This window comes from Aotus nancymaae, unplaced genomic scaffold (assembly GCF_030222135.1).
Source record: "Aotus nancymaae isolate 86718 unplaced genomic scaffold, 86718_ANA_hifiasm-v0.15.2.pri h1tg000033l, whole genome shotgun sequence".
Classification (NCBI taxonomy): Eukaryota; Metazoa; Chordata; class Mammalia; order Primates; family Aotidae; genus Aotus; species Aotus nancymaae.
In genome coordinates, this window is record NW_026988447.1 from 62654153 (window position 1) to 62798331 (window position 144179).

Consider the following 144179-nt stretch of genomic DNA (forward strand, 5'->3'; position numbering starts at 1 on the left):
ATGGTGTTAGTTAGGGGTCCAAATTCATTCTTTTCATGTGGATATCTGGTTGTCACAGGACCACTTGTTGAGAAAGACTATTATTTCTCCACTGAATTGTCTTGGCACTCTTGTGGAAAATCAGTTACTTCATTAATGAATGTAGGAATTTGTGTTTGAACTCTTAAGTCTATTTCATTAATCTATGTCTACCCTTATGCCAAGTTTTGAAATCTGGGAATATAAGTCATCCAAGTTAGTTCCTCATTTTTTATTATAGTTTTGGCTATTCTATATTCCATGAATTTTTATATGAATTATGATATAATCTTGTCAATTAAAAAAAAAAAGCCAGCTGAGATATTGATAGGAATTTCATTGAATTTCTAGATTAATTCATAGAGTTTCACCATTTAAAAAATATTAAGTCTTTTCTGACTGGTGATGATAGAATGTCTCTTCATTTAATTAGGCCTTTTAAAATTTCTTTCAATGGTGTTTTGTAGTGTTTAGTGCAAAGTCTTGCAACTCTGTTGTTTTAATTTATTTCTAATTATTTTATTCCTTTTGGTCTTATTTTTAATGGGACTGTTTTCTTAGTTTTATATTAGGATTATTCATTCCTAGTGAACAGAAATATAATTGAGTTTTGTATATTGATCTTGTGTCTTGTTACCTCACTGAACTAATTTATTAGCTCTAATAGTTTTTGTGTGTGTATATGTGTGTATTCCTTAGGATTTTCTATATACAAGATTATGTCATCTGTGAATAGTGGTAGTTTTATTACTTCTTTTCAATTTGAATGTCTTTAATTTCTTTTTCGTGTTTAATTGCCTTGGCTAGATCCTTCAGTACAATGCTGAATAGAAGTCACAAAAGGAGACATCCTTTTCTTTTTGCTGATCTTACTGATCACCCTTCTATTTTAATCAGAGATTTATAAAACGTGAGCTTTATCTTCACTGTATTTGCAACTCAGTCTCTCCTGTGGGGGTTCACTGTTATCATTTCTCAGGCTATCCATTATCTTAACACTTTAATAAATATATAAAGAATAATTATTCTTTTTGTTAAAATATAAGTAAACCCAGACAAGGATAATAAATATTATAATATCTATATACACGACAATTTCTCACAAATTCAAAAGATAATCCACACAATGTTAGACTAAAGAGCTAGTTTTCTTGTAATTTATCATTAACTGTAAGTTTTGTTATCATTACTTTAATGAACCATTGTGATGTAAGTAAATTACAGGATGTATTTCAGAGGTGAGGTGAGCAACTTTTGGTTGCTCAGAATCTATTTACTCAGCAAGTGGAATTTAGAATTTTAGGATTTCAAGGTTGGAATGGTAAATTCACAAAGTTCAATCATTATCTGATGTTTGAATCCCCCTATAGATACCTTTTCTAAGTATTTACGAAACCTGTAATTCAATCTCTCTAGTGAGAAGAAACTATCATAAAGATCACCCGTACACCTAAATTTAGAGTATTTGTTGTTTCTGTTTTATTTTGTTGTTGATATGAAGTCTCACTCTGTTGCCAAGGCCAGAGTGCAGTGGCGTGATCTCAGCTCACTTCAACCTCTGCCTCACTGCAACCTGTGCCTCTTGGGTTCCAGCGATTCTCCTGCCTCAGCTTCCCAAGTAGCTGGGACTACAGGCATGCGCCACCACGGCCCCCTAATTTTTGTATGTTTTAGTAGAGATGGGGCTTCACCATATTGGCCAGGCTGGTCTTGAATGCCTGACCTCATGATCTACCCACCTCAGCCTCCAAAAGTGTTTATTGTTTTAATGACTTAAATTATTTTTCTCATTAAAACTTCCTGCAGAGAGGGCTGGGGCAACGAAAATGAGACAGATCATTATTTTTCTTAGTAGTAGTAGCAGTACAGTTGGTTAAAAAGTTAAAATTAATTGCTCACAAGTTACTTAAGGATAATAACTATTAGTTTAGAAAATGAAATAAGATGGAAAATAAAAAATAAACACAATAGGAAGTATTTTTGAAATTAATGGCCAATTTTCCAACTATTGGGTCACAGTGACCTTAGCATCATGTGTATAGCAGGAAAAAAATCAGTCAAAACATTTGTGGAGGACCTTTGCTGTAAGTGCAACAAGTGAGAAAGACTTAAGATATATTTTCTTTTAAGGAACTTACAATCTCCTTGGATAGGTAAGATAAGAATGTAGAAAATAACAGAAAATATGAGGACACCAAATAATGTGCACCAGTGAAAAGGTTAAAAATAATAAGATTTAAGGCTTTCTGAGAAGTGAGGGGTGGTCAATGGATATATTTACTGGGGGATGAAAGACATGGAAAGGGGGCGGGGCCTTGGAGGATTCAAGGGACTAATAGGATGCCATGGGGATGAGGCAAGGGAGTAATTTCAGGTTAAAGACTAGGAGGAGGAGGGTGTGAACAGAGATCTGGAGCAGAAAGGAGAAGAATGCCTAGAGGCAAGTTGGGTAACTGAAGGAGATAAGGTTTGGCAAGGTAAAAATGGGCCAGATGGTTGAGGGCTAGACACAGGAATTCAGATTTTGTCTTACAAAGATTTGGGAGTTTGAATTGGAAATAATTTGCCTTAGAAACTGTAAACACCCAGAAAAATGTAAGAGACAGCAGTTATGTAGACTTTGTGATTATTGTAGAACTTCAGAATGGAAATGAATAATCTGACCTATGCAGACAGTGATGGGGATGAAAAGGCAGGGATGGATGTTAGTGAAGTTGCACAAGAGGAATCAAAAGCATCTGGTAAATTGATCTAGGGGTCTAGGGCAGGCAACTTTCAAACTTTTTGATGATGATCATTATAAGAAATGCATTATATGTTTCATTTATAATTATATATACATATGTAATACATTTATAAAAAACAGAAATGAAAATTCTAAGAAACAGTATTTACTCTAATTTTGATATACATTGATAGTTTTTCCTTCTATTATATTAAAAATATACTGATATTAATCCACTGAAATTATTTTGTAAACCATCCTCAATTTGAATACAGTGTTTTTAGGGGTAATAATTTAAAGGATACCAAACAGTTTTCCTTCTTCAAGATCTCTTACCAATGTTGCATTTCTAGAATTGGAAATTAAAATTTTGGTTCTGTGTTAAAGCAAATATCTTTGGAAAGGCATAAACTTTGCAACCTTTTACCTTAGAGTGAGTAATTTATTATCTTTCCTGGAAATCATGTTACTTTAGAGCAGAGAGTAGGGAAAATATGGAAGCCTGAGATGTTTGTCTGAAAAGTTGCCAAAGGCAAGAGGGTGTTGAGACAGAAATGTCCCCTTTACCATTTTACATAGAAGTTACTTCAATAAGTACAAGATAAAATTAACATTCACTCATTGATTCTCACTCAGTCTTAGCCAAAAAACTGAGAAGCAATAACATTCTTTCTCTGAATAAGGAAGAAAGACTGGGAGAAAGGTAGAACAGGGATTGTCAAATGGGATAGTAATCCATTGTTTCTTAGCTATGAGGAGAAGGTGCTAACCAGTGCATCTGGAAGGTGCAGGACAGCAGAGGAGAGGTTTGGAATTACCAGGAATAGGAATGGAGGGAGAGAGTGGGAGTGTAACTGTCTTAGGAGAGAGTTACATGTCAATAGATCAAGTCAATGAGCCATGATAAATATGACTCTAGTCCTCAGGTTTAGGCAAGTTGCTTAGTCTGCGTCCTCTATCTTTTGTTGCCAAGACTGAACTTCACTAGATTAACTTGTCAAAACAAACCAATACATGGAGCATTAGGAAAACTGGTTCAAAAATTCATCCATGGGAGAACAGGAGAGTCAGGCAGTTAGTGCTCTTCTAGTGGTTCCATAGATTAGAGGAAAATCATATTGGAGAAAGGGCGTAGAGCACAGGCCTAAGTTTATGTGTGTGGAGAAGGATGCTCTCTGGATGGCTGTGATAATCCCAGGTGTCTCACATCGCCAGCTTCAATTTGGTGTGTGGTCTGCATCTCCATGGTTTTGCCTAGGCTGAGGTGTCAATCATGAACACTACAGGGTTATTTTGCCCCAGGTCATTTCGTTGTATCTAGAATATGCCAATTTCACTCTTAGATCTGAGGTACCAATTTAGCAGAAACAGGAGTCAGTGAGTGATGTCAAATAATTTAAATGGTGCACAATGGATGTATTACATTTTATCATAGCACTGACTCCTGGTATCAGTTGTGTAAGATTCCTTTTCTCTTGAAAGACCAAGACCCTTAGAAGAAAGTTATTCTTCTCTTATCGAAGGTATTCTTCATCAATCTTCTCTTAATGCCGCTCTTAAAAAGAGGCATTAAGCTTCCATATTTGGAACGATGCTTAACATTTATAATTAAAAATTTTCCCTTAATTTGGAGTAAATTCTGTAGAACTAGAATAAAAGATGAGTTGTCTGTCAATTTTCAGGGCAGCAGCCAGATAAGATGATGTGGCCATCACTTTAGTTATGCTTTCTTCTCAGAACTATACCTGCTCAAGTGCCTGAGGAGATGCCCAAGGCACAGTTCAAAGTCTCTATTTCTAATCTCTGGTTTGAGTTTGGGAGGAAGAAAGTGGACTTGGCCTGAAATTGTGGAGGAAGAGAGGGATGTGTGTGACTCCCCTCCCCATGTTCAGGGACTTTGCCATCAAAGCCTTGCAGAATTCCAGGAGTCCCCACTTGCCTTACAATGAAGGAAAGAGAATTTAGCTGAATGGAGGAATCAGGAATTCTCCCTGAATATTGTGTGCCAAGGAAACCTTCCTTGTTTCCAGTAATCATAAAATAACCCACAACTGCCAGATGGGTCTGACTACTGGACCTCAACACAAATGTTCCCTCACTCTCTATTCTCTTTCACATATAAAGGTAAATGCTATCCAAGCCATAATAACCTTGGGATACTATGGGCCTGGGACAGAAATGAGCATCTGCAGAAGAGGCAGTGGACCACAGCAGTGGATCTGGAAGTCCTGAGCCTTTTCTTCTTGAGCAGTGAGTACCTGTTTGGGATTTCTGATGAGTAACACCACCTGCCTCCTCTGGCAGAACTCCATCATCACGTCATTGATTCCTCAGTGAACCATACTCCAAAGGCATTACTGGAGGATCTGATCTGTGAACATACACTCACAGTTCTGTCTCATAGGAACAGGTATGAGAATTTTGAGAAAATAAACAAATCAAATGATCACCGTGGAAGACTACTTCACTGTTTACATTGAGTTAGCATTTGCACATTTCACATGACTCCACAGCCATGATAAACGATGACGAACAACAATTGGAAGCATGCAACCAGCCAACTGCTCTGAGGGCCCCAGAAGGACTGACTTCAGGAAACTGACTCTCCATCCTTTGAAAGACAAGGCTGAAGGGTTCTGACTTTTACAGCACAGTCCTCTCCATGCTAACTGTTGTTAGGTAAAACACTGGGCCACAGACCTGTGATTCCCAGCCAGTGTGGTATAGGTGTCAGAGGATGTGTTCATAAGAACGTGGTGAAATGAGAAAAATCACAAAATGAAGTGAGTTTGTAAATAGGTCCAAGATTATTACATTTAAAGGAATTTTCCTTATTTTAAGATTATACCCAAGGATCTGGCAAGATGGCCAAATAGAAGCAGCTCTAGTCTGCAGCTCCCAGTGAGACCAAGGCAGAAGATGGGTGATTTCTGCATTTCCAACTGAGGTACCCAGTTCATCTCACTGGGACTGGTTAGGCAGTGGGTGTAACCCATGGAGGGCAAGCAGAAGCAGGGTGGTGCGTCACCTGACCCAGGAAGTGCAAGGAGCTGGGGACCTCCCTCCCCAAACCAAGGGAAGCTGTGAGGGACGTGCTTTCCCCATGGTTTTTGCAATCCGCAGATCAGGAGATTCTCGTGTGCCTACGCCACCAGGGCTCTAGGTTTTAACACAAAATTGAGTGTCTTGTTTGGGCAGACACTCAGCTAGCTGTGGGAGTTTTTTTCATACCCCAGTGGTGCCTGGAACCCCAGTGAGACCGCTCACTCCCCTGGAAAGGGGGCTGAAACCAAGGAGCCAAGTGGTCTCGCTCAGTGGGTCCCACTCCCACAGAACCCAGCAAGCCAAGAACCACTGGCTTGGAATTTTCACTGCAAGCACAGCAGTCTGAAGTCGACCAGGGACAATAGAGCTTGGTGGGGGGAGGGTCATTTGCCATTATTGAGGCTTGAGTAAGCGATTTTTCCCTGACAGTGCTAAGGAGGCCAGGAAGTTTGGACTGGGTGAAATTCGCCACAGCACAGCAGAGCGGCTATGGCCAGACTGCCTCTCTACATTCCTCCTCACAGGGCAGGGCATCTAGGAAAGAAAGGCAGCAGCCCCGGTCAGCAGCTTATAGATAAAACTCCCATATTCCTGGGACAGAGCACCTGTGGGAAGGGGTGGCTTTGGGCGCAGCTTCAGCAGACTTAAATGTTCCTGCCTGCCGGCTCTGAAGAGAGCAGTGGATCCTGGAAAGGAGGGTTCTCCTAGCACACTATTCAAACTCTGCTAAGGGACAGACTGCATCCTTGAGTGGGTCCCTGACCCCTGTGCCTCCTTATTGGGACAGACCTCTCAACAGGGGTTGACAGACACCTCATGCAGGAGAGCTCTGGCTGGCATCAGGCCAGTGCCCCTCTGGGACGAAGCTTCTAGAGGAAGGAGCAGGCAGCAATCTTTGCTGTTCTGCAGCCTCTACTGGTGACACCCAGGCAAACAGGGTCTGGAGTCGACCACCAGCAAACTGCTGCAGACCTGCAGGAGAGGGGCCTGTTAGAAGAAAAACTAACGAACAGAAAACGACGACATCGATATCAACAAAAAGAACACCCAACAAAAACCCCATCCAAAAGTTATCAGCCTCAAAGATCAAAGGTAGATAAATCCATGAAGATGAGGACAAACCAGCACAAAAATGCTGAAAATTCCAAAAACTGAAATGCCTCTTTTCCTCCAAATGATCGCAACTCCTCTCCAGCAAGGGCACAAAACTAGATGGAGAATGAGACTGATGATTTGACAGAAGTAGGCTTCAGAAGGTGAGTAAAAAACTGCTCTGAGCTAAAGGAGCATGTTCTAACCTAGTGCAAGGAGGCAAAGAACCTTGATAAAAGGTTACAGAAACTGCTAACTAGAATACCCAGTTTAGAGAAGAACATAAACGACCTGATAGAGCTGAAAAACAGCATGAGAACTTCATGAAGCACACACAAGCATCACTAGCTGAATCGATCAAGCAGAAGAAAGGATATCAGAGATTAAAGATCAACTTACAGAAATGAGGCATGAAGACAAGATTAGAGAAAACAGAATGAAAAGGAGTGAACAAAGCCTCCAAGAAACATGGGACTATGTGAAAAAACCAAACCTGCAATTGATTGGTTTACCTAAAAGTGACAGAGAGAATGGAACCAAGTTGGAAAACACACTTCAGGACATTTTCCAGGAGAACTCCCCCAACTTAGCAAGACAGGACAACATTCAAATTCGGGAAATTCAGAGAACACTACTAAGATACTCTTTGAGAAGAGCAACCACAAGAGACATAATCAACAGATTCTCCAAGGTTGAAATTAAGAAAAAAATGTTAAGAGCAGCCAGGGAGAAAGGTCAGATTACCTAAAAAGGGAAGCCCATCATACTAACAGTGAATCTCTCTGCAGAAATCCTACAAACCAGAAGAGAGTGGGGCCAATATTCAACATTCTTAAAGACAAGAATTTTCAACCCAGAATTTCATATCCAGCCATCTAAGCTTCATAAGCAAAGGAGAAATAAAATCTTTTACAGACAAGCAAATGCAGAGGGATTTTGTCACCACCAGGCCTGCCTTACAAGAGCTCCTGAAGGAAGCACTAAATATGGAGAGAAAAAACTGGTACCAGCCAGTGCAAAAACACACCAAAATATAAAGACTGCTCCAACTACTATGCAAAATAACCAGCTAGCATCATGATGACAGGATCAAATTCACACATAACAATATTAATCATAAATGTAAATGAGCTACATGCCCCAACTGAAAGACACAGACTGGCAAATTGGATAAAGAGTCAAGACACATCAGTGTTCTGTATTCAGGAGACCCATCTCACATGCAAAGACACACTTAGGCTCCAAGTAAAGGGATGGAAGAATATTTACAAGCAAATGGAAAGCAAAAAAAAAAAAAAAAAAAAAAGCAGGGGTTGCAATCCTAGTTTCTGATAAAACAGACTTTAAACCAACAAAGTTCAAAAAAGACAAAGAAGGGCATTACATAATGGCAAGGGGATCAATGCAACAAGAAAAGCTAACTATCCTAAATTTGTATGCACCCAATACAGGAGCACCCAGATTCATAAAACAAGTTCTTAGAGATCTACAAAGAGACTTAGGCTCCCACTCAATAATAGTGTAAAACTTTAACACTCCATGGTGTCAATATTAGATAGATCAATGAGACAGAAAATTAACAAGGATATTGACCTCAGCTCTGGATCAACCAGTCGTAATAGACATCTACAGAACTCTCCAACACAAATCAACAGAATGTGCGTTCTTCTCAGCACCACATTGCACTTATTGTAAAATCGACCAAATAATTGGAAGTAAAACACTCCGCAGCAAGTGCAAAATAATGGAAACTGTCCGGGCGTGGTGGCTCATGCAGGCACTTTGGGAGGCTGAGGAGGGCAGATCACGAGATCAGCAGTTCTAGTCCAGCCTGTCCAACATGATGAAACCCTGCCTCTACTAAAAATACAAAAATTAGCTGGGCTTGGTGATGCATGCCTGTAATCCCAGCTACTCGGGCAGCTCAGGCAGGAGAATTGCTTGAACCTAGGAGGTGGAGGTTGCAATGAACCAAGAATTTGCCACTGCACTCGAGCCTGAGCAAAGGAACAAGACTCCATCTCAAAACAAACAAACAAAACAAAACAAACAAAAAAAACCCCAGATATCATAACAGTCTCTCAGACCACAGTGCAATCAAGTTAGAACTCAAGATTATGAAACACACTCAAAACCGCACAACTACGTGGAGATTGAACAACCTGTTTCTGAATGACTACTGGGTGAATAATGAAATTAAGGCAGAAATAAAGAAGTAATTTGAAACCAATGAGAACAAAGACACAACATACCAGAATCTCTGGGACACAGCTGAAGCAGTGTTAAAAGGAAAATTTCTAGCACTAAATGCTCAATCAGAAAGGTAGAAAGGTCTGAAATCAACACCCAAACGTCACAATTAAAAGAACCAGAGAGGCAGGAGCAAACAACTCCAAAAGCTAGCAGAGACAAGAAATACTAAGATCAGAGCAGAATTGAAGGAGATAGAGACACGAAAAACTCTTCAAAAAAAATCAAGGAACTATTTTTTGAAAAGATTAACAAAATAGACCACTAGCTAGACTAATAAAGAGGAAAAGAGAGAAGAATCAAATAGACACAATAAAAAATGATAAAGGGGATATCACCACTGATCCCACAGAAATACAAACTACCATCAGAGAATACTATAAACACCTCTACACAAATAAACTAGAAAATCTAGAAGAAATGGATAAATTTTTGGACACATATACCCTCCCAAGTCTAAACCAGGAAGAAGTTGAATTTCTGAATAGACCAATAAGAAGTTCTGAAATTGAGGCCGTAATTAATAGCCTACCAACCAAAAAATGTCCAGGACCAGATGGGTTCACAGCCGAGTTCCACCAGGGGTACAAAGAGGAGCTAGTACCATTCCTTCTGAAACTATTCCAAACAATAGAGAAAGAGGGACTCTTCCCCATCGTCCTGATACCAAAACCTGGCAGGGACACAATAAAACAAGAAAATTTCAGGCCAATATCCCTAATGAACATTGATGCAAAAATCCTCAATAAAATACTGGCAAACCAAATCCTGCAGTACATCAAAAAGCTTATCTACCACGATCAAGTCAGTTTCACCCTTGGGATGCAAGGGTGGTTCAACATACACAAATCATTAAATGTAATTCATCATATAAATAGAACCAATGACAAAAACCACATGATTATCTCAATAGATGCAGAAAAGGCCTTTGATAAAATTCAGCATCCCTTTATGCTAAAAATTCTCAATAAACTAGATATTGATGGAACATATCTCAAAATAATAAGAGCTATTTATGATAAACCCATAGCCAATATCATACTGAATGAGCAAAAGCTGGAGGCATTCCCTTTGAAAACCGGCACAAGACAAGGATGCCCTCTCTCACCACTCCTATTCAACATAGTGTTGAAAGTTCTGGCCAGGGCAATCAGGCAAGAGACAGAAATAAAGGATATTCAAATAGGAAGAGAGGAATTCAAATTGCCTCTGTTTCCAGATGATATGATTGTATATTTAGAAAACCCCATTGTTGGCTGGGCACGGTGGCTCATGCCTGTAAACCCAGCACTTTGGGAGGCCGAGGTGGGTGGATCAACTGAGGTTGGGAGTTCGAGACCAGCCTGACCAACATGGAGAAACCCAAGTCTACTAAAAATACAAAATTAGGCAGGCGTGGTGGCACATTCCTGTAATCCCAGCTACTCGGAAAGCTGAGGCAGGAGAACTACTTGAACCCAGGAGGTGGAGGTTGCGGTGAGTCGAGTTCATGCCATTGCACTCCAGCCTGGGCAACAAGAGTGAAACTCCGTCTCAAAAATAAAAAATAAAAATAAATAAATAAATAAAATAAAATAGTCCGGGCACGGTAGCTCATGCCTGTAATCCCAGCACTTTGGGAGGCCGAGGTGGGTGAATCACGGGGTCAGAAGTTCAAGACCAGCCTGGCTAAGATGGTGAAACGCTGTCTCTACTAAAAATACAAAAATTAGCAGGGCACGGTGGCAGGCACCTGTAATCCCAGCTACTTGGGAGGCTGAGGCAGGAGAATTGCATGAATACAGGTGGCAGAGGTTGCAGTGAGCTGAGATCACACCACTGCATCCAGCTTGGGTGATAGAGTGAGACTCTGTCTCAAAATAATAATAATAATAAATAAAATAAGTAAAGAAAAGTTTGTCTCAGCCCCAAAACTCCTTAAGCTGATAAGCAACTTCAGCAAAGTCTCAGGATACAAAAATCAATGTGCAAAAATCACAAGCATTCTTATACACCAATAACAGACAAACAGAGAGCCAAATGATGAGTGAACTCCCATTCACGATTACTACAAAGAGAATAAAATACCTAGGAATACAACTTACAAAGAATGTGAAGGACCTCTTCAAGGAGAACTACAAATCACTGCACAAAAAAATGAGAGAGGACACAAACAAATGGAGAAACATTCCATGCTCTTGGATAGAAAGAATCAATATCATGAAAATGGCCATACTGCCCAAAGTAATTTATAGATTCATGCTATTCCCATCAAGCTATCATTGACTTTCTACACAGAATTAGAAAAAAACTACTTTAAATTTCATATGGAACCAAAAAGAGCATGTATAACCAAGACAATCTTAACCAAACCAAACCAAACAAAACAAAGCTGGAAGCATCACACTACCTGGCTTCAAATTATACTACAAGACTATAGTAACCAAAACAGCATGGCACTGGTACCAAAACCGATATATAGACCAATGGAACAGAACAGAGGCCTCAGAAATAATGCCACACATCTGCAATTATCTGATCTTAAACAAACCTGAGGAAAACAAGCAATGGGGGAAGGGATTCCCTATTTAACAAATGGTTCTGGGAAATCTGGCTAGCCACATGCAGAAAACAGAAATTGGATCCCTTCCTTACACCTTATACAAAAATTAACTGAAGATGTATTAAAGACTTAAATGTAAAAACTAAAACCATAAACTCCCTAGAAGAAAACCTGGTAATACCATTCAAAACATAGGCATGGGCAAAAAGTTCATGATTAAAACACCAAAAGCAATTGCAACAAAAGCCAAAATTGACAATGGGATCTAATTAAACTGAAGAGCTTCTGCACAGCAAAAGAAACTATCATCAGGGTGAACAGGCAACCTATAGAATGGGAGAAATTTTTTGCAATCTATCCATCTGAGAAAGATCTAATATCCAGAATCTACAAGGAACTGAAACAAATTTATGAGAAAATAAACAAACAACCCCATCAAAAAGTTAGCAAAGATTATGAACAGAAACTTCTCTAAAGAAGACATTTATATGGCCAATAAACATAAGAAAAAAGCTCATCATCACTGGTCATTAGAGAAATGCAAATCAAAACCACAATGAGATACCATCTCATGCCAGTTAGAATAGCCATCATTAAAAAGTCAGGAGACAACAGATGCTAGAGAGGATGTGGAGAAATAGGAATGCTTTTACACTGTTGGTGAAAGTGTAAATTAGTTCAACCATTGTGGAAGACAGTGGGGCAATTCCTCAAGGATGTAGAACTAGAAATGCCATTTGATGCAGCAATCCCATTACTGAATATATAAAAGGATTATAAATCATTCTAATTTAAAGACACATGCACATGTATATTTACTGCAGCACTATGTACAATAGCAAAGACTTACAAACCAAATGTCCATCAATGATAGACTAATAAAGAGAATGTGTCACATTTACAGCATGGAATACCATACAACCATAAAAAAGGATGAGTTCATGCCCTTTGCAGGGACATGGATGTAGCTGGAAACCATCATTCTCAGCAAACTAATACAGGAACAGAAAAGCAAGCACCACATATTCTCATTCATAAGTGGGAGTTTAACAATAAGAACACATGGACACAGGGAGAGGAACATCACACACTGGGGACTCTCGGGGCAGGAGAGCATTAGGACAAATACTTAATGCTTGCAGGGCTTAAAATCTAGATGCTGAGTCGATAGGTGCAGCAAAACACCATGGCACATGCACACCTATGTAACAAACCTGCGCATTCTGCACATGTACCCCAGAACTTAACGTAAAATAAAAAATAAAATAAAATAAAGTACACTTACCATAAAACGGAGCCTTTCCACTCCTAGGTAATTAAACATAAATAAATAAATAAATAAGCATGCATCCAGATCAAGACTGGTATATGAATGTTAATAGTGATTTCATTTGTAACAGTGAAAAACAGAAAACTCAAATGGTCATTTGCAGATGCCCAGATAAACAAATTGTAGGATATCCAAACAGTGGTATACTATTAAGCAATAAAAACAATGAACCTCTGATACATACAACAAAAATGAATTGTGCAATAATTATGCTGAATAAAAAGAAGCCATAAAGAGTAAAAAAAAAAAAAAAAAAAAGATCATACTCTTTACGTGATAAAATGTCATTCCCTGGAAAACTCTTTGTTTTCTCTCCTTAACCTTTTTGGGAAAATTTTATTGTTTCTAAAGTTCCAAGATCTAGGAATCACTGTTTTGTTCAGTATCAATCATAATCCTCAAAGACATAGTCTCAAATGTTGAAATCCTGAAAGCTCAAAATCCCTAAAAGTTGATAAAAACTAAAATCCTGAAAATTACGATCCTGAAAGATTAAATTCCAGATATTTAAATCCTGAAAGCTGAATTCTAGGGAAGGGATTAGTGTGTTTTTGATTGCATGCAAGATAGTTGCATTATGCTCGTTGCATCATGTTAGGCAGAACTATTACCTTGTTACCATCATTATTTGGAAATTAAGTATGGTTTAAGGAGCTGCATATGGATGCCAAGTTTTGTGGATTTAATTTTAGGTGTTAACTTGACTGGATTAAGGAATACGTAGAAACCTGGTAGGGCATTATTTTGGCTATGTGTGTGAAGGTATTTCTGGAGAAGATTAGTGTGTGTGTCTAGTGGATTAGGTGGGGAAATCCTTCCCTCTGTGCTTGTGGACACCATCTAATTGGCAGGGGGCCCAGAGTGAACAAATACAGAAGGGGAATTGGTCTCTCTCTAGAGCCTCGCCTCGCCCTCGCCCCGCCCTCGCCCTCGCCCCACCCTCGCCCTTGCCCTAGCCCTCTTCTTGAGAAAGAGTCTCACTCCGTCCCCCTGGCTGGAGTGCAGTGGTGCACTCTCGGGTGACTGCAACCCTCCACCTCCTGGGTTCAAGCAATTCTCATGCCTCAGCCTCCTAAGTAGCTGAGATTATAGGTGTGAGCCACCACGCTGGCTAATTTTTGGTAGTTTTTAGTAGAGATGGGGTTTTACCATGTTGGCCAGGCTGGTCTCAAACTCCTGACCTCAAGTGATCCTCCTGCCTTGGCCTCCCAAAGTGCTGGGATTACAGCTGTGAGCCTCTGTGCCTGGCCTGGGACAGACTTTTCTGCTGCTTCCTTGAACATCAGAACTCCAGACTTGCTGACTGTTGGACTCCCGAGCTTACAACAGTGCTTCCCCCAGCTTCCGAGACTTTTGGCTTCATACAGAATTATAATATTGGCTTTCCTGGTTCTGAGTCCTTCTGAGTTGGACTAAGCTGCATTACTTGCATTCCAGAGCCTCCAGTTTACAGATTGTTGGACTTTTAAGCCACCATAATTGCATGAGCCAATTCCCCTGTTAGAACCTCTGTCATGTATCTATGTACATATTTTACTGGTTTTGTTTTTCTGACTAACCTGACTAACACAGATTTGATATTGGGAAAGCCAAATAGTGTTCCTCCTTACTGTAATTCTTGAAACACAGAGGAAGGTATCTGTGAAATTGCCCCCTTGCAAAAAGGCTGGACTAAATTAAGCGTACAAAGCTACTTAACTATGAAAGATATATGTTTGAAAACTAATTATTATTGGTGTTGTGAAAGTAGAAAATTGTTTAATTGTAATGGCTAAGCAATAAACAGACGTTCAAATGGACAGCATATACTTAAAAAATTTATAGGTCACAATCACTCTCTAAATACAAGTGCAGCAAGTATTTTGATCATAGAAGTGAAAACACAGAAGAAATTACTTCTGCCAAATTATTCAATCACATATGACTTCTGCCCTTTCACATGGTGCCAATTTGTTATGCTACATATCTTATCTTTGCATCATTTCCAATACTGGAGGTATAAATAGTGTGATGACATTTAGAGAGGGCTGATTTATTTTACGCAATTTTTTTTTTTTTTTTGCAAATTTAGCTCCATAGAAGTTCATTGGCGCAAGGCTCTTTCTGTGTAAGCATTGTGTATGCACATAAAAATGTTGAAACTTCCTCAATAAATGAAGAGATGTCCCTTTTGTATATCTGCATTTGTGAAAGATAAAATTCTCAAGCTGTCAACTCTTTGGTGACTGCATACGTGGTGGTGACCCATGGTGGTCTTTGATTGATCTCATCGAAGGAATTAGGTTGTCTGTCATGGTATTTCAGACGACTGCAGTTATAAAGCTGGGTGCTCACAATTACCAACTATAGTGCTATGGGTTTATATATTTTGCTTTTGATATATTTCTTATTTTAAAAATAAACTTTTATGTTTGGGGTACATGTGCGGGTTTGTTATATAGATAAACTCCTGCCACGGGGTTTATTGTACAAATTATGTTGTTACCCAGGTGCTAAGCCTAGTAACCATTAGTTATTTTTTTCAGATCCTCTGTATCCTCTTACCCTAGATCACCCTCAGGTGGGCCCCAGTGTCTATTGTTCCCCTTTTTGTGTCCATGTGTTCTTACCATTTAGCTCTCACTTATAAGAGAGCACATGTGGTTTTGTTTCTGTTCTTGCATTAGTTTGCTAAGGATAATGGTCTCCAGTTCCATCCATGTTCCGGCAAAAGACATGACCATTTTTTATGGCTGCATAGTATTCCATGGTATATATGTACCATATTTTCTTTGTTCAGTCTATCGTTGATGGGCATTTAGGTTGATTCTATGTCTTTGCAATTGTTGATAATGTTGCAGTGAACATTCGGGTGCATGTGTCTTTATGGCAGAATGATTTATGTTTCTTTGGATATAGAAATATCTATAAATTTTGGATATAGAAAACAAGCCTAAGTAATAGGATTGTTGGGTTGAATGGTAGTTCTGCTTTTAGCTCTTTGAGGAGTCACCACACTGCTTTCTACGATGATAGAACTAATTTACACTATCACTAGCAGTGTACAAGTGTTCCCTTTTCTCTGAAACCTTGCCAGCATCTCTTACTTTTTGACTGTTTAGTAATAGTCATTCTGACTGCTATGAGATGGTATCTCATTGTGGTTCTGGTTTGCATTTCTCTAATGATCAGTGATATTGAGGGTTTTTTTCTCCATATGCTTGTTGGCCACATGTTATGTCTTCTTTTGAAAAGTGTCTATTCATGTCCTTTGTCCACTTTTTCTTATGGGGATGTTTGTTTTCTTTCTTGTAAATTTGTTTAAGTTTCTTATAGATGCTGGATATTAGAACTTTGTCAGAAGCATAGTTTGCAAATATTTTCTCCCATTCAATATGTTTGTTTCTGGATGTTTGTTTACTCTATCGATAGTTTCTTTTGCTGTACAGAAGTTCTTAAGTTTGATTACGTACCATTTGTCAATTTTTTCTTTTGTTGCGATTGCTTTTGGCATCTTTGTTACAAAATCTTTCCAGTTCCTATGTCCAGATTGGTAATACCTAGGTTATCTTCCAGGGTTTTTAGAGTTTTGGGTTTTATATTAAAGTCTTTAATGCATTTTGAGTTGATATTTGTGTATGATGTAAAAAAGGAGTCCAGTTTCAGTCCTCTGCATATGGCTAGCCAGTTATCCCAGCACTATTTATTGAATAGGGAGTCTTTTCCCCATTCCTTGTCAGCTTTGTTGAAGATCAGATGGTTGTGGATGTGCAGGTTTATTTCTGGGTTATCTATTCTTTTCCATTGGTCTATGCATCTATTTTTGTACCAGTACCATACTGTTTTGGTTACTATAGCCCTGTAGTATAGTTTCAAGTTGGGAAACATGATGCTTCCTGTTTTGTTCTTTTTGCTTAGGATTGCCTTGGCTATTAAGGCTCTTTTTTGGTTCCATATAAATTTTAAAATAATTTTTTTCTAGTTATGTGAAGAATGTCATTGGCAGTTTGGTAGGTGTAGCACTGAATCTGTAAATTGCTTTTGTCAGTATGGTCATTTTAATGATATTGATTCTTCCTATCTATGAGAATGGAATGTTTTTCCATTTGTTTGTGTCATCTCTGATTTCTTTGAGTAGTGTTTGTAATTCTCATTGTAGACATCTTTCACCTCCCTAGTTAATGATATTCCTAGGTATTGTATTCTTTTTGTGACAGTTGTGAATGGGATTACATTCCTGATTTGATTCTTGGCTTGGCCATTGTTGGTGTATAGGAATGCTAGTGATTTTCGTATGTTCATTTTGTATCCTGAAACTTTGCTGAAATTGTTTATCAGTTGAAGGGCTTTTGGGCTGAGACTATAGGGTTTCTAGACATAGAATCATGTCGTCTGCAAACAGGGATAGTTTGACTTCCTCTCTTCCTATTTGGATTCCTTTTATTTCTTTCTGTTGCTTGTGCTTCCAATACAATGTTAAATAGGAGTGGTGAGAAAGGAGATCCTTGTCTTGTGCTGGCTTTCAAGGGGAGCACTTTCAGCTTTTCCCCAAGTCGTATTTCTTTATAAATATAGCTTGTCTGTCTGTCTGTCTGTCTGTTTGCTTGTTTGTTTGTTTTTTGAGATGGAGTCTTGCTCTGTTGCCCAGGCTGGAGTGCAGTGGTGTGATCTCAGCTCACTGCAACCTCCACTTCCCGGGTTCAAGCGATTCTCCTGCCTTGGCCTCCTGAGTAGCTGGGATTCCAGGCATCTGCCATCATGTGTGGTTAATTTTTGTATTTTTAGTAGAGACAGTGTTTCACCATGTTGGCCAGGCTGATCTCGAACTCCTGACCTCAGGTGATCCACCTGCCTTGGCTTCCCAAAGTGTTAGGATTACAGGCATGAGCCACTGCGCCTGGCCAGTTTGTCTGCTTACAACTGCCACATTTGTGCAACTGTTGTTAGTATACCTGAGTGTTTATTCTTGCAAAAATATGTAATTAGCATTGCCTATTTTACTGCAAAAAGTGGCCTATGAGGTGTTCTGCCATGTTTTCATGTGTTTCTCAAGTAAGTTTCCTTTTAAAAATGTAGACTGGGCATGGTATCTCATGCCTGTAATCCCAACACTTTGGGAAGCCAAGCAGAGTGGATAACTTGAGGTGAGGAGTTTAAGACCAGTCCGGCCAACATAGCAAAACCCCATTTCTACTAAAAATACAAAAAATTAGCTGGGCATGGTGGTGTGCACCTGTAATTCTGGGAGTTTGAGGCATGAGAATGGCTTGAACCTGGGAGGCAGAAGTTGCAGGTGCCAAGATTGAGCCACTGCACTCCAACCTGAGTGACAAAGTGAGTCTGTCTCAAATAATAATAACAATAATAAATAAAAATAAAAATGTAAACACATATCTTTTAAATAATTTTTTAAATTTATTTTTTCCAGAGTTTTATTTTTGGAATTTTGACTTTTAGGATGGTGATTTTTGGGATTTTGATCTTTTGGGATTTCAACATTTCAGATTATGGCCTTCAGAATTGTGTCTTTTGGGATTATGGCCCAAACTTGTATTATCCATAACACTGGAAGGTCAAAATGATAGAGTTCACCATAGCCTATTGCTTAAAAAATTAATAAATTCTGGCCGGGCGCAGTGGCTCAAGCCTGTAATCCCAGCACTTTGGGAGGCCGAGGCGGGTGGATCACGAGGTCAAGAGATCGAGACCATCCTGGTCAACATGGTGAAACCTCGTCTCTACTAACACAAAAAATTAGCTGGGCACGGTGGCGCGTGCCTGTAATCCCAGCTACTCAGGAGGCTGAGGCAGGAGAATTGCCTGAACCCAGGAGGCAGAGGTTGCGGTGAGCCGAGATCGCGCCATTGCACTCCAGCCTGGGTAACAAGAGCGAAACTCCGTCTCAAAAAAAAAAAAAAAAAAAAATTAATAAATTCTGTTTTAGAGCAATTTTACGTTGACAGCAGAGAGTTGCCATAAACCTCCTTATATCCCTCTATAAGTTTCTCTTAATAACATTTTGCATTAGTGCAATATATTTGTTGCAATCAATGAACCAATATTGATACATTATTATTAACTAAAGCCCACAGTTTACATCAAGCTTCGCTCTTGGTGCTGTACATCAGGGTTTGAAAATATCTAATATATATCCAGCAGGGTGTCTACTGAATAGGATCACTGTCCTAAAATGCTCTGTGTGGTACCTATTAAACATCCATGCCTCCCCCCGACTTTTTGGCAACTGCTGATTGTTTAATTGTTGCTATAGTTTTGCCTTTCCTGGAAGGTCACATGGTTGGAATCATATAGTATGAAGCCCTTTCAGATTGAGTTCTTTCAGTTATCAATATGCACTTAAATTTCCTCCATGTCTTTTGGTGGCTCGATAGCTTATTTCTTTTTATCTCTGAATAATATTCTATCGTATGACTGTACCACCGTTTATTTTTACATTCACCTACTGAAGGAGATCTTAGTTGCGTCCAACTTTTGGCAGTAATGAATAAAGTGGCATCTTACCTTGCTTTTTGCATTTAAAAATACATGATGTAGTATTAATTTAATACCTATAATGTATTCATTATGAAAGTTTAGAGAGTACAGGAAATATTTTTTAAAATACTGTAATACTATTGGCAATCTCATCCCAAAGATAACAGTAGTAGCTTCTATGTATACCTACGTTTTCTTTTCTTTTCCTAAATCAATATCTATGTCTGAAAGCTTATTTGTCTATATATGCCTCGATTAATTGTTCTTACAAGCTTGAGTATTATACTGTCTATATAGTTTTGTATCCTTGTTTTTTCTCCCCACTTAACATTATATGTACATGATGGAAGATGGGACATTCACTCCCTCAAGCATTTATCCTTCGTGTAGCAAACAATCTAATTATACTCTTTTAATTTAAAAGTACAATTAAATTACTATTGACGATAGTCACAGATACTAGGCTGTATTCATTCATTTTAACTATTTTTTTGTACCCATTAACCATCTCTACTTCCTGTCCTCCCCACCCCGGCAGCCTGTTTTGTTCATCAATGATCCCTCAGTACACAGAAAAGTGTCTGGCGGGCACCCAAAAATATTTTTTGAATAAATGAAAGAATCGTATTATTGAAATTTGCGTGATCTCATTAGCTATTCCTTAGAATCAAACCAGAACTTACTTGTAGTAAAAGTTATGAGGATCAAAATAATCATGCAGTCTTACAGTGTTTTTAAGGAACTGATTTCTACAGTGGCTTTTTCATATAGTCGGTGGTGACAGTGTTTTGACCAGCTCATCATTAGCAGGTTGTGCAACCTGAGGGTTTGTCAGTGATGGGATAACATTGTTCCTGCCCTGCCCCTTCTCTTGAGAATAATGGCACACTGTTGCTAAGAGGCTGGTAAGGATTAAGCATTCTCTTGAGCAAAACAACACTGGTTTATGCTGGAAATAACTTTGACTTGGTGGTAGCAATGTGCTGCTGATGGGGTCCCAGCGAGAACATGCGTTCCTCACCATCTTGAGGCTTCCTGGATGAGACACACTCAATGAAAGCAGTTTGTGTGGTTCATCAAGGCTGTGCCTTGCCCTCCATATATTCCCTGTAGATTTCCTGGGAAACCAACCTCTTCACTTCAGCTGACCTGAAATCCCCACAGGTCCATTCAAATGCTGGTATTTGTTTGCGTCCAACGAAGTGGAAGTACAGGGAGTGTCAGTGATAACATACTGTTTACATGGGTGGTAGCTGGGAAGAGAAGTTCACCGGGAAATCCTGGTGAGACACTTATGTTCACCAAGGGGGTGCGGCTGTGGGCAGACTCAGGAGTCTTCAGATTTCAGAGCAAGGACCTGCAGCAGAAGCAGGAAGAGGAGAAAGGGTGCTGTCAGAGTGGGAAATTATGGAGTGAAAGGCCTGGAACAGATGTTACTTACTTCTTGGTCTTAGTGAAGGCCAGCCCTGTTCAACACCTTACAGTTCCATTGGGCGAGGTCATCAATTAAAGCCATCTCCATAAAATGCCATTTCAGACTAACATATGGGATTGACTTAATTTTTCCATTTAAAAATGCCTGCTTTATATTATAAGCTTTTAAAGTTGCTTTCTAAGTAATGGATTTAAAAAATCTGAGTAGGCGTGTATCCATGGTTATAGCAATGATGATAGCAAAGATTTCTGAAGATAGAGTTTTTGTCCTAGATTTTTATAGAGTTTCTATTTATCAGCCTTGCTTTTGATTTCCTTCAGCTCTTTCCATATGATTTGAAAACTTGTCAGTATTTTTGTTGTTAAAAAACTTAACACTATTTAACATTTTAATTTTACTCCTGAATTCATTTATTCTATAAGTATTTATTGAATACCTAAAATATATGGAGTATTTTAGACACAGTGGGAAATAGAAAATGTCAAAAACTCTAATTGAATAGATGATATAAACAAATCTAAATAGGTAATTAAAATACAGTGTAATGTTGTAAGAACACATAGGAGGGACAACTAACCAAAAATTAGCATGAAAAGATTTTCAACAGTAAATTCCATCTAAACTAGAAATAGTAAGAAGCTGGAAGTGGAGATGTGGAGGGAAGAAAAGCATTTCAAGAGAAGGAGGCAGCATGTGCAAAGGCCGTGAGGTGACAGACCACATGGTTGGTCAGAGACCTGAGAATAGCTCAGTGTGACTAGTGAGAAGTAGGAATGGTGAGAGATTAGACTGTGGAGGAAAACTAGGTCTTTATTAGAACATACCTCAAAAATCATATTAAGGACTTCATATTAAAGACAATGGGAAACAATTGAAGGTTATGATGAGTAAGGAGGATTAGATAGTCTATTTAGAAAGCACACATTGACTTCCCCATGGAGAATAACTTGGTAAAGGACAATTTGCAAGGCAGGGACACAGAAGATTGCATATCATCCAGGTAAGAGCTTACGGTAGCCTATCCCAGGATAAAGGCGATGGGAGCTGTAGTAGGCTTACCATGACTTGAAAATTGATGGTCACAGGGAGGGTATATAAAGGAGAAAGGAATAACGTTGATTGTCTTAGTGTAGCTTCTCCATAAAAGTAATTCTGTGTCAAAAACTGGGATGCAGAGGGTTTATTTTAGAGATGATCCCAAAAAATAAGAGTGAGAGAATGAGGAGAGTGTATTAGGGAAAGAGAAAAGCTATTTCAGGGAAGGAAGAAAGCCAGTAAAGTGTGCATTATTGAACTGTTTATTGCTGTCAAACCCTGGGGCACATTGTTGTAAGAATTCCCTGAGAAACCATGTTGAAAGTTTTTCAGAAGTGACCCTTTGAAAGACTGGAGACTGAGCCTTTATTCTCTGACTCTCATTTCTCTTTGGTGTAGGGTTGCCTCCAGGGATGTTAACTCCTCTATACTTGAAAGCTGCTGAGCAAGTTGTTAGAATTCTAAAGAAAACCTGAGATAAAAAATGTGAGAGAATGACTTGAAGTGAAACTACAATTCGAGGTGGGCTAAGAGGATATGATACAGGGCACAAATAGGGCCTCATATGGTGACCATGTTTCTGGCACAGGAAACTGGATGAGCCGGCATATTTTGAATTCTTGAAGTATTTTTGAGACATCCACGTGGTGAGATCCAGTAGATAGAGGGATACAGTCTGGCATTCAGAGCTGGCACCACAGTAATGAGTTAGGAGCTACAGTCTAATCGGAGGGAGTGTATTAGTTTTGTAGGGCTGCCATAACAAAATACCACAAACTGGATGGCTTAAAAAACAGAAACGTATCGTCTTCCACTTTTGGAGGCTGCTGCCAGGATTTATTTCTTCTCGGGTCTCTTTCTTTGGCTTGTGGATGGCCGTCTTCTCCCTGTGTCTTTACATAGTCTTTCCTCTGTGTCTCTGTCTGAATTTCACTTTTTTCTAAGAATGCCGGTCATACTGTATTAGAGCTCACCCACATGACTTCATTTTACCCTAATTATCTCTTTAAAGGCCTTATCTCCAAATAAAGTCACATTCTGAGGTCCTTGGTGTTAGGAATTCAGCATATCAATTTTTTTTGTAGGTGGTGGGACACAACTAAGCCCATAACAGGTAGTAATTGACACAAAAGGAATAGATAAGGTTGTTTAAGAAGCATGTGTAGAATGAGGGAAAGAACAGGGTTTGAAGGGATACCACAACTTAAAAGGACTAGCATTTAACACTAACAAAATAATACAGAAAAATGGAAGGGAAACTGGGAAAGTATGGCTTCCTGGAAGTCAAGGGCAGGACTGTTTGAAGAATGATTGAATAGTCAGCCAATGCCCTGTGCTACTGAGAGGCCCAGTAGAGGAAGATACTATGGGATTGTTGAGCTCATGGGTTGGTGTTTGAAAAGAAGGTGAAAACTTGGGCCGGGAGAAGGAGCATCTTCAGGGTAGCACAGAGTAGGTGTGTTTGGGAGCTACTGGGAAGAAGCCTCAAGTGGGTGAGGAAAGGGTAAAGAGGCAGGAGAGAGCAGCTGACTGGCTTGTGGCAGCAGAAGAGAAAAGCATCCATACCTCAGACATGAAGTTCATCTTGGTAAGTGTAGAGACACCACTTCCATTTAACTAGGGTGGAAGGAGGAGATGATGGGAAAAATGATTGGAGAGTAATAAGCAAGGGTTATATGAGCAGAGCTTTGGGGGAGAGGGAAGTTCGTTTGAATAAAACTAAAGTTTGAAGTAAGATGTGATAAAAGAGCATACAAATATATATATATATATATATAATAATTTCTGTGTTGTGAAGCCCAATGTCACTTCGTCATTGAAATTTCTCAAATTTTTATTCATGATATCAGTATTGTTAAGACATCCTTTTCAAAACGATGAGTTCAGTGGAAATATGAACATAAAGGATTAATAAAATTATTGTTACTATGTACACACGTAGATGACTAAAATGCTGTTGTTATATGAACTCATGCCCAAAAGGTAGCTTGAATAAAACATATAGGGCTCTTCTTCTATGGAGGCCTTGATAGAAAGTATAGCAATTTAGGACACTGTAACGATTCATCCCTGACATCTTCAGTTAGCAAAGTTACAGTATTTTTAATATGCTGCCTTATCATGCTATTAAGCTACTGTTTACTAAGAAGGCAACAATAAAATGGAAAAGACATATTTATGTGGCTATAAGTGGTGATTACTGTAAGGCCCGTTCTTGCCGAGTTTAAAAGGAAAGAAACTGAGGCCAGCACAAGAAGATCTGATGCGAAGGAATTTATTCAGGCTCCCGGGTGAGGTTCTGCGGTCCAACAGGAGGGGCCGGAGAAGTCGCGCAGACTCCTCTCAGATGTGGGGTTTTATAGGGAGTGGAGGCGTTTGATTGGTTGTGCCCAAGGTGAGTGGGACAAAATGGCGGGGAGTGGGGCCCGGATAGGACAAAATGGCAGGGAGTGGGGCCCAGATAGGACAAAATGGTATCAGGTAGGTCCTGGCGGGGCTTTTTCCCCCGGTCTCCCAGGAGGGGAGTGTGTCCGAGCTCCCGGAGAGGGGAGGGGAGTGTGTCCGAGCTCTCCGCGAGGGAGCGGGGAGCGTCCGAGCTTCCGGTGAGGGAAGGAGGGGAGTGTGTCCGAGCTCCCGGCAAGGGGAGGAGGTGTGTCTGAGCTCCCGGAGAGGGGAGGGGAGTGTGTCCGAGCTCTCCACGAGGGAGCGGGGAGCGTCCGAGCTTCCGACGAGGGAAGGAGGGGTTGTGCACGAGCTCCCGGCGATGCAACCAGCCTCACAATTACTGTAAACTATCACATCGTGGGCTAATGTGATCATAGCCCCCTTCAAATTAGATACTGCATTCTATGAATACGTTTAACAATGCTCCTTAATTTTCTCTTTTTACTCAGTTTATTGTGGTAAATTTCCGCTGGCCCAGAGAACAAGAACTGAGCAAGAAATACTCATTTATTGCATATATTTGCATAATATCTGATTTCATATTTGTCATCTGTAAATTGCCTTCATATCCAGGAGGAAGTTATTTTTTCTCATTTAATATAATTAAGATAATAATCTTACATGTCAACAAAATTATAGTGCTGAGGGATTTTAGTGGAAATTAAACTGATTTCATAGTTCAAAGTTCCCATCCTAGTTTGCATTTTATCACGTATCCACTTGGCTATCACAGAAAGGCCCTTTGGTCTTAAGTCCCTTAATTTCCAAATCTGTAAGATAAAAGTTAAACACCTCTTTTTCCTAATACAAAGGATGAATGTGAAGATTCTGCTAATAGCTGTGGAAGGTACAATATAAAGACATCATAATTTACCTTGGGATAAAATATCAGTGATAATGTATGCTTGCACAACATGTAAACTTTATATTAGCAGTAACTTCCAAATTCTTGAAAAATTATAGTAAAATCCTTGCAACATTTTAGCATCCATAAACAAAGAGTATTTATATCCAAATGCAAATTTTCTGTACTAAACGTAATTCAAAATCTAAAAGCAAATGCATTTCATCCATTTTCTTTGAGGATATGCGAAGTGGCAGGGCCTGGACTATGGTTAAGAAGATACATCTATTCCCTGTCTTTTTGGAACTTACAGAGTCTAGTACATGAAACAGAAAAAAGCTACATTAAAGACAAACATACAGTATTACGTGTTATAAAGAAAAATCAATATACCATGAATTACTTTGACAAAACTGTCCTCTGGGGAGTGGAGAGTGGGATGAGGCACTATGATCAGATGAGTGCATTCGAGAACGGGAGGAGAGGAAGTGAAGACAGCAGTCGTAGGTAACTCAAGAAATGTGCCATCAAAAGGAAGCAAAACAGTAAGGCAGTAGCTTATGAGACTTAGGGTCAAGGAAACTTTTAAGAGATAAGAGATCATGTCTTCTGCTCATGGGAATAATTTAGTACAGAGTGGGAAACTGATGACCTATACGTCTCCCAGGGCTGCCATAATGAAGTGCCACAAACTGGGTCGCTTAGAACAACAGAAATTTACTGCCTTGCATACAGTTTTGGAGGCTGAAAGTCTGAAATAAAGTTGTTGGCAAGGGCCATGTTCCCCTGAAACCTCTAGGGTAATCTTTACACGCCTCTTCCTAGCTGCTGCTGGTGGCTGGCAATCTTCAGCATTCCTTGGCTTGCAGCTGCATAATCCAATCTCTGTCTTGTCATCACACAGTGTTCTCCCTGTGTGTTCGTCTGTGTCTTCACATGGCTACTTTTTATTTTTTTTTGAGACAGAGTCTTACTCTGTCAACCAGGCTGGAGTGCAGTGGCGTGATCTCGGCTCACTGCAACCTCTGTCTCCTGGGTTCAAGCGATTCTCTGCCTCAGCCTCCTGAGTAGTTGGGATTACAGGTGCCTGCCACGACACCAGCTATTTTTTTTTTTCTATTTTTAGTGGAGACGGGATTTCACCATCTTGGCCAGGCTGGTCTTGAACTCCTGACCTCGTGATCCACCTGCCTCAACCTCCCAAAGTGTTGGGATTACAGGCTTGAGCCACCACCGCCGGCCCACATGGCTACCTTCTTAAAAGGGCATCAGTCATATCGGATCAAGGTCCCACCCCGTTGGTTAAGATGACCTCATCTTAACTAATTCCATCTGCAACAACCCTATTTCCAAATAAGGTTACATTCTGAGTTACTGAAGGTTACGACTTCAGCATGTCTTCCTTTTGGGGACACAATTCAACCCATAACAAATAGAGCAGTAGCTTGACAGAGATGTATGGTGAAAGGAACTTTGAAGAGATGAGAGACAATTTTTCTGCTCATGGGAATGATCTACTACATGGGGTAAACTGGTGATATAGTAGGAGTAAGAAGGTTAGAATTGTGGAGTCAAAGAACTTGAGTAGGAAAGAGAGGATGAGATCCACTGGAAGGCTGATCTTGCAAGAAATCATTCAAGAAAAGAAGGCAGAGTTTAAGGGTGGGCTGTAAATTTTATGATGGCAAAAGTTTCTCTTTTCAGTGTTTTTGTTTCTAGTAAAGGAGAAATGTTTCCCTCCCTTCTCTCCTTCCCTCCTTTACTTCCCTTCCCCTTCCCCTTCCTTCCCCTTCCTTCCTTCCTTCCTTCCTTCCTTCCTTCCTTCCTTCCCTCCTTCCCTCCCTCCCTCATTCCCTCCTTCCTTCCCTCCCTCCCTCCCTTCACCTCTTTCCTTTCTCTTTTTTTCTTTTCTTTTTTTTTGGTGATAGGATCCCGCTCTATTGCCCAGGTTGCAGTGTAGTGGTACAATCTCAGCTTACTGCAGCCTCCATTTCCTGGGCTCAAGTCAACCTTCTCCACCTTCAGCCTCCTCAGTAGCTGGGATTACAAACATTTGCTACCATGCCTGGCTAATCTTTTTTTTTTTTTTTTGATACGGAGATTTGCTCTTGTTGCCCAGGCTGGAGTGCAATGGTGCAATCTCGGCTCACTGCAACCTCTGCCTCCCAGGTTTAAGTGATTCTCCTGCCTCAGCCTCCCAGGTAGCTGGGATTACTACAGGCATGCACCACCATAACCGGCTAATTTTTGTATTTTTAGTAGAGACAGGTTTTCTCCATGTTGGTCATGCTGGTCTTGAACTCCCAGCCTCAGGTGATCCATCTGCCTTGGCCTCCCAAAGTGCAGGGATTACAGGCGTGTGCCACTGTACCTGGCCCTGGCTAATTAAAAAAAAAAAAACTTTTTGTAGAGATGAGGTCTTACTATATCGCCAAGGCTAGTCTAGAACTCCTGGCTCAAGCAATCCTCCAGCCTTGGAGGGATTATAAGCGTGAGCCACTGCATCTGGCCACAAATGTTTTTGATATGAAATTCACACCAATATCATAATCATCATTAGTATTCCTTTAGGGCATTGTGGCATATACTGGAAAAGGAAAAAAGTATATGAAAGCATAGCACAGTGCTTGAGATACACGTGTACACACTTTTATACATTTTGCATTTACTGAGCTTCTGCTATGTGGCTTTATGCTAGACGCTTTATATATACTATCTACTTTAATCCTCACAACACTTCATAACAGCATTCCCTGGCCAAAAAATCCCTCTTTTCCATTTATACTAAAACTATCTAAGTAATAAATATGTTCATGTCGTAGGCCAGAGGCTAATAGCACACAGTCACATGAACAGGTCCTTTGAAGGCTGTTGTGTAGTCAGTACAAAGTTGAGAAGAATAGAGTTTTTAAAAAGAAATATTTAGGATAAAGATCAATTAAAAATTAAAAAGCAAGTATTTTAACAATTTTGAAATAATTGAAGGTAAAAACACACTGTGACCAAGCACACCTAGGTTCTTCATAACAAACTTCACGGGCTGATCAAACACTGCTGTCTCTTTGTACTTTAACCTGGGTTCTTGGCGAGAAGCCCAGTCAGTTGGCATTTTTGTTTGTTTGTTTCTCAAATGCAGATCAGCTTATAAATAGATAATGGTCTTGATCATTTCTATTAATATTTATATCAAAGGAAGATTATAAATTTGAAATATGTATTGCTTATGATTTTTAATTTTGGCCTTTGTTTTAAACAAATCGACATTCAAAAACAAATTTATTCTTCTGTATTTTGTCTATCTTTGATTTAAATTCACTGCTAGTATTTAAGAATATAGACCATATGCAAAGTGTTCTTGTCTGGTTAAGGCAATAAATTAATTTTCTACATTTTCACATACCCAAATTGTAACATCAGATAACAAGTCAAGCAAAAGTTATGCAAGGAAATGAACATCTGTAAGAAAATGATGGCCTTTAGCCGATGACACGTTAATCTGAATGGTATAGTGAGAATAGTGTTATCTCCACCATCGGCTTCAATCAGAACTGCCTCATAGACCTAATGGCCCCAGAGTGATTATGTCATCATAGTATCTGTGGATTAGAGAGGATAATTAAAGGTATTATTTTTGTTGATGGTTTTTTTTTTATAGTCATACACATTGAGTTCTAGAGTGTCAACAGGGACACAGATGAGTAAAAAACAACAATGATAAACATTCTCTATTTATCTTAAAACCCAGGCATCTCTGAACCAACTTTGGAAACAGGTTTGATATGATTTGGTCTGTGATGATGGCCAACTCCACCCTTCAGTTCTATACCTATCACACAGGCCAGGTGTAATGTTTGCAGACACTAATGCTATAAACATCCTGGTTCCTTTTCCAGTCCCATTTTTCTACTCTTACTCTCCAGCATTGGCCAAGATGGAGGACTCACAGGCTTCTCTTAAGATAAAACAGCAGAACGGACATTTGAGCTTACCTGTTGGCTTAGACTTTCTGTCCTGCTCTCTGGATGGCAAATTTATTTTGGCTCCATGTTTGTTCCAAGATTTTTCTGAGTATGTTTTAAAGATTCAAATCTCAGAGTCAGAAAATGATGAAGAACAAAACAGGCAGTGACCTGAAAGACATAATTTTGCATTTTAATGATTAAAAACTTTGATATAACAATGGTAAAAGCTTGCTTTGTATTAAATTTTTGTACTCTAAGTAGGAAGAAACAACTTGGAGACGTACTTTATTCCTATTTTTGATGCTCGTATGAAATATTTTTGATGATTTTATTTTAGATTAAATATTTAGAGTTTATTTAGACATTGAGTCATATTTTAGATTAAAACTCTCTAACTTAATTACTATTCCTATGCAGTAGTTTAGATGAAAACCTCTGCAAAGTGGTAGCTATCCAGAATTTATTAGGTCACCGATTGTATCTTACTCATTTGGATTTTAAGGTTTTAGTCTAAATTTTCCCTTTACATGTGGGAGGGTGCAGTTGCACTTGGCAAGTTTTATGGAGCATAAAATTTCTGGCCTTGGGGAATTTCTTGTCTTGCTAAATACAGGGTTTGATTATTTAGTTCTTGTTTTTACAGCAGTAGGATTAGAGTTCAAATATATAATAAGCCCTCAGAGTAGTTTGAAAATAAAAGTTTGAAAATTACAGCTTGAACATGTGATTACACCTTTAATAATAAAACTTATTGGGACATGTCAAAGGAAAGAAGAACCTACTTCAGTCTATGAAACATATTGCCAGACTCACACTGTTACAGAATAGCTCTTCCACCCTCCTTATTTCCTCCTCTCTTTTCCCCTCAAATTCACAAATGATAAATAATAAAATATTGAAAGTAAATCCATTGAACTCCCTATTTTCCTGGAATTAACTCCATCACAGCCATTTATTCTTCTTTTAGATGAGAGAAATCTAGGCGATTAGGCAAATGGGACTTTGGAGCAAAGCAAAGCACCTACTTATTCCTGTTTGTTGTTAACCTTAAAAGACTCATGTGCTTTTGTCTAAGTGAAGTTTTGTACTTATTTTAACATAAAAAAATTGTTTCAAGTCTAAATTTGTTCCAAAACTGCAGTGAAAAGTATATTTTTCATTTTTAGAAAGATAATAAGCATGTTTTGGTTAACTTGAATTAATGAGTGACTGCAGGGTTCATAGAAGACATACAAGGTCCGTACGTTGCCCACAGACTTTGAGAAATACGTACCGACCGGAGAAGGCACCAGAAGGTCTTTCTAGAATTAGGGCCTGGATCATAAAAATCATCAGACCTTAGTTCATCTGTCATCTTCTCCATGGCAGCAGACTTTATGACTCACGAATGTTTCTTCTATCTCAAACACAAATTGAACATTTCCTTATGGTTTTTAGGATAGTCGGATATGTTATTTTTGAACTGTAAGTTTCCTGTGTATTTAAACCATTATCTTTTCCTGTAATATCTATCCTTAGTCTTAGTTTATTTTCGTGTAAATCGTACTTTATTTTCAAATGCATTTATCTGCATTGAGGCTTTAATGCAAGAATGGCTGATACGTAAATGTAAAACCACAGGTACCAAACACTGGTTTGTCATTTGTGTGTGCCAAGAAATGTTTTTCTCCGGCTGAAGTGTACCAACCAAAAGTATCAGAACAGGAAATAAAACTGGAAAACATTAAAGGGTCTGTGGTAAAATGACAAATTCCATTAAAAAAAAAAAAAAGCAGAGCCGTGTTTGCTGCAGTGGATTCCCTGGACCTGCAGAGAATTAATTTTCCATTGGAGGATGTGCTACCTAGCTTGTTTGACGTTATGTGTGTACAGACGAACGAGTAGTGTCACAAGGCTCTAAATCACGCTCAAAATGACTTCTCAACCTGGTTAGGCCAGTTCAAAATCTTAAGTTTCCTTAAATGTAGAGCTTATAAAATGCTTTAATTTATGTCATCTTAACTAATTCTTGTAGTAACCTCGTGAGATACACAGAATTGTTAAGGGACTCAAACTGTGAAGACTACGAAACTGTTCACATTGTTTCAGTTAGAATCAGAACTCAAATGTTTGTTGTTATTTCATTGTTCTTTCCACAATACTGTGCTGCCGGGAGACCTTGGGCTGGGATAGTTTATGCTCATTCCTCAGAGAACATAAAGCCCCTTCAAACAGGGCTTTATGATTTAACCATCTAATAGCTACAGATGAGTCCCTAATAACAGTGAGAGTAAACACGTCATTTCACAAAGGTGTTCCGCAGCAAGAATGTGATGTGAATAAATATCTGGAAAGGGCTGAAACGAATCAAGACAATTCCTGTATAGATTTAAGCTCCTAGTAGTGCATATACTGAAGAGAGAACACTTGCTCTGCTTTTTAAATTTCCAGTAGTCTCACTTAAATTCTTAAGTTAAAGGTACTTTGCAAATTACATAAACCAGGGATATCACAAAAACAAAAAAATTAAAAGAGCAAATAGAGCTTGAGTCAGTTGTCATTTTTCGCCCTTCATTTTTAGTATTTTAGCAGGCATAAAGATGCTGAGGTCAGGAGATTTGAAGGAAAAGAAGGCAAGGGAAGAAAGGGAAGAGAAGGGGCTGTGGGTTCCTGGTACTAAAAGGTTGAGAATCCAGAGAAGAGTTCCTTGTCATAGTTTCATTTCATAAGTTTGTCTAAGGCTAGGCTTTGTACTAAGCTCTTATCTTGCAAACAAAATTTTTAATTGTTCTCACAAGATTGGATTTCCCAGCAGCTCAATTTCAGTCAGGCTTTCGGACTCTGATCCTTAAGAGTTGGGAGAGTGGAGATATGGGAAGTGCTCTCACGGAGAATGATTCATGCCTGCTCTTCAGCTTACCCCATACCCCATCAACCACTTGGAGTTATTGAGAATTCAGAGTGAAAGGAGCTGGATGCTTTTCAGGGCTTTGTAAAACATTTATTTTGAATAAATCTCTGTTTTTTGGTTAGCTTTCAGTGACAAAGAAGCATGCCTGTCACACAGCATGGGGGCTTCCTGCCTGCTGCTCAGGACTCTCTTCTCATTAGGCACAGGGAGAAAATCTACTGAGCTTTACTCTCTCTGTCCCCATTTAGAGGCTACTCAAACTTCTACCATCATCTACATTTTGTTAACTTTTTGTTTCTTTAAGTAAAATATGCCTTTTGAAAAAATGTAAGGACTGGCCGGGCATGGTGGCTCACACCTGTAATCCCAACACTTTGGGAGGCCGAGGTGGGTGGATCACCTGAGGTCAGGAGTTTGAGACCAGCCTGACCAAAATGGCGAAACCACATCTCTACTAAAAATACAAAAAGTAGCTGGGAATGGTGGCACATGCCGGTAGCCCCAGCTACTCAGGAGGCTGAGGCAGGAGGATCGCTTGAACTCGAGAGGTGGAGGTTGCAGTGAGCCGAAATCACACCACTGCTCTCCAGCCTGGGTGACAGAGTGAAACACTGTTTCAAAAAAAAAAAAAAGGAGGATCTAAAGGAAAATAACACATTTTTCTCTACAAAGAAAGGTATTGTTCTTCCCCATTGAATCATCTGTCCTCAGACCTACTTTCTTAAAAGGAAAACATTGTAAACAACATAGTACATATTCCTCAGACCTTTGTTAATGTACACACACACCCACACACACACACCCACACACACACATGAAGCTTTACATTGTTTTAAAATGTGTTCTGCCTCCTATTTTTTCATTAATTTATTCAGTATATTTCCATGTTAGTATGCATACATTTTCCTAACATTCTAAGAACGATTAAAAAATTATAGAATTATAAAGCACAGAAACCATGCTAAGATAATGCTGGGTGAGCTCAGCTAAAACAGCAGCACAAAGGGTGGGGACACTGGCTCATTAGAAAAGAGTTAAAGAAAAAGGATGGTGAAGAAGAGCTAGAATATAGGTTCGTACAATTTCCAGTTTCATTTACTCCATCACATTAAAGTCATAAGGGTGCTATCCCTGAAACATTGACTGGTGTTTATTTTGCGGTGGTGAAATGGAAAAAGGCAAGTTTGGGCCTTTGTTACAGTCTAAATGTGTTACTTGGCCACACTGCTTAAGTCTCCTGAGCATTCTTTTCCTTACCCACTAAATGACAAGATTAGACTTGGTATAATTTATGGATCTTTCCATTTCTTTATTTTATTTTATTTTTTATTTTTATTATTTTTTTTTATAAGACAGGGTTTCACCATGTTGGTCAGGCTGGTCTTGAACTCCCAATCTAAGGCGATTCGCCCGCCTTGGCCTCCAAAGTGCTTGGATTACAGGTGTGAGCCACCACGCCTGGACTTCATCTTTCCATTTCTGATTAGCACTTTAATTTCCTAGAAAAAACCTTAAGAGTGTTGTAAGGTATAAAGTAGTCTTTGCTCTGAGATATTCCTGGTTGTTCTCGTCCATTTCCCTTTGGCCCTGTGCTAGGCTACTACATGGGTCGTATTACCCTACTATTCCAGCATATATTAACACCTGCATTCTGCTTTGCAGTTGATAAAGGGATTTCACACACTTTATCACATATGATTTTCACAATTATTCAGTGAGGTAAATTAAGCAGGTATGATTTTAATCCCCATTTTAGAGATTAGGAATTAAGAGAGGCCTTGCAGAAATCTGATTCCTACCTATACTGTCTCTGGTATGGGTGGCTGAATAGACATAGATGGTCCAGACAGAATCATTATCTTGCTTTTATCTGATCATTTTAGGTGTAGCTTATTTGTAATAATGAGGAATAAATATTGATGCTGATGATACAGGATACAGGAAGTTTAAATCCACCGAAGAGATTCTGTTGTTGTTGCCTCAGATGATCATAAGGAATCTTTGGGGACATCATCAGACAAAGACTTGGAATTTTGAGACTTTTTCTTATTCTGCCAGATCCTGCCTTTCTGTTGTTCCAGACTCTCCAATTCCAAGAAACCTCCTGCAGTTCTCTTTATTCTCTCAGGCCTCTCAGGGCACGCACTTTGCATTTTCTCATCTTGGAATGTTCTTCCATTTTTTTGGTCTTCTGTCAAACTTCTACTTATCCTTAAAGCTCAGGGTTTACGCGCTTTGTAAGCTATTTGCTCGTTATCATCTGCAGACACTGGCGCTCCTATCTCTCTCCGCTAAAACATTTAGAGTCTTCATTACAGCGACCGTCTCTCACTTCCCTCCAATCTGTAACTACAAGCTACTTAAGAGTAAAATAAGGAGTATCATTTCATTCTTGTATTCCCAGACACAATGGACTATGATGCAAATGCTAAAAATATGTATTAGTGAGTAAATTTTATTGAAAATTATCATTCTTGCAAAATTTTAGATTTAATTTTAATGTAACTTGTTTCAGGAACATTCTTCTTTCCTCATTAGTATTCATTGTTTTGTTTTTGAAATTCTGAAGCACTTACAGAAAAGTGACCAGCACAGTAAAAATACTTTTTTTTTTTTTTCCTTCGGATTCATTTCAGAGTAAGTTGCTAATCTCATGTTATCCTGGAATAATTTAACATGCATTTTCTATATTCTTGGGCCATTCTCTTGCTTTCAGGCACAAGGTGATATTCCAGGTTTATCCTGTTCTCTGCCTGCCCGCTTCTGGAATCAGGCCTTTTGCTAAGGGGCTCTGGTTTCATTTGGTAGAGAATAGTAATATTTAGAAGCCAAGCTCAGTGCCCTAGTTATGTGTTATGTATGCTCTTTGCTATTAGTGCCATTGTTCTCAGACCCTGTCAGTGGACAGAGCTGGGAATTATTTACAATTATTTATATATATATATATATATATATATATATATTTCTACACTGGAAACCATGAATTTATACTGAACTCTTCAATTCCACCCTAAGACCAGAGGGTTCATTCTAGTTTTCTCTCCATATTTGCAATTTTCTCTCGTCCCTTCTGGTGATGAGAAAACTGGCTATAATGATCTAATATATTTACTTAATAAATGAATCCCCTTATGTATAATGAATGTTATTTCTGCTGCCAACCTCTTCCCCACTGATTCCTTCCTTATCCACTCCGTGTTCTGACACACCCATGCCAGGCTGCCATTCTCACTGCACAGACTCTGATAGCTCATGCTACTGCTTTTCAGCGTCACCTTCCTCCATTCTGTTATGATATTCTGTTACGACCACCATCAGGCCTGGCTGCCCTCAGCAGCTTCTCAGGCTCTGACTCTCCACACTGGCTGTCTCCTTCTCTCTCCCCTAGATCTATGGATACTTCCTAGCTGTGCTCAGTCTCCGACACCCAACACCTGGCCACTACTTTGGTGGACACCCTCCTCTTTCAGCTTGGTCTCTGACAGATTATGCCGGGAAGGATGCTCTGCTGATCATACTTGGGGCTGACAGTCAGTGCTTGGGCACATGCATATGCCCTTACCCCATTAGTGATGCCTCTCTGATTTCCCAAGTCCCTTCCCAAATCTGGACACCTTCAGGACCTTACCTGGGCTCTTACTGTCCATGCTACGTTCCCTCCTACTTAGATACCCTTTTTTTCTTGTTCAAGCTCCAACACCCTTCTTTGGGCCACTGTGGCTCCCCTCCACACAGACACTATTGTGCTATACTTTAACAAACAACTTCTAGACTGGAAGGTAAGGAACAGAAGGGAAGAAGAAGAAGAGAAAGGGGTGGGCCATCTTTTAGATTTTCTTATTAGTCCTTCCACAGGGAAATACATGCATGAAAATGTTTGGAAGAGGCGAATTTGCTCCATATTTGCAATAGTAACAAAAGATCTGAACTGAGAAAGATTTGAAACCATTAGAGAAAGTCAGATTTGAAGTTAACTGTCCTTTCACTTGGGGAAGCAAAGTCTTATTTCTTTTTTAGGTGTTTCATGTTTTGTTCTGACAAGTGACTTCCAAATTCGAAACTTAGAAATAAAAAGGCTGGAATGGAGACTTGAAATTCTTCCATCCCAATTATCTAGTTTTATGGATGAGGGATTTCATCCCAGTGAGGTCAAATGATTTTCCCAGGTTTCCCAAGTTCCTGAGACACCCAGAAACATCACATTTTCCAACATGCTGGCCAGTATTCTTGGCATGCTACTGTCATTATTGTTTAAAAGTATTTGGCCTTTAAGGCAAATTTCTTAAAAAATATATTTTATACATTATACCTTATATTTTTAATTGGAAGTATTTTTCTTTTGTAATAATATTGCTTATAGAATGCCATATTTTGGGCCTTAAAATTTATCTGGCTGGGTGCAGTGGCACAGACCTATAATCCCAGCTATTATGGAAGCTGAGGTGGAAGGATCACTCGAGCCCAGGAGTTCTAGGATGTAGTGGGCTGTGCCAGTCACTAAGTTTGGCATCAAAATGATGGCCTTCAGGCATAGGGTGGTAGTGAATGTGGACCACCAGGTTTCCTGAGCGGGTGTGAACTGGCTTAGGTCTCAATGGAGTAAGTCAAAACTCCGTGGTGGTCAGTAGTTGGACTGTGCCTGTGAATAGCCCTGCATCCCAGCTCAAGCAACATAGTGAGACCCTGCCTCTTAAAATAAATAAATAAATAAATGAAACATTATCTGGTCATGAGTTGATTTCAAATGCTTGGGACCAGAAGTGTTTCAAATTTGGATTATTTAAGATTTCTGAATATCTGCATGTATATAATAAAATATTTTGGTGATGGGACCCAAGTCTAAACACAAATTATGTTTCATGTACACCCTAATAACGTAGACTGAAGGTAATTTTATATATTTCCAATAATTTTGTGCACCTGTCAAATGAGGTCAGGTATAGAATTTTCCACTTGTGGTATCATTTCACCACTCAAAATGTTTCATATTTCTGAGTATTTTGGATTTGGAATTTTTGAATTAGAGATGCTTAACCTGTAGTTCTTTGGTGATTACAGTTTATGAGAGTGGACAATCTAGAAGTTAACCTTACCTATTTGGTAGTTAGTAACTTGAAATTTTCTGAATACTTTATCTTAATTGTGTTATATAAATTGGGCTTAGTAAAGTTGGCATGCAGGTTGATCATTTATTTTACTGTTTCTTGTTTTGTGGAATTGTTGGGCTGGCAAAACGTATGTTCATAGTCATGAATGACAGATAAATAAATAAATTATATATTCTAAAAATCCACAATGTAAGATTTGTATTTGTATTTTTATTATTTTCTTTTTTGAGACAGAGTCTCACTGTGTCACCCAGGCTAGAGTGCAGTGTTGTGATCTTGGCTCACTGGCACCACTGCCTCCTAGGTTCAAGTGATTTTCAGGCCTCAGCCTCTGGAGTAGCGGGGATTGCAGGCGTGCACCATTATGCCTGGGTAATTTTTCTACTTTCAGTAGACACAGGGTTTCTGAATGTTGGCCAAGCTGGTCTTGACCTCCTGATCTCAAGTGATCTGCCCACCTTGGTCTCTGAAAGTGCTGAGCTCACAGGCATGAGCCACAGTGCCCAGTCAAAATTTGTATTTTAAAAAACATTTTATATTCGTTAAAAATCCAACACTTTATGAACAAATTTAGTTTTAGAAAAGCTGGAAATAAACAACTTACTGGGTACAGATTAACCATTTAGAGCACTCATTAATTTCCAAAAATCATTTTGCATAACGGAGGTCCAAAGGAAAAATAGGCAAAAAACTGTATTCTAAAATCCAATAAAAGGCTCGAAGAGTCCCACCAGCTGAGTTATTTAAGAGCACAACTGTGATATTAACTTACTTCCGGACCGTAGGTGAAATATGATCTTTTTGTATCAACATAATTCTGTAGATTATTATTAACAAATGTGCAGATTTTATAATTTGAAAGAGCACAATATCAAGATCATTTAGCTCATCTCCCTTCAGGTGTGAATCCTCCTACCACATTCTGTCGGTGGTTACCCAAGATCTGTTGATTTGAATCACTTTTGATCATGGAGAAATCACTATCTCCCAAGGCAGTCATGTCGTATAATTGTGCAGAAACTTCCTCTTGGTGACTTTGCCCCATGACTGCTGCCTTCTATCCTCTGGAGTCAGATGCAATATAGTTAAACCTTCCTCCTTATATGACAGTCCTTCAGCTTTGTCTACCTAGATCCTTATCCCCCAGGAATGTTCTCTCCCTGTCTCTTTCTTCCGAAGTTATGTAATTAGGTTTCTCTTTTCCTTTCCCCATCTTCTCCTCCTTGTCTAGACTTAATGTCCTTTAAAACGTGCTATTTTAGGAGGCTGTGCATTCTCCTGATGAAAGGCAAGAACAGCAACTTGAATTCTTTTTATTGTCCTTAGCCACGTGAATGCAAAATATCTGAGTCAAGTCTGTCAATTTAAAAAGTTTATTTTGCCAAGATTAAGGACAGACCCCTGACACAGCCTCTGGAAGTCCTGAGACATATGCCCAAGGTGGTCGGGGGTACAATTTGCTTTTACATATTTTAGGGAAACATGAGACATGAATCAATATGTGTAAGATGTACATTGGTTCAGTCCAGTAAGGTACGACAACTGGAAGTGGAAGCTTCCAGGTTAGAAATATAATAGATGGCCAGGCACAATAGCTCGTGCCTGTAATCCCAGCACTTTGGGAGACCGAGGCAGGAGGATCACAAGGTCAGGAGTTCGAGACCAGCCTGGCCAACATGATGAAACCCTGTCTCTACTAAAAATACAAAATTAGCTGGGTGTGGTAGGCACCTGTAATCCCAGCTACTCGGGAGGCTGAGGCAGGAGAATCGTTTGATCCTGAGAGGCAGAGGTTGCAGTGGGCCCAGATTGTGCCATTGCACTCCAACCTGGAAGACAGGCCAAGACTCTATCTCAAAAAAAAAAAAGAAAGAAAAAGAAAGAAATATAATAGATAAAAGACAAAACGTTGCATTCTTTTGAGCCCAAGATCAGCCCTCCACTGATACACACTTTAATCTGGCCCAGTGAATCTTCATTTTTACATCAATAGTGGAGAAGAGAAAGCAATCAGATATGCATTTGTCCCAGGTGAGCCTCAGAGGGTTGACTTTGAATAGGATGGGAGGCAGGTTTGCCCTAAGCAGGCCCCAGCTTGATTCTTCCCTTTAGCTTGGTGATTTTGGAGTCTCAAGATTTATTTTCCTTTCACAGCCATCTAACAGGGAAGCATGGTTCCACTTTATACCTGAACAACTAAATCCACCAGACACAACCTTTGCCTCAAACACCACATTCACTTTACACAAACCTGTTGACATCACACCTAAGTCAGCTTTTCTTGAGCCTCCATCTGAACAAACAAACATTCCTCTGATCTGCGGATATCCCGCCAGGAAGGGCCGGCTTGGGCAGTGCTGGCTCAGCTAACCCACCACCGCTACCGTTGGATTTCCTCTTTCTTCTCTGGTTTTAAGAAGTGAGACAAAAAAGCAATTCCTGTTAATCATGTAGACAATACAAGGGTGTCCCGGCTCCATTTCAGGAAGCTGGTTTCATGAAGGTCACAAAAAGGTGCATGCGTCCCCGAGACCAGAGAGGAGTTAGGGATCCCGGTACGGAGGTGGCATCAGGTGACCCTCAGGGGTGAGGGTGGGGAAGAGGGCACGGCTGATGCTGGGCATGAGCGGCGCAGGCGGAGGGAAGGCCGGCGGTCCTGCGCCCCGGCGTGGACGCGCGCGGGAGTGCAGGCGGGGGAAATGGGTCACCACGTGCTGCGGAGGCGGGGACACGGCCCTCCGCCCCTTATCTGTAAAGGGCGCCGGAGCTGACCGCGGAGTTTCACTGCGGACCTGTCAGAGATAAAGGCATTGTGGGGGCGGGAGAGAGAAAGAGAGAGATCCAGAGACCGAGTCTCACGTTTGACACGCAGAGAGAAAGACGCAGAGACAAACAGAAACAGACAGATAGGAGAGGTGAGAGGCCAGCGAGTCCTTCCGATTAACTTGCCGAGCCCAGAGGAGCGATCCGGGGAGAGGGAGGGTCCCGTTTAGACGCGCGAACCCCAGGACTCCGGAAGGGCCCTTTAATGCAGCTCCTCGGGGGACTGCACGTCTCACCTCTTCCAAGTTTGCGGCCGAGAGAATAAAGCAGAGACAGGAAGAGGAGGTGGAGTTCCACCGTTAGTGCGGTTTTAGTTTCTCCTGAGAAGTGGCGTGGTTTGGGGCTTTATATCCGGGAGGAGCATTTGTACGCAAATCCTGGGGCGTCTGCAAACCCGGCTCCGGGGCGGCTGACCCCATGCCCGGCCGGGCGTTTCAGGGCTACTGCCACGCAGCGTTTCTGGAGCCGGCCGGTGCCCCAGTGGCCTTTATCTCTGTCCCCCTTTGTCCTCTTTATCTCAGGCTCTCCAGGAGGCCAGGGGGGCCCACTCCGCCTATCGTTCCCCGCGGCTACGCTGCCACTTCAATGCCCCGCAGGTCTCGAGCTGCTGTTCTCTCGAAGGCGTCGGAGAACCAGGGGCGCCCCGCGCCACCTCTGACTCGGAGCAGCGCCGAGCACTGACGCCCGCGCCCTTGGGCACGGACGCCAGTGCGCCCTCGCGCGTCCCTCTGCGCGGCAGCCCGTCGCGGGCCCTCAAGGGGAAGCCCAGGCCAGGATGGCCCCGGGCCGGGCGGTGGCCGGGCTCCTGCTGCTGGCGGCCGCCGGCCTCGGAGGAGTGGCGGAGGGGCCGGGACTCGCCTTCAGCGAGGATGTGCTGAGCGTGTTCGGCGCGAATCGGAGCCTGTCGGCGGCGCAGCTACAGCACCTGCTGGGGCAGATGGGAGCCGCCTCCCGCGTGGGCGCCCCGGAGCCTGGCCAGCTGCACTTCAACCAGGTAAGGCCGCCGGGCCCGGGTGGCCCGCTGCACTGTGGGTGTCCTTAGACTTCACTTTGTATATGAGCCGTTTTTATTTGGAAGAAGTGCAGGAGAAAGAATCTTGTTATATTTCTCAAGTAGAGGGCGGTAACTCGTGACTTTTCACTAGACGAGGCTAAAGGGTTAAAAGGTGAGTGTTTTTCGGGGATTTGGCAGCCAGAAGCCTCAGTTTTACACCTGATGAACTGAGAGGTCAGATTCTGGTGGTTATAAGATTTTATAGAAAAGTTTATGAAGTAGTTGAAGGTGTGACGCCACCTTAAGAGATGCTTTTTAGATAGGAATGAGTTACTTAAATCTTCCCAGAAAGATAACAGCTCACACACTTCGTACGAGGTTAGCTGGGAAGATTATCACATGCTGCCCTGGTTAACGGTTGCCTGGTGGGTAACCAGTGCCATCTGAAAAGGCGATGTAATGTAGTTCTGGCTCCTGTGGACATTTCATGAGGCATTCAGGGCTGAAACTGGGGAGGCCTGGAGACCGAGATTCTAATTTGGTCATCCAGATGATGATAGACTAGGCTTATATTGTTAGTTCCTTGTCATATGTCAGGTCAAGTGTTTGATTCTAGTATTTATCCAAAATGGTTAAAAAATATTTTCAATACATATATAGGGTACTACTAGGCAGTTGGTTATACCTTGGGTTTAAGAATGGCTTTGAAGTACCTAGAAGCAAGTAAAGATCATACCTGTTGGTAAACATAAAATCAAATTATTCCTAATTATTTCTATAATAAATATTCTATGATCGGGTAGTTCTTAAAATTGTGAGGAGACGAAGTGTACTTTCTGCATCCTTCCAAAACTGCTCTCTCTCTTTTAAAAACTCAGTTAACTCAGTGCTTTTTTTCCTTCTACCCCCGTGCCATTGACAACTGATATTGGAGAGCAGGATACGGTATTTTCCATATTGTTTGTCATTTTTGGACAATGTTAGTTTGTTACAATAAGTTTTGGGGGTCCAAAATGTTTGGGAAATGCTGCATACTATACTCTGCTCTGGGAAATTTCCTAATGAATATGACTTTAGATTAGAGTTAAGAAAACTGTAATCAAATACATTCCACGTAAATAACCTTATAGGTAGATTGATATTCTTTTTGTTAGAAATAGCTTATCTCAATTAAAGTATATGGTTCTTAAGAAAAAGTAGAACTTTCTGATGCCATGGCATACCAGAGGTGGTTTCTCTTCGACCTAGAAGGGTTTTCTGGTCCTCTTATGCATGTTCTTCAGTAAATTGTCTATAGTTCCAGTTCTGGCCATGGTATTATATCTGGGGTAATGTCTACGAAATTTAAGAAAATAAAGTGTTTGCTGGCTAGTTGCATTCTCTTCTTATCAAACAGGGGAAACTGCTGAGCTGACTCCAGTATTTCCAGGTAAGTATGGTCTTGTGCTTGGAAAGAAGCTTAGAGGATTGACTTGAAGCTGCATATCTGTAGCCCACACATTGTTTTGACTTGCATGATCTCCTTATCTTGCAGTGTCTGGAGGTGTTGATGAATTTTAAAGGGCTAAATACCTCCCATACCACCTTCGCAAAGACAAACATTCCTAAATTATTTAGGAAAATCAGTTAAGTGTATCAGTAATATGATTCTCTGTTTATTAGCAGGTAGGATGTCTCAATAGGTAAAATTATACGTATCTTGACACCTTATTTCTTATTCTTATGTTTGCATATTTAACTACCCTATTATGGCCTCTGCAGGCATCAAAAAGGGACAGGAAGAAGCCTATGATTACCTTGGAAAAAAAAGAAGATTTGCCACTTAATCAGCATAATAAACATCTTTCTGATGTTCTCTCCGTTTCTTTCTTTCTTTTTTTTTTTTTTTTTTTAATTATTTTGAGAGTTTCGCTCTTGTTACCCAGGCTGGAGTGCAATGGGGCAATCTCAGCTCACTGCAACCTCTGCCTCCTGTGTTCAAGCGATTCTCTTGTCTCAGCCTCCAGAGTAGCTGGGATTACAGGGGTGCACCACCGTGCCTGGCTAATTTTGTATTTTTAGTAGAGACAGGGTTTCTCCATGTTGATCAGGCTGGTCTTGAACTCCTGACCTCAAGTGATCCACCTGCCTTGGCCTCCCAAAGTGCTGGGATTAGAGATGTGAGCCACTGCACGCAGCCTGATGTTCTAAAAAGTCTGAATGAAAACAATAATTGGTTAAATGATGACAAATGAAATGCCAATCCAAAAGAATCTGTTGATTTGCTGGTAATTGATGGACTTGAGCATTCCTGTATGCTCCAGTGTGAAATCAACCAAGCTGGAGTGAAATATTAGGGTCATTAATGTTTATATACCCTAAGGAATACAACTTCAGTTTCCTCACAGGGTACAATAAACAATGCATATGTCTATTGTGAGACACTTGGTTTTTGACTTTGAAAAAGGCTAAGAGACTAAAATTTGTTTACAGGGTCCAGGAGTTTATTGAATCTTCTACAAGACCTAGTTTTTAAATAACATTGGTCTTTTGGTTGAGGGCTGTGATATTTATTAGGTCAACTTTTCTCAGGTAATAGACTAATCAACTCTGGAGATTTGTTAGACAATTTTGGAAGGTTTTCTAAATATTTTTCTTCTGCATCCTTAAGTACCATTAAATTAACTTGTTGCTTTGGGATATCGAAGAGACCCGAGTTCAAATTGTAGACAGTACATCAATTGAGCCAATGGTTTTGCATCTTGTAGGGACTGACAGTACAAAGTTAGGTAGAAGCGGTGACCCAAACAACGAAGAGGAGGGAGCCCTTTTAGCCAAATGGGTCTCTGGGGCCCTCATTTCTGGATAAAGGTCTGATCTATTGAGGGGAGTTCCTGGGATACACAGGCAAGCCCCACATATCTGGATATCCCTAGTTATTAATGTAGGACACTTAATAATGGCCTCAGTGCTGACTTTTGTTTGTTCAGAAGTTCCTTTCTCATTCTTCAAATATTTCTTTTCCTCATTTCCTCTTTGCAAAAACTGTATTTTTAAGTTCTTCTGTGTAGATAGTGGTTAAACAGCCTGTTAAAAAGGAAGATCCTATTTTCTAAATTATCACACTGAGCTTCTAGAAATGCCTCCATTCAGAGAGTCTCCCAAGGAGGGTCATTGAGGGTGCTGGAATGTGGGAGTGGGTATGGCAGGTTGAAGCAGGGAGGGCCTTTATTTCATGCTGTTCCTCAACCTGACACTTCTGCTTCTCTCTCCTACCTCTTTCTTCTTTTGATACATATTTTTTGATCTATATCTTGCGGCCTGTCTCCTACATTGCACGTAGTTTTTTTCTTCTCACATTTCTACTCTCACCTGGTTGCCAGATTCTGTTTTTAACCTTTTTCAATTCATATTCAGTCTTCCCAAAGCAACACTCTTTCTTTCAAAAAGCCTCCATGAACTGTCTCTTGGCTGGCAAACTCAATCTTGAGGCTAACATTTAAGGCCTGATCTCCCTGTGTCAGCCTACCTCTCCAGACCTAGCACCTACTAAACTAAACTACTCATTGTTGTATGGATTCCATATACTTTTGCTCAACCATTTCTTAGCTCATTATCTTTCTTAGACCCTTCCTGCCTTTGACTGGGATGTTCTTCTCCTTGAATTGCCCTTCGAAAATCTACTTTCTTAAGCCCAGTTAAACTTTACCATAAAACCTTTCTGGGGTATCACAGCCAGCAATGATTTACTGATTTCTCTATTTTCTGGATTCCTGAAATACTTTTTACCATCCTGATGTCACTTAACTATTCATGTGTTCAACAGACATTTTGAATGACTGCTGCACTCTAATTAGAGTGGTTATTTTAAAATACAAATCTGATCATATCACTCATCCTGTTAAAACAATTCAATGCCTTTTAGATAAACTTCAAACACTTATAGTGTCTTTAAAGTCCTTTTATGATTTGATCCCTGTATGTTTCTTAAGCCTTATCCTTTGCCACAGTTCCAGTTTTAATGGACTATTTATAATTCCTGGTTCTCTAGAAACACTTGATTATGCTCTGGTATCAGTTTAGACATTACTTCTTCTGAGAAGCCTTTCTTGATCTTCTCAAGAGTATAGTAGAAGTCCCTTCAATGCAATCCTGTATTTCTTGGTGCCTATGCAATTATGACATATCATATATTGCAATTATATTATACCATGTAAATTATTTTATATGTATTACAGTTTTCTGCTTATGTGGCTATAACCCCTGATGCCTCCCTCTACCCTCTAAAAGATTTTTAACAAGTTGAAGGGCATGGTCTGACTCTTTTCTAGGGAGTAGTATAGTACCTGGTTTCTAATATGTATTCGTTAGAATATTTTGAATAAATAGGTGAAGATTATTTAAGATGAGTATGATAATTTGAGCTCTCACATGACTTTACAGTCTATTGGAAGAGATATGACATATGCACACATAATTATAATGCACAATACAGTGATATGTCTGATTAAGGAACTAACCCGTTTATGCCCGAGGTTGCGGTTTTTTGAATTTTTGCAATCAGACCTTGGCAATGATCTTGAGTAGTAGGATGTAAATAACTCCCACATTCTTAGCATTCCAATAATGGAACACTAGGAATAAATGTGTTTAAAAACTAAAGTAAAATAAGACCTGTGTTTTCAGAAAATTAATCTACATGGAAGTGTGGAATGTATTGGAGTGGGTCAAAGGGGGGCTCTAAGGCGCCATCTGCAGTGGGTTGCGTGAGATGTAAAGACCACTTGAATCTGGAGAAAATCGGAAAGTAATACAAAGCCTCTGCTTCCAGAGCCTTCTAGAAGAGCAGGCATGGCTGAAGAGTATGCAAAAGGCCCCAAAGATAAGCCTTTTCTATTTCAACTTTTTGCCTGTAATCGTTATTTATTTAAGTGTTGTTAGATTTCTTCCTTCATTATCTTCTGGCTCTGTGATGAAAGAGAGAGAAAGAATAACTCTGGGCTTATATCAATGGATGGCCTTTCTGGGATGTCACAGCCAGCAATGATTTACTGATTTCTGATGGTATGTAGCCAGGATAGTGGCATGTGGCAAACAGGAGTGTATGCGTGTGGATACTGGTCTGTTGTCATCTACTGCACTTTTTCCTGGGGTGGGGGTAATGATGGGTTAGATGAGGGCGTTTCTGGGAAGCACTGACTGTGAACAGAAGAGATAAAGAACACTTGTTCTTTTTTTTCCCTTTATGTGCTGGGAAATGGTGGGGGTAAACCTTCTAGGAATGCCTTCTAACCTGCTTGTTCAGGTGAGAAACTGGAAGGGCAGGACAGAGGATGAGGTTACCTGGGTCTCTTGTCAAGAGTCCTCCAAGACAATGGCCCCATTCTGATCTATTAGATCACTCTCATATAAGTTGATTGTGTACATTTCAAGGCTTTGGGGAAATGAGGGACATTCGTAATTCATTTAACTGTGATGTCAAGAACTTGGTTTGCCTTGATGCCAGGTGTGATTTGGATCCATTAGGAAAATACTTTTCATTTCTTTCATATCTAACTCCCAAAATCACATCTTTACCCACTATCCTAGGAGTCATATGAACCCTTTTATATGTAATATAATAATTATAGCTAGAATTTATTAATCTTTCACTATGCGGCATGACTCTTAACCAATTTATTTTTATTATCACATTTCATACTCATACCAATCCTATGATAAAGGTCCCATTATTATCTTCATTTTATGCATAAGAAAAATGTGGCACAGAGAGGTTAAGTAACTGGACCAACGTCATGAAGTTAGTGGTAGAGCCTGAGGCAATCTTACAAACGGTGCTATAGTGCATTTTTTGAATTACAATCTAGAAAACCATACTTTCTCTAGCTAGAGCAACAGGGACTTCAGATTTTGAACCATGGACAGAAGTTACTAGTCATCAACTGCTTATCTGGCTACATTGCTAATGACTAATGTGACGTTAGTCACATTAAGGAAGTGGTACTAGAGCTGCAGAGGGTACAATGATGATGACTTGTCTTGCTCCTCAGAGACCTTATAATTAAGAAAAAAGATGGAAACTTGTGAAAAGTGAATATGCAAGGCAAAGCTGCCGTAAAGTAATCACCAAAGCAGATGTTGTAAAACATACCACAAGGCCGTATATGATTGTCCTGGAAGCCAGAGAGGATTTGCTAGTAGTTTAGAAAGCTGAGGGATGTTTATTGGGAGGGGGCTGGAAAAGTTACAACTCAGTCAACTCTGCTTATCTGCTTTGGTTTTTTTAAAAAAATTATTGATGGAACTCTTGCTTGTTCCAAATGTGATGAATTTTCATGTGAATTACATGAATTCTTTTTTAGAACATGAAATTTTCTTTTATTCTTTCATATATAATGAATTTTTTAAAGGGACTATATTTTGAGCAACAATAGTACTTTCTCCTCTGGATAGACTTCAGGTACGTCTAGTGTGAAACCTTTCCGTCCATTTCTCACTTTTATGCTAGAATGTTTTCTGCCAGTGAATCCACTGTCTCTTCCGGCAGTTTAGAATGGAAATCTTCCCTTATGATGCCTCTGAAGCAATTGCATTCTGAACTGCAGAACACTGGAGAATGTGGTTTGTGTGTAGGTGTTGGGGAATGAGTTGAAGCAAGGAGGGAGTAGCAGGTGAACTGAGTACTTCAACAGAATCACTGACTCTTAACTATAGGTAAGACCGTGCTGCTAGGAGGCAGTTTGAGCTTTCTCACACAGTTAATCAGGTGAACTCTCCTTAATTGGGATAGATCTTTGTTTCTCTCTAGGGATGTTTTCTAGGGCTGTTCTCTCATCTGGGTGGGAGAGTTGCAGCTGTTCTGTTTTCCATGGTTTATTCTTATCTTGGGAGATATTGAGGGTTAGTGACTTAGTTTTCTGCTTCCTAATCATAAAATCCCATTACTTTTCAACCACAACTATTATTTAAAGGTGTTTTCTTTAAGTTTAATATATTTTGATTCTTTTTAAGAGAAAAATGAGTTTCTTTTGGTGGTAGTAGGGGTTGGGGGAGAAAAATAGGAATATAAATAGAAATGGAAAATAAGGCCTGAAGTTGAGAAGGATTCATGTTCCTCAGGAAAAGAAAAGCAACTCCTAATGAAGGCAGTTGAATGTGGTTGGTGATGGGTTTGCAAGTTACTTGTATTCCAAGTGGTGTTTGCTCAAGGGATGTACACATTACTAAGTGCAAACAGCTAGTATTAGAGTCATTTAGAATGCAATTTATTTTAGAAAAAGAATGTTACTAAATTCTAGACTATCTAAAAAACTATGTAGTTTTCAGAATTCTCCCATTTTCAACTCTATATAATAGTGGATTCCTGTTTGTAGTTAAAACTAATTAATTTATTCTCAAACTATTTCCAGTTGTCTGTTTCATTAGTCAAACGGGTTAGTCTTGAGAGTTATTTTATAAAGAAATGAAACTTTCACTGAATTACCTTTGTGTTGATAGGATTTGGGAGCATAGAAACCTTAAGAGTGGAGCCTTGTTTAATTTGGCTTCCGTCTCTTTCTAAAAATACTCTGTTGTTTTTCTTGGCCTGAAGTTTAAGGAGAATAAAAATAAAAATCTGTGAGTGTAGATTAAAGGTGAACCTGAAATGTAGCATTATGCCTTCCAAGGCCAAATAAAACCCTTGACTTTTTTAAAAATAACGAATTGAATAGCTAGAGAAAAAAATCAAGTGAGTATTGATAATGCCTCTAAGTCTTTAGTTCTGTGAACCTAATTAAAAACTAATCCATAATTGTAACCAATTTATTTGGTGAGCTTCTTAGATCTCTAACTATCTTAGAGAATACAACATAATGGTTTATAATTTGGCTTCTGGAGTCAGGCAAGCCTGGGCTGAAATTCTAATTCTCTTGCTTACCACCTGAAAAATCACAGGCAAGTAACCTAACCTCTTTTCGTAATCCTTAGTTTTCACATCTGTGAACTGAAAAAAAAAAGAACTAGAAAATAAGAACAGTGTTATCATTTACTGAACATTTAATATATTTTGGGCACATATATTTAGTATGTTACATATGCCAACTCAATAAAAATATAAGACTTTTTTTCTTACCTATATTGCTTCCAATAATATAAAAACGATTTATGTAAAATACTTAGCATTGTGTGTGGCTCAAATTATGTGCTCAAAACATAGTTATTATCATCATAATACTATGTTACTTGATTCAGCTACATTATCCTTAACAAAATTGTCTTTCATTGAAGATCTGAACACCCAAGGGTCTGTCAACTTAAAGAAGAAAGCACAGCTATAAAAAGACAGCAAGAATTAATGAAATAAAAAGACCAGTGAGACGTAAGTCCAGTGACTTTGATTTCAGTCTTGGTTTCCATGGTGACTCACCTTGAGAAAGGCTTTTGCTGTTTACCTCCACTTCCCTTTCACCAAACACTGGTAGTAAATTCTTGACAATGTATAGAGACTAATAAAATAATTTGAGTACTTCAACATGCATTGAAATTATTACCTCCCCTACAGAGCACTTCTGATGCTTTATTTAGGAGTATGCTCTGTTTTATTATTTTTGCCCCAAATTGGCAAAAATAATAAAACATTCACATTTCACCACTGAAATGTGAATGTTTGGGGAACCATATTATACTTCCAGAAATGAATAGAATTGTGGTTTTAAATTGATATCACTTCTAAATCTGTATGAACCTCTATATGGGTTTTGCAAACCAAAGAATCCAGGACCCTCTGTGTTTAGCTAAACCTTGTTGGATAGAAAGCAGGTAAGAGAATGAGAACCATTTTAGTCTAACTGGGAGAAGGGAAAGATGTAGCTCTTCAGGGGCAAGGAAACAGCCCAAACTTCAGATGAAAAGTGAACAGTAAAATTAGTAGGCTGATTCTGAATTTGGCAAAAGATCCTGCTTATATAAATATTTGTCATATGTTCTATAAAACACACTTATGTTAAGAGATCCACGCTATGATGGTACCAGGTAATTGAGTTTGAATATGAAATCATGATGCTCTACAGTTTTCTTCAGGAGCAGAGTTCCCAGAACACAAGTCTATTATTTGGTTACTTCACCTATACATATTAGCATGAACAACTAGACACTGGCTCTGTCTCTAGTCTTGGGATGAACACTGTTTAAGTAAATGTTTTGGGCACGGCCTTTACTGTGGCAGAGGAAACAGGTCCTGTCCCACTAAGAATATTTGCTAACAATTATGGAGGGCTTCTGCGTTCCAGGCATCCTGCTCAGTTCTTCCTTATACACCATTCTGTTAATCATCCTGATCCAATGGGGTAAATACTCTTGTTATTCCCTTGAGCAAACTCAACCTTATGTACGTTAAATAACTCACTTTAAATCAGTAGAAATTTGGACTCATTGTGGCAGAGAAAATATTCCATTCTAGGGTGAGTGGATCCTATAACTGATGCCTTTCCCACTGTTGCCCCTTGTGCTGAAGCATATCATCCCACAGAGGGACTTATTTTCCAAAAAGCCAAGTGCCTCTGTGTCATCCAAGTGCCTAGATGTCAAGGCAGAATGGATGCCATTCTTCTGAAGCCACTGGGAACCGTACAATCATTTATTTGAATCAGGAGGATATTCTCTGCTGATGTTCCCTCTTGTTTGAGTAAAAAAAGGGAAAAAAAAGTCTTTTCTTTCCCTTGTTAGAATAATCAGGGATGGCCCTAAAACTCATTATTACTTCCTCTGCAAACTAGTTTTCAACCTTGCAAAGTTATTTCATGACGATTGACATTTGATACTCAAAATAATATTATGAGAAAATTAGGACATATCATTTCTCCCAGAAACTGAGATACGAGTAAGTCATTTGGTAAAATTTAGACAAAGTGCCCAGATTTGTCGAGGAGACCAGACATTCCAGTTTTGAGTCCTCAGTTCTTTTTCCTTGGGCTAATTTTCATCAGATGCGGTATTAGCAAAGCCACTGTGCTCTGACTCCCATGAATATTCCACAATCTTTGTGCTTCGTTTTCTGTGCCCATAACTGGACCACAGAAAGGTACGAACGCGTGTTCCATTTTCTCACCTCTCATTCACTCCTCAAACCATTGGTCCTGGCTTTTTTCTGTCCCCACCACTTGCTTGAAATTATCCTATACCAAGTCATGTGGAACCTCCTTACTGTTAGCCATTGTGGGTGCTTCTCAGGCCTCACCACTCGATAACTTTGTTGGTGCTGATTATGTCCTACTGGAAACACATCCTTTTCTTGTTTGCAGCTGTTTGTGCCGTGTTTTTCATACTTCTCTTGCTGCTGCTTTTCAGTTTCTTTTGCTCATTCTTTGAATATTAGTGTTCCTCAGGTTTCCATCTCAAGCCTCTTTTCTTTTGATTTCACACACCCTTTCTGTACATCTTCAATGACTCAGGTGTCTGTGGTTATCTATCTGCAGATGCTTTCTACATGAGTTGGCTCCCTTCAGATTTCTTTCTTGAGATTCAGGCTTGCACACCCAACTGACGATTGATGTCCAACTCTTTTCTTTTCCCCAATTCAGCAGGTCTAAACCTGTCTCAGACAAAACTCATCAACTCCATCTCTAACTCCATCTCTTTCTCCATCAGAAGCTTTTGATATTCCTGTTTTGCCCATCTTAGTGATGGGTATCAGCATCTACTCACTGAACTAAACTGAGAAACTGGATATTAATATTGAATCCTCCCTTTTTCTTTCCCCTTCCCATATTAAATGCACATAAATCTTGTCATAATAACTCTAAATATCTTTTAGGTAATCTTTTGAAGCTCCCAAATCCTCTTTTGTGTAATAGAGAAAATTGTACCTACCTTATGGGATTGTAGTGGAGATGAAATCAGATAATATACCTGGTTGCTCTGTCCTGCGCCTGGCAGGCTGTAAGTATTTAATACACATCCATTCTGTTACGCTGCTGCCCTCTGCATCCAGTCCTGCCTCACGTCTCTCTTTCTTCTGCATTTCTGCCAGACTTGATTTTTTTTATTATACTTTAATTTGTGGGACACATGTGCAGAATGTGCAGGTTTGTTACATAGGTGCCATGGTGGTTTGCTGCACCCATCAACCCATCATCTACATTAGGTATTTCTCCTGATTACCCCTCCCGTAGACCCCCACCCCATGACAGGCCCTGGCGTGTGATGTTCCCCTCCCTGTGTCCATGTGTTCTCATTGTTCAGCTCCCGCTTATGAGTGGAGTTATGTGGTGTTTGGTTTTCTGTTCCTGTGTTAGTTTGCTGAGAATTATGGTTTCCAGCTTCTTCCATATGCCTGCAGAGGACATGAACTCATCCTATTTAATAGCTGCATAGTATTCCATGTTGTATATGTGCCACATACATATACATTTCTTTATCTAGTCTATCATTGATGGGCATTTGGGTTGGTTCTAAGTCTTTGCTATTGTGTATAGTGCTGCAATAAACATACATTTATATGTGTCTTTATAGTAGAATGATTTATAATCATTTGTGTATATACCCAGTAATGGGATTGCTGGGTTAAATGGTATTTCTGGTTCTAGATCCTTGAGAAATTACCACACTGTCTTCCACAAGGGTTAAACTGAGTTATACCCCCACCATCAGTGTAAAAGTGTTCCTGTTTCTCCACATCCTCTCCAGCATCTGTTGTTTACTTTTTACTGATCGCCATTCTGACTGGCGTGAGATGGTATTTCATTGTGGTTTTGATTTGCATTTCTCTGATGACCAGTGATGATGAGCTTTTTTTCAGATGTTTGTTGGCTACATAAATGTCTTTTGAGAAGTGTCAGTTCCTGTCCTTTGCCCACTTTTTGATGGAGTTGTTTGTTTTTTTCTTCTAAATTTGTTCAAGTTCCTTGTATATTCTGGATATTAGCATTTTGCCAATAGATTGCAACAATTCTTTCCCATTCTGTAGGTTGCCTGTTCATTCTGATGATAGTTTCTTTTGCTGTGCAGAAGCTCTTTAGTTTATTTAAATTCTATTTGTCAATTTTGGCTTTTGTTGCAAATGCTTTTGGTGTTTTAGTCATGAAGTCTTTGCCCATGCCTACATCCTGAAAGGTTTTGACCGGGTTTTCTTCTAGATCTTTCATGGTTTTGGGTCTTACATTTAAGTCTTTAATCCATCTTGAGTTAATTTTTGTATAAGGTGTAAGAAAGGGGTCCAGTTTCAGTTTTCTGCATAGGGCTAGCCAGTTTTCCCAACAACATTTATTAAATAGGGAATCCTTTCCCCATTGCTGGTTTTTGTCAGGTTTGTCTAAGATCAGATGGTTGTAGATGTGTGGTGTTATTTCTGAGGCCTCTGTTCTGTTCTTTTGGTCTCTATATATGTTTTGGTACCAATACCATGGTGTTTTGTTTATTGTAGACTTGTAGTATAGTTTGAAGTCAGGTGGTGTGATGCCTCCAGCTTTGTTCTTTTTGCTTAGGATTGTCTCAGCTATAAGGGCTCTTTTTTGGTTCTATATGAAATTAAGAGTAGTTTTTTCTATCTGTGAAGAAAGTCAATGGTAGCTTGAGGGGATATCATTGAATCCATAAATTACTTTGGACAATATGGCCATTTGCATGACATTGATTCTTCCTCTCCATAAGCATGGAATATTTTTCTATTTATTTGTGTTCTCTCTTAGTTCCTTCAGCAGTGGTTTATAGTGCTCCTTGAAGAGGTTCTTTACATCCCTTGCAAGTATATTCCTAGGTATTTTATTCTCTTTGTAGCAATTGTGAATGAGAGTTCACTCATGATTTGGCTCTCTGTGTACTATTGGTGTATAGAAATGCTTTTGATTTTTGCACATTGATTTTGTATCCTGAGACTTTGCTGAAACTGCTTGTCAGCTTAAGGAGATTTTGGGCTGAGACGATGTGGTTTTCTAAATGTACTGACACGTTGAGCACCACCTGCAGGGGTCTGTCCTGCCAATCCTGACTCTGCGATGGATGAATAAAATACTCTCACACACTAATACCAGTGAATGAGTGGGCTAAGAAGGTTGTCAGCTGCTCTCAGAGGGTGATTGCTGCTACTCAACCCCTATCACTGTTCCTCCTCGCATTTATTCAGTATAGATTTAATTACAGAGGTTCTAAGTCAACATGCTTATGGATAATTAACGTGGTTAAAAGAGTTGTTTTGTGAATGATAAAAGCTTTGGTTCTGGGGTCCAGAGTAAACACCATTAACAGGTAATCCCCCTTCATCCTCCCTGAGAGGACCATCTGACACAAAGTTTATATGAGTAAACAAGTAGTTAGAGTAGAAACAAAGGAGTGTGGGGTAAACAGACTTAACTGGGGAAGCTTCTATTATCCCTAATCTTCAACCTATGACCTAATGCTCTAAGGTCAGAACTGGCTGCCTTCAGCCTGTTCCATTATACAAGTTGATGAAAACCTTTCAGCCTTCTAAAAGGTTTGAAACTATAATCTTATAACTTACCCTAATATTTCCCTTAATATTTTGTCAACCACCCTGAGTGAATCTCAACAATATACAATCATGTAATTTGCAAGCAGAGACAATTTGATTTCCTCTCTTCCTATTTGAATACGCTTTATTTCTTTCTCTTGCCTGATTGCCCAGAACTTCCAATACAGTATTGAATAGGAATGGTGAGAAAGGGCATCCTTGTCTTGTGCCGGTTTTCAAAGAAATGCTTCCATCTTTTTCCCATTCAGTATGATATTGACTGTGGGTTTGTCATAAATAGCTCTTATTATTTTGAGATACGTTCCATCAATATCTAGTTTATTGAGAGTTTTTACCATGAAAGGTGTTGAATTTTATCAAAGGGCTTTTCTGCATCTATTGAGGTGATCGTGGTTTTTGTCATTGGTTCTCTTTACGTAATGGATTACATTTATTGATTTGTATACGTTGAACCAGCCTTGCATCCCAGGGATGAAACTGACTTGATTGTGGTGGATAAGCTTTTTGATATGCTGCAGGATTCAGTTTGCCAGTATTTTGTTGAAGATTTTTGCATCGATGTTTATTGGGGATATTAGCTTGAAATTTTCTTTCTTTGTTGTGTCTCTGCCAGGTTTTAGTATCAGGATGTTGCTGGCCTCATAAAATGAGTTAGGGAGGATTCTCTCTTTTTCTATTGTTTGGAATAGTTTCAGAAGAAATGGTACCAGCTCCTGTTTGTACCTCTGGTAGAACTGGGCTGTGAGTCTGTCTGGTCTGGGGCTTTTTTTGGTTAGTAGGCTATTAGTAACTGCCTCAATTTCAGAACTTGTTATTGGTCTATTCAGGGATTCAACTTATTCTTTGTTTAGTCTTGGGAGAGTGTATGTGTCCAGGAATCTATTCATTTCTTCTAGATTTTCTATTTATTTGCATAGAGGTGTTTATAGTATTCTCTGGTGGTAGTTGGTATTTCTTTGGGATCAGTGGTGATATCTCCTTAATCATTTTTTATTGTGGCTCTTTGATTCTTTTCTCCTTTCCTCTTTATTAGTCTGGCTAGTGGTCTATTTTGTTAATCTTTTCAAAAAATCAGCTCCTGGATTCATTGATTTTTTGAAGGGTCTTTCATATCTCTATCTCCTTTAGTTCTGCTCTGATCTTAGTTATTTCTTGTCTTCTTTTGAATTTGTTGGCCCTTGCTTCTCTAGTTCTTTTAATTGTGATGTTAGGGTGTCAATTTTAGATCTTTCCTGCTTTCGCCTGTGAGCATTTAGTGCTATAAATTTTCCTCTAAACACTGCTTTAGCTGTGTCTTAGAGATTCTGGTATGTTGTATCTTTGTTCTCATTGGTTGCAAAGAACTTATTTATTTCTGCCTTAATTTTATTATTTATTTGGTAGTCATTCAGGAGCAAGTTGTTCAGGTTCCATGTAGTTGTGTGGTTTTGAGTGAGTTTCTTAATCCTGAGTTCTAATATGATTGCACTGTGGTCTGAGAGACTGTTAGTTATGATTTCCGTTTTTTTTTTGGATTTGCTGGGGAGTGTTTTACTTCTAAAAATGGGGTCTGTTTTAGAATAAGTGTGATGTGGTGCTAAGAAGAATGTATATTCTGTTGATTTGGGGTGGAGAGTTCTGTAGATGTCTATTAGGTCTGCTTGGTCCACAGCTGAGGTCACAGACTTGAATCTTTTTTTTTGTTGTTTGTTTGTTTTTAGACAGTGTCTCTCTCTGTCACCCAGGCTGGAGTGCAGTGGCACCATCCTGGCTTACTGCAACCTCCTCCTCTCAGGTTCAAGCAATTCTCCTGTCTCAGCCTCCTGAGTAGCTGGGACTAGAGTTGCCCACCAGTACATCCAACTAATTTTTGTATTTTTAGTAGAGACGAGGTTTCACCGTATTGGTCAGACTCATCTCGAACTCCTGACCTCAGGTAATCTGCCTGCCTCAGCCTTCCAAAGTGCTGGGATTACAGGTGTGAGCCACTGCATCTAGGCGACTTGAATCTTTAATACGCAAATCTGTGCATGTCACCATCCTCACATGACTTCCCATTACTGTTAAAATAAACTCTAAACTCTGCCTGGTATTTACGGCCCTGAAGCATCTGCCCCCACTCCCATATTTCTCCAGCCTTATTTCTACTTTTTCCTTTACATTTCACCTTCAGTGCTGCTTTTTCTGGGAAGTCTTTGACAATCCCATTACTTCAGAGTGGGTTAATTCCTCTGTCTTCTCCAAATTCGTGGAGTCTATCTACACACTTACCAGGCCATGCTGCAATTATATGTTTCAATATGGATCCTGCAGTAGTCTGTATGGTCCATGAGGCAAAGGACTGGATTTGCCTGGAGAGCCTCTTCTATGCCCATAACTAGGGTAGTCTGACATTTAGGTGATATTCAAGAAATATTTGTTGAATGAATGAAATGCTTGATAAATAACTTCAACCTTTTTAACTGATAAATTTTTAATGATTTATTTTAAACCAACATAACTTTCTAAATTAATATTCCTTTCTCTCCTCAGCATCCTCTTAAAGGACACATGAACTCTCTATTCTGCTGGCTTAATGGCAGCAGATGCATCAACTTAGATGCCTCATTTAATTTGACATAAACCAGCAATTCCTTTTCTTGTTGCAGACCATGCATTTTTATTTTATTTTTCAATTAACAGAGAGACAAGGCCTGAGAAACACCCATTGTATTTAGCAATAAGAAGCTTCCTCCTTAGCAATAAGAAGGTTCAAGGAAGTGGTGGGGATAGAAGCCAGACCACAATGGGTTGAGGAATGAATGAGAGGTGAGGAAATGGAATAGGCATTCATACGTATTTATGGTCCAGTTACACACATAAAGAATATAAAAGTAATAGCACATTAAAATTTAACCCATGGGTCATCTAAATAGAAATAAAGTTTTTATTACTTTTAGTTTATGAACTTTCCAGGAATTTTTTCTTCTCATTTAGCCTGGGATTTTCTCCATAGCCCGTAACTATGTTCTCTAGGGTAACTTAGAAACACTGATGTCAGGATTAGCTTATTTGTAGCATCAGGGCCACACTGAGCTGATTCTAGGAAAGTTTCATCGAATGAGAAGAAAAACTTCCGGCTGGAATATTTGCCTCCTCAGAGGTTCTGGTAGATGACTCGCAGGTTATTGATCTGTATTTCTCAGAATTATATTCAAACACCGTGTGCTAGTTTGTAATCTCCTTTCATTCACCTCCCTTCCTTAATCTACAAAATTACCAATTGTTTATAAATTGAGTAGTCTTACATGTCCAAAGGCTTATTAGGGGTTGAGGAAGATATAAAAAGGAAGAACTTCATCCTCTGCAGATTTTTATGATCTTATTGAAGAAATGTCCATTTCATGAGAAGACAATAATACGTGGAAGCACACATTAAGTGCTAAACAAATAGCTATCAGGAATGGCTCCAGTCTGGAGAAGGCGTGGGTATAGCAATATTAGGCAGAGAAGATGGATTCCAAATGGGCCTTGCAGGACAGATGGGAGTTGGTAGTTGGATATGGGGTTGTATTGTATTCTAGGCAGGGGTCATGGGAAATGCAAAGTCACAGTGAAGGTAAAATACAAGGCCGATTATAACTGTTTGGTTAGAATAGAGTGTTCATGGATCTATTTAGAGCCAGCTTAAGGGGGAAAGGAACATTAGAGACAGGTAAGTGAAGTTCTTAAGTGTTAGGACTTTAGACTCTTGGCAGAAATGTGTACAATTTTTTTGAGGCAGCGTCTCACTTTGTCACCCAGGCTGGACTATAGTGGTATGATCACGACTCACTGCAACCTCACTTCTGGGCTCAAGTGATCCTCCTGCTCAGCCTCCTGAGTAGCTGGGACTACTGGTGTGCACCATCATGCTTGGCTAATTAAAAAAATTTTTTTTGTCATCCAGGCGGGTTTTGAACTCTTGGGCTCAAGTGATCCTCCTTCCTTGGCATCCCGAAGTACTAGGATTACGGGTGTGAGCCACTGTGCCAGGCCAGAAATGTGTGCTGGGATTACGGGTGTGAGCCACCATGCCAGGCCAGAAATGTGTACTTTTGAAGGTTTTTTGTTTTGTTTTGTTTTGTTATTGGTGTGCAGTTTGGGCAGAAGAAGGACATACTGATGGGTAATACAACAGTAGAAACAATCTTGTGGAATTGTAGGATAACCAGGATGAGAAGGGTATTGGATATCATTAGATTAGAAGCTCCTAGCTCCTCAGTGAAGTGGTATATAAGGTCTCTGTTTGTGTGTCATTCTTATGTGCTAGAATCTCAAACTTTTTAGTCTCAGGAACTCTTGTACTCTTAAAAATTATTGATAATACCAAAGAGCCTTAGTATATATGATTTATATCTATTAATACTTACCATTATAGAAATTAATGTTAGGAAAACCTGAAAGTATTTAATAAACATAATAATAAACTCATTCCATGCTAATATTTTTAAATGAAAAATAACTACATTTTCCATGACCAAAAAATTAGTAAGACGAATGGCATTGTTTTACATTTTTGTAAATTCCTTCAAAATCTGGCTTAAAAGAAGACAGTTTGAATCTCATATATGCTGCCCCATTCAATCAGTTGTGACACACCTTCTGTAGCCTCTGGAAACTTCATTGTTTACACATAAAAGAGTTATAGTAGAAAAGAAAAATTCAGTCTTCATATTATTTTGAGTGAAATTTTGACCTTGCATATACTCTGGCAGGTTCTTGACAACCCCCAGAGGTCCCTGGACCATGCTTGGAGAACCACCATGCTAAAGAAGTGTCATATAATCGGGCCTGTGATGGACACAGCCAGGGTGACATGGCTTTGAAGGTTGTGCTCATTTCTTGTGGCATCTCCCCAGCCGTGAGTTGAAGAAGCAGCATGCCCTCCACACTTTATCCCCGGAAGGACTGAGTAGGAGACCCTTGACGTACAGCAAGGAAACAAAGGCTCTTGATCTTGACAAAATGGGATGGTGTCCATGGGGTTCCCTGGCAGACGATGGGAAGTAGGCAGATGATGTCCATACTCCCTGAAGACATGTCAGGGGTGGGAAGCCAAGAATTTAGACTCTGTGTCTGTGCTCTGACACTACATCAGGCTTTCAGGGGTCTAAAAGAAGGCCTCCTCTTTTCAAGAGAGGACCTTGAAAAGCTGAATGTGGAATGGCGCAGGCCTGGGAAACATGTCTATAGCTATGACAAAGACAGAAAACCTTGTAAACCTCTGTATAAAAGATTGTCGTAGCTTTCAACATTTTTTCTTTTTCTTCAGTAAAATCTTTAAAGAATTCCAGCCTGCCTTGTGTTTAGCGGAACCTGGAAAAAGAGATTTTAAACAAATAAACCATGACTTAATTTTGTTTCTCTTAACAGAAACTGAAATACAAGTATATTGTTAAAAACTTTGGCAGATATAAAGAAGCAGAAAGGAAAAATAAAAAAACGACGCATAATTTTACCACCCAGAGTTACCACTGTTAACATTTTGGAGCACAATTTTATTCTTATTTAAAGCAGCATTCTCTGTATATTGTTTCATAATAATCTTTTTATTCCTAGCAGTGTATCATAAAACAAAGCATCTTTATCATTTAAATTACATATTCAGGAAAAGTGCTCTTCACCTCCTCTTCAAAAAGAGTTTTGAGAGTGAATATGTGTGGGTGTATGTGTGTGTATGCATGTGAGTGTGTTTGTATATGAGTGTGTATGTGTATGTGAGAAAGAGAGAGTGTGTGTGTGTGTGTGTGTGTGTTGTGGGTGGCATCAGTGCCAGAGTGGCTTTAGTAAGAAGTGTAAGAGAATCTGGGGAAAAATGGAAAAATTAATCTTGGGGAAACAGAGTTGGAGGTCACTTGACTAGCCACCTTAAACCTAGAGATGATTTTTGTAGAGTGTTCTTGGCTCAAAACTTAGAAACACAGTCTTTTATCTTGATAAAGTGATAATGAGTAAACTTTGAAGAGGATTTTAAAGAGGGGAAAAGCTTCAAGAGATGGTGGAGAGTGTGATTCAGCCTACACATGCACACACGTGCGCACACACACACACATATGTGTATATATATGCATATATCAGGGAGATTTGGAAATGAAACTTGAGTTTCTTGTAATTGAGGCAGTTCCATTATTGCAGGAATAACAAATCTGGAAGCAATTTCCTCAGTCACTCCTGCGTTGAATGTTCCTGCTGTGAGTGTGGAACATTTAAGTCACCAATTCCATTGTTCAATGAGCCCTAAAAAAGATAAATTTATGGGGTATTCATTTGTTTCAAGGTTCAGAAGTGACCTCCCAACTGTTAAATTCGAACTACCATTTTAAATTTATGTATTTCAATTGCTCTCTTGGGATCTTTGGACAGTTGCCATATTTGCAACACTTTTAGGTATCCCAATGATTATTTAATAGGAAAGAAACCTCTGGAATCCCAGAATTCATATCTACTTTAGTATTTATTAAGACTATTACTAATATTACTATGTGTCTGGCATGCAGCAGTGCTCGGTAAATATGTGTTGAATGAATGAATGAGTAAGTGAATGAACTTCTCACTTGTTTTCATAGCATTTTTGGAGCCAACTTCAAAAATGATTGATGTTCATAGCAGCAAACAAAACAAAATTATGAAAAAGCAAAAGAAATGAAGTGCGCGAAGTGAAGCATACCTCACATTCTCACCCTGGTGAGAAAAGTTGGCTGATGTTTGAATTGTAGGATTTTTTTTTGTTTGTATAAATATAAGGAGTACAAGGGCAGTTTTGTTACATGAATATATTGGGTAGTGGTGATATCTGGGCTTTTAGTGTAGCCATCACCTGAATAATGCATATTGTGCCCATTAAAAAATTTATTGTAGGGTTGTTTTTGAAGTCTGTCTCTGAGTGGGATTCTAAATATAGTCTAATAGTTAATTTAATTTTGTGATTCAGCTCACGATTGGGGCAACAAAATACATTCTCTGCCAAGGTCTCAATGATTCTTTCATTGAATCCTTCTCAGTGTCCAGTCAAGACACAGCAGCCAGAGTATTGGCTTACAGGTCAAAAGGCATGAGAGGACATATATCTGAATTCTGTCTTTAACACGGAAGTTGTTTAATCTTGTACCAAAGAAATTTACCTAAGACATAATTTCTTCATCCAAATTTAACCTAAAATCTACATGAGTGGCTGATTAAAGAGATGATATGTGCTAAGCATCTATTATGGTTTGCTATTACTGTAGTCCTTCTTTGCTTCTCAGAACTCTTATGATAAGTATTGTTTATAACATTTATTCACCAACTAATCACATACTCATTGGCATTACTGATCTCTCCATTAATTTTATTGTGTATCATGTTTCATTTCCCCAAGAATCGGATGCATCAAAATAACAAACTTAGTGCATATGTCTCCTCCTCTAGGAAGCCTTCCCTGATCTCATCCCTTTAATCTCACGACATGTTGTGCATATTTTTATTTACTTATCTGTTTCATATGTGTCTCCTTTCTATGCTGAATGATGAGACTGTTGAAGATAGAAACAATGTCTTATTCTTAACACCTACCAGAATACCTGGCCCAGGGAAGGTGTGAGCAACCTGTTCGGTTAATAAATGGATGAGAATGAATGATAAGTGGAATGTGCTTCTCTGAGAGCAGAACAGATAAAGATTTTAGGTGGATTCTTGTTAAACCTCTTACTTGTTGCATACCTTTAAAGAACAGGAGTGGAGGAAGGATGGGTTTCATGACTGCCCCATACATGGCGAATTCCAGAAAGTAGCTGTAGTTCTTACTGAATAACAATAGCTGTAGCAATCACTGGCAGGGCAGGGAAAGGTAGAGGTTGCTGAAAGGAAAGAAGTTAGAACTTTTTCAGACTTGGATTCTAACCCCAGTTCTCCTGCTGGCTCCCTTTGGGGCTTTGTAATGGTATTTAAAGTTGATTGTCATCGAGTCTAAATGCATTACAATAATCGGTCTCTCCCTGCCTTTACCTCCCAGAGAGAATAAAACTACACAAGCCCTGTCCTTACTGGGAACGTGAGCTGTTCGGCCTCCCACGGAATCCCAACCTATTGCAAAACAAAATCTGAAACCGTTCCTGGGATGGCATTTGAATGGGATGATATTTCATTTCTGGTGTGGTGTGAAGGCTTTGGTATAATGGTACAGGATCAGATGGTCTTATTGTATTGTATTACTTAATGGGTGCCACTTGACAAGACAACCAAGTAGAGAAAACAGCCTGTGTGTTGAGAACAGGAAGAAGTGGAGAAGCTTTAAAAAGTGGAAAGGCTTATCTTTTTATTTTCCTATAGGTTATGATGTAGCATTCATTTACTAGCTTTTAAAGGTGACTTTAAAATAATTACTTTAAGTATCCATCAGTACTCTTTTATTTACAAGAGTAAAAAAAATTTTAATTAGCTTAAGCCAAAAAGGAAATCATTGGCCCATATAACTTAAGACTCAAGGTGCATATCCACTTTAGGTACAGCTGTATGCAGGGTCTTAGTGATTATATTGAAAATCTGTCTTCTCCATTCTTAGTTAGCTTTCTTTCACATGGTGGCATAAATGGCTTAAGATGTTCCCAGACTCACAGCAGGACTGGTGGAGAAAGAGTTTTTCAGTAGCACAGGTGAGTACAGGACCCAGACTGGTCCTACGCTTACCAAAATCAGATGGAAGGGAGTTCCCACGGCAGTAAGGAGCTCTGTTACCAGATGATGGGATAGAAACCCAAGGGTTACATGTCTTTCATCATTCCAGGAAAGCAAAAACCACAGACATCCACCAAATTTGACTAGCCTGGATTGTTTCTTATGTTTTGGGTCTAATTCACTTGGGCTTGTACTCTGGCTCCTTTTCTTGCTTTGGCACAAATTGTGTATGTATTCCCAAGGCTTTGTTCTTTTTTCTATATGCTGATCCTCCTGATCAGCTCCTCTACTCCCACTAAGCTATAATCTCTTTGTAGAAGAAGCCACATCTTTATCTCTCGTCTCTACCTTTCTCAGAGAAAGCTCACCAATTATTTCCATTTGGGGTCCCAGGAGCATTGCTACTTAAAATGTCTAAACCAAAGTTGCCACCATCCTGCCAAATGGGCTTTTCTTCCTAGGTTCCCTAATCAAAGTGTTGCTGAACTTTGTTCCTTAGTTTAGCTTAAACTGGGTTCTTATCACATGACCAGAAAAAATTAGGGCACGTAGACATATGGAAGGGTAAGGGGAATGGACTTTACTGGGCAAAAAGGAAAAGAAAAAAAAAAGACTCTCAGCAAAGCGAGAGGGTTTTCTGTTAACAGGCCCCCATCTCACAGATTGATTCCAGGCCACACACAGAGGAACTGAAGAGGGCAGGCTCCTCCTCCTTGCCCACACGGGAACTTCCCATGGCTCCACCCTGTTCTCCCAGTGTGCAGGCAGGCTGAGATTCTCCCAGGACCCTCCCTTTTATCTGCCTCCTGCATGTATCACCAGCAGTAGCAGCATCCTCTTTCGACTCTCCCAGCATTCTATCGTCAACATTGTTTTTGACTATTTCCTCTGCGTATCATTTCTCCCTCAAATGAACTCTCATAGTTTTTTATTATTATGTTTTTCATGAATTTATCATTTTGTCTCTGTTTTTGTAGATCTTGATGTATCTGATTTATTTCTGCCACAGCTATTTGAGTTTGCTGATGGAAGGCACTTTGACTTATTTATTTTCGTACTATTTCCTTCCTGGTTGTCATCCAGCTTTTTCCACCTTCTACTTCTCCCATCGATATTATACCTAGATCTCTTACGGTTTGATAAATATTTATAGAATAAAGGAAAGAGTTAGTGCAATGTGTAGTATAACCACATGGCTATTATACTTGATATCGTTAAAAAACCAGAGCCTAACAGCCAGTTTAAGTGGTAAAAACAGATTTTATTCAGGAAACATTGCAATAGGGGTAGGTTAGTCAGAGTTTTCCAGAGAAACAAAAACAGCAGGATATAGATATAGATATAGATATAGATTAGAGAGAGATTATGAGGAATTGGCTCATGTCACTATCATGTGATAGTGACTGTTGAGGCTGAGAAATCCCAGGATCTGCTGTTTGCAGGCTGCAGACTGGGAAAGCCAATGTGTAATTTACCCTGAGTCTCTGAGTCTGAAAGTCTGAGAACCAGAGGAGCCGGTGGTGTAAACTCTAGAGGGAGGATTGGAGAAAATGAAATAAAATGTCCCCGTTCAAGCAGTGAGGAATGAAAAAAGGGAAGAATTTCTTCCTCTGCCTTTTGTTCTGTTTAGGCCTTCAGTGGGTTGGACTCACACTGGGAAGGACAATCTATTTCACGAAATCCACCGATTCAACCACCCTTGCAGACACCTCAGAAATAATGTTTAACACCAAAGAAATAATGTTTAATTTGGGAACCCAGTGGCCAGTCAAATTGACACGAAATTAACAATCACAAGGAGAAAAGAGACCTCAGTATGGAGCTTGGCTTAACGCCAAATACAACACGGACAAGTGGGGCTCTACAGACAAGAAGGAGCGGGAGTAGGAGCAGGGAGGCGGTCATGAACGGAAAATTACTAAGGGAAGACATTAAGGGTCTGGGGGATTTTGGTTAAACAGACCTAACAGGATTCTCGCTGAAGGCAGGATGGGGGAGATCACATATGGAGAGTGGGGGAACTCTCTTTAAACTCACTTGGAAAGTTTCTTGCTAATACCAGGTGATGCAGGTCCTGAAAAGAATGGATGCTAGGGTTGAGGCCTGGGCTCAGAGGAGCCTGCCTGGAGTTTAGTTAAGGACAGAATCTGAGTCAGTATTAGGTTTTCAGATCTTGCCACTCTTCAGCATTGATTATAAGCAGATTTCAGTTGTATAAAAGGCTAAGGAAGGAACTTGCCCTAATTCTTTGAACTTCCTCCATCCCCTTCCTGAACCAGCCCCCCATTTTCCCATAAGGACATGTTTGGGAAAGACGCAGAAAAACTTCCGACTCATCAAAACTGGTGAGGAAGAAGGAAGAGCAGAAGCAGAAGCCAAAATGCACAGAACTATTTGCTGAAATGGTTTTGGGCGTATTTTGCAGTCTCTTTCGTAATATGTACCTAGCCTCCTACCTGTAATGCTACCTTACTTTGGTGTTTCACATATATAAGGCCCATTTGAGGCACCTGAATGTGGCAAGAGATCAGTGAATAGGAGTTTAACTTCAAACTTAGGAAGAAAGTCAACCTGCTGAACACGTTATCTGAAACCTTGAAAGGCCACAGCAAACATCGGGGCAGCATGCTTAGCATGCTTGAGACTAGCAGTGTCATCAAAACAAACATGAAAAGAAGTAAAGCTGTCTGTACATGAATGTGAAGAAGATGGTGAAAGCACATGGCGTTATGAAGGCACATAGCATTCCGTAGAATCACCCTGACTTGTTTTCTGAGGAGCCCTTGATGATCCTACCCTTTCCGTAATTTGTTTGTTCGTTGTTTTGGAGGTGAAAGGGTGTGCTTGAGCGGGTGTTTGAGCCTCCTCGTCCACGGTATAACCGGTTGGTTTTGTTGCCCTCACTCTTCAGGCGCTCGACTCTCATCCTGTTTGTTCTCGTTCTGGGAGACACCACCCTTTCTAAGACAACTGCTTTCTTTTGTTTTGGGTTCAACTTTGTTAAATCAAAGGATAATAAATATCAAGTTTGTTTGAAGCCAGAAATAGGCTGCTGTCCAAAATTGTGTGCATTCCAGTTGCTGGTAGGCAGATATTTTAAATAAATCAAGCTTGCAATTAATTCAGTTCTGCTGCACTTAGTATTCTCTTCTCATTCTCTTGTCACAAGGTGAGGCTGTGAGTTTTATCATCTCTACATCTCCATGTTCTTCCTGGTGATTGGACAGTTGCCGCTCTCCATGATTACCATAACTATCCATGACCACCTGTCCAGCTCAAATTTCAACACAAATGCTGCACAGCCAAGCTATCTGATGGTGTTAATTATATGTTTATTTGACTGCACTATTTCCTTTTTTCTAATTGTATGTAGGAGAGTGTCTTTAATGATGTACAGTGGGCAATTCTGGCATCCTTAAGGGCAGTGGCATTCACGTTTTTGACTGCTGTTCACAGTAAGAATACATGTTACGTCGTGACCCAGTATATATGTGGATGTTATGTATGATGTGTAACTGAAGCTGAAGTTTGGTGAAGCAATGCTTGCCCTAGTATGTGTGATATAGTCTATAGTTTCTATTATTTTGTGTTTTACTTCAGTAAACGGTGCTGACTGTACCTTAGCAAGGGGACTTCCTGATTCAGGAATGGGTTACAATTTGAGTGTGTAAAAGAACTGTTTAACAGTCATCAAGTTTTAGGGAGTCTTAGAATGCTAATTCTTTGGAAAACTGCATAGATCTTGGTATATTTGATGTTTTTTCATTTTTCCTTTATAAACAGTAGAGATCTCCTTTTATCAAAATAATACAACGTTTTAAATTCCATTGTTTCTGTTGTAAAGGGAATTATAACACCTTATGGTCAAACAATTAACATCAACTCTTGAGTTCTTGATACCATTCATAGTAGGAATATTAGTCAGCTCAGGCTGCCATAACAAAACACCATAGCCTAGGTGGCTTAAGCAACAGAAGTTTGTTTTCTCACAGTTCTGGAGACTTGAAGTCCAAGACCAAGGTGCCAGAATGGTTGCTGTCTGTTGAGCGCTCTGTCCTTGGGTTGCAGAGAGCATTATCTCACTTCCTTATGTAGCAGAGAAAGAGCAAGTGAGCAAGCTCTTTGATGTCTTTTCTTATAAGTGCACTAATTCCACTGGACCAGGGTCCCACCTTCATGAACTAATCTAAACTTGATTACCTCTCAAAGGCCCCATCTCCAGATACCGTCACACTGGAGATTAGGGCTTCAACATATGAATTTGGGGAGACATACTTAAGATAAGAGTACACATATCTAAGGTCTTAGTGGGGTGTAAGCATCGACTGAAGTATGCAAATAACTTTCCTAAATTGCATTTATTAAAGGCAGACTCTTCCATTTGAGTGAATGGATATTTTTCACACTATAATTCTTATGACATTCATTAGCATTTATTTTATATTTTTCCTAATAATGCAAGTACTGTATATGGAAGATAGCTTACAGTTAAAATGTGAGAACAATATTATATCTTTAAAAAGTCATTTTCACAGTGTTTTTCTAATGCAGATTTTATTCCTAAATAATAGTTACTGAACTTCCAAACAGCCCAGCACTATTTTCAAAACCTAATATGGAAAAGCTACCCACCATCGTTGAGAATAGTGCATATTTTAACAAAAAAAGTTTGTGCTAAATACATATTTTAAAACAACTTTTATATATTTATATTTATTGCAGTGTAGAGAAGAGAGGAATTTCTTAACACGAAACTGTAGGGAGCCAGGTGTTTGTCTACAAGAAATGCTGTAGGGAGCCATGCCAGTAACTCACACGAAATATCCATTCAAACTGAAGAGAAGTGAACTAAGAGAGGGTGCTGACAGTATGAAATTGTTTTAAAGCCCTTTGTTTGAATGGTATTGCGATTTTTTTTTTCCTGCTATAGGAAGGCTGTTGATTAAGAAGGTTTTCTCTTTTTTTTTTGCTCTTTTTCTTGTTTCTAGGTTTAAACTGGTATGGACTGTTTTACAACTTTAGGGGCCTATCAATTTCCGTGGTGGGCTTTTGCATAAAGAGTGCTGTGCATCTGAGGACATAGTCTGTGTCTCTTTATAGCATCTTTGCTTATGTGCTTTTACTATGTTAACATATTTTTTTTGTTGTTGTTTATTCTATTTCAGTGTTTATCTGCTGAAGAGATCTTTTCCCTTCACGGCTTTTCAAATGCTACCCAATTAACCAGCTCCAACTTCTCTGTCATCTGTCCAGCAGTCTTACAGCAATTGAACTTTCACCCATGTGAGGATCGGCCCACACACAAAACAAGACCGAGTCATTCAGAAGGTAAATTGGAAGCATTTTTTCTCTTTTATTTGAAAAGTCTATGAACGATTGTGAAATTAAGTTAATATGCTGCTTCTTCTGCTTTATTGCTTTTAATTAATCTACATAGAACCTCTTAGAAAAAATACCCATATTCAGAAAGTATTTAGAATGAGAAGAATTATAACTCACTTAAGTTTCATAAGTTATGCTCTTCTCTTTGTTGAATCAAAATTATATTTAGTACACTTAAAAATTTTATAAGATCCAGTTCTTCATTTTAAACAATATGTATTTTGTGCTGTGTGTGTTAGATTGCATTTTAATCATTTGGCTTATAATTGATCATTTCATTTCCATTATCTTTTGCTTACCATATTATTTTAAAACTGGTTAGTTTATCTGCAGTTACCAATGAAGAAATAAGAGAACTAGAATGCTTCTAGATTAAATCTTCAGGGACCAAATTATTACTTTTAATTTTCATAGGTGAAAGAAAATACAAGCAGCTATTTTAAGTGACTATAGTGGTATTGCCATGAATATGGTATTTTAAAGGTATGATCTGCTGCAAAGAAATTTTCAAACATAATAAAATAAGTGTATGCTTAATATGCAGCTCACATGCTTAAATGTGTAGAAGAGTAACTTTCACCAATGAGATAAACCAATTGTTCAGGGAGTCTGTTTGCCAATTATGTTGGAATTTTAAATTTTCATTCGTTTGTCTATTAAGCAAATATTTATTGAATGACATACCAAGCATTGTTCTGTGTACTGAGGAGTCAACATTAAGCAAGAAGAAAAATTCTCTGTCCTATTAAGGCTTACAGTGTGGTGGAGAAAAGAGATAATAAACATTTAAACAAACAAGCAAATAAATAACATAGTTTCATAGTTAAAGGTGCTCTGAAAAATATTTTATATAAAATAAAATATTAGTAGGTAAGGGATAGAAGGTGATGGTGCGTGAGTGTCATCTTAGATAGACCAAGGAAGCCCACTGTGATGAAGTTTCATCTGAACAGAAGGAGAGGGCCACAGCAAGGTCATCTCTAGGGGAAGAGTGGTCTTGGTCGAGGGCACAGCGAACATAGCTTGTCGATGAGCTTGGCATGAGTGAGGAGCAGCAAGAGGCTCCTATGTGTCTGGAGCCTAGTGAGTTGGCAGAGAAGGTAGGAGGAGATATATCCTGGCAGGAGATGGAGGCCAGGTGAGGAAGCCTTGTGGGAGTGGTAAATTGATTGGGTTTTATTCTGAATATACTGTGAAATCACTGTAGCATTCTAGAGAGAGGAGTGCTGTGATCTCATTCAAATCCGTAAAAGGGCATTCCACCTGCTTATAATCTGCAGAGCAGATTGTAATGGGGAAAAAGTAGAAGCAGGGTGATTGGTCAGGAAACTATTGCCAGGAACTGATGCTCAGGATGATGAGGACTTAGACTAAGGTGAGGGAAGTAGAAGTGTGGAGAAACAGTCAGATTCAGGATGTTCTGGAGATCGTGCTAAATGGTTTGCCCTGTATTGATTGTGGGGGAGGGAATGATGAGTCAAGGCTTCAGCCAGAGTAACGGGAAAGATTGTTATACCATTTCCTAGGATGGAGAAGACTGGGAGGATCCGTTTATTGTAGAGGAAGAGAGTGGTGAGGATGAAGAGTATAATTTTTGGTGTGGTTGCTTTGAGGCATTGACATATGCCAGTAGACAGGGAGGTCTGATAGGCAAAGGCACACAGACATTTAGAGAGGAGATTGCTTTCAGAGGAGGTCAAGACTGGGGATTTGCCAGTCTAGAGATGATATTTAAAGATGCTGGGACTGGGCATGGTGACTCATCCTTGTAATCCCAGCACTTTGGGAGGCCGAGATGGAGGATTACTTGAGGCCAGGAGTTCAAGACCAGCCTGGGAAACATAGCAAGACCCCAACACAACAAAAATTAAAAAAAATTAGCTGGGAATGGTGGCATGTACCTGTAGTCCTAGCTGTTTGGGAGGATGAGGCAGGAGGATCACTTGAACCCAGCAGGTCAAGGCTGCAGTGAGCTATGATTACCCCACTGTATTCCAGCCTGGGTGACAGAGGGAGACCTCATCTCAAAAAAATAAAAATAAAGATGCTGTTCTGAGTGAGCTCATCTGACATGAGTACTGATAGATAAAGAGAGTAAAGAGAGACTAAAAGGGAAGACTGAACAAAGGAAGTGACTGTTTTCATTTCTGGACTCCTCTGTGTGTATACACTTCAGTCTTTCTCTATATGAATAAAAGAAGTAACAACAATTGCAAAAATAACGACGATAACCAATTCTTTTGTTGTATTTCCTATGTGACAGGCATTCTTTGAAGTACTCTACATATTGATATATTAATCTCATGCAACTATATGTTGTAGGCACTACTATTCCCATTTTGCAGCCAAGAAAACAAATGTACAGGGAGTTTAAAGTCATTTGCTCAAAGTTACGCAACTTACATGTGGAGAGCCAGATTTAACCCAGGTTGTCTTGGCTTCAAAACGCATGTTCTCATTGATATTCTGAATTTATATATACAAAGCATAGAAATCAGCAAGTATAATTTATCAATATAATTTGTAACTTGTGAATAACAGTAATTTCAATTTTGAAATACTATTAATTTTGAGCTGCTAATTGTTCAAGCACATATTTTTGCTAGAGTGTATTTGTAGTTCTACAAGCCCATTTAACTTTAAATACAATTTGCACTTTACATTCAACAGTAAATTCAGTCAATGCTTTAGGATACTACCCTTGACTGTATTACACAGTAAAAGCACAGACTCTCAAGTCAGTTTACCTGGGCTCAAATGCCAGCTCTGTAATTATCCAGATATGTTGAGAACATGACTTTCACCTTTTCTTGCTTCAGCTTCCTCATCTAAAATAGTACCTTTCTTATGGACTTGCTGTAAAGATTAAATGACTTCATATTTGTAAAACACTTTGAACATTATTTGGCATATAGGTGCTGTAGTAGGCCTGTTAGTTAGGTCTGTTAAATAATTACATCTAACGTGTGCATGATTCTAGGTACAGGAAGTGAGGTTTCAGAAAAAGCAAATACTCTACTCTGTGCAGGTTAATTACTTATATTCAAAAGTAATTTTTTAAACCCCAGTTGCTCTGTGCAAGTTAATTACTCATATTCAAAAGTAATTTATAAACCCCAGTTGCCTATGTTATTGTGTTTCAGGAACCAGGAGATGAGAACTGTCAAATCAGAAGCAGGAAGTGAGAGATAGAATTCTAGGGACAATATTACCAAGTCATAAAATGGAAAAGTCAACAATTTTAAGTTACGAGGTCAGAAAGGCACCAAATATTCAGACAGATAACTCAATAAAAAGATAAATGTCTCTTAGGGTGCATATTGTCTTAGGAATTGAAATGAGGCTGGAGTGGAGTGGGATAGGGTAGGAGAAGATACGGAAATGTTTCTGGGGGCATTAGGGAAATGAGCAGAGTACTTGTTACTACTCACCCATCTAAGATGTTTAACTTGGCAATCTGTTGCCTTTTCGATGTGATGTCTTGATTGTTTTATTTTAGTGGAGCCATATGATTATTTAATATCTCTATGGGTCAGTTACTTCATCTCTAAGTGGATTTCATAATGGTACCTTTATAGAATTCTGGGAAGTATCAAATGAGTTAATATACGTAAGTGCCTCGAACAATGGCTGGCACAGAGAAGACGACTGTCTTTGTTCTTATACATGTGTTCATAGGTTCACCACATTCTCTGGCCCCTGTGTAATCCTATTGTTTTCTCACTAAGAAACACTTTTTAAAATAATTAAACGTACTGGATTTTTCATATAACTTTTTGCTTAATGAAGAGTCAAGTCTTAGCTCATTCGAAGAAATAAAAAATCAAAATAAAAGCAATCTTAAGGGGTCACAATATAAGAATTTGATGAATACATTTATGTTGACCTTTCAGTGGACAGATAAAATAATATCATTTTTCAGAGACTTTTATTTTTGAAATTTATTTCCTGTGCTTTATAAAATGATATTGATGAGTACAGTAAATTGATAAGTTAAATTCCTTAGGAGAGAAATTAATTGCATGTTAGTACTAATTTAATGGTTGAAATTGCCTCACTTTTTGATGAAGTTACAAAATAGTCTGTAATTCAAATAGCAGATAAAATAAAGACTAATACTTGAAGCATCCTTGAAGATCATATTGTCCAGCTGTCTAATACAACCAGTGATGTAAGTCTAATCTCCACAGAGGTTAAGTGACTTCTTGTGGGTGTGGTGCCTAAGGTGAGATGAGAGCTCCTGATTCTTAGTTTATTATTCTTGTTACTGAATAACAGTGAATTAAATGAATTAACCTTTATATCTTGGTCTACTTACTAATTTTTTTAAACATAATAGTAATCAACATTTAGTTAAGGGTTACTGTATTCCAGGGACAGCATTAATTGGTTTTATTTTATTCTTATAAAAACTATGAAATAGGAGCTATTTTAAATTTAATTTTATTTATTTTTTATTTTTTTGAAATGGAGTCTCACTCTGTTTCCAGGCTGGAGTGCAGTGGTGCGATCTCAGCTTACTGCAACCTCTGCCTCCCAGGTTCAAGCAGATCGCCTGCCTCAGCCTCCCAAGCAGCTGGGAATAAAGGTGCATGCCACCACGCCCAGCTAATTTTTTGTATTTTTAGCAGAGACGAGGTTTCACCATGTTGGCCAGGCTGGTCTGAAACTCCTGACCTTGTGATCCACCCACCCTGGCCTCCCAAAGTGCTAGGATTACAGGCGTGAACCACCCCACCCGGCCAGAGCTATTTTAATCTGCACTTTAAATATGAGAAAATGGAAACACAGAGAATTCAAGGAACCAGGCTATGATGCCAATGAGGGGAAGAGCTGGGATTTGAACACAAATCCTCTGGCTCCAGAGTTCACCTTGTTAAACACCATTCTATACAGTTTCTCAGAATGTGGCCAGGCAGATATTGAAGCCTGGGCTGGACATAGATCTACAAAATGAGAATCATAATAGTAGAACCATATTTCCTCACAAGTAAAACGGGAATAATAATACTCTCTATCTCATAGGGTTGTTGTGAGAATAAATGAGTTAAAATAGGTAAAGTTCTTATGTTAACACACAGTGGACATTCAATACATTTAAACTATCATGACTATATTTCTTTGAAATCTATTTAAGTATTTCAGGGTTCACTTATGAGGAGACTGGTCCCTCTCTGAAACAGATCATTTGAGAAAGTCCCATGTGTATATAGAGAGGTCCAAGGAATAGATTTATACCAATTTATTCTTTGGAAAGTGCTTCAGTTGAGTGGAAACTCCAGACCTTTTTTTCTGAATAATGTTCTAACCATACAAGAAGGGGAGGCTATGCCGTGTGCCTAGAATGTGATGAATTACACTCTCATTATCCCCCAAGGTGTGCTGATAAATGTGCAAGGGCAAAGAAAGTTAGAAAGTTGGACAAGTGGATGGATTGGTATTTCTTTTTGACAGAGTTCTGGGCCGCACCTTGAAATAAGGAATTTATTCATTCAGTAAGGAATGTGTATTTTTTCCTGGACAATTTTCTAGGCACTAAGGATGAATAAAATATAGCCCTTCTCATTGAGAATCTCACAGTTTATATGATGTAGACAAATATATCAATGATAAAATTACTGTAGCACACAAGAAGTGGTAAGTGAACCAATTAGTTTCAAACACAGAGTGATGGGAATCCTGACCAGCCCTGGAGTACTGCCTGGAGCTTCATAGAGAAGATCTTTGAGTTGGCTTTGAAAGCCATGTATGAGTTTCTTAAGCAAGGAAGATAGGAAAGTGTTTTCAGACAGAGAACCACAGTGTAAAGGTAAAGGTTTGTTGGGAAAACATGGTGTTTGGGTAAAGGCCATGTTGAGAAGGGGGTCAAGAACCCTTGAGAGGTTGTAGGAGGGGCAGTTAATAAGGAGTAGTTTCAAATGGGGGCATGAGATGATCACCTTCGTGATTTAGTGTAAGTCTGGAGGCCATGTCAACTAGTAGAAGGGACACCAGATCGCTAACTGTCACCTTATATAAGATGAGGGAGTGAGAGGTGATGAGGGTCTGACTTCAAGGTGCTGGTAATGACGATGGTGAAGCTGGAGGTGGAGATACCTGAAACAGAATTGGTAGGGTCTGATCACCAGTTGTTTGTGGAATTAATTAGTGGAAAGTGAGAAACTGGAAGTGATCCCACTGTTCCTGTTATTTATGTAGGTAGTGAGCAAGGATAATGGAGCAGGTGTTTGTAGGGAAGCTGATGAGTTTAACTTGTGCATGTGGCTTTGCTTCTATTTGGCACTTAACAATTTCTTTGCCTTTTAATTTCAGTTTTCAACATGTATATATCTTGTCTGCCCAATGAGATTATAAATATTTGTTGAATGAATGAATGCATGTAGGCTAGTGATTAGATAGAAGTATGTTTGTGTTAAGGGAAATTCCATGTAGATATACCATGAAAAAAGGTGTGGAATTGAGAACTCTCTCCAAGTGGAATGCCTATGGGGACTAGTAGTATTGTTTTAGGTGGTAAGGTAATAAATGAGAATAAAGTGGGCTGTTAGATGAGGTTGTAGGGTGTGGTCGGGACCTGAAACTGAAAGGAAAATTTCTGGAAAAGATGCAGTCATCATGGTCAGTGCTGTAGTGATTCTTGGGGTTACATAGTACCATTGATAATCTGACCTTTTCATTTGGTGCTTAGCATAGGAGACTTTGTATCACTCTATGTGTGTGTTTGCATGTGTGTATGTGTGTGTGTTGGCAGGAACCGTGGTTTGGTCCACATCTTCTAGGCTGAATGAACATTTACTAACCTTGTTGATTTGTACATATAAATTCTAGGCTAACAGTAATTATAGTGAACAGTCTTACGTTAATGAAATATGTCTAATTCAGGGTAATATTTTTAATTTTGTTGAGTCCTTAGGGCTTTTTAAAAATGAGATTGCCTCTACAGGAATAATAAAGGATATTTCTAAAAAAATGTGGGCCTGGGAGCCAGACCGTCCAGGTTCAAAATCCAGCTTTCTATCCATGTGACTTGGTCAGCTTACTTGAACTCCATATGCTTGGGTTTCCCCAACTGTATGAAGGTCGTAGCAATATTTCTCTTACAGGGTTTTGTGAGGATCAAATGAGTTGACACATGTTGATCACTTAGCACAGAGCCTGGCACATGGCAAATGCTCCTTGAGCTACAGGTGTTACTAGTGTACTCCACTGACAGTGCCACGGAGAAGAGTGGCCCACCATTTCAACATGCTTTGTGGCTATTTTAAAGCAGTGGTTATGCAGGGGCAGCTTTCTCCTCTGTCACATTGTACTTTGTGTACAGTGTGTGGGGCCAGAGGCAAAGTCTCACGTGGCACAGCCCTGGGACCAGGTTGTATCTCACCCTGCACCCACGCATAGGTGATGGTCTTGGGTATGTTTTACTTGTGTTCCCATTTTGTACTTAAACCAGCCCCTCTAGGATAGAGAGAGGGAAATCGAGGTCCAAAGGCAATAGGTCACAGAGGCCATTAGCTGTAGAGCTTAGGATAGTATTCATTCATTTTATTCTAAGCAACACTTAGTGTGTACCTATTGGGTGCCAGGCCCTGGGTCTCAAGAGATGAAAGATGCACCACCTTCTTCTGTCACCAGCATCTCTTCTGTACAGAACGTTTTTGCCTAATCTGTGTCTGGTGGGGTGAGTTATGTAATACAGCCACTCCCTCCTGCCCCTGTGTGCTCACTTCCTGAGTGCTTATTGCATTAGGCTGACTTTAGTTCTCAGGAGGCCCCAGCTGGGGAGCTGAGGTGCTGCCGGTGCCACCTTCTCCAAGGAGGTGCTGTCCTCAGGAGTCTGCAGGCAAACGATTATGACAAATTCAGTGTTAGCAGCTATGGTCACCTTGAAGCTAACCCCTTCTGACCCATCTCCATCCCTGCCCTCCATCCGTCATCCCATACCTTTGCCCTGAAGCTCAGACTGCCTCTGCTTTCTCCAAAATGGTGTTTTAATGTATTCCTTGAACCATAGATGAAACTAGGTGGGTTGGAGCCTATGGACCTCAGATTGTCACTATTCTAGGTGTTCTCCAAGTTCCCTGCAAACAACTCATTAATCCCATAATGATGATTTAGAGCTGATTAAAACATAATTGTATTACTATTAATGCTTACTATGCCATATGTTTATTCTCAGTTTTCTATATACTTTTCATTGAGTAGATTTTGTTCTTTTAAAGAAGATAAAACACTTAAAAGTGTTTTAAACTTTTAAAGACACTTTTAAGCTTAATGTACAGGAAAACTTCATTTGGTTCCTTGCTCTGATGAATTTCTACTCTCTTTTCCCTCTGACCCACAGTTTGGGGATATGGATTCCTGTCAGTGACAATTATTAATCTGGCATCTCTCCTTGGATTGATTTTGACTCCACTGATAAAGAAATCTTATTTCCCAAAGATCTTGACCTTTTTTGTGGGGCTGGCTATTGGGACTCTTTTTTCAAATGCAATTTTCCAACTTATTCCAGAGGTAAGGATTTTGGCTATTTGTTTCTGTGAATAATTGTTTCTTTTGAACATTTTAGCACTTTATATGTTTTTAGCCTCCATAATTCTTACAGCGTTTTATGGTCTGGTTTATAGTGTTTTGGATAAAAGAAAGCTGAATCACAGCAATTGTAAAGGCTTGTCCCAAGCTGCAATGGATATCAGTGTCAGAGACAAAATTAATATTCTAGGAGGCCAGCCACTAGGACGTGCTCAGACAGCTCTGGGACACCTCAGAAGGCCTTAAAACTTTATTCTGCCTTGCACTTGGCAAATTTAATTTTTCCACACATGGTTTCATTATTTATTTATTTTTCTAAAGAGTATGCAATGTCAAATGTACTGCAAATGTCAAATGTAAATTTATAATTTAAGCTATACCACTAAATTCCCTCATATATTTACTACAGCTATAAATGACTAGAGAATAAATGAGAGCATGGCTGACAAACCTTCTTATTTTTTTCAACTGTGGAAAAATATTGAGGACAAATAAATAGCAACTTATTTTTTGCTTCGATAAAATGTGTTATTGATCTGATCTTGACTAAAGTGCACACTATTCAATTAATCAACAAATAATATGTATGCTTTATTTCAAATCTGTGTTGTGCCCATATAAGGAAGGGAAATGGAGGAAAGAAAATAAATGAAAGGAAAAGAGAGGCCATGTTGAAGAGGAAGGAAGAGAGAAAGAGACTTTCGTAGAAGGGATCTACAAAGGCGAACTAGGGAAATATATGTATACGTGGACTGTATCTGCCACCCACAGTGCACACACAGAGGGAGAGACAAACCCCATACACAGAGAAAATATTAATCGTATTTCAGGGAGTACCACCCTCATCTCATAATTTTTAGAAAATTATAACTAAAGGTTCCTTTAGTTTTCAAGCTATATTTGAAAGTGGGGCTATAGCTTTTTAGAGTTATAGATTTATTATCATTATTTGATCTAGGACCTAAGATAATATCTATTTCAAAGCCTCAGTTATAGAGATGAGAAATATTAAAATCCAGGGGGACTAAATAATTTGATTATAGCCTTATAATCAGCTAGCAACAAAGGTACGATGATAATACAGATTTTCTGATTCAAAAGAGTGTTATACACATAATATATTTAATATGATATTATATATATATGTATTATCTCTCCTGCTTTATGGGTCAAATTAAATTAATACTGTATATGGATTAGAGACTACATTTATGATGTTAAGGTTTTCTATTTTATTGAAATTTGACAATATAAAGAATCTGTCTTTGTAATAATATCTCAAATTTCCATAGAGAGTTTTTTGTGGCAAAATGGTTTTCCTTTTCTTATTTCATTTTATTTTCATAACCTCAATGTTAGGTAAATGGAACAGGTTTTTTTTTTCTTTCCATTTTCGCATTGTATAAACAGGCACAAAGAAGTCACTCAAATGAAGATGTGGCCATGAGGTCTCCCCAGCGGCAAACATAGGACAAGAACTCAGACATCCTCTGTTCTGCTTCAGAGGGGAGATTTACAATGTGTGGAATGGTATAAAGTTGTGGCTTTTCACACATTACTCTCTCCTCTGATTCTATTTATTTAAAGTTTATTTGTCTGGTCTGTTAGGAACACCTTCACTCTTTATAACTTCAAACTGTAACTCCAGCTCTTTGTCCTTTAAACAAAGGATTATTCCATTCTTATTGCTGTGGTTGTGTGTGTGTGTGTGTGTGTGTGTGTGTGTGAGAGAGAGAGAGAGAGAGATATTGGAGGCAATTTTAAATCTTCTTTTGCTTTTATTCTTGGGCCTAGCCCTTGATTTATTTATCTTTTTAGGATTTATCACATTTCTGTGGGTATAAGAGGATTCTCTTGGGAAAACAGTAATCTAAGTGGCCTGCCATATTTGTTTTAAAAATTTGACTGTGGATATCATAGACAAATACATTACTTTTAGAGAAAGTTGGTAGACAGTATCTCATTTATCTTCATTTTCTAGACCTAATATTATCTTCTAAAGATGGGAATTAGTGCTGCTGTTTTACTGCTTAAAGTTTGCTCCTTCAAGGCAAATATTGCCATAGGTGTTACAGCTGGTAAACTGTAAGATCCTCTGTTGGCTTTAATGAGACTTCTGGTTGTAAGATTTTTGTGCTATCTCATACAGTTTTGTTGTTCAAATTTCAAAGTTTTTGTTTTGTGATTTTTGGCAGGTAGGGTTCCAATGTTACTTGGATGTGAAAAGAGACTTAGAACCTTGGTGAAAACTGTATACTGGTATCATTTTCCAAAAATCAAGTTAAATTTCTTGGTTTTACCTGTATTGCCCTTTTTTCTCCCTTAGGCATTTGGATTTAATCCCAAAGTCGACAATTATGTTGAGAAGGCAGTTGCTGTGTTTGGTGGATTTTACCTACTTTTCTTTTTTGAAAGAGTTCTTAAGATGCTATTAAAGACTTATGGTCAGGTAAATGGACTTTATTTAAAACATCCGATATTTTCCCCCCTAAAGCTATTTTATGTAGGTAAATAAAGACAGGAATTTTATTCTTAGAATTATGAGAATGGTCCAGTTATTAGGCTTGTGACTTTGAGAAGAATGAAGAGAGTCGCTATATTGACAAGTATCAGATAAATACCTGATTCGTATTGTAAGATTTCTAGCAAGTACCAGCAATTTAATATTGAATAACAGATATGCATAGTTCATATTCTGTTCATATTCATCAAAATAAGAATGCATATGTGTTCTAACATGAACAGACAATAACAACAGAATCTAATAAATGAAAATACATATAAAAAAGAGAAATTTTATACATCTGAAATATTTCTTGACATATAGAATAGACATACAATTTTCCTCTTATAAATAAAAAGCAGTAAATTCTATTTTCTTGTCTGTATGAATCATCTTTTTTCTTCTTATAATATCTTTGGTTTTTATTCCCATATAGAATGGCCATACCCACTTTGGGAATGATAGCTTTGGTCCTCAAGAAAAAACACATCAACCTAAAGCATTACCTGCCATCAATGGCGTAACGTGCTATGCAAATCCTGCTGTCACAGAAGCTAATGGACATATCCATTTTGATAATGTCAGTGTGGTATCTCTACAGGTATATGTTGAATCAATTTTTCCTTTATTATACAGCATTCTTTATACTGTGTAAACAGCTAAGTCATATTTTGTACATTTATATATGTAAGACTTATTCCTGAATATGTGTGGTAACTAGAATGTAAGTCTGCATTGTTTTTCCACCTTCCCTCTCTATGTTTACTCTAAATAAGTGAGTTAAGAAAGAAATTGTGGATCACTTGTTTGGGTTTCATTGTTCTCGAAGATTATTTACTGTATGAGAGTCTCTCAATTGCATTTATATAATATTATGTAGCAAAATTGATTCAGAGCATTTATTTTACAATTCTTTCAAGATCCAAAATAAAATAATCCTTTGATTTTGAAACTGCAAGAAGAAAGAAGATTTAGAAACTATTAAAATTGGTTTATTAATTGTCTGACTTAGAATTTATATTTATATCCACATCTGCTAAATAATATTAATAGGCACAATTTCTTGAGCAAGTAACACATGCCAGATAATATGCTTAGCTCCTAATTATTTGATCTCATTTACTTTCTGTAACAACTACTCATGTCGGGATTATTTCTTATGTATTAGAACTATATTGGTTTCAAGTGATAGAAATCAAACCAAATTATACATACGCAAAGGAGAACTTACTGGGAAGATACTAGATGTCTAATGGAACAGCCAACCTACAGGAAGAACAAGAACCTAGAACCATTAGAACCACTAGGACTCTCCCTCCTTCTCTTTCCTGCCTCTTAGTATCATTCTTTTCTTTCACTGTAGGCTATCTTTTCCATAAGTGGGATACATAGCCACTAGCAATTCCTGAGATTTGTCTTATAATTTCAGCTACTAGGAGGAAATTGACCTGACTCTTTCAGTCCTAAGTCTAAAACCCCTGGCAAGTGTCTTCCTGGTCCAGTTTGAATTAGATGATCACTTCTAGACTAATTTAAGTGCTGAGACAGTTGGGTCCCTTGTATGGTGTCAAGAGAATGTGGTTGGAGTAGAGGAGTGGTTATCAAAAAGCGATGCTGAGAAGATAGTATCATTGGTGTCCACAACAATTCTCATTTGACAGATGATGAAAGTGGAACTTGAGATGTTAAACAACCCCCCAGGTTTACTCAGCTAGTGAATGGCAGATCCACAAGCTGTATAGTTAAACATGATATAAAAGTGAACAGTTAAAAACAAAATGAAAAGGAAAGCCAGCTAAGGGGAAAAAAAGCAAAAAAAAAAGAGCAATCTGGAAGAGATTATTATGGCAAATGACCTGAGTTTCCTTCTGGAAAGAAGATATGATTGGTCATATGCTTCTCTCTACCTGATTAAGGAAAATCTCAAGTGTATTTTAAGAGGCAGTTCTGTGTTAGCACTAAGCTAAGAGGAAATTATTTTTTGCTATGTCATGAATGATGCCTTCAGCCAAGAGTTTGCAAAGAAACTGGAAATGTTCAAATATATAATTTCTTATAATAATAATTACAGCTAACATTTATTAAATGCTCAAGGACTATGCCTAGAATGTTAGATGAATTACTTCATTTGATCTTCCTAATAACCCAGGGGGCAAGTGCTATTATAATTAGGAGAGTCTGGCTTAGTGAGGTTAAACAGCAAACCCAAGGATGCACAGTTCCTAATGACAAAGCTTGGATTAGTACCAAGGCTGCCTTATACCGAAGCCTGTGTTCTTAGATACTTTGCTGGACTGCCTGCCTGTGTTACTACTCTACTACGAGCAAGATGACAGTATCAACTCTTAAGTATTTATTTTCATAGTGGGGAAAGATAGTTTGGCCCAAGGATATTGCTTTCTGAGGATATATAATTTAATGCAAGGTACAGCAGAGAGAGCCTGAAGAATGGTAGTTAAAACTCTTCCTTATACCATGTATCTAAATTCTAGCTGCCTTATGCAAGCTTTTGGCAAATACTGGATTGTAGTGAGATGGTGGTTGAACTCTGACAAGTCATTCAAGAGGTGCCAGGCAGCTATATTGCTAATTTAAACACTGATTAATAATTCTTTAGATACCAGATGGCAGAGGGATGATCTGCCGTGAAATTTGGAGCCTAACTTGAATTCTTGCTCTGATGGAAGATTTTCCTGTGTCTTTCCAGAGTTAACAAGGTAACTTTAGGCAGGGCTACACTTCTACAGAGAAGGAGCTTTGAATCTGGTCCAACCTTAAGCAGGTTCTCCCCTGGGATCCCCAAATCCTGTAACACAAAGCACGGAAGAGATACAGTTTGGGATTTAAAATATTTAAAGGGCCGATAACCTCTTTGACCGTACTAGAAACTCAGTGTGACCTCTCCTGTTTTTAGTAAAGTTCCTTCTGATGAACACACTAGGGTACACTAGCTGCTAAATGTGCCTTGAGTATCAGAATATGCGCTGATAGGAATATTTATATTTAGACAGGAGGATGGCTGTCAGAGACTTTAGCTTTTATAAATAAGCGGCTAAATTCTTTTTTAAAATAATAATTAACAAATACATTTAACTTCTCAAAAGTTATATTTTAGTTAAAGCTTTAAGGCTCCTGATTTAGGATTAGCTATGGCCAGAAGACATGTTTGCAGTAAATCTAAGCGCCATGACAAAGATGAGGCCCTTGACATGATCCTGTTTTACATAATTTAGAAATACAATCAGAAGGCGGTTTTTACTCCACTTAAAACAGTGGTGCTTTCATTTGTTTTTGAGACAGAGTCTTGCTCTGTGACCCAGGCTGGAGTGCAGTGGCGTGATCTCGGCTTACTTCAAGCGCTGCCTCTGGGGTTCAAGCGATTCTCCTGCCTCAGCCTCCCAAGCAGCTGGGACTACAGGCTTGTGCCAACACGCCCAGCTAATTTTTGTATTTTTAGTAGAGACAGGGTTTCACCATGTTGGCCAGGAAAGTCTTGATCTCTTGACCTCGTGATCTGACCGCCTCGACCTCTCGCAGTGCTGGGATTACAGGCATAAGCCACTGTTCCCGGCCTCATTCATTTACTCAATAAACATTTACTGAGTTCCTGTTCATCATCCTAAGCACTGGAAATTCAGAAGCAAGTTCTCGAGGAGTTTACAATTTATTCAATGGAAACAGACAATATAGAAACAAGAAAAACCAGAAATATCATATAGTAATAACTATTTTGATGAAACTAAAGTGTGGTGATGTGAGAGTGATGTGTGGGGGCTTCTTTTGATTGACTGATCAGAAAAGGTGCCTCAAGATGTCAGCAGAGAATTATGTAATGAGAAACAACCAGTCAGGCAAATATCATGGAAGAAAATGTGCTGAAGACTTTGAGAATAATCAAACAGGTCACACACAAGAAACCTGGAAGCTAAATGTAGTGGACTTCCCCACATCAACGCTGGAGAGCAGTGGATTAATTCCTTTAATATTCTGAATGAAAACAACCATGGAATTGTAAACCTAAGCAAACTACTGATCTAGAGAGAGGAAAAAATGGAGATAAGATTCTGGAAATATACTTCCAGGAATAAAAAGGCAGCTGAAGGAAGAAGAGAAGGTGCATGCCAGGGTGACAGTCATGCACCAGGCCTTGAGGTAATAGTTTTTATGCTAATTTCTTATGGGGACTATTTTCTCACCATTCTGGTTTAAGGTATAGTCTCAAATAAACAGATGTTTAAACAAATTGAGCAACAGACTGCTATTTTCAGTTTTGTTTACATTGCACAAAAAAATCAAAAGAAATGAAATTTACGAAATAAATAGGTCTGGATGTTGCTTTAAGAGAGTAGGTATTACAATGTAAGTGACAGTGATTTTAATAATAAAATTAAAATACTTTATAATATTTTATATTATAAAAATAATTTAACTGAGGTGACCCCATTAAAAGGATTGAGTATGATAATATAATTCAGGGTTCAATTTGAGTTACAAGTATGGATTTAAGAATTTTATTGACAATCTCAGTTGTTACTGCTTCAACAGAGTAAAGGTTTTCCAAATTAAAAATAGTAAGAAACTATCTAAAAATTATAATGAGTTAAGAAAGGTAGTCTAATTTGGATTACTATCAATAGAATTCAAATTATGTGAAAATCTAGATTATAAAAACGATTTTTGATCTTGCTGAAATATAGAAGGAACAAAGTAGTGTTATAGAATACTTAAACTGTATGACTTAGGAATGTCTTTATTATTCATCCAAGCAGTTCTGGCTCATCACAGAATATTCGGCTAAGCAATAATATTTAAATTTAGAAGTCTCTGGTGTTTTATCTGTGTTTAGTCATATAACAATCATAGCTTTACACATCCGTTTTTATTTTGTTTTCATAGAAGTATATTTATCACAGCAAAATAATAGAAGATATTTTATTTTACAGTTAACTTGATTATAACTTTTAAATATTCAGACAAAATGATTGGAGAGTTCCCTAATACCTTTTCTCCAGGCCTAGTAAATGTGAGACACAGCAGTCTGTGTGGCATGTGTGTGTGCACATGCATGCTTTTTGGGGAAAAGTGAGGGTAATAGAGGGGTAACAAGGAAGATGTAGGGAAAAGGAGGGGTGCACAGGATGCTACTTCCCCAGTTATTCAGTTATTGTTGCTGGGTAATGTGTCACCTGTCACCTTGTGACATGGTTTGTTTTCTTCTCTTTGACTTTCCTGTGCAGCCGAGTGGTGCAGTCATTTCAGTATCCATGCAGCCGGGTGGGGCTCCTCTGCCAAGACACAGCCTTGGTGTTGAACGGATGTTGATTGCTGAGGAATGTGTGGTACTTTGGGGAGGGTGTTAGTTCTTCAAGGCCACTAGGGGGCCCCTGGAGCTCATTCCTCCAGCAGTCTGTCGTCAGTCGCTCGTTTTGTGACGTTTCCTGTGCTTTCATTTAAGAATAGATACTGTTAAATATAAAGTGATTTTTAGAAGTTGACTATCGTGAATTTTATGTGTAAAGTTGAGGTGTAATGAAATAGAATTTAGCTGCAAAGCGTGGTGATGTTAGGGAGATTTTCTTTGTGGATGACTGATACGAAGTGGCACTCTAATAGAATGGTAACATTTTTGAGGTGGTTGGGGCTCCATGAGAGTTTAAATACACATAATTCATTCAACAAGTATTTTTCCAGTACTTGACATATACTTGGTACTATTCTAAGTACTGGCACGAAGGGGACAGTGGAGAGGAGTGAGGACCCAGAGCAGTTTTCAAGAAGTAACAGATGAGGTGAGACAGCAGTGTTCACGGATTCCAAACTTTCCACCCTTCCATAGCATAACTGAAATGTTACGCATTTGGTACAGAAAAAATGAAGCATTCTCTTTTTTTAAAGTATGAAATACAAAGAAAACCTGCCTGGAAGCTCTGTGTATACGTATATGTGTGGGACTTGTCCACAGCCTTTTGGGCGGTGGGTTTTTCTCCGTTCTCGCCTGGCAGTGGGAAGACGGGTGGAGTATACCACTGGCTGCCAGTCGGGAGTGAAGTGGGAGGAGACGGGGACTGGGGCACTAAGAATATTTGACGTTACACCCTTTCTTTAGTGCCGCACTTCACAACAGCCTTCAGTTTGCTTTGTGTCCTTGAGTTGAGGGTCTGTCTGGCTCCCTTTCCCCAGGGGCGGATCTCCAGTCACCATCTGGGGTGGCTGCCTCGCCACACTGGCTTGGGAGGAAGGACAAGATGCCACTTGTTCTCTAAATAAACTTGCAGCCACTTCTCTTATTTTTAGTTCCACTCATTCTCTGCCTTCAGAAGTATTTGGTGCCTCTAATCCCTGAACTTTTCTGGGTCCTGCATCACTTTGCTTCTTGTTGACTTTCTTCCTCTGTGAAGTCAGTTAGAACTTGTCTTCCTCTTTCCATCTTCCAAAATACAAATCTAAGTGCTGTCCTATTGTCCCTCATTCTTCCTGTCCTTGCAGCTTTATGTCTTTATTCCTTTATAAGGAAAGCTTCAGGAGGGCATTTCAGGAGGGACCATGGTTAAATATGTATATCTGGTCTACCATGTTTTCACTGAAAGCCCATTTACTATTTAAAATCATATCATTCTTGAACATCACAAGATTTCAAAACAGAAATTCGTTAATTTCCTCTATAATAACAATTAATTAAAATAAAAAACTATACAAATAATAAAACGACATAAGTAATGAGTTCCATTGATCTTGCTTGACTGATACTTACATAAAAACTGTAACTAGAGGCAATCATGAGGAGAAATTCTGGGTTGCATTTGCTGTTAGTGGAATTTCCCTCTCACTGGGTCTATCTCAGGGCATCCCTGCTCTGGACAGGTCATTTTATCTGGCTTTACTCTTTGTGTTGCTAAGGTCATGAAAATTGGTGTCTGAATCCACTCTGAATTTAGCCTGCATTTCATTGATATAGAAGTATATTTTTACTCATGAAAAACTTTTTTAAAGTTTTATTTTATTGCTCTGCAAAATTCTCATTCCTCATTCTTCTTACTTTAACAAGAAGACTGAGATGATGATTTGGCATCTGTGAACGCTGCTGTCTCACCTCATCTATTACTTCTTAAAAACTGCTTTGGGTCCTCATCTCCTCTCCACTCTCTGCTTTGTTCCAGAACTGATGTCTTTCTTCTTTGTAAGGCCAGTTCCTCTAAATAGTCTCATCTTTCCCATGGCCTCTTCCAGTTTTGTTTTGTTTTGTTGTTTTAGAGACAGGGTCTCACTCTGTCACTCAGGTACCTGGGTATGCAGAGCCTGATCAAAGCTCACTGTAGTCTCAAACTTCTTAGCCTCAAGGGTTCCTCCCACCTCAGCCTCCCAAGTAGCTGAGACTACAGGCGCATGCCACCATGCCTGGCTAATTAAAAAAACAAAATTGGTAGAAATGAGGTCTTGCTATGTTGCCCAGGCTGATCTTGAACTCCTGGTCTCAAGTGATCCTCCTGCTTCAGCCTCCCAAAGTATTGGGAGTACAGGTGTGAGCCACCACACCCGGCCTGTTTTCATTTCTCTTCTCTGGATCTCTCCTTTTCCCATGTCTACAAACATGCTCCATCTTTTCTACCTCAAGGTATTCTTTCTTTTCTCACTCTGCCACTCCCCAAGTTTCCCCAAACCTTCTTCCCCACAACTGTCCAACTTTGCTAAAGACTGGCTAATTCTGAATAAGACTATATATGTTAGATATGTTCTTGAGTGCTTTACATACATTAACTCATTTAATTCTCATAGTAACAACCCTGTGAGGCAAGTACAATTATTATTTCCGTCTTACAGATTTGGAAACTGATGAACAGAGAAGTTAAGGAACTTACCCAGGCTCACACAGGTACCACGTTAGGACTGCAGTGTGGGAACCCTGTTTCCTGGTGTGTGGTTAACTATTAACTTACACTGCTGCCTCTTGTTTCTGGTCGTTAACCAGCCTGTCTGTGCTCCTCCTCCTCCTCCTCATCTCCTCGCACGCTTCATCATGTACAATTTCTAAACTTATTACCTCTTCTTTGAGGTTTATTTTCAGAATAATGTAACTGTTTTTTTCTAGGCAGCATGCAATGCTCCTCTTTTTAAAATTAAATAATTTTTTTTTTTTTTTTAGAGACAGGGTCACTGTAACCTCAGACTCCCGGGCTCAGTGCTCCTACTTAGCCTTCCAACTTTAATAGGAATGCTTCTAAGCTCAGGAGGTTGTTTTCTTTTTGTTTTAAATAGCCTTAATTAGATTAAGAAACATTATTTCATTGCAACTTTTTTCTTTTTCTATATTATACCTAAATATAGGTAATCTGTACTTGGCTGATTTTTCTACATTTAGGGAGACTTGTGGTGGTGCATGCCTGTAATCCCAGCTACTTGGGAGGCTAAGGCAGGAGAATTGCTTGAACCCAGGAGGTAGAGGTTGCGGCGAGCTGAGATCATGCCATTGCACTCCAGTCTGGGCAACAAGAGTGAAACTAGGTTTCAAAAATAATTTTCTCACAAAATTTGTGTCATTTTTGAATTGCATTATTATTCATTAGTTGTTAATTAGTAGCATGAAAATTAGAGCAACTTAGCTTTGTCAAAAGTCCTTGAGTCAGGTAGATTTGAGTTTAAATCTGACTGATAACTAATCAAGTTACTTCAACTTCTAAAACTCACTTTCTTCATCTGCAAACTGGCAATAACATCTACATGGCAGGATTATTATGAGGATTAAATGAAATATTTTTAAAGTTATGACTAAGAGTAGGTATGTATTAAATACTAAATCTTACGATTTCTGTGTCTATCATACAACTGTACATCACCATCATTTTCCTGAGAAGTGAGGGCGATGTGGATTAAGTAAGAGAAACAGCATCTAACATTATGTATAGATGGAAAGCCCCAAAGTCTTCTAGTTCAGTGACAATATTGAGCAGCTGTTGAAAGAGCAGGAAACTTCGTTCAAAGTTGTGGAATCATATGCCAGGTTTATAAGCACTTACCAACTGGAAGGAAGAAAGCATTTTATGCAATGGGATTTTTTGAAGGCATAATGGGGATCATTTTGAAGATTCAAGAATAGATAGATTACTTCATGTAAGAGCAATTTATAGCCAAGAGTTATATTTATGAAGGCTTCCAGAATAGACTAAGAGAACAAGGCCTCCATGGCAGTTGGCGGAGAACAAAACTAAATAGCAAGTTTGAGCAAAGGATATGAAGGCAGTTGGATTGAATTTTTAGAAGTTAATTAATTAAATTGACAAATAATAATTGTATATATTTATAGGGTACAAGGTAGTGTTTTACTACATGTATATATCATAGAAAGATGATATGAAGCTAATTAACATACTCATCACTTCATTTATTTTTCATTTGTTTTGTGGTGAAAACATTTAAAGGCTACATTTTTAAAGCAGTTTTGAACTATACATTATGTTATCATTAACTATAGTCACTGTGCTGTGTAATAGAGCTCTAAATCTTATTTTTGCTTTCTAAGTGTAACTCTGTCCCTTTTGACTAACATCTCTCCTCTTCCCAGTCCCCAAGCCTCTGGTATCGAACATTCTACTCTGTTTTTATGAGCTCAACTTTTTTAGTTCTATGTAAAAATGAAATCATGGGCAGGTGCAGTGGCTCACGCCTGTAATCCCAGCACTTTGGATGGTGGAGGTGGGCAGACCGTGAGGTCAGAAGTTCGAGACAGGACTGACCAACCTGGTCAGTTTCTACAAAAAACCCCATCTCTACAAAAAAATACAAAAATTAGCTAGGTGTGGTGGTGCGTGCCTGTAATCCCAGCTACTCAGGAGGCTGAGGCAGGAGAATCGCTTGAACCCAGGAGGTGGAGGTTGCAGTGAGCCAAGATTGTGCCACTGCACTCCAGCCTGGGTGACAGAGTGGGACTCCATCTCAAAAAAAAAAAAAAAAAAAAAAAAAAAGAAAAGAAATCATGCAGTATTTATTTCTGTGCCTGGCTTAGTATTCTCCCAGGTTTTAAAATATTATGCAGCCTTTAAAAGAAGGAAATAACAGAATTTCCTCCTTTTTAAAGGCTGCATAGTATTCTCTTGTGTGTCTATACCACATTTTCTTTGTCCATTTGTCAGTTGATGGATTGAATTTTGATGGGTTGCTTCTTCCTCAGAACACATTTCCTAGTGTCAGGTTCATTCGAGAGCTTGATGGACAAAGTCTCATGTGCTAGTCAATATCCTTAGGGGCACAACAAATAAAAAACAGAAGAAGCAGAAGAAAATGACCAGGCGTTGGTGGAATGGAGTGGCAGTATATTTTTAGCTGTGAATACGGGAACACCTGTGGACAGTCTTTGAGAACATGTGTCTTTGTTTATATTACCCTGGCTCAGACGAATGAGAATAATAGCTCCTCTTTCATAGTATGTTTATCTGAAGATAGAGAACTGTTGTGGGGTACAGAGAGAAAATTTTGGAATAATTTTCAAGAAAGAGGAGATTGAGAACATTGGCTGTGGACAGCGGAAACCCTGTGGGTAAGGTGAGAGGTCTAAAGTGTATTTAGGAAGCATTGCTCTGTGTGTGTGTGTGTGTGTGTGTGTGTGTGTGTGTGTGTGTGCGCGCGCGCTGAATAACTCCTTCCTTGGTTTAAAAAATGCATTGGTAAAGAATGTATAAATTTCCAATGCTTTTGAAGTTACTCTGGGGAATATTATTGTGCAGCAAGAAGCTAAAAGAAGAGGAAAGGCTAGATCTGGTAAAGAGATAACGGGAGAAAAGTAAACTATTTCAAGGAGTTTGTTATTGAAGCGAAGAAAATGAGGGAGGACAGCAGTTCAGTGGAGTAGCAGGATTTGGGATTTTGTTAATCTGAGGGAGATTTAAGACAGGGAGGAAAGACCAGGTGGAAAAGGAGAGGTCGAAGATTCAAAAGAGAATGGAAGTCGTGGTAGGGATGTCTTATGGAGCAAATATCTAGAGAAGAAATAAAACTAGAGTACAAGTGGAGCTGTTTACAATGAAAAGGAGAAGTATTCTTATTCTATGATGGGATGGAAGGTGGAGAAAGTGGTTGTAGGTGGATTGTGTGTTAGATGTTCCCAATTTCAGGCAGGTGGGAAGTGAGAATGAAGGACTATGGGGTTGTGGAAAAGTGGGAAAGGCTTTAATAGGGGCTCTGTCTTAGTGCGGTTCACGTTGACTAGAGATGATAATACATTGCTGAGTAGAAAGTCAGAATCCTCAGCCCTGAGCCAGTGTCCTCACTTTCAAAGGCCAAACTGTTGATTTTTACATCCTTCACACCTACCGACTCAACCATGTGAGAGACACAGATGGGTGTCTCCTATCTAGTTAGAATCACACAGTGTTACAGACGAGGAGAACAGTATGCCTTGAAACTTTGGAGTGCCCCGGGAGCCAGGTGAAAATAGTCTGCTTCCTTGTATGAAGTTCCGGAAAGATCATTATGTTCTTTACCTCCTGGAAGGCTGTCCCTGCTCAGATTTTCTCTGAACCATAGTCAGTGTCAAAATCAGGTGAATTTGGTTCCAGACCACTGCAGTAAAGCAAACATCACAATAAAGCGGGTCACATGATTTTCTGGTTTCCCAGTGAATATAAAAGATGTGTTTTCATTACCCTGTAATCTATTAAGTGTGCACTTATGGCATTATGTCTAAAAATGACAGTGACATCTTAATTTAAAAATACCTTATTGCTAAAACGTGCTACTAATCATCCAGGCCTTCAGCAAGTTCTAATCTTTTTGTAAGTGGAGGGTCGTGCCTCTGATGTTGATGGCTGCTGACCAGGATGGTGGTTGCTAAAGGCTGAAGTAGCTGTGGAAGTGCTTTAACACGATGAAGTTTGCAACATCAATTGATCGCTTCTTTTATGAAAGATTTCTCTGCACATGCGATGCTGTTTGGCAGCATTTTACCCACAGTAGAACGTCTTTCCACATTAGATGCGATCTTCTCAAACTCTACCACTGCTTTTCACCTACGTTTATGAAGTATTCTAAATCCTTTGTTGTCATTTCAACATTGTTCACAGCATCTACACCAGGAGTAGGTTCTGTTTCAAGAAACCACTTTGTTTGCTTATTCATAGGAACAACTGCTCATTTATTCAAGTCTGATCATGAGATTGCAGCAATTGAGTCCCATATTCAAGCTTCACTTCTTATCGTAGTTCTCTTGCTATTTCCACTACACCTACAGTTATTTCCTTTACTGAAGTCATCCATGAAGGTTGGAATCAACTTGTTCTCAACTTCTGTAAATGTAAATATTTTGACCTCCTCCCATGAATCATAAATATTCTTAATGGCATCTAGAAACATGAATCCTTTCTAGAATGTTGTCAATGTCCTTTGCCAAGATTCATTACAGGAATCACTACTATGGCAGGTACAGTCTTACACAATGTATTTTTTAAATACTATGACTTGGAAGTCAAAACTACTCCTTGATCCATGGACTTGAGGATGGATGTTGTGTTAGCAGGCATGAAAACGACATTCATCTCTTTGTACATCTCCGTAAGAGCTCTTAGGTTACTAGATGCACCGTCAATGAGCAGTAATATTTTGAAAGGAATTTCTTTTATTTTTCTGAACAGTAGGTCCCAACATTGGGCTGAAAATGTTCAGTAAACCATGCTGTAAACAGATGTGTTACCATCCAGGCTGTGTTATTCCATTTCCAGAGCACAGACAGAGTAGATTCAGCATAATTTTTAAGGGCTCTAGGAGTTTTGGAATGGTAAGTGATCATTGGTCTCAGTTTAAAGTTAGCAGCTGCAATAGTCCCAAACAAGAGAGTCTGCCTGTTCTTTGGAGCTTTGAAACAAGGCATTGACTTCTCCTCTCTAGCTATGAAAGTCCTGGATGGCATCTTCTTCCAACAGAAGGCTGTTTTATCTGCATTGAAAATTTGGTGTTTAGTGTAGTCACTTTCATCAATGATTTTAGTCAGATCTTCTGGATAACTTCTCCATCAGCACTTGCTGCTTCAGTTGGCACTTTCATGTCATGGACATGGCTTTTTTTCTTAAACCTAATAAACCAGTTCTACCTTCCAATCTTTCTTCTTCAGCTTCCTCACCTCTCTCAGCCTTCATAGAATTGCAGAGAGTTAGGGGCTTGCTTCTACTTTAGGGTATGCTGTGGCTCGTTTGATCTTCTATCCAAACCACTCAAATTTTACTCATGTCAGCAATAACACTGTTTTGCTTTCTTATCATTTGTGTGTTCATTGGAGTAGCACTTTTAATTTCCTTCAAGAAGTTTTCCTTTGGATTCACAGCTTGGCTGTTTGACACACAAAACCTAGCTTTTGGCCTCTCTTGGCTTTTGACATGTTTTCCTCACTAACTCGAATCATTTCTAGCTTTTGATTTTAAGTGAGAGACATGCAACTCCTCCTTTCACCTGATCACACAGAGGCCATTTTAGGATTATTTGTTAATGTAATTTCAATACTCTTGTGTCTTCAGGGAATAGGGAGGCCCTGGAGAAGGGAGTGGCTGGTCACTGGAGCGGTCAGAACACGTATAACATTAATTGGCTAAGTCTGCCATCTTATGTGGGCACAGTCATGGTGTCCCAAGGCAATGACTATAACATAAAAATCACTATAATAATAATGAAAAAGTTTGAAATATTGTAAGAATCACCAAAATGTGGGACAGACATGAAATGAGCACGTGCTGATAGGAGAATGGTACTCTTTCTAACACAGACTTGTTCAATACAGGGTTGCAACAAACCTTCATTATGTAAAAATCACAATATCTGAGAAGCACAATAAAGTGAAGTTGAGGAAAAAGAGGTATGCCTGTACCTGCCCCTCCTGAATAACTAATAGAAATAATAATGGTGGTAGTTGGTGGTGTGATGCTGGTGGTACTTGCCATGTGCAAGGAATATACCAATACACTGTAAATATTATCCATATGCAACATTCATTTAGGTGTAATTATCTGTATTTTACAGATAGGAAAGCTGAATTTCAGGGAGGTGTCACATCAGAGTAAGGATTTGAACTTAGATTTGTTACACTCAAAGTTCTTTTAAGCAAGCAGAATTGCTTCTTGATTTGTACGCTTCTCATCAGTTGAAATGACTACTTTAAATAAAATCCAAGTATACATTTATTTTTGTGAAAAAATTCTTATTTATTTGAGTAGAACTTTTTGAACATATAACACTAGGACCTACTGAAATGTAAACATAGTTATTGCATAGTGTGATGAGTGCTAGAGTAGAGGCTTATACAAGTCACTGTGGCGCGTGCTGGGGTGGGACGTGATGCAAGTGGAGTAGTGCATATTGGGATGGGACATGGTGAAAGTGAAGTGGTCAGGGATGCTTTTCCGAGAAAATGATGCTCGTATCCATCTTGACAGATACGTAAGAGTTTACTGGGATAGTACGGTTGGGCAGAACAGCGACCTAAGTGCAAATGATGCTTCCAGTCATTCATTTTGTTTTCATCTGTGATAGTCATGGGGGCTTTTCTTTTCCTTGGGGTGCTGAAATTGAGCTGAGAAAAAGGCTCTTTTGAATATAGTTTTAATTTCTCTCTACAGTTTTTTTTTTGTTTGGTTTGTGGGCTGTTGGAATTGTAATTTTTAATTGCCTTCTAAAACAATAAGAATTTAACATAATGTCTGGTCTCAACTGAACAAATTAGATGTTTCAGTTGCTCTTGAGGCAACTGGCTTATGGATTTATACATGCACGCGTGTGCACACACTCACATGCACACACACACGCACACACTCACACGCACACACATATGCACACACGCACACTCACATGCACACTCACATGCACACACTCACATGCACACACGCACACACACATGCACACACACATGCACACACTCACATGCACACACATGCCCACACTCACATGCACACACACACACACACAAATTTATCACATTTTCATCTTAACTTGACCCACCTGATTATGCTTAATACCCTAGATTCTTACTACTGTACCACAGATTTGTTTTCACAGCAATAAATCTTCAGTTCTATGTTTATGATTCTACTTTTAAAGAATTGGCATTTTCTAATTTTGAAAAATTCGGGAAAGTGGCTACAGAACAATGGTTTTTAAACATTCCCTTAGACAGCCATTTGACAAAGCCCATTACCTTTTGCAATAGACCTTCCAAATTTTGCATACAATTTAAAGGGGTTCACTGATGCTCCTCTATGACCTGCTAGCCAGTACTCTCTTACATAGAGAAATACTTGAAAAAGGAACATAAATGCTTAGGGTTAATAGTAGAGGTCACTGTGGTAGCTTTTGAGCTATTATTGTATTAAATTCCTACAATAGCACTGTGTGAAATTGATACTAAATCTATTTAATATCCAGTTAAGTACCGCGACTCCCTCAAGGTCACACATATAAGAAACGGCGTAACTATGCTGAGATCCCCTTCTGGGGTCTTGCATCCGAAACCCATGTTTGCTCAATATACATGATACTAAGTTCGTAATGAGCATATGGCTCTAATAAGTTATGATTTCTAACAGTTAGCTTACAAACGAACTTTTGTATTACAACTCATAATGAAACCTTGTTAGATTTGATTACCAATCTGTCGTAGCTGTTAAGTCATGATTTGTTCTCTTTTGCTTATGGGCTTGGCTGTAGAGTATTTTGGCAGCATCTATAAAATTTCTTTTGAAACAATGTTTTTGGCAAGATTGTATGTAAAGTTTCTAAATTATCTAGAGAAATTCGAAGTTGTTATGTGTTTGATATGTTATGTTAGTCTTGTCCATACACTGCGGCAGGTTTTCTTAAGAACTTCAACTGTATCTCATCTTTGCTGCTGGAGCCCAGTTTGTTAGTTTAAGTTCTGGAAAGCAATAAAAGTACTTCTATCTAAACATGTTCTATACTAAATTGCTTTCACTAATCAAGCAAGACCTATCCCATTTGGAAGAATTAGTGAGGTTTTGGTCAATTGGGCTTGATGTCAAGTTAATTTTTCCTCTATTAGTGTAATGAAGAATTACTGTGTTGTTGTTCTGTCATGCATGCCGATAAAAAAAAGTTAATAATGAATGCCAATACATTTTCTCTTGAAAAATGAACAAATAATATATGAGGTTCAAGTAAATTGTTCTTCTCATCAGAAAGAATTGCTGCTCTACTGTGTGGAAAGCCCAGTGGCAAACCAGGGTAAGCAATGGAATATTTAAATACATATTCTATTGCCGGTCAGTCTTTAACATCAGCTTTTTAAAAGATTGCCTTATAAAGGATATCCATTTCATAATTGTTGGATGACTAAAATAGGCCTTTTTGTTTTCTTTGGCTTCTGCTATTTGCTTATTTAAAAATACTTATATTGTGCTCTGTTCTTTGCATGCTGCATTCTGCAGTTTGGGAATACTGAATCAAGACCTGGTGAGTAACTTTTTACTCAGTGGAATGCATGGTGAAAGATTTGCCAAACCGTGAGGTGTTTTATTGCAATAAAGAAAATCCATCTCCCTTGAAGAGGCACTTGCAGAGGCAGAATTTATTCTATCTTTTATTTATTCTATATGTTCAAGATAAGGATTCCAAATTAAAAGGATCACAAAGCTAAAGCATCCTATAAATGAAGTGTGGTCTTGCCAAACTGCTTTTTGAGTTTGACATTATATATTGATCAAAGTCACAAACACTATAAAAGTTACAGAAAAAATGCAGACTATTTTTGCAAGTATCATGCAGTAATTATGTAGCAATTAGCAGATTGTCTCATGCGCACATGCGTGCATGCACACACTCCCTTACCTATAATATTTGTCTCTACAGTCATATCTATTCAGTTTTATGTCTGAAGTAAATTTCAAGATAATGAATTTTACTTTTATAATTATTAATACTTCACTGATAATCTTGGTGAATAAAAAAACAATTGAAGGTATTTGAAGAACAATTTAAGAGCCCACTCTTAATAAAAGTATCAAGGGTTAGGGTTAGGGCAATGATTGGGTGGTGAAATTTGATTCTACTATATGTCTGCTTTTTAGATAATTTCAGTCCTGTTCTAAGGCTCTCAAGTTAATAACTTCTCATTTATTTAAATTAAGTGGTGACATTCTCCTGCCTTTAACTTTGCTCTCCATGCTAATTAGTGGCTTAATTTATTTAGAAGTATTATTTAGAAGTTTTGAATTCTAATAAGTAGGAAGGAGAGACCCACGTGTGAGCCCAATTCTTTTTGGAAGTGGTTCAGGTATTATTACTTTTTATTTGTTATCAGATGTCAGAACATTAAAGAAAAAAAAAAGAACAGATTTTATTTTACTGATTCTCTTTCTACTTAGAAATATCAAAGTGCTTATGAACATAACTTTATTGAACCTTTATACAAACTTAGTGAAAGTGGATTAAAGTCAGAAACATTTAGTAGCAGAGGAAATACCAATAGAAATTACATTTGAAGATACTGTAAACCATTCAGGCCTCTGGTCTCATGCTTTCTAGTGTATCCTCCTTTATTACTAGGTTACAAAATATGTATCGGAAAAAATAAGTGAGGAATCAACCATCATTAATAGTTTCCTAGGTTGCAAACAAACACCCAAATCTAGAGATTGTTTCCTTTAGAAAGTAGAATCTCAAAAATTCTTTTTTGGACAAACATCGCTTTTACAGAAATAGTCTGTATTTTTTCTGTAATTTTTATAGTGTCTGTGACTTTGCTCAAAATCCCAGAATCATGTAAATTTTATACTAAAACAATAATGGCAGTCTTAAACTGGGCCTCACAGAGGGAAGAGGGTACATGATAAGATATTACTTAATGGCTACAATGTATTTTACTTGAGTGATGGATACCCTGACATCACCACTACTCAATCTATCCATGTAACAAAATTACACTTGTACCCCGTACATTTATACACATAAAAAGACAAAAATAAATTTAAAAATGTCGTGCAGAGAATTAAAATGTGATATGATGTCTGGGTCACTATGTGAGTGTAGGTGGTCAGGGATGACTTCCTCAAGGAGAACACATTTAAGTTAAAATCTGAATTGTAGGAAGGAGCTATTCATGTGAATATCAGAGAGAATAATGCTATGGCTGAGGAAACAGCAAGAAGTCTCTAGGGTAGGAAACAGTTCAGTGGGTTTTAGGAACAGAGAGATGAACAGAGTAGATGGGCACAGTGGATGCTTGTATAAAATGATGTTGAAAAGCATTCTAGATAGAAATCTTTCCTCAAAGTAAGGATTCCTGTGTTCTAACACTTAAACAGTGTTAATAATACAAGCCATTGGCTCCAAAATGACATTTTATTAAATGTTACAAACTAAGAATCAGGCAAACAATTATCTTTTGTGATCAGTTTTTACAGTCTGTAAACAATAGATTGTATGTAGTGGATGTGAAAGCTCTAGGGCGGTGTTTTGTTTTTCTCCTCAATGATTGGAAGTATTATTTTAAGTGTGTGTGAAGCGTTAGCAATCCTCAGAACACCTCAGCAAATCAGTTCAGTGTATTCTAGTCAAAACCAGAGCTACATGAATCCGGATCCTGGAGACTGGCAAGTAGCAATAAAATATTTTCTTTACTTTATAGCAACAAGCTACTGAATTCAGAAATTCTTCATCTGAAAATCTCAATTCTCTTGAGCAGTCTCTTGGCCTCTTATTGCATGGGCTTAGGAGTCAAATAGTCTGGGCTCAAATCCTGACTGTCCCATTTTCTAGCTGTGTGGTTTTGGGCAAGCCCTTTCTTCCAGTGTCCTCATTTACTTCCTCTGTAATCAGGATGATGTACTCATCACAGGCATTTAGACGAGTATCTGGCAAACAAGAAGTCTTCAACAGGTTATCTGCCTTCCTTGCTAATATTCTTACTTTTATGCCCTCCCTTCTCAAACGATCTTCTGAAAAAATGTGTAAGCCTGCAAAGTTAGTTGCAAGATGGTTGCCAATAAAAATCTTCCGCTTTGATCACTAGGACACTAGGACTAAGATCCATTGACTGGAATGTATTTTGGTATTTCATTTCTCTAGTTAATTCATTAACATCCCCCCCATTTAATTAAAAAGTATTTATTGAACACCCATTAAATGCTAAACTCTTGGCTAAAAAGAAAAAAAACCATCTTGTCCTGCCAGGAGATTTTGATCCAGCTCCTCAACTTTCAGCAGTTAAGAATTGGCAAACAAACAACAGCAAAAATATCTCTGCACTGAGTTTTATGTTATATTGGTGAACCAATTTGGAATTGATTAATGAACTTTTTAATGCACACCCTTTCCATGTTGTGCGTAAATGTCTGTATGTTTGCTCTTTGGAAAGATTGGAATAGATGCTTCATGGGATAATGATTTGTGGACATGTCATGAGAGAAGATGTGCTTTTACTATTACTACACCTTTGTTTAGTCAGTCAACAAACACTGAATGCCTACAGTGCTACATTCTGGGTGAAGAGGAACAAACACCACAGAAAATAAAACCCCGCGTCTCCTAGGGATCAGAGGCTTAGCTTCTTTGGCATAGAGGTTCAAATCCTGTCTCTGCTTGTTTCTAGAGGTATGACTTTGGTTAATTTATCTAACCTTTCTATACCTCATTTTCCTCATTTGTAAAATAAGGATAATATCTGTATAGGGTTGTTGTGAAGATAAAACGATATGTAAAATGCATAGGACAGTACCAGGAGCATAGAGTGAGAATGCTGAAGGAGGCTCTGTTATTACTATAAATACCGTCATCATTGCTGTTCTGTGCTCTAGTAGTGTATTCTGTATCTTTCATGTCCAATTCTTCTTTTCTTCAATGGATCAGCATATCTGCAGAGTGGCACAGTGACAGCTTTAAGAGGGAATGCGGTCCTGGTACCCTTATCCTGTGTGGCTGCTATTTCTTACACTCCATGTACAGAGCAGAGGCAGCCTCTGCTTTTCTGAACCATTGAAATATAAACGAGGGTGCCAGTTGCCCCGTGCAGAGAAGAGCTTTGTGTTTGTCTCTGTTACTTGCGTCCTCTCTGCTGGCAGCTTGCCTCTTCCTTATCATTCCCACTTGGACCTAAGTGCCTGTTCTGTCATGGTGGTTGCAGTTACCACTGGCTCTAATCTCTCTTTATCTATTTATTATTCTTTGCCTCTTACCACTTTCGCTAAGCTCCTTGACTGTGTGTTTCTAGATCTTCTCTGCCACAGAAAGCAGTCTCTCTTTTTTTGCAGGTGAGTCACATGGAGTATATTGGGTGGGATCTTGAATATTTCAGTTCTTGACGTAATTCATGTCAAATTGTAAGAATGACAGGCAGCTGCTGCACGGGGTGGGTTTTTCCCCAGCACCCATCCTACCCCTGTTTTCTCATATGAATTATTCTGAAAGCCTTGATGCTAATCAATGTTGATATTCCTATATTTTGGAAACACTACTTTTCAGGATCCTAGCAACTGATTTCTCAGCTTATATTGAAACTTAAATTTCCTGGTGCCTCCTGAATCCCTTTAAGATGTCGCAGTAACAATGAGAGTTGTGTAGGCTGGGAAGTACATTTTACAGACTTTTTATAAGAAATGATCTCCTGTATCCTGAATGTACCAGTGCATTAATGCCATCCTCATCTGTAGCAACAGTAAGCAGCCTTTTAGCGTGGTATAAATAGTCCATTTGGATAACTGTAAATATTTAACCATTATATACTTCAGATTCCATTGGCAAAGTAGCAGCAGATTTCTTGAAAACCTCCCAGATTTCTCCTAAATTGTTCTTTTCAAGGCAGTAAAAATGCTGTGGTCCCAAACTGAAAATAAGTGATTATTAATTAAACTACTAAAGACCAAAACAACTTTATTCACATTCCACAGAAGGATTAGAGGGAAAGAAAAGAACTTGCAAGGTTTCTAGAAATTGTTATTTTCTTGTTCATGGTTATTTTAATTAGCAAAGAGAGTTTTGGAAATAGTTTTGAGCTTTACCTGAAACCAAATGACTGGAAGCTAAGTACATTTGAATTATATTTGGTAACATGCATTACATAATTTCTCCTTTCTCATGTGAAGCTTCATTTTGGTTGTAGTTAGCTGACTTTTCAGGATGAGGAGAAAGACCAGGCAATCACCAGCTATACAATATAAACATTGAAATCATTGGAAAACCTAGTAATAAAAGCAAACCCTATCAAAACTTTATATTCGTGGAATGCATTTAACTCTTTTTAATATATTCATCTCTATGTAATCCTTTATGTCACTTTTTGCATTAAAACTTATTTAATACTATATATAGTTCATAGCATTGTGTTGTGGAAGGAGCATGAGACTTTGGATTAGTCAAATCCTTTGCAGAGAGAGATGGCCCACTCACATAAGGATAAATAATAAATAGAGAAGAGACAATATATAAAACTCTGAGCAGGCTTTAGGTGAACCACAGGGAATAGTGCAGTAACCTGAGACTAGTAACAGTGGACCTGTTAGCAACCTATGTCCAAAGGGGAAAGGGAAGAAAGAAGCTTCTTTAGAACATGAAAGGAGCTACTTGTGTACAGAAAGCCACTGTAAGTGGAACAGTAATCTTTAGTCGGGGGCATAGCCAGCCTAAGTTGCCCTTCAAGGAGGGAGCCAAGGGAGTAAATATCCTGATCCCGGCTCCTCCTTCCCTCCAGTGTTGTTAGAGCTCATTGTCAGGAGCCTGCTGGGCACCGAGGGGCTTTTCTAAGATGCATACAGGTCTTATGGGGAAGAAAGGCGGAAAGTGGATCTGGAGGGAGAAATGAAAGATATCTTGAACACTCTGCCCCTTTTCACTCTATCAGTCTCTAATCTTGTCCTCCATGTGGTTGAAAAATACATGGTCCTAGCACAGGGGATGCACAAAATCCCATCAGCTACCATATCATTCCTGTGATGTCCTTTCGCGAATACTGCAACCTGACTAAAATATTGGCGCCCAGCAACATTCTTCATATAAAATGCTTGGAGAAGAGGATGCAATTAAGGAACATTGATTATAGCTGCAGCTTACTTCCATAGCTGGTCATGAGATCTAACCTGCTCATTATAGGGGTCCCCATCGACAATACCACCTATGCTGTCTGACATCACCTTGACTGGATTGGTCTTTTTCCAGTTAGGGCAACCAAAATCTTAATGTCTGTAAGATCTGAGTACTTGGTAGTCTTGTTTTTATTTGGGGGATTGTTGCTATTTTCCCTTGACCAGGACTATAGGGAAGGGAGTACTAAGAGGCATCCCCCTGAATTCCCCGAGTTCTAAGCACTGTCCTTGTCTTCATTCTGTAGCAGAAAATCAATTCCCCCTGATCATTTGCTGTGGTTACCCTAGCTGGTTATACTGATTTCCTCGTCTACCTGTTGGTCTACCTGTTGTTCTAGGGGCAAAAAGAACTTTAAATTGCCAGGAGTTAGTCTCTACTTCCAATGAATCAGAAAATGACCATGTTTCCTGGTATAAGCATTACTGCCTCAAACAGTAGGACCACCTAACTCATCAAGTCCAAGGTTTTGGGGACAGGAGGCAAGAATTTTTCCTTCTTTTTAAATTGTACTTTAAGTTCTGCGGTACATGTGCAGAACATGCAGGTTTGTTACATAGGTATACATGTGCCATGGTGGTTTGCTGCACCCATCAACCCGTCACCTACATTAGGTATTTCTCCTAATGCTATCCCTCTCCTTGACCCCCACGCCTGAACAGGCCCCAGTGTGTGATGTTCTCCTCCCTGTGCACATATGTTTTCATTATTCAATGTCCACTTATGAGTGAGAACATGTGGTGTTTGGTTTTCTGTTCTTGTGTTAGTTTGCTGAGAATGATGGTTTCCAGCTTCATCCATATCCCTGCAAAGGACATGAACTCATTCTTTTTTGTGGCTGTATAGTATTCCACGGTGTATATGTGCCACATTTTCTTTATCCAGTCTATCATTGATGGACATTTGGGTTGGTTCCAAGTCTTTGCTATTGTGACTAGTGCTGCAATAAACATACGTGTGCATGTGTCTTTATAGTAGAATGATTTATAATTCTTTGGGTATATACCCAGTATAGGATTGCTGTGTCAAATGGTATTTCTAGTTCTAGAACCTTGAGGAATTGCCACACTATCTTCCACAATGGTTGAACTAATCTACACTCCAACCAACAGGGTAAAAGTGTTCCTGTTTCTCCACATCCTCTCCAGCATTTGTTGTTTCCTGACGTTTTAATGATCGTCATTCTAACTGGCATGAGATGGTATCTCATTGTGGTTTTGATTTGCATTTCTCTAATAACCAGTGATGATGAGCTTTTTTTTTCATGTTGTTAGCTGCATAAATGTCTTCTTTTGAAAAGTGCTCATATCCTTTGCTCACTTTTTGATGAGTTTTTTTTTTCTTGTAAATTTGTTTACGTTCCGTAGATTCTGGACATTAGGCCTTTGTCAGATGGATAGATTGTAACAATTCTCTCCCCTTTTGTAGATTGCCTGTGCACTCTGATGACAGTTTCTTTTGCTGTGCAGAAGCTCTTTAGTTTAATGAGACTCCATGCTACTTCTCCATTTCCTTGTCCTCCCTCTTGCCCCAAGCCTCCTCCTTCTCCTCTTCTACTTTCTCCTCCTTCCTTGAAGTTAAACTGTTCTGCAATAAGCCCATTTGTTTTCTACATTTTAATTTTTAGGTACTTTAAAAAAATATTTTGTTTTTTTCCCCTCCAGTTTATGTTGGGATTCAACTTAGTCTCCCTCTATTTTCATAACTTTGGTGCATGATATTCTTTCTCACCCATTCTGATAACACTACACATTGCTTTGACTTTTATTCCCATTAATAACTAAGTGAAAGGTGTTAAGAACCTTGCTGAAGATCACGTGGTAATTCTTCTCAGAGCCAAGCTTGAACTCAGTTCTATATTCTAGACTTAGGGTCTTTTCATTAAGTTGAGCTGCCTCATCTTGGCTGAGGATAGAAATAGCTTCATATTTAAAGTAAAACTCAGACAAGAAGACAAGCAAGCAAACAAGAATAACAGCAAACAAAAATGAAAAAGAGCGAGATAGGCGTATTCACTAACAACTACGGGAACTTGAATTTAGTGTTCTCTCTGCTCAGTCATTTAGTTCTAGGTGAATTAAAAAAGAAGTTTCTGTGAACATTTGCCTACTTTGGTTTGTTTCAAAACTATTAAAAATGTATAACTCTTACCCTGCTTAACAGTATCATTTGGGACCTAAGTTCGTAGAGCTAATACGAGGCATAATAAACAGAGTCAATAATATCCGTACTTAGAGGTAAGAGAATCATTCCTGATATATTAATTTAATTTCTTGTGTAAAATTAAGGGTGTTTGTATACAGACTCTGTACGTGATATCAGGTAGTCAAGACTTGGTTTTGTAGTCTTCTTCTGAAATCATCACAATAAGGACGTTTTAAACATGTAATTAGATAAATTAGATTGGAAGATGAAAACAACAGCTTTAATTCAAAATAATTTCATTAAGTGCATCTTGGCAGCAGGTTTTACAAAGCCCAGGCACTTCCTCTGAGGCTTTCACTAAGACCACCTTGTTTCTCCTTCAGCTGTAATTGCTTCCCACTCTGGGGCATTTTTTATACCAGCCGACCCGATCTACCTGTGCTGTACTATGATTGTTTATTGTGTTGTGCATTTAAGATATAGTTATAAAGTAAAAAGACCACATTTTAAGAAAAGATAGAATTATTTTTATGCAGATAAACTTTGTTTCTTAAAATAAAGATTAGATACTTACTCAATGTTGCTTCAAATATTCAGAAAAGTTTTCAGAGAGGAAGGGAAGTCTCCTTGTGAATTGCCTTCAGATCCTATTACAAAGAAGAATTCCCCTCCCCAATATGTTTGTAGTAATAAAGCACCTTTACCAAAAGTGTGGACTTGTTTTTTTTTTTTGTATCCCTGGGTAAGTTTACAAACCTTTTTGTGCTTTAATTTCCTCAACTATAAAATGGTGGTAGTAGTTGTAAGTACAACTCATTGAATTGTTCCAAATGAATTAGATATCTGAAGTGCTTAGAACAGTGTCTAGCACATTATAAATGCTGTGTGCCTTTGCTGTTTTTATTTCTACTACAACCACATTGATGATGACGATAATGATGACTCCTATTACTAACAGTTTCCCATTCATTTCATATTAATTAAAAAATTTATTTGCTCCAAATGTTTTTGTCTGTGCAACAAAAATCCAAAGGTACAGATTTGCCACTAATGAAACAGTGAAGAGATGTATTGCAAGATTTAAGGTTGATTCTGAAAGTGTTGGTCCCCAAAGTGTTTGGAGTAGTGAAATGACCTTGGAGTAAATGTCACTTAGATTGTTGCTCTGAAGTAAGCCCCTCTCTGTCGGATATATATTTCATGTTTAGAAAAAATGTATCCCTATACATTACGACTTGTTTCTCCAATGTAAATATACCTCTTGAAGACAGAAGCTGTGTTTTCCATTTCCATGTATTTCCCATAGCATTCAGCAGAGTGTTTTACAAATTTCAGATGTTCAGTAAAGGTACTGATTAGCTGCTTAGGTTGAGGTGAGAGGAGAAGAATTAGAAATAAAATGTTCTCCAGTTAATTGCAAACTGCTTTCCTATTTAAAAATGAATTTGCATTTTATCTTATTCTACAACTTCTGGAAAATGTTTTAGTTGGCATTTATCATTTGATTTTGTACAATTTTGTAAGTTTTCTGGAAATCTAAGTTTTACAAGGTATCCATCATAGGATTTTAAAAGAAGTGTTAGTATAAAGGCTAGCCTGTTTCAGTTACACTTCATGCAGTTTGTTAAGAAAATAATTAAACTTTGAGCTGGTAGGGACCATATTGATACAGCCTAAACTCTCTACACGGTACCTGGAACAGAAACTCAGTAAGTTGTTGACAAAGAAATGAATCATTTAGGACATTCTCTTCATTTCACAGTTGAAGGAACTGTCTATGATAACCTGCTCACTGTCATATGGTGGCATAGGAGGGATTAGAACAAGTGTTCCTGATGTCGTCATGCTTTAGTTGTGGATTTCATATTTAAGTTGTAACATGAAAAAGACTTTAAGTTTAGTCTTTGAATAACTTCTTTCATTTTAAATTATGTGTATAAATAAAATTCTTAGGAAAATATCTGCTACATTTTAGAAAGGCAGTAGGAAGAAGTTCATGCAAGTCAAAAGGATTGTTTTAAAGGGAAAGTAAAGGCCAATGTCTGTTAGTGACTTATTCAAGTGTGTCAGTTGATTAATTTCTCTCTCTCTGCCATAAGTTTTCTTTGCTCTTTTGTGCATTACCAGGGTTTCCTAGCTACCCTGAAAGACTTTCTAGTTGGAACAATTTGTTTTTCCCAAAACATAACCCATCTCCAACTTGTCTGTATGTCTGAGACTTTCAAGAAATGTTGGTTATCATTTTGATTGATTTTCTGCTAGGATGGAAAAAAAGAGCCAAGTTCATGTATCTGTTTGAAGGGGCCAAAACTGTCAGAAATAGGGACGATTGCCTGGATGATAACGCTCAGCGATGCCCTCCACAATTTCATCGATGGCCTGGCGATTGGGGCGTCCTGCACCTTGTCTCTCCTTCAGGGACTCAGCACTTCCATAGCAATCCTATGCGAGGAGTTTCCGCACGAGTTAGGTAAGGAGCTCTGCTCATATTGTAAAAGTCTGCTTACTTCTTGATTTTAGTGGAATGAGACTATTTAGGTGACATGCTCTTAAAATCCTTCTGATGCACTAAAATGAAGAACTTGTTGGACGTTATGATTATCTTTGATCTCATCCAGAAATAGAAAAAACTATTCACTTGATATTTTCTTCTTCTTATAGGAGACTTTGTGATCCTACTCAATGCAGGGATGAGCACTCGACAAGCCTTGTTATTCAACTTCCTTTCTGCATGTTCCTGCTATGTTGGGCTAGCTTTTGGCATTTTGGTGGGCAATAATTTTGCTCCAAATATTATATTTGCACTTGCTGGAGGCATGTTCCTGTATATTTCTCTGGCAGACATGGTAAGAAGCTTACATTTTTTATTTTGTTTTAATTTAAAATTTGGAAATGAGTATCTGGATCATGAGTTAACTAAAGGTGACCTCCTGCTTTCCACAGCGTGGAAGTCCTTTCTGTTGTAATACAGAACATTCCCATTTCAACAGGTCATTCTACCTGAGCAGTTTACACTAATAGTAATTTGGAACTGATCCTCATTGGTTCTTTAAAAATAACCCTATTGTTTGAAGGTGAAATGATTTGTTTTTGCTGAAATAGAGATATTTTCCTCTATCTCTATTCCCTTTGTGGTTGGTAAACCTTGTCTTGTATTACAGCATGTCCCTATAGGACTTTTTCTCCCTCTTTTGTGTCTATGTCACGTTTGGAAGAGGAATAACTTATTAAATAGCATTTTGTTATTTCAAAGTTCTAAACAGTGGTAGCTTTTTGATTGAACTAAACCTGGTACATTAAAATTGGCAAAATTTTGACAATATTTATTTGACATAGTATATATTTATATTTATATCTGTTTAGTGTCTGTGTCTTTGTATCTGTGTGTGTGTGCTCAGAAGAGTGTGTGTGTGTATGTGTGTGTGTAAGAGAGAATATCCTGTGCATTTTCAAATAAATCATGGACATCTTTCTAGAAAATAATAATATGATAGGGTATGAAAATCAAGGCATATTTCTTTTGCATTTGGAACTGGATGTACAACATACATAATTTAATAATTTAATTTTCTTCATTTGCATTCTTACCTCCAAATTATAATTGTCTAGCTCTGCTCATTGTTCTCTGAAGACCCTCATCAGAGCAAGGATTTCATCTCTTAGAACCAATGCTACATCTATAACTTTTAGTGCAAAATTAATGTCTTATAGTATCTTATAGTCATTTTACTTTCTAATATAAGAATGGAATCTTATTAGAGTTTTTCAGTTTAAAGAAATAATATTAATAAATAATACTGATCCTGGAGTGAGCAAAATAGGCACAGTTTATGGGGCTTTCTCATTCATGGGGCTTTTCCTCTAGAAAGAGGGGATCCTCTTTCAACAACAACAACAACAACATCACACAGGTGACTAAATAATTACAAATAATAAAAAATGCTATGAAATAACAGACAAAGTAGAATATATGATGAAAGATGGTGATAAAGGAATCGACAATAAACTAGGATTGGCTAACGTCATTGTTTTAGCGAGTTATAAGTTGAAACGTGAAGGATTTAGTCCACTGAAAAATTAGAGAAATACAAGTTCAGTTAGAGTTGATGGCAGGTGTGAAGATGTTGCTGGATGAACTTGAGGTCATGAAAGCATGAGAGCAGGTAATGGAGAAGGAGAAAGAGAACATAAAACGAGGTAAATCCCATCCCACTGATTGATTCAGTTGGAGAAAAATACTACTTCACTCCTTTTATTCTTGTTGATGTCTGAAAGAACTACCTATTCCCATTAAGCTCTCCTTACTAAAACCTTGAAACATCCAAAGTAAATGATTATACCACCCATCCCAGAATTCTATTACAGGTGCACCTTGGTTTATTGCATGTGGCTTTGTTGAACTTTATAAATGCTGCGTTTTTTGCACATTGAAAGTTTTTGGCAGCCCTGCCTCAAGCAAGTCTGTCAGTGTCATTTTTTGAATAGCATGTGCTTATTTTCTGTCTCTGTATCACATTTTGATAATTTTTGAAATATTTCAAAACTTTTCATTATTATTATATCTCTTATAGTGATTTGTGATCAGTGATTTATGTTTTGGGGCGCCATGAACCACATTCATATAAAATGGTGAACTTAATTGATAAATGTTGTGTGTGTTCTGCCGGCCTCCCCAATCAGCCATTTCCCCATCTCCCTCCCTCTCCTTGGGCCTCCCTATTCCCTGACATGCAACAGTGTTGAAATTAAAAAAAGTAATAATCCTACAGTGGCCTCTAAGTGTTCAAGTGAAAGGAAGAGCTGCATATCTATCATATTAAATCAAAGGCCAGAAATGACTAAGCTTATTGAGGAGGGCATGTTGAAAGTCACGATAGGCCAAAAGCTAGACTTTGTGTGCTGAATAACCCTGTCGTGTATGCAAAGTAAGGGTTGATGAAGGAAATTAAAAATGCTACTCCAATGAACACGCAAATAATAAGAAGGTAAAACAGTCTTATTGCTGACATGAATAAAATTTAAATGGTCTGGATAGAAGATGAAAACTACTACAACATTCCCTTAAGCAACAGCCTATTTCAGAGCAAGGAGTAACTCTTCAATTCTATGACAGCTTACAGAAGTAAGGAAGCTGTAGAAGAGAAACTGGACATTAGCAGAGGTGTGTTCATTAGATTTAAGGAAAGACGCCATCTCTATGACATAAAAGTGCCAGGTGAAGCAGCAAGTGCTGATGGGAAGCTGCAGAAAGTTATACAGAAAATCTAAGATCACTGATGAAGGTGGCTACAGTAAACTGACAGATTTTCAGTGTAGCTGAAACAGCCTTCTGTTGGAAGAAGATGCCATCCAGGACTTTCCTTAGCTAGAGAGAAGAAGGCAACGCCTGGTTGCAAAGTTTCTAAGGACAAGCTGACTGTCTCACGCAGGCTAATGCAGCTGTAACTTTAAGTTGAGGCCAATGATAATTTACCATTTCAAAAATCCTAGGGCCCTTAAGAATTATGCTCAATCTACTCTGTGCTCTAGAAATGGAACAGTACAGACTGGATGATAACATATCTGTTTACAGCATGGTTTATGAATATTTTAAACCCATTGTTAGGACCTACTGCTCAGAAAAATAAAAGAAATTCCATTCAGAACATTACTGCTCATTGACAGTGCAAGTCACCCAAGAGATCTTATGGAGATGTACAAGGAGATGAATGCTGTTTTTGTGCTTGCTAACACAACATCTATTCTGCAGTCCATGGATCAGTCCACGGAGTAGTTTTGACTTACAAGTCATAGTAGTTAAGAATAATTTGTAAGTGTTTAGTTGCTGTAGATAGTGATTCTGCTGATGAATCTGGGCAAAATAAATTGAAAACCTTCTAGAAAGGACTCATCATTCTAGATGATATTAAGAACATTCATGATTTACGAGAGGAGTCATCCACATTAACAGAAGTTGGAAAGAAGTTGATTTCAACCCTCATGGATGACTTTGAGGTGTTCAAGACTTCAGTGAAAGAAGTAACTGCAGACGTAGTGGAAATAGCAAGAGAGCTAGAATGAGAAGTGGATCCTGATGATAGGACTGAATTGCTGCAATCTCATAATTGAACTTGAATGAATGAGGGGCTGCTTCTTATGCTGGAACAAACAGTGATTTCTTGAGATAGAGTCTACTCCTGAGACAGAGCAATTTACTCTTGAGACAGAATCTACAAATGCTGTGAACATTGCTGGAATGACAGCGAAGGATTTAGAATATTCTATAAACAGAGTTTACAGAGCAGGGACAGAGTTTGAGAGAATTGCCTCTAGTTTGTAAATAAGTTTTACTAATGCTGTCAAACAGCATTGCACACTACAGAGAAATCTTTCATGAAAGAAACAGTCAATTGATGTTACAAACTTCATTGTTGTCTTATTTTAGAATTTTCCACAGCCACTCCCGTCCTCAGCAACCATTACTCTAATCAGTCAGTAGCCATCAAGATGGAGTCAAGACTCCACCAGCAAAAAGATTACAACTCACTGAAAGCCGATTGGTAGCATTTTTTAGCAATAAAGTGTTTTTTTTAAATCATGGTATGTACGTTGCCTTTTTAGATATTATGCTATTGCACACTTAATAGACTATAATGCAAATATATCTATTATATGCACTGGAAAACCTGAGAATTGAGATGTTTGCTTTATCACACTGGTCTGGAGCCAAACCCATACTATCTCTGAGGTATGCTTCTAAGTGACTGTTTTGTGGTTTGCCACAAGATGGCAACAGTTATCTAACAATGTGTCTGTCTTCCAGTTTCCAGAGATGAATGATATGCTGAGAGAAAAGGTAACTGGAAGAAAAACCGATTTCACCTTCTTCATGATTCAGAATGCTGGAATGTTAACTGGATTCACAGCCATTCTGCTCATTACCTTATATGCAGGAGAAATTGAATTGGAGTAATAGAAAATGGAAGATGGTGTTGTTAATAAAGGCATTTAATAGATAAAAACATCTCCAAAAGGATTTTGAAGCTGATCCTAGTTAGTTAAAAAGATAATTTTGCTTTCAACTGTAGGTCAAGAAAACTAATTATTGGCTTCAGTCTGTGAAATAGTCCATTATGTGTTGTTAAAAACGCTTCAAAAGTTTTTCAGTGTCAGTCTGAGATGCCTGTTATATAGGAGTCTTTGGGAAATACCTATTTTTCAGTATTTCATGCATATTGGATATCACCATGAAGCAAGAGACATACATTTCATAATCATGTAGACACTCAGACTCAGGGAAAAATACAAGATATGTCCTGAAAGCCTTTAAAACTGTATGGTGGGATCAAAGATTCAAGTGGTTTCAGAGTGGGTTTATTTCAATTAATTTGTTCTAGTGCTTTCAAGAGCAAGCACATCAAAATGTAGAAGGTAAAATGCATGCAACACTAATATAAATGAATCCAAGTCTTTAAGGAGCCAAAGAAAAAAATATTTCTCGCAGCTTTTTGTTCTGTTTTGTATTTCAATTAGGAATTTATAGGATTATTTTGAAAACCATTCTAAAATAATAGGAATTAGGAATAAAGTTGTGCTAGCCCTGCTAAGTTCAGGCTTAGAAGCTTATTGCTGAATGTAAACGTCACCAGATTCCATGAGAAGCTGGTAGCTTTCTCTTCTGACTCATGTTGTGGTTGCAGCTCTCACAAATGGCAGAACAGTATGCAAAGCTGGTAACACCTCAGTTTCAGTGCACCATGTGTTTGCTTTGTGAAGGTGAAGAATATGTTGGTTTAGAGAAAGAAATTGGATGCAATTTTATGCAATTTACTTTTAAAGATGAACATAATTATTTAGCAGAGGAAATTTTAATAAATGCAAAACAACAGCTGGACTGCTGTACATCAAGGACTGATTAACTGGAAAACATGTTCCTTATGTGTGATCGAGAGCCGATCAGAAAAGACTTCTTTTGTGTTCACCCTACATTTTTCCATGTGGTATACCTTGGAAAAAAATTAGCATACCATGGTTATTTTTTTTTTACCTTTTATAAAAGAGCCTGTTTACTCATTTAGAAGATAGAGAAAATTAGTCTAAAATTGAACTTCTTAGATTCACACTCCCAAGTCATTTAAGGGAAGATGATTTGATGGTGAGGAAAATGATGGACAAAGCCCAACAATGATCTCAGGAATTACATTTTCCAACAGACCAAAAAATGTTTTCAGGTAGCAGCAATGCAGATTTGGTGAATATTTAATATATATTTTGGTATGTATTTCACTTTATGACTGACAATTAAAAAATTATTTGACTGAATAGTAAACACCTTTTGAAACCATCTATTGTGTCATTTGTTACTTAATATGTGTCCTGTTGAGTGACTGCCATGTATCTGGTATTATGGGGGAGAGATATAAATAGGAAATCAGTGATGTGCTCAAACTGTAACTCTAACCCCGCTATGGTTTATTCCTATAGCAGTTGCTTAACATGGCCAACTTAAGAGTCCCTTATTTTAATAGTCCCTGAATGGTACTATGGTGATCTCTAGTTGCTTAGTGGGCCCTTACCTAGTAGACTGTTTCTAATTAATTTACCACATCCAAAAGGGTTTCTTTCTTTTACTTTTTTTTTTGTGAGACAGTCTCGCTCTGTCGCCAGGCTGAAGTGCAGTGATGTGATCTCAGCTCACTGCAACCTCCGCCTCCCAGGTTCAAGCAACTCTCGTGCCTCAGCCTCCCGAGTAGCTGAGATTACAGGCATGCGCCACCACATCCAGCTAATTTTTATATTTTTAGTAGAGACGGGGTTTCACCATATTGGCCAGAATGGTCTCGATCTCCTGACCTCATGATCCGCCCTCCTCAGCCTTCCAAAGTGCTGGGATTACAGGCGTGAGCCTCCGCACCTGGCCCGAAAGGGTTTCTTTAATGAGGGGCTTAAATTTTTAAGAAGTGAACTAGTCCAGAAGATCCAAAACACAGCACAAGTTTGCCAGACAGTTATCACAGGCTTTCTAACAGCTAATCACTGACGGGCGGTGCCAGGGGAATATTAACTGCCAGTCTGTTCTCCATGCTCTGGTTGGCATCATCATCCTTTAGGTCTCACTTTGGTTTTCATCAGGAGGCTACTTTGATTTCCAGACCTCTGTGTTCATTTCAGGTCCAGTACAGAAAAGAGGTTCTTAAGCCTATAATAAATAGATTCTCCAACACTGATGTTACTACAGTTTCCTTCTCACTGATACTTAGCCTTCCATACAACTGTGGGTTGCAATATCTGTGTTGAACTTCTTTTCCTTAGCTTCCCTTCTGTGCCAGGTATGCACAAGGCATTCTCTCATGGCCATTTCTCTTCCACATTGGGAATTTCTGAATTCTGGATGGTCCCAGAATCAGTGAGTTTACTAGTAAGATTTCAGGCAAGCTAAGGCAGCTGGATAAACTAAAGACTCCAAATACCTGTTTCATTAATTCCAAGACATGCATTTCCCCAAATGGTATGCTGTAATCACCTACAGCCGGGCAGCATTGTGGAGGTCATTATACTCGCCAGAAAATGAAAATCATCTGTTGAAATCTGGTAAGGCTAAGAAAACGCCAGTAGCACTGTGTTTAGGATGTGATGGTGTATAATGACAGGGGCTTATCTATGTTAGGTTTACCTTCCTTCTTATGAAACAAGTGTGGAAGGAGCAGTGCCGAGCTGGCATGGCAGTTCCAGGGTTACTGGGAACCAGACTCCTTTGATCTGTCGGCTCTGCCGTCTTTAGCTTGTGCCTCCCACCTTCAAGATTACTTCATGCTCTAAGATGGCTGCTAGAGATTCAGCCTTAAGGTCCAAATTCTACACAGCCAGAAGGAGGAATGGGTAGAAAGGCAGAAAGTTCACACCCAGCTCTTCATCCCGCTTTAAGGAGCCTTTTCAGAAGTAATATCCAGCAATCTCCAGTTGTATTCAATGACCAGAATTAGTCACATGGCCCTATCAATCTGCAGGAGAAGATGGGAAACATTGCTTTTAGCTGGATACATTACCAGCAAGAAAATCAGAATGCTCTTACTGAAAAGAAGCTCAGAATGGATATCGGCTGTCTGAGGTACAGACAAGTTTTTGTCGTTTTAATTCGGAAACTTATTACTCCCAATGGTTCTTATGCAGCCAGTTTAGGGAACTGCTTTTTGTAGAGATTCTCGTGACTTGTTTCAGATCAACTCTTGTCACTTTAACTGCTTTAATTATACTGGCCCATCCGGGCAGTCTTACCTTATAACCAGTGTTATTCTTTACACGCTTGTACTACTCGTCTTTGTAGTTTCTCTGCCTTAGCCTCTTGCGAGTACTATTTATTTACCGTGAAGAAAAACTCTGTTTTTCACAGGATGATCTAAATTCTAAGGAAATGGAAACAAAACCCTTTTTCTATGATCTTTCTGTTTAAAGCTCTTCTGATTACTGGAGCCATATCCAGAACTATGAAAGTAAGTACTATTAGCACAACTGGCAAAAATAAATGTAGAAAACCACTTATCGCCCCCCACCCCCGTAGGGGTCATTATAGCTAGTCAGTACAAGAAAAGTTAGATCTGAAAAGTTTGTTATCTGATTTTTTTTAGATAATTAAATGGGCTACTGGTGACATCAAATCTCAAACTTCATTTACTTTGGATATATACAGTAAGAATGCCAAAGAACAATTTGTATGGGTAGGGCTTGCTTGTTTAAGGTTTATACAATGGCTTAATTCCTACTACAGCGACTGTGCATGTTAGCCCCACAACAGTATAGACCAACTGGTAGTACAACCCCAGTGAGGCAGCATGTAGGTAATTTATTGCCATGCTTACGGTCACCAAAGGGATGTTTGCTTGGGGGTCATGGGAAAGAAAAATAAAGATGAAAAGTTATGAGTACAGTGGGAAATCTCCTTGGAGGAATTCAAATGGGAAATTCTTCAATTCTTCCCTCTCTCAAAAAGCTGAGGAAGTTTATAAAACTTGTTTCAGTCTGTGTTTTGTGGCAAGCTCCATTAGCAGACCTCACAGATACTGTGGATGGTGCCTGACTTTGGGGAAACGGAGGGACTCAGAGGAGGGCTGGCAAGTGCCTTTGCAGGTGAAGTGAGGCTGAGAATTGCTGCCACCTCAGCCTGACCGTCGATCCTAGAGTTCGTTGGGACAAAGGGTAGATGAATATTCCCTTGTCTAGTGTGAGCCGAGTGGTGTGTAAGATCTGGTTTGGAACAATTTAAAATCTTGTGTAAGGGGGGAACCATTCTGAAAATAGAAAGAAGGTCAGTACTGAGTGGACTTCTGGAAAACCAAGGACTTAGTCATGTGGGGCAATTGGAGAACAAGAATATATCACTTGGCAGGACCCCCCCGAAGAATCCCAAAAGCGCCTGTAGGAGAAAAGTTAGTCTTAAGCATCTGTCAGACAGACAGCATTAAGCCACATTTTGACAGTATCTGTCAAATACGATCTTTTTTATCCCCTCTCTTCTTTCCTTCATCTAAGCACTTAACCCTGGTGGGGCCAAAAGCCAATTAGCAAACAGTGGGAAGTAAAGAGATTAAAGGGAAGGATTCCTTCTAAGAAGTCTTACCTTTGAATACAAAGTATATTACTGATTGATGTATTGGATTGGACACTTTCAATAATTGAGAATATGTTTGTCTGGAAGTGATTGTAGGATTTTATATTCCCCCAAAGTCCTGTGTCAGAACAGTCATTGTGCCACCCCAAGTTTAATCCAGGGGTAGGAGAAGGGCTAGCAAGGGCTACCCTTCTCCCCCAAGCCGAGTGACAAGGACAGTGAGGATTGAAATTAATGTTGTTTAGTTACCCCTGTGAGAACTGCATGTTAATATACTGATTGTATCTGCCCTTAAAAAATTAGTACTTACAACGAGCCTGTGAAATGGGTTCTATTTTTAATACTAGACCAGGCTGCAGCTGCGAAGTTGCAAAGGAACCACATGCTCAGGGGTGCAGCCAGGGAAGAAAAGCATGACCGAAGCCCTCCCACTTATACTGCTGACCTCTTCGGTAGCCGCAAACAGCAGGAGAGCCCCTTCCTCCTGCAGTATCCCTCCAGCAGCCTCTACTGAGACAGCTCAACTTCATGCCCGCAGTAAAGGATGGGTGCTAAAGGAATTCTGTTCGTTATGACAGAGCATGTATTTAGAGTGAATCTGGAGTTCAGTGGCAGTAAGTTGATAAGTTGCACAGGGACACATTACTCTGTGACAAAATAATATCACTCTGTGGTGATGGGACTTCGTGCATTTGCTATGTTGGAGGCATAGACTTTTCAACTGTACGGGATGGAGATCCACTCTCCACTCTTCTGTATTCTGCTTTTTGCCTCCAAAGACTGACCCACATGGACCTCAATGAGTATAGCCAAATCGAGAACGTCAACAAGGGACTGGAGGAAGTGAGGAGAGGAATAATAGAGTATTGATTTCCTTGACTAGTCTCATACTGGGTATCCTTGGGCTGTCTGTTTTGCTCAAGTAAGCTTTCTCCAGAGAAAAGCTTCTTACAGTATCTGTGGTGAAGGCCCAGCATGTTTTCCTTATTTCCAATTTATCAATAGCTGGCACTTGTGTAAATAGATGGAATGCAAATTACTAGAAAAATGAAATACAATTAAAAATAAAAACATAGGAAATCCAACCCTATATTTATATTATTAGATAAACCCCATTTCTTATTAGACACAGTTAATCTATGGAATTGCTGTGGAGGCTTATAAATGCTTATTCTCAATTTCCATACCTAATTCATCTAAAAAAACAGTTGCCGGACCAACACCAGCCTGTGGATTCCTCTCTATTGGTTTTAGTACACACTATCTCTCTGTCCCTTTGGCCTAGGGGTGGTAACAGCTCTGCTGCCTGCAGCCCTGGGTTCAGTAGCATCATTTCCCTACACCACACTTGCATGTTTGTAATTAGTCCCTTTGTAAATAATGACCCTGCCTCACCTCATCCTCACTGAGCATGGCAGTTGTTTGTTTCCCTCTGGCTGTGATTGATCAGCAGTAAACTTCTCATCCTGGAAGAAGAGGTGACAGCTTGAATTTGGCATGGGAAAGGAAGGAGAAAAATTATGGGGTGAAACATGATAAGCCATTATCATTAAATGTTTTAGGGTAACAAGATGGAATTAGGTTAATTTGTATGAGTAGCTATGCATGTAGAAGAATATTAGGATATTTGAGAGACTAGTTATAAGTAGACATTACATTTCTGGCAGATAAGAATCTTAATAAAATAGATAAAAGACTGTAACCAGCTATCTGACAACACGTCCTTAAGCATGAATCATCACTTATTTTTAGATAAAGACATAGATTTCTAGATGGGGAAGAATGAATATATTTTTATAATTGTTTATTGAGCAGCTTATGCCTTCTGAGTATCTTTCTCATGTAGATGTATCTGTAGGTCACATTCCCTCACCTAAAGCATACTATGAAGTGCTACGTGGAATATCTGACTGAGAACATTGGGACCACTGCTTGTGACTGTAGAGCTGACAAGTTCCACCCATTCGCAGTGATGCTCATAAATAGGCAATGTGTTTGCTCTGCGAGTCATTATATGTGCTAACCTTAATGGTGGTCCTCTAATAATTATGTACGAGCTTGTTAACGAACTGGGAAACACTGATTTTAGAAGCCTTAGAAATGAGGAAGGTGCTTCATATGCATCTTTCTACTTTTTGTATCTTTTGTGTTTCCATGAAAAGATCTTTTAATCTGTGGAAAGTAAACCTCAGAATTTCATGTCTAAGCATTTTATAGAAGGATGCATGTGAGAACAAGCACCTGCACTGTCACAGTGATCCTTTGGTGTTTTAAGATGAAAACGTTCAAAGCATTTTACAATAGTCATAAAGATGACATTGTGTAAGTTAGGAGCTGGGTTGTCTTGTCACTTGGTGGTGACAAAACTGGTGAAAGTAGTATTAAAATCGTTGCCAGACACGTTTGAAGTAACGCACTTCTGTTGATTTTTCCTGCATATCTTTTTATTTATTTATTTATTGCATTTTAGGTTTTGGGGTACATGTGAAGAACATGCAAGATTGTTGCATAGGTACACACATGGCAGTGTGATTTGCTGCCTTCCTCCCCTTCACCTATATCTGGCATTTCTCCCCATGCTATCTCTCCCCAACTCCCCACCCCCTGCTGTCCCTCCCCTATTTTCCCCCAACAGACCCCAGTGTATAGTGCTCCCCTCCCTGTGTCCATGTGTTCTCATTGTTCAACATCCGCCTATGAGTGAGAACATGCAGTGTTTGATTTTGTGTTATTGTGTCAGTTTGCTGAGAATGATGGTTTCCAGGTTCATCCATGTCCCTACAAAGGACGCAAACTCATCGTTTTTGATGGCTGCATAATATTCCATGGTGTATATGTGCCACATTTTCCCTGTCCAGTCTATCATCGATGGGCATTTGGGTTGGTTTCAGGTCTTTGCTATTGTAAACTGTGCTGCAATGAACATTCGTGTGCATGTGTCCTTATAGTAGAATGATTTATAATCCTTTGAATATATACCCAGTAATGGGATTGCTGGGTCAAATGGAATTTCTATTTCTAGATCCTTGAGGAATCGCCACACTGTTTTCCACAATGGTTGAACTAATTTACACTCACACCAACAGTGTAAAAGTGTTCCTATTTCTCCACATCCTCTCCAGCATTTGTTGTCTCCAGATTTTTTAATGATCGCCATTCTAACTGGTGTGAGATGGTATCTCAATGTGGTTTTGATTTGCATTTCTCTAATGACCAGTGATGCTGAGCATTTTTTCATATGTTTGTTGGCCTCATGTATGTCTTCTTTTGTAAAGTATCTGTTCATATCCTTCGCCCACTTTTGAATGGGCTTGTTTGTTTTCTTCTTGTAAATCTGTTTTAGTTCATTGTAAATTCCGAATATTAGCCCTTTGTCAGATGAGTAAGCTGCAAAAATTTTTTCCCATTCTGTTGGTTGTTGATTCACTCTAATGACTGTTTCTTTTGCTGTGCAGAAGCTGTGGAGTTTGATTAGGTCCCATTTGTCTATTTTGGCTTTTGTTGCCAATGCTTTTGGTGTTTTGGTCATGAAGTCCTTGCCTTCACCTATGTCGTGAATGGTTTTGCCTAGGTTTTCTTCTAGGGTTTTTATGGTGTTAGGTCTTATGTTTAAGTCTTAATCCATCTGGAGTTAATTTTAGTGTAAGGTGTCAGGAAGGGGTCCAGTTTCTGCTTTCTGCATATGGCTAGCCAGTTTTCCCAATACTACTTATTAAACAGGGAATCCTTTCCTCATTGCTTGTTTTTGTCAGGTTTGTCAAAGATCGGATGGTTGTAGATATGTTGTGTTGCCTCCAAGGCCTCTGTTCTGTTCCATTGGTCTATATCTCTGTTTTGGTACCAGTACCATGCTGTTTTGATTACTGTAGCCTTGTAGTATAGTTTGATGTCTGGTAGTGTGATGCCTCCCGCTTTGTTCTTTTTGCTTAGAATTGACTTGGCTATGCGGGCTCTCTTTTGGTTCCATATGAAGTTTAAGGTGGTTTTTTACAGTTCTGTGAAGAAGGTCATTGGAAGCTTGATGGGGATAGCGTTGAATCTGTATATTACTTTGGGCAGTATGGCCATTTTCACAATATTGATTCTTCCTAACCATGAACATGGAATGTTTCTCCATCTGTTTGTGTCTTCTCTTATTTCCTTGAGCAGTGGTTTGTAGTTCTCCTTGAAGAGGTCCTTTACATTCCTTGTTAGTTGTATTCCTAGGTATTTTATTCTCTTTGTAGCAATTGTGAATGGCAGTTCGTTCTTGATTTGGCTCTCTTTAAGTCTGTTATTGGTGTATAGCAATGCTTGTGATTTTTGCACATTGATTTTGTATCCTGAGACTTTGCTGAAGTTGCTCATCAGTTTCAGGAGATTTTAGGCTGAGATGATGGGGTCTTCTAGATATACAATCATGTCATTTGCAAATAGAGACAATTTGACTTCCTCCTTTCCTAATTGAATACCCTTTATTTCTTTTTATTGCCTGATTGCTCTAGCTAGAACTTCCAGTACTATATTGAATAGGAGTGGTGAGAGAGGGCATCCTTATCTAGTGCCAGATTTCAAAGGGAATGCTTCCAGTTTTTGCCCATTCAGTATGATATTGGCTGTTGGTTTGTCGTAAATAGATTTTATTATTTTGAGATACGTTCCATCAATACCTAGTTTATTGAGGTTTTTAGCATAAAGCGATGTTGAAGTTTGTAGAGGGCCTTCTCTGCATCAATTGAGATAATCATGTGGTTTTTGTCTTTGGTTCTGTTTATGTGGTGAATTACATTTATAGACTTGCGTATGTTGAACCAGCCTTGCATCCCCAGGATGAATCCTACTTGATCATGGTGGATAAGCTTTTTGATGTGCTGTTGCAATTGGCTTGCCACTATTTTATTAAAGATTTTTGCATCTATGTTCATCATGGATATTGGCCTGTAGTTTTCTTTTCTTGTTGAGTCTCTGCTGGGTTTTGGTATCAGGATGATGTTGGTCTCATAAAATGATCTGGGAAGGATTCCCTCTTTTTGGATTATTTGGAATAGTTTTAGAAGGAATGGTACCAGTTCCTCTTTGTATGTCTGGTAGAATTCGGCTGTGAACCCATCTGGACCTGGGCTTTTTTTGGGTGGTAGGCTCTTAATTGCTGCTTCGACTTCAGACCTTGTTATTGGTCTATTCAGGGTTTCGACTTCTTCCTGATTTAGGCTTGTGAGGAGGCCACTGTCCAGGAATTTATCCATTTCTTCCAGGTTTTCTAGTTTATATGAATAGAGTTGTTTGTAATAATCTCTGATGATGGTTTGAATATCTATGGAATCTGTGGTGATATCCCCTTTATCGTTTTTTATTTCATCTCTTTGGTTATTCTTTTTTATTAATCTGGCTAGTGTTCCGTCTATTTTGTGGATCTTTTCAAAAAACCAGCTCCTGGATGTATTGATTTTTTGAAGGGTTTTTCGTGTCTCTATCTCCTTCAGTTCTGCTCTGATCTTAGTTATTTCTTATCTTCTGCTAGGTTTTGAGTTTTTTTGATCTTGCTCCTCTAGCTCTTTCAATTTTGATGATAGGGTGTCAATTTTAGATGTCTCTTTGCTTCTCATGTGGGCACTTATTGCTATATATTCTCCTCTAGAGACTGCTTTAAATGTGTCCCAGAGATTCTGGTATGTGGTGTCTTCATTCTCGTTGGTTTTGAAGAACATCTTTATTTCTGCCTTCATTTCATTGTTTATCCAGTCAACATTCAAGAGATAGTTGTTCAGTTTCCATGAAGCTGTGTGGTTCTGGGTTGGTTTCTGAATTCTGAGTTCTAACTTGATTGCACTGTGGTCTGAGAGACTGTTTGTTATGGTTTCTGTTCTTTTGCATTTGCTGAGGAGTGATTTACTTCCAATTATGTGGTCAATTTTAGAGTAGGTGTGATGTGGTGCTGAGAAGAATGTATATTCTGTGGATTTGGGGTGGAGAGTTCTGCAAATGTCTATTAGGTTTGCTTGGTCCTTGTCTGAGTTCAAGTCCTGGATATCCTTGTTAATCTTCTGTCTCGTTGATCTGTCTAATATTGACAATGGTGTGTTAAAGTCTCCCACTATTATTGTGAGGGAGTCTAAGTCTCTTTGTAAGTCATTAAGAACTTGCCTTATATATCTGGGTGCTCCTGTATTAGGTGCATATATATTTAGGATCGTTAGCTCTTCTTGTTGCATTGATCCTTTTACCATTATGTACTGTCCTTCTTTGTCTCTTTTGATCTTTGTTGCTTTAAAGTCTATTTTATCAGAGATGAGAATTGCAACTCCTGCTTTTTTTTATTCTCCATTTGCTTGGTAAATCTTCCTCCATCCCTTTATTTTGAGCCTTTGTGTATCCTTGCATGTGAGATGGGTTTCCTGGATACAGCACACTGATGGGTTTTGGCTTTTTATCCAATTTGCCAGTCTGTGTCTTTTGATTGGAGTTTTTAGTCCATTTACGTTTAGGGTTAATATTGTTATGTGTGAATTTGATACTGCCATTTTGATGCTAGCCGGCTGTTTTTCCCATTGGTTGATGCAGATTGTTCATTGTGTTGATGCTCTTTACCATTTGGTATGTTTCTGGAGTGGCTCGTACTGGTTGTTCTTTTCTTTGTGTAGTGCCTCTTTCAGGAGCTCTTGTAAAGCAGGTCTGGTGGTGATGAAATCTCTGAGTACTTGCTTGTTCACAAAGGATTTTATTTTTCCTTCACTTATGAACCTTAGTTTGGCTGGATATGAAATTCTGGGTTGAAAGTTCTTTTCTTTAAGGATGTTGAATATCAGCCCCCACTCTCTTCTGGCTTGTAGGGTTTCTGCTGAGAGATCTGCTGTGAGTCTGATGAGCTTCCGTTTGTGGCTAACCTGACCTTTCTCTCTGGCTGCCCATAGCATTTTCTCCTTCATTTCAACCCTGGTGAATCTGACAATTATGTGCCTTGGGGTTGCTCTTCTGGAGGAATATCTTTGTGGTGTTCTCTGTATTTCCTGGACTTGAATATTGGCCTGCCTTGCTAGGTTGGGGAAGTTTTCCTGGATAATATCCTGAAGAGTATTTTCCAACTTGGATTCATTCTCTTCGTCACATTCAGGTACACCTATCAAACGTAGATTAGGTCTTTTCACATAGTCCCATATTTCTTGTTGACTTTGTGCATTCCTTTTTACCCTGTTTTCTCTAATCTTGCCTTCTTGTTTTATTTCATTGAGTTGATCTTCGACCTCTGATATCCTTTCTTCTTCTTGGTCAATTCAGCTGTTGAAACTTGTGTATGTTTTGCGAAGTTCTCGTGTTGTGTTTTTCAGCTCCATCAATTCACTTCTATTCCTCTCTAAGTTGTCCACTCTCGTTAGCATTTCGTCAAATCTTTTTTCAAGATTCTTCGTTTCTTTGCATTGGGTTAGAACATGTTCTTTTAGCTCACGCAAGTTTCTTATTACCCACTTTCTGAAGGCTGATTCTGTCATTTCATCACACTCATTCTCCATTCAGTCTTGTTCCCTTGCTGGTGAGGAGTTGTGATCCCTTGTAGGAGGAGTGGTGTTCTGGTTTCGGGTGTTTTCATCCTTTTTGCGCTGGTTTCTTCCCATCTTTGTGGATTTATCCACTTGTCGGCTTTGTAGTTGTTGACTTTCTGATTGGGTCTCTGAGTGGACGTCCTGTTTGTTGATGATGAAGTTATTTCTGTTTCTTAGTTTTCCTTTCAACTGTCTGGCCTCTCTGCTGTAGGACTGCTGAGGTCCACTCCAGGTCCTGCTTGCCTGGGTATCACTTGCAGCAGCTGCCGAACAGTTAAGGTTGCTACCAGTTTCTTCTTCTTCTTTGTCCCAGATGGATACCTGCCAAATGTCAGTCTGAGCTCTCCTTTATGAGGTGACTCTTTGTATATAGGGGGGTCGGGGAGCTGCTTGAGGAAACAGTCTGTCCTTTATAGTAGCTCAAGTTCTGAGCTGTGAGACCCGTTGTTTATTCAGAGCTGCTCGGCAGATAAGTTTAAGTCTGTAGCAGCAGAACTCATAAACCCCTTTTTTTCCCCAGGTGTTCTGTCCCAGGGAGTTAGGGCTTTATGAGTTTCTGCTTTGCTGCTGCCTTTTTTCTTTTCAGGACTGTCCTGCCCACAAGGAGGCAGCCTAGTCACTCTCAGCCTGCAGAGACTTCACTGAGCTGCTGTGGGCTCCACCCAGCTGCTGTGTGAACTTCCCTGCAGTCTTGTTTATATGGGTGTAGTTAGACTGCCTCGGCAACAGTGGCCCATCTCTGTAATGACGGACTCTCTCTGTAATGGCGGATTGCCTCAGCAACGGCAGGCTGCCTCAGGAATGACAGACTGCCTTCGTAGTGGTGGAGTGCCTCGGTAATGGCGGACACCCCTCCCCCACAGAGCTGGACCGTCCCGGGTTCAGCTGTGCTTGCTGTGAAACTCTCAACCCAGAGCGTTTCCAATTGCGGTTTTTTGGTTTTTTGTTTTTGTTTTTGTGGGGGTGGGACCAGCCAGGCCTGATCACCTGGCTCCCTGCCTCAGAGCCTTTTGTTTTTTATTTGAACAGTTGGCTCTCTACCAGGTGTCCTGGTCGCCTGTTGAATAGGCGCCAGGATCTGTGTGATTTCCCGTGCGGCGACCCAGTGCACCAGCTGAAACCACAGCCCTGAGATTCGTGGCACTTTTTTGCCCAGGAATCTCCAGGCCTGGCTCTCTGTTTCAGCTCCCCTTGCTGGCTAAGTGGGGACATAGTCCCGTTTACTCTGCACTGGGAACTGCTGCACCGGGCGCAGGCAAAACAGCCACACTGGCCAAAACAGCTGCCCTGGCAACCAGTGGCGCTCCTCCACCTGGGAATCTCCTGGTCTGTGGGCAAGAAAAATCCGTCTGGAAATGCAGCGTCCACTCACCCTCTGCACTTTCACTCGGGGCTGCAATCCTGAGCTGCTCCTAACCGGCCATCTTCCTTTGTCCTCTTTCCTGAATATCTTGACTTCCGCCCTTCTCCATGTAAAAGATTCACTCTTCCTCCTAGAAACTGGTTTCTCCCAACCCCTACTGGAGATTGTCAACCAGTGCACTTAACCTTACCTGTCTGCCATAAGCTGGGCAAGTCACCCAGTCTGGGTCAATTGTAATCTTTACACAGAAACTTCTAAAGATGTGCAGAGCCAAAGCTCTTGCCTCTTGTACATGACTCCAGAGCTGCTGATGGTCATGTTCCTGGCACAAGGAGAAACTTGAGAAAGTGAGATGGCCACTGAGAAAAGAGTAGAAAGTATGGGGACTGGATGGAGAGAGTTGTTGTGTTGTCTTTGGTTCTAGTTCCTGACAGCCTTAGTTTTTTTCTGTTATTTTTCTCTAGTTCCTTCAATTTTGTAAGTTAATCAAGGCATTCTAATATTTCAATAAGTCCTTTTTTGGCTTTAGCTAATTTGATTTGGGTCTCTGTTTCTTCCAATAAAGTTTTTCTAACTAATACAGCAGTTAAATATTGAGATCTTTCATTCAAACCATGTTCCCAGCTCTTGAGTTTAGCACAGTTCCTCAGCACTTTCTGGAACTCCTCTGTGAATGTCCGGAGTCAACTTCCTAGACAGAGTATAGTAAAATCTCTATTATCTTCCAGTAGGGGTGAGAAAAAATCTTTCAAAACTCACATATAATTTCTGTTTATTTTTATTTCATTTTGGAATACACAGAAATGTTGTACACATTTTACTTTTTTTCGTTTAGCACAATTAATACATCAAAAGTGAAGTTTGTTCCTCAGTGATAACTATGAAAGGGTAGCTAACATTTGATGCCACTGAAAATTTTTGCAGCCAAAAGAGGCCTCAATCTATAACCTAAACAACTTTGAGTTTAGAACAGACAATGATATTGAAATAATATTCTATATATAGAACCATATGATTTTTAAGAGCAGGAGCAGGATAACTGCAGGAATAACTTACATACCTTGACAAGCCATGCAAAATCAGACTTTATAGATAACTCCAAGGAAGATGTTTAATGTAGGATATGAATCTAGGCCACTTTTCATACATCACATGTTCACAGAAAAATGCAGTTTCTTAGCAACCATCACCTGGTTGTCAAGTTATTATTTGATTTTTATAGACATCTGGCTTTTTAAGGCACATGCCTCACTGATTTTTAAGCCTAATATCTAGGTTAGTGTTGAAGTAATTATATTTTACTTTCTTCCAAATGATGCTTTAAAAATTCATTGTTCAAACTTTGCTTCTTTTTTGAAAATATGATAAACCATTGTAGGGAACTATTCTGGAGAATGAGGAAAATAATTCTGAGCTTGTTCTCAGAATGAACTCATTTGTTCAATAAAACATATTCAATGTCTACTGAATGAATGAATTCACTTGCTCAATAAAACACATATTCAATGTCTACTGATGCTAGGCCTGGAGGATATAAAGACAAATCAGAGCTCTTCTCTGCTCTCAAGGGTACCATGGCATGTGGAAAACCAGTGATACCACAAATCATAGTGTTATGTTAGAGAACATAGACAGAGAGCTCACTAGTAATTGAGCACAAGTGGGAGAATTCTCCTTAGGTTGAAAGAGGAGTCAGTAAAAAATACTTCACAGAGGAGGTAGCATTTGACTATTCGATTTGGGTTTAGGGAACAATATCTAATTCTTTTCTAATGAGACCTCTTCTCTCCTCCCACAAGTAGAACCAAGAGCCTTATCCTGTGACATAACTTGAGCTGGAAGTCTTTTGCAATGAATGATACCAAAAGAGAATTGTAGAGTGTAAATATGGGTTGGGGTAAGGTGTTCCAGGTAGTTGTGATTAATAACATTACCACAAGGAGAAAGAAACTGCAAACAATCAAATTAATACTAACTGAAAAAAAAGCAGGCTACTCAGTAGTAGGCACACGAAAGCCACACTTTTTGTTACGTGTATCTATATATTATATATATAAATGAAAAAATATTTTCTAGTACATTAGTAGGGGATATCTGCATGGGATTATGAATCATTTTAAATTGGTTCTTTGTAAAGTGTTAATATTGTCTCAACTTTTTTCAATAAGCATGGGCTTACCAATAAATTAGAAGAAGAAATTAGAAGAAGTCTTGGTGGAATTTTTGAATTATTCAAAATATATTGTTCTTAATGTTTTCCAATTTTCTTCAATGAACATGTATCCTAAAAAAGCTAAGAGACGTGATTAGGAAAAAGGAGAAAACCTAACAACTTAGAGGACTGAAAGATTATGGAAACATGGTAACTCACATGCTTAATACTTTACTCTGTTCCTTCTCTTTGTCTGTCAGGCAAGGTAGTAATTGCATCATCTAGAGTATTTCGCCTCCACATCTCTGCAATACAAGCCCCTTCAACAGTGATTGGTTAGAGGTAGGCATATGACATGGTTAGGACCACTGAGACAAGATGCTGTGTGTGCTGTGAAGATTCTCAAAAGGGGTAAGGAAGATATAGCCTCTTCTTTCTTTCTAGGGACTTTGTTTGTGGGTATGACACTTGGAGCAGCCACTTTGCTACTGTTTTTTTTTTTGAATTGTTCCCACCCACTCAAAAAAAAGATATGTTTGAATTCTAATCTCCAGTATCTCAGAATGTGACCTAATTTGGAAATAGTCATTGTAAATGTAGTTCATTGAGATGAGCTCAAACTGGAGTAGAGTGGGTTCCTAATCCAGTGTGACTGATATTCTTATTAAAAAGGGAAGTAGGGTTGGATACAGTGGCTCACGCCTGTAATCCCAGTGCTTTGGGAGGCTGGGGTGAGTAGATCATGAGGTCAGGAGTTCAAGACTAGCCTGGCCAAGATGGTGAAATCCCATCTCTACTAAAAATACAAAAATTATTCAGGTCAGGTGGTGGGTGCCTGTAATCCCAGCTACTTGGGAGGCTGAGGCAAGGAATTATTTGAACCCAGGAGGTGGAGGTTACAGTGAGATGACACTGTGCCACTGCATTCCAGCTTGGGCAACAGAGCAAGGCTCTGTCTCAAAAAAAAAAAAACAAAAAAAACCAAAACAAACAAACAAACAAAAAACACCAAAACAGAAATTTGTATGCTGAGAACACCATGTCAAAATGAAGGCAGATATCCTGGTGATGCATCTACAGTGTCAACAATTGCCAGCAAACCATCAGAATCTGGGAGATGGGTATGGAATGGGCTCTCTCTCGCAGCCCTAAGAAATACCCAATTCTGTGCACACCTGAATCTTGGATTTCCAGCCTCCACAATTGTGAGACAATACATTTTTGTTATTTTTTAAAATTAGGTCCCATTTGCCTATTTTGGCTTTTGTTGCCAATGCTTTTGGTATTTTAGTCATGAAGTCCTTCCCTATTCCTATGTCCTGAATGGTTATGCCTAGGTTTTCATCTAGGTTTTTATGATGTTAGGTCTTATGTTTAAGTCTTTAATTCATCTGGAGTTAATTTTAGTGTGTGGTATCAGGAAGGCATCCAGTTTCTGCTTTCTGCACATAACTAGCCAGTTTTCCCAACACTATTTATTAAACAGGGAATCCTTTCCCCCTTGCTTGTTTTCATCAGGTTTGTCAAAGATCAGATGGTTTTAGATGTGTGGGGTTGCCTGCAAGGCCTCTGTTGTGTTCCATTGGTCTATATCTCTGTTTTGGTACCAGTACCATGCTGTTTTGATTACTGTAGCCTTGTAGTATAGTTTGAAGTCAGGTAGTGTGATGCCTCTAGCTTTGTTCTTGTTGCTTAGAATTGACTTGGCTATGCAAGCTCTCTTTTGGTTCCATATGAAGTTTAAGGTGTTTTTTTCCAGTTCTGTGAAGAAGGTCCTTGGCAGCTTGATGGGGATAGCATTGAATCTATAAATTACTTTGGGCAGTATGGCCATTTTCATGATATTGATTCTTTCTAACCATGAGCATGGAATGTTTCTCCGTTTGTGTCCTCTGTTATTTCCTTGAGCAGTGGTTTGTAATTCTCCTTGAAGAGGTCCTTTACATCCTTTGTTAGTTGTATTCCTAGGTATTTTATTCTCTTTGTAGCAATTGTGAATGGCAGTTTGTTCTTGATTTGGCTCTCTTTAAGTCTGTTATTGGTGTATAGCAATGCTTGTGATTTTTGCACATTGATTTTGTATCCTGAGACTTTGCTGAAGTTGCTCATCAGTTTGAAGAGATTTTGGGCTGAGATGATGGGGTCTTCTAAATATACAATCATATTGTCTGCAAATAGAGGCAATTTGACTTCCTCCTTTCCTGATTGAATACCCTTTATTTCTTTTTCGTGCCTAATTGCTCTGGCTAGAACTTCCAATACTATATTGAATAGGAGTGGTGAGAGAGGGCATCCTTGTCTAGTGCCAGATTTCAAAGGGAATGCTTCCAGTTTTTGCCCATTCAGTATGAAATTGGCTGTGGATTTGTCATAAATAGTTTTTATTATTTTGAGATACATTCTATCAATAACTAGTTTATTGAGAGTTTTTAGCATAAAGTGCTGTTGAATTTTGTCAAAGGCCTTCTCTGCATCAATTGAGATAATCATGTGGTTTTTGTCTTTGGTTCTGTTTATGTGGTGAATTACGTTTATAGACTTGTGTATGTTGAACCAGCCTTGCATCCCCGGGATGAATCCTACTTGATCATGGTGGATAAGCTTTTTGATGTGCTGTTGCAATCGGCTTGCCAGTATTTTATTGAAGATTTTTGCATCTATGTTCATCATGGATGTTGGCCTGAAGTTTACTTTTCCTGTTGAGTCTCTGCTGGGTTTTGGTATCAGGATGATGTTGGTCTCATAGAATGATTTGGGAAGGATTCCCTCTTTTTGGATTGTTTGGAATAGTTTCAGAAGGAGTAGTGTCAGCTCCTCTTTGTATGTCTTGTAGAATTCAGCTGTGAACCCATCTGGACCTGGACTTGGTCAGTAGGCTATTAATTGGTGCTTCAACTTCAGCCCTTGTTATATCGGTCTATTCAGGGTTTCCACTTCTTCTTGGTTTAGGCTTGGAAGGATGTAAGTGTCCAGGAATGTATCCATTTCTTCCAGGTTTACTGGTTTAAGTTGTTTGTAGTAACTTCTGATGGTAGTTTGTATTTCTGTGGAATCTGTGGTGATATCCCCTTTTATCATTTTTTATTGCATCTATTTATTCTTCTCTCTCTTTTTTTTTAGTAATCTGGCTAGTGGTCTATTTTGTTGATCTTTTGTAAAAAAATAGCTCCTGTATTTCTTGATTTTTTTGAACTTTTTTTGTGTCTCTATCTCCTTCAATTCTGCTCTGATCTTAGTTATTTCTTGTCTTCTGCTAGCTTTTGAGTGTTTTTGATCTTGCTCCTCTAGCTCTTTCAATTTTGATGATAGGGTGTCAACTTTAGATCTTTCCTTGCTTCTCTTGTGGGCATTTATTCCTATATGTTTTCCTCTAGATACTGCTTTAAATGTGTCCCAGAGATTCTGGTATGTGGTGTCTTCATTCTCGTTGGTTTAGAAGAACATCTTTATATCTGCCTTCATTTCATTGTTTATCCAGTCACATTCAGTGCCAGTTGTTCAGTTTCCATGAAACTATGCAGTTCTGGGTTAGTTTCTGAATTCTGAGTTCTAACTTGATGGCACTGTGGTCTGAGAGACTGTTATGATTTCCATTCTTTTGCATTTGCTGAGGAATGATTTACTTTCAATTGTGTGGTCAATTTTAGAGTAGGTGTAATGTAATGCTGAGAAGAATGTATATTCTGTGGATTTGGGGTGGAGAGTTCTGCAAATGTCTATTAGGTTTGCTTGGTCCTTGTCTGAGTTCAAGTCCTGGATATCCTTGTTAATTTTCTGTCTCGTTGATCTGTCTAATATTGACAATGGAGTGTTAAAGTCTCCCACTATTATTGTGTGAATCTAAGTCTCTGTGTAAGTCATTTAGAACTTGCTTTATGAATCTTGGTGCTCCTGTATTGGGTGCATATATATTTAAGATCGTTAGCTCTTCTTGTTGCATTGATCCTTTTACCATTATGTAATGTCCTTCTTTGTCTCTTTTGATCTTTGTTGGTTTAAAGTCTGTTTTAACACAGACTAGGATTGCAACTCCTGCTTTTTTTTTGCTCTCCATTTGCTTGGTAAATCTTCCTCTATCCCTTTATTTTGAGCCTTTGTGTATCCTTGCATGTGAGATGGGTTTCCTGGATACAGCACACCTATGAGTTTTGACTTTTTATCCAATTTGCCAGTCTGTGTCTTTTGATTGGGGCATTTAGCCCATTTACATTTAAGGTTAATACTGTTATGTGTGAATCTGATCCTGCCATTTGGATGCTAGCTGGTTGTTTTGCCCATTAGTTGATGCAGTTTCTTCATTGTGTCAATGCTCTTTACCATTTGGTATGTTTTTGGAGTGGCTTGAACTGGTTGTTCTTTTCTATGTTTAGTGCTTCTTTCAGGAGCTCTTGTAAAGCAAACCTGGTGGTGATGCAATCTCAGAGCAATTGCTTGTTAGTAAAAGTTTTTATTTCTCCTTCACTTATGAAACTTAGTTTGGCTGGATATGAAATTCTAGGCTGAAAGTTCTTTTCTTTAAGGATGTTGACTATTGGCCCCCACTCTCTTCTGGCTTGTAGGGTTTCTGCTGAGAGATCTGCTGTGAGTCTGATGGGCTTCCTTTTGTGGGTAACATGGCCTTTCTGTCTTGCTGCTCTTAGCATTTTTTCCTACATTTCAACCCTGGTGAATCTGATGATTATATGCCTTGGGGTTACCCTTCTTGAGGAATATCTTTGTGGTGTTCTCTGTATTTCCTGGACTTGAATATTGGCCTGCCTTGCTGGGTTGGGGAAGTTTTTCTGGATAATATCCTGAAGAGTGTTTTCCAGCATGGATTTATTCTCTCCGTCACATTCAGGTACACCTATCAAACGTAGATCAGGTCTTTTCACATAATCCCATATTTCTTGGAGGCTTTGTTCGATTCTTTTTACTCTTTTTTCTCTAATCTTGCCTTCTCATTTTATTTCATTGAGTTGATCTTCAATCTCTGATATCCTTTCTTCTGCTTGATTGATTCAGTTATTAAAACTTGTGTTTGCCTCACGTAGTTCTCATGCTGTGTTTTTCAACTCCATCAGGTCATTTATGTTCTAAACTGGTTATTCTACTTAGCATTTCGTCTAACCTTTTTTCTAGGTTTTTGGTTTCTTGGCATTGAGTTAGAATGTGTTCCTTAGCTCAGAAAAGTTTGTTATTATCCACCATCTGAAGCTTGTTTCTGTCAATTCATTGTACTCTTTCTTGGTTATGTTGTGATCCTATGTTGTTGAGAAGTTGTGATCCCTTGAAGGAGAAGAGGTTTTATGGTCTTTGATGGTTTAATCTTTCTTTCACAGGTTTTCTCATGTTTGTGGATTTACCTGGCTGTGGTGGCAGGGAGCTGCTTGATGAGGTCGCTTGTCTGCCTGTGGAGGTGCTACTGGGTTTCTAGGGACTCCTTCAGGTTGCTAGGGAAGCTTCCTGTGTCTTTTTTGTTTATACTGGGAGACTAGGCCCACCTCTTCCACTGACCTGTAGGCGCTGCTGGTTGGTCAAGAATTCTGTCCCATTGCTACATAGGCTTCCTGTGTTTTCTGTTAACACAAGTAGCCCAGTCCCACCCCTCTAATGGTGGGTTGTTCCCTTCCTCCACTGGGCTGGATCATTCAGGGTTCAGCTCAGACTGTGGCACTGGTTGCACAACCCACTATTGTCAGAGCTTCAGCCCTCTGGAGTTTGTTGGGGAGGGTAGGGACCTGCCTAGCCGCACCCGGCCATCTCCCCCTTTCAGCTTCCTCTCTCTGGTCGTGGGGTAGAGGCCCGCTGAGCTGCTCAGTCTGTCCTCCTGCTTACAGCTCCTTCTCTCTCTGGGTAGAGGGAGGGGGTGACAGCTCGGTCTGCAGGTTCTCCCGATGGTTTTTGGGCTTATGTGTCTGTTTATGTCTGTGCACCAATCGGGGACACCGTCCTGGATTATTATTTAACTCCATGCTTGTAATTCCTGGTGGTTGACTGGCAAAGATCCCCTGTTCTGTGTATTGCTGAGGCTTTGGGGGAAGCGCTGTTTCTGGTCTGGAGTGCCAGAGGGGGAGCCTGTGACTCGCCAGTCAGATGCACTTTCTGGTGAAGCAGCACCCCTCCCCACCTTGGTCTGCCTTGCCTGGGCTTTGCTCACCCTAGGACCAGACCCATTGAAATGCCCCGGTACCTCAGTGGGAGCTAGGAGATCTCTGGATTTCTGCATCTCTCTTGCTGGTTGTTGTGTGCCAGAGTTGTATCTATTCGGCCATCTTGGAGAGAAAGCCACATTTTAGTTATTTAAGCTACCCAGTTGTGACACTTTGTTACTGCAGTCCTAGCAGTCTAATAGAGCTACCTTGAGAGGAAATAGCATGGGGATGAAGGTGATGTGCTGAGGAAGCACAGCAGAAAGTGAAGAGATGGTCCATGAGGACATCCTTAGCTGTTGAATTGACAAGCCTCTTCTCTGTAGTCCCTCTTCCTTGGGATTTTTTTTGGATAATCACTTTCCTTTTTTTTTTTTTTTTTTGAGACGGAGTTTCGCTCTTGTTACCCAGGCTGGAGTGCAATGGCGCGATCTCGACTCACCGCAACCTCCGCCTCCTGGGTTCAGGCAATTCTCCTGCCTCAGCCTCCTGAGTAGCTGGGATTACAGGCACGCGCCACCATGCCCAGCTAATTTTTTGAATTTTTAGTAGAGACGGGGTTTCACCATGTTGACCAGGATGGTCTCGATCTCTTGACCTCATGATCCACCTGCCTCGGCCTCCCAAAGTGCTGGGATTATAGGCTTGAGCCACCGCCCTCGGCCTGGATAATCACTTTCCTAATGGTGCAAACCATTTTGAGTTGCTCTTTGATTACTAGTAATTAAAGCAAACTAACCAAGTCAACCGTTCCCTGTGTTCCTTTTTGCAATCTAATTTCTGGTGTCCCACTCTGCCCTGGGCCACTCACTGTTCCCAGATGTCTCTCTATGTGTCTAAAGAAGAAAAAGAAGGATATATACTTTTTCTTCCAAGAGATCTCCCTGCTTCTGTGAAAAACAGAAAGAAGGATATTACTTAACTTTTCTCATCAGTATAAGTCCAGCCCAGCCGTGACTGCTGTTATGACATTTTGATGGCCACATTTTATGAGAAAAGCCTGAATAGACAGACCTGTCCATAAGTTCTGTCATCCTTTGCATTCTTTTCTTGACCGTGTCTTAGAGAGTGTTTGATTTTTGCAGGGTAGATGGAAAAGAAGCAGTTTATGGCCTATGCTCTAGTTTTTCAGTTTTTGGAGTTATCTTTTGGGTCTGGAGTCTCTGGGAGTGAGGAAAGGAAACCATTTTTGTGGTGGAGATTAACTTCATACACTTAGGAGGCTGCATGCAATCTCCAAGAGGAAGAGAGTGAAGAGGTTAAGAATTATGCCATCAAGGTTGGGTGCGGTGGCTTACGCCTGTAATGTTAGCACTTTGAGAGCTGAGGCGGGCGAATCACAAGGTCAGGAGATCGAGACCAGCCAGGCCAATATGCTGAAAACCTGTCTCTACTAAAAATACAAAAAAATTAGCCAGGCACAGTGGTGGGTGCCTGTAGTCCCAGCTACTCAGGAGGCTGAAGCAGGAGAATCACTTGAACCCGGGAGGGGGAGATTCCAGCCTGGGTAACAGAGCTAGACTCCGTCTCAAAAAAAAAAAAAAAAAAAAAAAAAGAATTATGCCATCAAAATGTGCTGCTCTGGCATATTGACTATTTTGAATTAAAGATATTTTAAAAACATCAGACATGAGGCAATCACTGTGATCTTAATTCTGTATCTTAAAGGCAGGAGATGAAATTCCCATATGAGAGATGGCCTCCCTGTCACAGAAGGAATACCATTCTCCTTATCAAGGATGAGAAATTGAAGCCAAGAGAATTCTATATAGACCTTGTTCAAATAATTCTTGTATTTTAAATTTCCCCATATAATTTAGCTGCCTTTTCCAAACTCACTGTCCTTTGTGTAACCAGTATAGAAGTGATTGACTCACACTGCTTCCTTGGGTCTTCTTTTCCTTATACGGGCTGTTATGTCCTGTAAAACATGTGTTAAATAAATTTGTATGCTTTTCTCCTGTTAACCTGTCTTACATCAGTTTAATTCTTGAGCCCAAGTGGGACCTAAGATGATGGAGGTGGAGATTTGCCATCTCTGCAAAAGAAAAGACAGATGCCCAGACCACCAGGCTTGGGAAATCAGATTTCCTAGGCGTTGAAGGGGGCCCCGTGTCTGAACCTGGCCCTCTGGAACTTCCTGTTCCTGGACATCCCAGCTGCTAATATGAGTTGCCCCTTAACTGGCTTAGGGCTGGGACATTAAAGGAATTTCCCTTTTGTTGACGTAACTGTAGAATGATTATAGCTAACAGCAATATATTATTTAGTTTCAAATAGCTAGAAGGAGGATATTGAATGTTCCCAACACAAAGAAATGACAACTATTTGAGATGATGGGATATGCTAATAAATAACATTAATCTGATTGCTATGCATTATATGCATCACATATACATACATTATATATATAACATCACTATGTACCCCATAAACATGTGCAGTTATGTGTCAATTAAACAAATAAATTTAAACAAAGATTCCTATGGTTTTCTCATTTTCATGTGGCTTCCCTGTGTCTTTTAAGTTGCTAGAGTAACTCACACTTCCACAGAGAATATGGATTTGGGGGAAGAGAATAATTATTTATACTTACTTGAACTCTCCAGCCCCCAGTCACCAGGCAGAGCTCCTAAATGGTATCTTGCTTCCATTTGGCTTGCAGGGGATGGGTTTGAGGGATCTTCTGAAAAACCTTTGGTGTTTTTACCCAGGAATGCTGGTCTGGGCTCTCATCTTATTTACTCATTCATTTAAGAAATGGAGGTGGGGTGGATTGGTATTCAGGAAAAGATATTTTTGAAGCTGGTGTCTTTCTGCTGATGAATAAAGAATGGGAAATGTCCTCCTTGAATGCTGTGGTTATCGAAGTTGAAATGAATGATTGTAAAGTATCCTTACAAAACTTGTGAGAGTAAAAATCTTTCCTAAAAGGGTGCAAAGAAATGAGATCATTCTTCAGCCTAGTTATAACACACAGAACTTGCTATTTTTATTTCCAGATTAGTATAAAAATAGGTAATATTGAGCAGAGAACATTTTATTAAATATAACACATATTTTTTAGTGCTGGCTTACTGTCAATCAATCAATAAGTTTTAGCCACTCAGTGCTTCTTCTATTTAAATTATAAATCATATTATTTATTTCATTTACTTCTTATACTGCCACTTACTAAGTAGGTATTATTTCTGTTAAAAGTAATTTTCCAGGCTGGGTGCGATGACTCATGCCTGTAATTCCAGCACTTTGGGAGGCAGAGGTGGGAGGATCGCTTGAGGCCAGGAGTTCAAAGAAGCCTGAGCAACATAGCAAGGGCCTGTCTCTACAAAAAAAGATGGATGCAGCAAACCACCATGGCACGTGTATACCTATGTAACAAACCTGCACGTTCTGCACATGTACTCCAGAACTTAAAGTATAATAATAATTAAAAAATAAGCCGAGGGTGGTGGTGCTCACCTGTAGTCTTAGCTACTCAGGGGGCTGAGGGGAGAGGATCACTTGAGTCCAGGTTCTAGGCTGTAGTAAACTATGATAGCATGACTGTGCTCCACCACGGTGAAGGAGGTGGACTCTGTCTCTAAAGCAAAAAAGTAATTTTTGTTGAAATTCCTTCTATGTATGTAATTATCAAAGTACATTTCTGGGATAATCATAGAAATAATTTCCTATTTAAAATTTATTGAAAATTTAATTTTCAGTTACTTAAGCTTTTAGATGGGATCTTACATCACTCAAAACAATTCTTTACAGTTTATTTATTTATTTATTTGAAATTGGAGAAATAGTAGATGTGTTGAAAGGAAAAGTATTTTGGAATCAGAGAGACCAGACATTAAATTCTACCTCTGCTGACTCCTTGCTGTGTGAACTGGGTCACATCTCTTTGGAACTCAGTTTCCTTATATGGAGCATAAGGATAATAATTTCTGTCTCACTGAATTAAATGTCACTGTGCATGAAACACCTGGTATGTAGCAAACACTCAACTTTTAAAACCCCTATGTCCTCGGAATGTAGGCACTTAGGAAGTGTGAGCGGTTGATATTTCGTGGTTATAAGGCTGCAGAGCTATTGTCAGTTATAAACAATTTTAATTGATGCTATTTTTACAGTCCCACCATTACCCTAGATTTGTTTCCTTTTAACATACGTGTGTGTGTGGTAGGAATATTACTAATATAATTAAATGCCATTTTCACTGAAAATGCTGGTGTTTAACCACAAGTGTGTGAGATCAATAGGATTCCTTCCTGGATTCAGATGGATTCATTAAATGACATGTTATCTTGAGCTTGTCTGACAGAGAGATTTGTTTTGATTTTAGTTCTTCTTTGATGACTTCCAGTTTCTTTCTAATGTGTAGTTTTAAAAAATATAATGCTAATCTCCAAATGCCACAGAATTATTTCCTCTCCTATATTGCATCTGTTAGAGAAAATATGATGTAATGTTACTTTAACAATAATAATTCTAATATTTGCATAGCACTTGGAGCTAAGCATCTCTTTATCTCATATAGTTTCATATCCATGTCAATATAATTTCATATTCATATCCACCTCTGCATGGTACTTAAGGAAAAGAACATTGTCTTCATAATTTAGATGAGGAAACCAAGCTCCAGAGAAGCTGAGATTTGTCTGAAATTAAAATCAGGTTCTGGAATTCAGTGTTAATATTACCTTTGCAATATTATTTTTTACTATGTAAGGAACAATTGGTTCTTAAGCCTTTTTAGACCCTGGAATTCTTTAAATCTCTGATGAATGTGATGGTACCTCCCTTCATATAACAGCAGAAACAAAAACATCAGCTGGGTGCAGTGGCTTATGCCTGTAATCCCAGCACTTTGGGAGGCCAAAGTGGGCGGATTACCTGAGATCATGAGTTCAAGACCAGCCTGCCCAACATGGTGAAACCCCATCTCTACTAAAAATACAAAAATTACCCAGGCGTGGTGGCACATGCCTGTAATCCCAGCTACTTGGGAGGCTGAGCCTGGAAGATAGAGGTTGCAGTGAGCTGAGACTGTGCCACTGCACTCCAGCCTGGCCAACAGAGCGAGATGCTATCTCAAAAAAAAACAAAAAAAACAAAAACAAAAACAAAAAAACTACACACATTTGTGTGCTGTTCATCCTACTTTCCCAACTCAGCTAGTAAAGTGAATTTCAGTTTAGTATCCCTGCTATGGATGACATTGCAATTCGCCTAACAAGACAACCTGGTTTTGCTGGTTCATGACACTCTTCTAGCTGTAAGTGTGAACACCCAAGACAAACCCTTCTCTCAGCAATGCACTCTGATAATTTTCACCACAGATTGAGTAATTCATTCAAACTCTGTTACATGAAAAATGAATAATATAGAAATGTTAACATCGTTAACAAAAAAGAATGTCATGTTCCAATAAGTTTAGGGAATGCTGCATGTTATAGTCTCTTTATGGAGGTTGACTTTAGCATACAAAAGACTCTAGAAGTTCTGCATTGACAGAAATTGTGTAACGCTTTTTGACCCAGCTTCTCCCCATATCATCAAACCACATAGCCATATACGCCCTCCTATTTGAAGAATTCTTATTAACATCACCTAAAGTACAATTTTGGAAATGGTGATCACTTTCATTGCATCTTTGTGATCCTTACTACATCTGTCATTCATCTTGGAACCTGCTGACAATGTTGTGGTTGTGTCACCATTTGGGAAGCCTGGAACTGCTCGGTCTTTAACCGTTTCCTCTTCCTGTGATTATCACTTTCACCTAGGCCAGCTTTGAAGACTGCTGCCTTGTTCTGTCCAATGATTTAATGTATTGAGACTGATGCGAAGCTCATTCTATGGCTTTTTGTTCTAACAGCTTTTGAAGGAATCAAGGGTGCTCTTTGTAGTAGTTACCTCCTTTTTCACACTCAGCAGTTTTTAACTCTTTTTTCTTAAAACTGTGTTATTCACTATTTCAGTGATGGTTGAAAAGAGATTATCCTGCTAGGATATAACCACATTCCATCATCAGGTAGATTTGAGAGGGAGAAGTGGCTCTATGACTACGAGCCCTAGGCTCAAGTCCCAGGTCCACTGTGTACCGAACCAGCTCCTTGAGCAATGGCAGTCCACTAAGCTTCATCTATAAAATGTGGCTAATAATGGTGCCTATCTCATAGGTGCCATTGACCTGAGGCAGTTAATACATATCATGGAATTAGAAGAGGGCTTTGTTGATGATAAGTGAGTGTTATAACTACTGAAAGCCAATCTGATCCTCATGGCTTACTGGCCTTGCTCCACAGCAAGCATCCAAATGTTAGCTATTGCTATCATCACTATTACTCTTTCAATAATTCTATTGATTATATTCTCATTGTCTTGAATTACCTGATTTTAGAATGAGAATAATTTTAATATAAGTTGTTTCTAGAAATTTTAATTCTAGTGTCCAGAGTTTCTGTTATGGAATTGATTTATTATTTTGTTGATTTTTAATAGCATATACACAATAAAGAACAGACTATTTTCCTTCCTGCTGATTTGAAAGAATTTCTCTGCCAAACTGAACCTTAGGGTAGAAGAGCTATGTGTGTGGGAATGTGTCAGGATGTATCTAAATGGGCTTCAGGAAGGGAGAAGAGGCAATTATGTTAAACCTTCTGGAAATGCACAATCATCAAGAAAGCCACAGTTAATGGAAAAACAACCTAGTCCTATTTCTGTGCTTATTTTTTTGCTTCTAACCATTTCATTACATGACTGCAGAGTGAAGGGATAGCTTCATTGTAAGTTTGCTCTGACAACTTAAATAAATGGCTCAGGAAAACAAAGGAAAGTAAGGCCTACATTTTCAGTTCTATGCTTATTTGTTCCTTTCAGATTCTAGTGTTCCTCCCTTACTGTGGGAATACTTGTTCAACCATTGTGTGTGAAATAGTTTGTATGAATCAAGGTTAGTTTTCTCTTGAAACATGAAAAAATTACTGATACCAATTTAGATTTGTTAAAATTGGTCATTAGTCATGTTTCATCTGTTAGAATTATGACCCTTAAAAAAGTAGGCCAGTTTGATTTGAAAGCAGATGGGTTGGGACCTATTGTGAACTCTCCTCTCAACAGGCACTGGATGAAGTCACGTAAAAGAAGCCCTGGCCTAAGCAATGCTCTGTTACACATTAGGAAGCAGTTTTCAGACCCTTTTAAAAATAGTGGGACTAATTATTTACATGAAATCTTATTTGGAACCCCAATCTAAAACAAGAGGCAACAAAAATGGTTGAAGTGTCAAGATTTGTTGACTTTTACTTGCCGTCATTTTTCTCTCAATATTATCTCTGGGGAACCTGAGAACTTTAGGTCTGAAAATCACTGAGATGTGGAATAAAGAGCTATCCTTGTTAAATTTGTCACTATAATATGTTAGCGGAAATACTTAAAAATATTTTAAACTTTTTATATTTGTAATTAATACTTTTGAAGAGGAGTTGGCAGATTGTGTTTTTCTGTAAATAGATGTAAATGTTTTAGCCTTTGTAGGTCGAGATGCAAAGTTGAGAATATTATGTAGATACTTATGTAACAAGGGAGAAAACAAATTTCCATAACATTTTTTTGACAAAATTTAAAGTATAATAATAATAATCATTCTAGAGTTCAAGTTTTTGTACTACAGGTTAGCTAATGAAAAAAACTGAACTTAAAAAAAAGTAGCAAATTGACTAATTGGGGCAAAAATTAGTGTTTCTGATTATCAAATCTATTGCAAATATTCATCTATAAAAACAATTCTTTACTTGTGAGATGTACAAAACCAGATGACAGGGGAGATTTAATCAATGGGCCATAGTTTTTGGACCCCTCCTCTATAATAAACTTCAACTAGAAAACAACAATTAGGAGATTTCATAAAGCAAGTTCTTAATGACCTAAAAGGAGATTTCGACTCCCACACAATAATAGTGGGAGACTTCAACACTCCACTGTCAATATTAGACAGATCAACAAGACAGAAAATTAACAAGGACATCCAGGACTTGAATGAAGAGCGGGACCAAGCAGACCTAATAGACCTACACAGAACTCTCCACCCCAAATCCACAGAATATACATTCTTCTCAGCACCATATCACGCTTACTCTATAATGGTCCACATAATTGGAAACAAATCCCTCCTCAGCAAATGCAAAAGAATGGAAATCATAAAAAACAGTCTATCAGACCACAGTGCAATTAGATTAGAACTCAGGATTAAGAAACACACTCAAATCCGCAAAACCACTTGGAAACTGAACAACCTGCTTCTGAGTGTCAACTGGATAAACAATGAAATGAAGGCAGAAATAAAGATGTTCTTCAAAACCAATCAGAACGAAGACACAACTTACCAGAATCTCTGGGACACTTTTAAGCAGTGTCGAGAGGAAAATTTACAGCAATAAATATTCACATGAGAAACAAGGAAAGATCTAAAATTGACACCCTATCATCAAAATTGAAAGAGCTAGAGGAGCAAGATCAAAAATACTCAAAAGCTATTAGAAGACAAGAAATAACTAAGATCAGAACCGAACTGAAGGAGATAGAGACACAAAAAACCCCTTCAAAAAATCAATAAATCCAGGACCTTGTTTTTTGAAAAGATCAACAAAATAGACAGACTGCTAGCCAGACTAATAAAAAAGAAAACAGAGAAGAATCAAATAGATGCAATAAAAAATGATAAAGGGGATATCACCACTGATTACACAGAAATACAAACTACCATCAGAGATTGCTAAAAACATCTCTATGCACACAAACCAGTAAACCAGGAAGAAATGGATAAATTCTTGGACACTTGCACTCTACCAAGACTAAACCAGGAAGAAGTTGAACCCTGAATAGACCAATAACAAGGGCTGAAGTTGAGGCAGCAATCAATAGCCTACCAATCAAAAAAGCCCAGGTCCAGACGGGTTCACAGCCTAATTCTACCAGGCATACAAAGAGGAGCTGGTACCATTCCTTCTGAAACTATATCAAACAATAGAAAAATAGGGAATCCCCCCTACCTCATTTTATCAGACCAACAGCATCCTGATACCAAAACCAGGCAGAGACTCAATTAAACAAGAAAACTTCAGGCCAATATCCATGATTAATGTCAATGCAAAAATCTTCAATAAAATACTGGCAAACCGAATGCAACAACACATCAAAAAGCTTATTCATCAGGATCAAGTAGGCTTCATCCTGGGGATGCAAGACTGGTTCAACATATGCAAGTCCATAAACAGAATCCATCACATAAACAGAACCAAAGACAGAAACTACATGATTATCTCAATAGATGCAGAGAATGTCTTTGACAAAATTCAACAGATCTTCATGCTAAAACCCCTCAATTAACTAGGTATTGATGGAACAGTATAAAATAATAAAAGCTATTTATGACAAATTTATAGCCAATATCATACTGAACAGGCAAAAGCTGGAAGAATTCCCTTTGAAATCAGGCACTAGACAAGGATGCCCTCTCTCACCACTCCTGTTCAATATAGTATTGAAAGTCCTAGCCAGAGCAATCAGTCAAGAAAAAGAAATAAAGCGTATTCAGTTAGGAAAGGAGGAAGTCCAACTGTCTCTATTTGCAGATGACATGATTGTATGTTTAGAAGACCCCGTTGTCTCAGCCTAAAATCTCTTCAAACTGATAAGCAACTTCAGCAAAGTCTCAGGATACAAAATCAATGTGCAGAAATCACAAGCATTCTTATACACTAATAACAGACAGATAGCCAAGTCAAGAGCAAAGTCCCATTCACAATTGCTAAAAAGAGAATAAAATACCTAGAATACAACTAAAAAAGGATGTAAAGGACCTCTTCAAGGAGAACTACAAACCACTGCTCAATGAAATAAAAGAGGACACAAAAAGATGGAAAAAAAATTCCATGCTCATGGTTAGGAAGAATCAATATTGTGAAAATGGCCATACTGCCCAAAGTAATTTATAGATTATTCAATGCTATCCCCATCCAGTTACCTATGACCCTATTCACAGAACTGGAAAAAACCACCTTAAACTTCATATGGAACCAAAAAAGAGCCCCCATAGCCAAGACAATCCTGAGCAAAAAGAACAAAGCTGGCATCACACTGCTGGACTTCAAACTATACTACAAGGCTACAGTAATCAAAACAGCATGGTACTGGTACCAAAACAGAGACATAGAACCAATGGAACAGAACAGAGGCCTCAGAAGCAACACCACACATTTACAATCACCTGATCTTTGGCAAACCTGAGAAAAACGAGGAATGGGGAAAGGACTCCATGTTTAATAGATGGTGTTGGGTAAACTGGCTAGCAATGTGCAGAAAGCAGAAACTGGATCCCCTCCTGTCACCTTACACTAAAATTAACTCCAGATGGATTAAAGATTTAAACATAAAACCTAACACCATAAAAACACTAGTAGAAAACGTAGGCAAAACCATCCAGGACATAAGCATAGGCAAGGACTTCATGACTAAAACACCAAAAGCAATGGCAACAAAAGCCAAGATAGACAAATGGGATCTAATTAAAATTTAGAGCTTCTGTACATCAAAAGAAACAATCATTATAGTGAACTGGCAACCAACAGAATGGGAAAAAAATTTTGCAATCTACCCATCTGACAAAGGGCTAATATTCGGAATCTACAAAGAACTAAAACAGATTTACAAGAAAAGAAACAACCCCATTCAAAAGTGAGTGAAGAATATGAACAGACACTTTACAAGAGAAGACATACATGAGGTCAACACACATATGAAAAAATGCTTGTCATCACTGGTCATTAGAGAAATGCAAATCAAAACCATATTGAGATACCATCTCACGCCAGTTAGAATGGCGATCATTAAAAAATCTGGAGACAACAGATGTTGGAGAGGATGTGGAGAAATAGGAGCATTCTTACACTGTTGATTGGAGTGTAAATTAGTTCAGCCATTGTGGAAGACAGTGTGGTCATTCCTCAAGGACCTAGAAATAGAAATTCCATTTGACCCAGCAATCCCATTACTGGGTATATACCCAAAGAACTATAAATCATTCTAGTATAAAGACACACACACACATATGTTCATTGTAGCCCTGTGTACAATAGCAAAGACCTGAAACCAACCAAAATGCCCATCAATGATAGACTGGACAAAGAAAATATGGCACATATACACCATGGAATACTACACAGCCATAAAAAACGATGAGTTGGTGTCCTTTGTAGGGACTTGGATGAATCTGGAAACCATCTTTCTCAGCAAACTGATACAAGAACAGAAAACCAAACACCACATGTTCTCACTCATAGGTAGGTGTTGAACAATGAGAACCCATGGACTCAGGCAGAGGAGCATCACACACTGGGGGCAGTTGGAGGGGACTAGGAGAGGGACAGTGGGGGGTGGGGAGGGTGGGGAGGGATAACATGGGGAGAAATGCCAGATATAGACGAAGGGGGAATAGAGGCAGCAAGCCACCTGGTTATGTGTGCACCTATGCAACAACCCTGCATGACCTACACATGTATCCCAGAACCTAAAGTAAAATAAAATATATAAAAAAAGAAAAGAAATTATATGAGAAATATAAAGAGGGTAAAATATGTGCAATTGATGAATCTAGTTGAAGGATGAACAGTGATCATTGTATTATTCCTTCGGTTTTTCTAAGTTCAAACTTTTCAGGAG

At 38.9% G+C, this 144179-nt stretch overlaps 1 protein-coding gene and 1 long non-coding RNA gene across 2 annotated transcripts; one reads left to right on the forward strand and one right to left on the reverse strand.

Annotated features, from left to right (window-relative positions):
* Positions 1-18968: 18968 nt before the first annotated feature.
* Positions 18969-40695, reverse strand: LOC105706302 (uncharacterized). Its single transcript, XR_001104806.2, has 3 exons — positions 40255-40695; positions 29225-29365; positions 18969-20833 (listed from the first exon to the last, which is right to left on the reverse strand). It is a non-coding gene; the product is annotated as an uncharacterized LOC105706302 (long non-coding RNA).
* On the forward strand, positions 39957-112043 carry SLC39A8 (solute carrier family 39 member 8). The gene is made up of 9 exons (XM_012436574.2): positions 39957-40110; positions 40540-41012; positions 68274-68436; positions 76832-77001; positions 79346-79468; positions 79959-80123; positions 105983-106190; positions 106382-106566; positions 110523-112043. Exons 2-9 carry the CDS (start codon positions 40794-40796, stop codon positions 110670-110672), a joined length of 1383 nt encoding a protein of 460 aa, XP_012291997.1. The 5' UTR covers positions 39957-40110; positions 40540-40793; the 3' UTR covers positions 110673-112043.
* The last annotated feature ends 32136 nt before the right edge of the window (positions 112044-144179 follow it).

What these genes read in the sequence shown, in the direction of transcription:
- SLC39A8 (XM_012436574.2), top strand. Translation starts at nt 40,794, where the DNA reads ATGGCCCCGGGCCGGGCGGTGGCCGGGCTCCTGCTGCTGGCGGCCGCC. An exon ending in TTTTCCAACTTATTCCAGAG is followed by an intron (nt 77,002 to 79,345) that starts GTAAGGATTTTG and finishes TTTCTCCCTTAG; the next exon opens with GCATTTGGATTTAATCCCAA. An exon ending in TATTAAAGACTTATGGTCAG is followed by an intron (nt 79,469 to 79,958) that starts GTAAATGGACTT and finishes ATTCCCATATAG; the next exon opens with AATGGCCATACCCACTTTGG.